Source organism: Lampetra fluviatilis, chromosome 23 (genome assembly GCF_964198595.1).
Source record: "Lampetra fluviatilis chromosome 23, kcLamFluv1.1, whole genome shotgun sequence".
Taxonomy (NCBI): Eukaryota; Metazoa; Chordata; class Hyperoartia; order Petromyzontiformes; family Petromyzontidae; genus Lampetra; species Lampetra fluviatilis.
Genome location: NC_136297.1, coordinates 10,589,865 through 10,698,744, shown reverse-complemented (window position 1 = coordinate 10,698,744; position 108,880 = coordinate 10,589,865). Strand labels below are relative to the sequence as shown.

The 108,880-nt window shown below is 53.6% G+C and overlaps 3 protein-coding genes across 3 annotated transcripts; 1 reads left to right on the top strand and 2 right to left on the bottom strand.

Annotated features, from left to right (window-relative positions):
- Window positions 1–11,722: 11,722 nt before the first annotated feature.
- On the bottom strand, window positions 11,723–44,646 carry MARF1 (meiosis regulator and mRNA stability factor 1). Its single transcript, XM_078867181.1, has 28 exons — window positions 44,396–44,646; window positions 41,157–41,442; window positions 40,050–40,718; window positions 38,543–38,696; window positions 38,039–38,283; window positions 37,416–37,533; window positions 36,666–36,832; window positions 35,570–36,077; window positions 35,202–35,539; window positions 34,555–34,727; window positions 32,864–33,079; window positions 31,361–31,604; window positions 30,335–30,534; window positions 29,127–29,207; window positions 28,390–28,704; window positions 27,548–27,667; window positions 26,810–27,090; window positions 26,197–26,420; window positions 25,572–25,714; window positions 25,099–25,232; window positions 24,456–24,658; window positions 23,579–23,875; window positions 22,189–22,419; window positions 19,667–19,885; window positions 18,347–18,404; window positions 18,041–18,187; window positions 17,661–17,834; window positions 11,723–16,661 (listed from the first exon to the last, which is right to left on the bottom strand). The coding sequence occupies exons 2-28, from the start codon at window positions 41,394–41,396 to the stop codon at window positions 16,270–16,272; spliced, it is 6,291 nt and encodes a 2,096-aa protein (XP_078723307.1). The 5' UTR covers window positions 41,397–41,442; window positions 44,396–44,646; the 3' UTR covers window positions 11,723–16,269.
- A 3,398-nt stretch (window positions 44,647–48,044) lies between these two features.
- On the top strand, window positions 48,045–100,816 carry LOC144940778 (multidrug resistance-associated protein 1-like). Its single transcript, XM_078867180.1, has 33 exons — window positions 48,045–48,230; window positions 71,212–71,388; window positions 72,140–72,265; window positions 72,722–72,859; window positions 73,376–73,501; window positions 74,933–74,994; window positions 75,540–75,680; window positions 76,197–76,460; window positions 77,180–77,357; window positions 77,489–77,650; window positions 79,080–79,172; window positions 80,319–80,385; window positions 81,172–81,308; window positions 81,790–81,936; window positions 82,832–82,919; window positions 83,496–83,562; window positions 84,311–84,437; window positions 84,635–84,811; window positions 85,122–85,289; window positions 85,533–85,716; window positions 86,306–86,353; window positions 88,433–88,484; window positions 88,778–88,886; window positions 89,353–89,563; window positions 89,758–90,068; window positions 90,877–91,076; window positions 91,402–91,528; window positions 92,359–92,460; window positions 93,277–93,423; window positions 94,259–94,417; window positions 95,312–95,478; window positions 95,884–96,078; window positions 96,231–100,816. The coding sequence occupies exons 1-33, from the start codon at window positions 48,189–48,191 to the stop codon at window positions 96,337–96,339; spliced, it is 4,608 nt and encodes a 1,535-aa protein (XP_078723306.1). The 5' UTR covers window positions 48,045–48,188; the 3' UTR covers window positions 96,340–100,816.
- A 2,922-nt stretch (window positions 100,817–103,738) lies between these two features.
- LOC144940777 (glycerol-3-phosphate phosphatase-like) lies at window positions 103,739–107,347 on the bottom strand. The gene is made up of 3 exons (XM_078867179.1): window positions 106,856–107,347; window positions 105,063–105,458; window positions 103,739–104,149 (listed from the first exon to the last, which is right to left on the bottom strand). Exons 1-2 carry the CDS (start codon window positions 107,259–107,261, stop codon window positions 105,070–105,072), a joined length of 795 nt encoding a protein of 264 aa, XP_078723305.1. The 5' UTR covers window positions 107,262–107,347; the 3' UTR covers window positions 103,739–104,149; window positions 105,063–105,069.
- Between the last annotated feature and the right edge of the window lie 1,533 nt (window positions 107,348–108,880).

Below are 108,880 nucleotides of genomic sequence, written 5' to 3'. Positions count from 1 at the left end.
ATGACGTCACAAAGCTCTGCCCCCCACCCCACCCAAAAAAATAAAAATGCTTCAAATCGCTTTAAACTATTGTCATTGTAGTGCGTATTTAATGTGGCGCTGCGCTCTGATGTTGTAGAAGAAAACATTTATTAAAAAAGTTTATTTAATTAAGTAGAACGTGTTGTCTATTTAAAGTTGCGCATTTTTATGTGACGTCACATTTATCAACCCCCCCCCCTCGTCACACATCGTCCCAAATGTCTGACCCCCCCCCCCCCCTAGGTGCGTGACGTCATTTATGGACGGCCCCCACAAGACCATCAAGATCAGCACCACCACCACCATTGTCATCACCACCAGCACAAACGCCTCCTCCGTCGTCAACACCATTATCATGACCACGCCTATGAGCGTCAACATTTGCACCACCACCATGACGATCATCTGCAACGCCACCAACCCCACCACCCCCTGCACCCCCCACCCCCTCCACCACCCCTCCACCACCCCGTCCACCACCCCCTGCACCCCCCCTCCACCCCCCCCTCCACCACCCCCCTGCACCCCCCCCTCCACCACCCCCTGCACCCCCCCTCCACCACCCCCCTGCACCCCCCCACCACCACCCCCTCCACCACCCCCTCGACCACCCCCTGCACCCCCCCTCCACCCCGCCTCCACCACCCCCTGCACCCCCCCACCACCACCCCCCTCCACCACCCCCTGCACCCCCCCACCACCACCCCCTCCACCACCCCCTCCACCACCCCCTGCACCCCCCCTCCACCACCCCCGTACCGTGGTGGGTGCCCGCCCCCCGGCTTGTGGCGTTCATCTGCAGGAAGGGGGACACGCAGGAGGGGTGGGCGCCCCTCGGTGTGGCTCTGAGCGCCGTGGGGCATAGCGGAGGCGGTGGTGGCGGCGTCCGGGCCAGGCTCTGCTTCTGCACGACGGACAGCTCCTGGCGCAGGTCTGAGACGCACGGGGGGGGGGGGGCAGTGTGAGCGGGGACCGGTGCCTTGAGACGCACGGGGGTCATGGGTTGAGGGTTAGAGGTTCAGGGAGGGTTCAAGGATCAGGGTCAGGTTTCAAGCATTCCACTAACAATACTGGATCCCCGTGTTCTGGGTACATGGTGAGTGCTGGACCCCCCCCCCCCCCGTGTGTGTGTCTGGGGTCAGTGCTGGACCCCCCCCCCCGTGTGTGGGTCCAGGGTGAGTACCGGACACCCCCCCCCCCTGCCCTCCCCCCCCCATGAGTGTCTCGATGTCGGAGCGCACCGCGCGCCTCCTCCCGTAGTCGCTGCGTCTCCACGCGCAGGAGGTCGCGTTCCTCCAGCTCGGCCTCGAGCAGCGCCTTCCCTTCGAGCGTCGCGTTCAGCTGCCGCTCGGCTTCCTCCAGGGACGACAGCGCCACCCTGCGGCGGCGGCGGCAGCAGCGACAACAACGACGACAAAGGCGACTTACAGCGGCGAGGAGGAGGAGCGAGGAAGAAAAATCATGCACGCGCATGGATTCTTTCGCGATATCCAAACATACGCGCGTATGTTTGTTGAACTTCTTTCGCAGCGTACGTGGCCGAGCGTGCGAATCGGAGGTGCGGGGAGAATGCAACAAACTTAACACAAAAAGTCGTCTTAAAAATTGTACGTCTTAGAACAAGGGATGTTTATAGTACAGTATGTATGTTGAACTTCTTTCGCACCGTACGTAGCCAACCGTGCGAATCGGAGGTGTGGGGGAAGGACAACAAACTCAACGCAATGAGCAGTTTTTAAAGAAATTCTATCTTAGAACAAGGGACAATGTTTTACACATTTTACTGTAATACCCCGGTCTACGTCGGGGATGCGTTCCTGAAAGGTGCGGCGGCGACGACGACGCATATCGAAACGACGTAATAAGTGGAAGCGATGTACAGGGTAGGGAGGGAGGCTGAGGTGGAGGAGGCTGAGAGGCGACGGGTAAACGAGACGTCGGGACGGACGACGACGCAGTCAGCGACGTAAGTGTGGGGTTGAGACGACGCAAATCGGGTTCGTGGTATTAATAAAGTGACGACGTATTTGCGAAACACGACGTCAAACGGGGAGGGGCGGGGGGTATGTAAATCGGGGTATTACTGGAACTATACTTTGTGGGCGACAGGTAAGTACAGTATATAAGTAGGTACAGTATGGGTGAATTCGTAATATACCGTACGTACTGAAAGTGGGTATCAAATGTGGGGAGTTGGGAGTACGGTGGTTAGCGGACTGCGCTACGAACCCAAAGTTCGCTTCCCGCTCACGGACTAAAATCAGTGGCGAATATTTGAACGGGTCCTGGGGCCTCGGGTAGACTGAGCCTCAAATGAGTACCTGCTGCGACGTGTAAACATCGCCACTCGGGGGGGGGGGGGGGGGGGAGACAAAGGCGGCTCTCGGGCGTGGTGCTGGACCACCCACCCTGCCTCGCGTGTCGTTCCGGGATTCAACGGCTACTCCCTGAACAGCACTTGCCCCAACACTCTGCGTTGGGCTATGCGCGTGGAATCTTTGCCTGTATGCGCGCGCGTGCGTGTGCGCGTGCGCGCGTGCGTGCGTGCGCGCGCGCGCACCTGAGCGCGCGCTCCAGGTCGTCGTTGCGCTGCTCGAGGAGGCGCACGAGGCCCCGCTCGGCCTCCCGCGTCTCGCCCGCCTCCCGCAGCGCGCTCTCCACGTGGGAGACGCGCGCGCTCCACTCGGCGCGCTCGCGCGAGGCGCGCGCCTTTTTGCGCAGCAACCGGGGATCGGAGGGGGTCGGGAGGAGCGGGGGAGGGATGGGGCGGGGGGGGGTAGCAAGGGTGGGGGGGGGGTCATGGTTAGTAATAATACTTTCATAATTCGGGCCAGTTAATGAGTGAAATAATGGTATCAGCCAGTGACGAAGCCAGTGAATGAATGGGGGAGTGAATGAGCGGGTTAAGGCGTGACTGATTTTTTTTTAATTTAAGCCAACAGTGAACGAATTAGTGAATAAAACAGTAATAAGCAGGCGTGTGAATGGATGAATGGATGAGCCACTGACTAAGCGAGCACGCGCGCACGTGAATGAGCGAGTGACGAGGTGGATGAGGTTCGGGTGGCGGATGACCCCTCGGTGTCGTCGCCCTACCCGCGTGTCCCGCAGGTCGCGCTCCAGGCTCCGCGCCCTCTCCTCGGTGCGCCCGAGCTCCCGCTCGAGCTCCCGCTCCAGCGCGTGCGACGCCTCGCGGAACTCCCTCTCGATCTCGCGCTCCGTCTCGCGCTCCGTCTCGCGCTCCGTCTCGCGCTCCGTCTCGCGCTCCAGCTCCGTCTCGCGCTCCAGCTCCGTCTCGCGCTCCGTCTCGCGCCCCAGCTCCGTCTCACGCTTTAGCTCCGTCTCGCGCCCCAGCTCCGTCTCGCGCCCCAGCTCTAGTTCCGTCTCGCTCTGCAGCTCCGTCTCACGCCCCAGCTCGCGCTCCGTCTCGCGTTCCAGCTCCGTCTCGAGTTTTAGCTCCGTCTCGCGCTCAGTCTCGGGCTCCGTCTCACGCTTTAGCTCCGTCTCAAGGTCGTGCTCCTTCTCGCGTTCCAGCTCCGTCTCGCGCTCCGTCTCGCGTTCCAGCGCCGTCTCCCACTCCAGCTCCGTCTCCCACTCCAGCTCCGTCTCAGACTCCAGCTCCGCCTCACGCTCCAACTTTCCATCGCGATCCAGCTCCGTCTCGCGCGTGAGCTCCGTCGTCTCGTCTCTCCGCAACTCCCGCTCCGAGTGCGACCGCCCGATCCGATCCGGAACCACCGCCGGCTCCGAGCGCAACGCCGCCGACGTCTCACGCTCCGTCTCCTCGCGCCGTCCCCTCCACCGCACGTGGATCGCCTCCCCGCCTCCCTCCCCCACGACGACGTTCGCCACTTCCCGCGGCGGCCCCCCCCAGGACGCGGCTCCTGAGTCCAGCGCGCCTAGGGGGACCCCCGCCCCGACCACGGCCATTGCCGCACTCCGCCTGCCCTGCGTCTGTTCGGGCCGCAGATATCAACTACACACACCCGGAGTGTAACTCGAGGTGGAGTAACTCGGGGTACACTGATCTGGGCTCTAACTCAAGCCGTAGTAACTCGGGGTACACTGGCCTGGCCTATAACTCAAGGTGTCGTAACTCGGGGTACACTGCCCTGGGCTCTAACCCAGACACGAGTAACTCGGGGTCAAATGACCGGCACTACAACTCAGGATATTGTAACTCGGGGTAGTACACCGACCCGGGCGATTACAATGCCTATATAATGGAGTGGTGGCGCAGTGGTTTGCGCACTGCACGATCAATGAGAATCCCCCAGAGCTCAATTCCTACACCTCCGCCTACCCCCCCTCCCTCCCCCTTCACTTAATCCACACAGACTTTCATCCAGCAGTGGACGGATACTGGACTGTACATGACATACCAACTAAGGCGACACCATCCCGGGCTACGAAGACTCACAGACAGCCGATGGAACGCGCGCCTCAACTCAACGCCAATGCGTTAATTATTTTTTTGTTAACCGAGTCGCTCCCACTGCTGATGTCACGCGCGTCCTCGCCCGCGGCCGTTTTAATGCTCTGCACTATATATATTTATGGGCAAACAGGTTTGTTAAAAATCGTCGGCGTGACTCGTGTCTCATCGATACGTGTTGCCACCACCACCTACTTACCTACTACCTCTTCTACCTGTGCTATGACGGGAGCCGGTCACGATCCACAGCATGATTCGTTTATAGCTAAACCCACGTCTTGATTTCAGCCGGAGCTATCCAATAAAAAGATGGAGTGGGGGGGGTGTTGAGGAAGGTGAGATGATTCCATGAGAGAGTAAACCTTACAGACACCCCCACGAAAGCAAGTGTTCTTCGCGCATTTTCAAAGGGGGGCCCACTTTCGCCGAGAAGACATCACCAGTGTGCGGGGGGCCGCCACATGTTTTAAACCATTGGGGGGGGGGTTGACAGCAGCACGATGAGGATGATGGGGTGTTTTCACATTTGTGCATTGTCGGGGGCCGCACGTTTGGCGGCCGAAATAAAGGCGACCGGGGGGGGGGGGCGCCAGTGACCCACGTGGCCCACGTGGTCTTGCATTGAAGAACACGGCACGAGAATCAGCATCAGCCGCCTCGCTCGAGCCACTGCTGCTTGATGCAAGGCCCACGAGGAGTATTGTTGTCATTGTTATTATATAGGGCAGGATCCTGCGAAGAACCTGCGGCGATGAACGCAAACCGATGTAAGAGGGCGAATAACGCAGAGCGGAGGCGCGCGTTTGCAGTGCACAGTTTTATTCACAAAACACACACACAGGGGGCCCTGGGGGCACGCAATGGGGAATGGACACGTGAAGGGGGGGGGGGGGGGCAGCCACCCTGAGACACAGCTCACAGAGACAAGTGACCTTGAGACACGATCCCGAGAGGGCTCACAGTGACCTCGAGATGGCTCGGGGAGAGAGACAGACATCGATCCCGAGCCATCGCTCGGAGTGGACGATGGCGGTTTCACATCGATTCACGTCAACCCGACCCGGCTCAGGTGAACCCTAACCCCAAAAACGCAACAACATCGTGACCCCAACCTCGCGTCAACATCGTGACCCCGACTGGGGTTTAACTTTCACACTCACGTTTTTTTATATCGTCACTTTGTAACCCCCCCCCCCCCCCCTTTGGTTATTTCCTACCCCGCCCTTAAATGGATGAACCCTTTCTCAGGTTAACCCGAAGTAAGCCTCCGATACATTTACCCTGCATTGCGTTAACTATAAGCTCCCCCAACACATAACCCCCCCCCCCCCCCCCCGGGTTCACCCCGACCCCTGTGCCATCCCTACCCAGTGTCATGGTCCCAAGACTCCTCTTTCAGGGCAGGTCCTGCTTATTTTGTGTCATATTGCCAATTGCAGCATTCCGGACCCACCCTCGCATGTCAGGGAGGGCCACGCACCAATTAAACACGACACCACGGAGAGGTTGTGACGCTCACTTGCGGTGCCGAAGCCTACAGGCACCTCGCCCGTTGCCTTTGTAGTCGTCGGGGCGTCTCGCACGCACGATGCCCATCCGTGCGCGATCGACCCAAAAACAAAAAATCCCAGTGAGCACTCACCCCCCCCCCCCCTGAGTAGACAACTCCGCAATACCGGCCGATCCACAGCCTGCAGCCCACGGGCAAAATTTTTGTTTTGCGGGCTGCGGACAGAAGAGCGCGCCACCGCACAGCGAACGCGGTTCTGCCTGCAAATGCGGCCCCACACGTTCCTAGACATTTCGACAGGGCGGCGTAATCCGCCTCGGACGGCGACGATTCACAAGAAGCACCCGTGACATCCTTTTCACTTTCGCGTATTGACGATCAACCAAGGTTCCTCATCATCATCCATTACCGTCACTGTCATCGTTAGCATTACCGTGATCATCGTCGTCGTGGGCAACTGCATATGCGCAGGTGTGCGGCGATAACACCGTTGCTGCACACTTGGTGGCCTAAATGTTTAAATGTTACACTCTTTAATAACACTGGTCAACAAAAAAAATAAATTCTGGCCTGGACTTTTGCAGCTGTTTTAGACTAATTTCAGGGTGCTGATTCCAAATCTGATCTCAGATTTGCTCTATCACATCTCATATTATGCTATCGGCATACCCCATTTTCATAGATTTTACCCGAAATTAACTCTGTCACTAATGATTGCAAGTTGTTGCGAGTCAGTGACTGCTTTAGTGTTTAAATATGGTGCTGTATTTTTAGGTTAGTGTGTTCATAATCATTTTATGTAAATATCCACATTTATTCAATATTTTTCTTCTGCAGTTTTTATTGAAAATGCAATATTTGATCTCAAAAACCTGATGTGATAGACAAAAACTGATGCCATATTTGGAATCAGCACCCCAAAATTACCTTAAAACCGTTCGAGAATACCTTATGCCAGAAAAAGTGTGTTGACCAGTGTAATTGGCACTGTAAATCAACGAGTGTGCAGTTGACCAAAACGAATGCGCATCTCAAAATATGTACAGTTCTAATCGTAGACACCCACCCTCAGGCGGTGTGTCCTGCTGGGCTTGTCCGCCGATCTTTGATCATAAAGGGAAAAAAAAAAACTTAAAAATCATGGTCATGCAATCCATAATTGCGCTCGAGTGGCACCACCGAAATGTTGGATATGGCGTCACGTTGACGGCACCAGATGCCACCATGATTATTTTCTCATGAGCAACACGTCCGACGTGGCGTGGCACAGCCCGGGACGCACGGCCTCGGTGCGTGTCTACAATACGAGAGCTGTTTTCCTGTTTTCTTGGGTTATGGCTTCCTTCAAGAAAAGAAAAAAAAACACACTCGCAGGCTTTCTTCGCCGCGTGACATCTGCGACCAGATTTATTCAACCACGTGGGTCGAGCGCAATCACGCGGGGCTGCCCGATTACCCGAAGCAAAAGCATGACCGCTGAGAAATGTCTTCAGTGTTTTTCTATTTGAGGACGATCGGTGGCGATCCGTACGTCGGTGGCCGCCCAATCCCAGCCCGGGCTATGCGGCGACCAGCCAGGCTCTCCGACACACGCACGCGGGACCGCACCCGGAGCGTTTTCGTCGCCCGCTCGAACTTTCCGTTTCGTTTGACGTCATTCTGCCGTTCGAACTGTGCACCGAACGCACGGTGGCATGTTTTGTTCCCACGGCAAAAAAATAATGTTGTTTTGTTGGAAGGCATGCTCGCCGGGTTTCCCCGACGGCTCGAGGTCGGAATTAACGCCATCGGTCCGGGGGTGGCCACTTCTTGAATTACGAACTCGCACTCAAATCTGGCCACGCCATCGGCACAAACTAGCGTCTTAACGCGACTCTTCCAACGTCTCCGAGGAGTTGGATGCCAGTGCTTCTCTCTCCGAGCACTGCGCTCCCTTCATAAGTTTCAAAATCGACCGAAAGTTGCACGCAACGTTGCGGCCGCTATCGTTTACACGTTAACATTTCGTCAGGACGGGGCCGGTGTATATTGCTCCATGCGACGCAAAATGCCCGACGCGCGCGGATGCCACGAGGCCAACTCGCCGGCTGCGTAACGCCGGGGTTAGTGCGTCAAATCCACGTGGTCTCGTCGTAAAAAGGTTTTCTTTATACATGATATGTACATAGGCATCGCACCCATTGTCCACTGGGGGTACCGGACGTGCCTGCATGAATACTGGCGGCTTAAGGAAGATGGACGAGGCACAGGGATGGAAGGAGAAACATCATCTCAAGAGGTAAAATAAAATGTGGTGGTGGGGGGGGGATTCGGGGGGGGAGGGAGGGCGACGGTAGAAGCAAGAGGTGACCACAGGGTGAATGGTGCTGCCATTCACCTGGCAGTTATCTGCTATAGCGGCTGTCACTACCGCAAAGTTTGGGGGCGGTTTACGTGCAGAGTGGTTGCGTGCGGTGCGCTGTTTTATGCAGAGCAGGGCAGAAACTATTTCGTCCTGGACTGCATAACGCGGCACACGTGTGCGTACACGCACACTAACGCACGCGCACACTTACAGGTGACGCGACTACACACGACACGAATGTAAACGGGAGGTTGTGTGCACGCCCAACGCTTACAGATTTTCATTCCTGCTCAACACATTTCACAGTTAGCAGCGTAGCAACGCACACGGCATGGTCACCCCCCCCCCCGCCCCCCCCTGATAACTTAATCAAACTTTCGTTATTCGGGGGGGGGGGGGGTCGCGGTTTCATTCGAAGAATCGATTATCTTTTCGTATCGTTTTTCATCGTCACGTTTGGATTGGTCCTTTCTTTTTCGCGCGTCTCGTTTGTACAGCTTTGTTTCGGCACTATCGGCCGAGATGAGAACACAAACGAACGGCATCATTTCCAAATTCAATGTAAATACATTTTTTTTTACTTACACGCGATAACATTTTACGTGCATCCTCAAAGAGTAACGATCCGTTCGAATCGTCGCTTTGATGCACTGTTACAACGCCTAACCTCACGTACGATGCCGCTTACCATTAATATTTACACGCAGCAACATGGGCAGCGGGTGTGAAAATGCGGACTGGAATTAAGTAGGTCCAAAGGCCAATCCAACTGGGATTTTTAGTGTCCTTCTCGAACTCCGGGTCTCCCCTTGCCAAAGAGACGCAATCCCCCGCCGGGTTTTCTAAGCTGGTGACCAAATCAGTTCCGATCGACGGCCGCTGTCGTCGCCGCCACCACCTCCCCTGCGTTCAAGTCGGAGCCGAGTTCAGAACAAGCCGAGCGTTCGTATCGCAACGGTCCAACCTCCTCTTACAACGAAGTTGCACGCAATGCTACGGCCGCTATCGTTTACACGTTAACATTTCTTCACGACGGGGCCAGTGTGTATTGCTCCATGCAATGCAAAATGCCCGGTTAAGTCGGAACAGAGTTCATGATAAGCCGAGCGTTCGTATCTGAACGGTCAAACCTCCTCCTATACAAAAATGGCCCGCAGAGCAAAAACCGAGTCGCCCACCCTATCCGCAAGGTGCAAATAATAACGCCCTATATTTTTTCCCGGGGAAAGCCTCGCGAATTCTCAAGACTTAATTTTTTATTTTCCCCTCCGAAGGGTCCACGAACGATCAGTTCGGTTCACGTTAGGAGGAAAAACTGTGAATACGAGGGGGAACTATGAATGAGGATCTCAAAAGTTAAATTCTCTTTAAATAGATTCAATAATCCATTGCTGTACCGCCACCTCCTGGCCACCCTACACAGCCACCAAGCCTACAAAACAGCTGCTATTCGCAAGGCAGCAGTCCTCCCAACACCAAGTGCTCATACGAAGCTAAACCCTGCTCCATCGCGCGAGACCCAGCGACGATATCGGCCGTGGGATTGCCGCCGCCGCCGCACGTCCATCGCCGTACGGCGGGAGAAAATGTCCTCGACTAACATTTTTTTGGATGCCGCTCCCACGGTGCCCTCTGCTGCCGTTGGTGATGCATCTCGCGCACTCCGTTCCGCGACCTGGACCCGTCCCTTGAGCCGTGCGCGCGCGTAATAATAGTTGTAGTAGTGGGGCGCGCTCGCTCAGCTCGTCCACTGGACGCGTTTTTTTTTTTGGGCACCGTCGAAAAAAGTGAACATGCACGAAAGCGTCCACTCTCCTCCCGCGGGGGATTCACACGTCACAGCGCAAAGAGCAAAATAAACAAAAAAGGGGAATGCTAAGACACACCGCAATGCACGTAACAAAATCAAAACCCCACTGAGATTCCCAAATTTCGAAAACGTTCACAAACGTCCGGCGGGGTGGTGGACACGGTGAGCGGGCGTCACCGAAACCGCTCACCGTGAAGGAGATGGGAAAATGTCTCTGGGTCGTAGCTTGCCGGGCTTGGTTGACCCAGCCGATACAAGCTATTGTAAGGGCCGGAAACCAAGCCCAGAGGAGGTTAGTAGAGGAGGGTCAGATTGGGGGGGGGGAGGGAGGACACAACAGACCCCTTCAAATGCAACAGCGGCAACGCTTGCTCAGGTAATGAATAAGCGGCTGCCACAGACCATTGCGACGTGTCAAGCGGATCCCATTGGATGGGACAAAATCAGAAGTGAAGCCGAACGAGGCCGCAGGTGGCCCACCCCTCGTCGCCATTCGGATGCCAATTACAAATCGCCGGGCATCGAAAAAAAAGTGACCACGGGTGCTAAAGAGTTCATTGAATTCCTTGGGTACGAATGTTGTTGCGAGGAGAAAGCCCTCTATAGCTTCGATGCATTTAGCTATGGCTCAAGTTCCCATAAAAATTTAAAATAAATTCAGAAAACTATTTCATGAACAATTATATGAATCTTAAATTGGCATATTTAATAGGAAAACCTCAGCCGGGCTTAGATACTTTTCTAGGAAGCTTTTGATTGCGGTGTTTGGCCAATTCTAAAAACTGATAAAGACACAAACGCACTGGGTCGAAGACACAATCTCGTTAATTAAAAAGCACAAAAAAACCCCCAAAACAGCAGCAACAAACTGCGACCCACAAACTGCGACCCATCAGGCCCTGCCCAGCTCCACAAGCCCAGCCAAGGCCGGGGCTCGAAACAACAACAAAACATCACCAACGCTCGGCAGGGGATACCGCGAGGCTCATCGACAAGAGCTCCCAGTGCCCTCTTTACCAATGATCGTCCGATGAAAATTGGGTCACCAAGAACAGGTCAACCCTGCACCCCCCCCCCCCCCCCACTGCACATGTTAGCTCTTAAGCCTAGCCGCTATAGCCCAGACAGTCCCAAACTTTCTTTCGACAGTCTCACTGTTGGTACCGATTCACCTGAGCAGGAGCGGCACGCGCAAGCGCCAATAAAGGTGCGAGCACTGCCACAGACGGAGGCAAACGCGATGCAATAGAGACGGCGCAGTTTTGGTGTCGCTCATTTCGACCACCAACATGGCAGAGTTCATGCCACCAACATGGCGGACTGATATGTCACATGTGCACAAACATGCACATTCCACCCCCCCCTCCGGGAACCACTCAACCCCCCCCCCCACCTTCTTCCTGCAAACACCCCCCCCCCAATCCACCTTCCCACTAACAAAATAAAAACGTGCAGCACCCTGAGCCAATGAACAGTCCTCGTAATGTTAAAATAAATGGGCACCCTGGACTCGACTTCCAACGGAGAGCCACTCCCCCTGTCCCCACCATCCCCCCCCCATCCACTCCCCGCCCCACCCACCTCCTCCCCAACCGACCACGAGAGACGCGGTGGGGTGGCGAGCGCGGTTGCGATCTATGCAAGGTTTGCATATTTCACAACGGTCAACGCTCGGCCCCGAACTCACGGCGCGTCAAGGCGACGCGACGCTCGCGCCAAGTGGGAGTGGGGGGGGGGTGGTGGGGGGGGCGTGACGTGGGGGGTGGGATCGTTGGCACCGGTATCACGGGACGAAGAAAAGAAAACCCACCGGGCGGGGCAAGCGTGCGGGTCAATCCGCACGCCAGCCCAACGCAACCACCAGGCTTAAAACCAGGTGGGGCCTCCATAACTTTCGCCGGAGGTTAAAACTAAGTGGATGACTACACGCCGGTTCACCCTGACGAGGGATCCATCAGTCGAGTGTATTCCTCCGCTGACAAGGATGTTCCTATCGGGCAGTTGATATGTAACAGCCCGCTCCACAAACCGTGGAGCTTCGGTGTAAAAAATGAATACTAACCCCCCCCCCGCCTCCAAGAGCTGGGACTAAAAGGAATGCACCTGGGCTTGTAACATAGAGAGGTGAGACGGCATTGCGATGCTTGGGGCAGGGAGTAGAGAACTGGACTCAAGTTCACGTGCCCGACACACCCAGTACACACACGCACAAAGAGATACACACGCCTGGGAAACTGCACTATACAGTGTGTGACATGTTCTAGTGCATCGCACGCACACACACGCACACATGCACGCTCACACACAATTGTGTGTCGACTTACAGCACGCGCACACACACAATGACGAAAGTGCGGATTGTGCACAATACAGCATCCGCACGCGCAACATGGCCACATTCTCACGTCACAAAGAACACGAGACACACACACACACACGAAGAATGAAAATCCCCTGTATAGCCTTGTAGTCTGTCGGGGCAAGTGCTGTAAGTGAGCAACTATTAAGGCCGTCGCGGCGCACGTGGGGGTGGTGCAGCCAGCACCACGCCCGGCCGATTGTTGGCCCAGCTGATGTTTTCATAGTGCACGAGGTACTCATTTAAGGCCTAGTCGACCGAAGGGAGGTCCACGACAGGTTCCGACACCACTCGCTACTGATATTGTCCATGGCTGGGGATCGAACCTAGCTCGCTGGGATATTGGCGTAGTTCACCAACCACTGCATCACCGTTTTCCACACAAGGGCAAGGAGTAACACAAACGTGGTTTTGTGCTACGCATATGCAACGACATGCACGCGCGCGCACACACACACACGCTTACGCATGCACAAGAGGCTGCTGCCAACCGACACAGGCACACGCGCACAGACACACAGACACACCAGCCCCTGCCCTCAAGGACAATCGCCAAAAAGCACCAACGTTCGCCGTGATATCTCAGTCAGGAATCTTCCTGCCGAGGTATCTTCCACTGCCTGGAAGGCGTAATATGCACGACTGAGACCCAGGCTAGGCCCGCACGGCCACCCACTCCGTGCAACAGGCGTGATAGCTCAAAACATTAAAAACAATGGTTTGCAAGGGCGGTCGAGAACGTTAGAACAGCGACCGCGACCACGGGAGTTTGATGTCTCGTCGCACCCACGCCGGGGAAAAGCTGCCCCTGGTGGATGCCCATAGTCATCCTCAGGATGACGCCACACCCCCGACTACAAATCCAGGAGAACGAGAGAAAGAGAGAGAGGCATGAATGAAGGGAGAGAAAATAAACGTAATCTCTAGATGCCAGCGAAGACGCTGCCTCATTCCCTTGCATTATTTTCATGCCTTTTTATTTCATTTTGTTTTGTCATCGGTTTGGGCGCCCATTCGGTCGCAGTAACGGACGGGCGCCGGTCCCGCGAGCTCAAACCGAATTAAAACTCTTCGCGGCGAGATCAAAGAGCGGTGCACGCAATAAAAACACGGGGAGCTACTTGGTGGGAGACATAACGGGAGGGCGGGGGGGGGGCAGTAGGGTGGAGTGGGTTGCGGGGGGTGCAACAGACCAAAAGGAGAAAATAATCCCCAACAATAATATCCGACAGGGCCCTGGCAGCTGCGGGACGAGTTGCGTTGGAGCTCAAGAGACGGATACCAAAAAACCACGGGGGATGAGGAGCGGATCGGGTCGATGGCAGGAGGCACCGCGGGAGCTTTGGCCTTAAGGCTCGAGGCCTACGGACGGACGGACGTGCGGCTGGAGGCAGGGCTACGGCAAGCGCTTTCGCCACTCTTGCCTTTAAACGTAGCGCTTCACCTTAAGTCTCAAGCCAGGTTTCAACAATTCAACATTCCAGTCGCGCAACTTAATCGTAACGCCTCGAAGTCCTCGCAATGAAGGAGAGCGAATGTAACGGCTGTTGCCAACGCGGCCGTGCGCGTGCCTGTGGACACCGTCGTAAAAGCAGCATGCCCGGCCACATCCGTTTACGCGCTCGATCCTCTAACCGAGAAAAAAAAGCGTAACTCGGCTCGATGGCAGGCCGCCCATCCCCTCTCTCTCCCAGCAATCCGGCAGCGGTGGGGGAGACACGTCGGAAATGTTTTGGCCAAGGGGATCACCGAACGCGGAGCGTGCATTGGGGGGGCATCGGCTTGAACACGTCCGAGCCGACGAGAGGCGTGCCCACGTGTGACGCGTGGCCCCGTCGGCCTCCATCGTTTAGAACAAAGCAAAAACTAAAACCCCGCCAGCAACAGAGAGAATAACAATGAAGGTGACGTAGAATCGGTCACTTGGAGCCCAATGCTACCGTGTAGGCGATCGGGGTTGTGCCATTACATCGCTCTCCAAGTGCCTTCGGCGTGCCGTTCGGACGTTCCGCGCCGCGTCCTGGGAGATTCAACTCGTGGAGCGAAACGTCGGACATCCTGCCTACAAAACACGCGGCACGACGGCAAAATGCATTGGAAGAGCGACCGAGACTGGGAACCCCCTTGCTCGTTGATGATCAACCCTCCAGCAATTATCATTCTAATACAGCGAACAGCATCAATCGGGCTCGACGTCGTTGAATTGGGCCAACCGTGAGCGGAGGTTAGGGGGCATAAATCGCCGTGATGGGGCGAGCGCAGTTGTTGAAACCCGAGGAGACGCTCGCGGATTCTCAACAGCAACTTCTAACACGCCAAACGCTGTCTAAGGGGCCTCCTCTCTAGAGCTCCCTCTAGCTGAGGGTTTTCTTGCTGGGAGTTTTACTTTATTTTGGCGACAGTAAAATTGTGTTCAGGACCTTTGCTCGAGATGCACCTTAAGAGCGATCGAACCACTTCACGTCGAATTTTAGGGTCTGGTTCTATTTGTTCCTTTTTATTTTCGCGTAATTATCCCAACGGAAGGGCGAATCTACTCGCTGGCGCAAATAAGTCGTTACAGCTCAGCCATTAGCAGTGTCGCAGCCAAAACATTCATATTTGAAGGTACCTCGTAGAAAATGTAAACAAAAGTATAAGGAGAATTCATGACCAGTTTCCAACTCAACACGAAGTTTGCTAAACTTTTCGCAAAACTATTCGCGGCTATTAAAAAAGCCAGCTGAAAACCTGGCCAAACTTGGGGGCAACGATGATGCATTACGTTTGTCGTGATGCAATTTCCAAAAAACGCGGCAACCAAAGTGAGACCAGGGCTCTTGAGACCCAAGCCTCGCTATGTATTCTCTGCTAAAAAAAAACTTTTATTATTTAAAAAAATATAAAAAAAATATTTAAAAAATAAAGAGTCTGAAAAAAAGTCCACTTTAAGCCAAACTGTGATATTCGTGTTTCACCGGCCGCAACAAAATTTTGGTTTTGTGTACGAGATTTTTTTTTTTTTAAAGCACCGAAGGGACCCTTTGCTGAGTCGTAACCCCGCACAACACCGGCGGCTCCCGTCGTCCGGACACGGTGCAGGGGAACTGGGTGGCTGCACGTTGCAGGGTTGCCCGACACGAGTGCAAGCCGCCGTCGGAGAGAACGGATGCTCTGCAGTGGCAAGCCTGCAGCAGCATGACCGTCACGTGCGTAGTTTCTAGTACATCACCGCGGTGGCTGTTCTTTGGAGTGGCTTTAAAGTTTGTTTTATCCTCGGCGTGGGCTGCTTTGGGGGGGGCACATAATTGAGCTTTCGATAAGTACAAATAAAAAATAACTTAAAGTCAAAGTCGTGCGTTCCTGTCATAGGGCTCGAGTGACATCACGGCATCAGCGGGTATGGCCGTCGCAGCGACATCACGAGAGCGCCGTTAACGGGCGTGCTTGATCGTAAACTTTTTTATCTACTTTTTTGCACGGGCTAAGCTTCAACTTCGCACCGCGGCAGCCTGGGGTTAAGGGGCGTGCGTCTTGCTTTTTTTTTTAGTTGTGCCTTACTTAAAAAGGGTGTTTAAAGAGCAGGAGGGACTTCCTGCAGCGGCTCGCGCCTCGCGACGATTCCGTGACCTCGGTCACAGTGCAGCTGGTGGCGGTGGCGGCAGTGCCAAGGCACTGCTTTGCGTTATCGCCGCGGCGGTGTCGTCGGCGGCGCGGCCGTTGAACTGCCGTACCGTGGGCGCCGTCGGGTCGTCGTTAATCTCGCCGTTGGCGCCAAAGCGGCCAGACGGCAAACGTCGCTGGCGGGGCATCACAGCGGCGCGAGCGAGAAGCTCACCGCCAGGCGGACGCGGGAGCGGCCAGTGCGCCGGCGCGACGGGCTGTCGGGCGCCGCCTCGTCCTCCCCTCTCGCGTCATCGCGCCCTTCGCTCTCTTCCTGGACTCCGTCGGCATCTCCGCAGCTGCTGCTGCCGCCGTTGACACTGCCGGTCTCTCCCGGCCCTGCCGGCTCGCATCCCACTTCGACTCTCACGTCCGACGATGATGAGGATGATGAGGATGACTTTGATGACGACGACAACGCCGGCTCAGCTTGCTTGTCGAGAGGCCGGGCGAGGGAGGGGGAGCCGTTCCTCCTCGCTGGGTTCGGGGGAGAGCTCGGAGGTGGCTCAAGCGCTTCCTCTGCAATCCAGAATGACGGATCTGATGGTAGCCACAATCACCACATCAATCGGCACCATCATTACAATATCACCATCTGAAACGCTAACAAAGCTAACATTGGTTGTGCGATAATGATGACTGGGTCATTTGGCAATTATGGATACCGAAATGCCTTGTGGGCTTTGAGTTTCCACCTGTTGATTGACATATATGGTGATTGCTTTTTGTGTTCAATCAGAGTTAACTGTTAAGCTTCAGTCCATGTGAGAAAAGATGAGGTGTGGCTCAGAGGACACGAAGCCAGTTCTTTCGAAGATCGTGAGTTCGTCCATGATTAAACCTCGCTCGCAAGTGTAGCAAGGTGACGGGCTCAAATCAGTCACCAATGAATTTACAAAAATGCCACCCACATTCAATTTGGCTTTTCATGTCAGCTCCGAGAATTAAACACGTACCCAAGTGAAAAAAATTTTCCCGTAGCGGGATCAGTCGGACAATGCATGGCCAAAGTGTGCCAGTAAATGAGGTCACTTGAAGTGATCTAAGATGTAGTATTGTGATATCCGCTTCCGTAGGCTGCTGTCGAACAAGGGGTGAATGCACTGGTTCTGCAAGAGTGTTGTTCTCAGCAAGAGACCCAAATTTGTGCAGACCCACAGCCTCAAATGAACATCCATAGACTTACGATTTACACCCATAGGTTTTCTTCCGATAATAAAACCTCTGCCCATTCCTCTCGTCTCACGACACGACGTTCATAGACCAATTGTAAACACTATTTTGGGGGGGGGGGGGGAAAAAGCTACAAAATATATTCGACAAACCAAAGGTGCTCTCTGGCAATTGTAACAATGCGACAGTGACGACAACGCGAGTGATAATGGTGGTCACGACGACCGACAACGTTGGGGGAGCATGACGAGGTTCGACCAGCGCCGTGCCATTGACGTGACCGCCGCGGCCACAATGCTTGGCGCCGCTTGCGTTTATCGCGGTGTGTGTCGTGCGTTGCCGCCGCGTGGCCGTTCAATCGATTACCGCTGTCGCCGGTTGCCGGCTCCAACTCGATGAGGTCTCGGGAGTAGGCGGCCGTGGGCGGCGCCAGCAGCGGCGCCGGGTGAGGCCGCAGCTGGGGCGAGGGCAGCGTGCGGGGCAGCGGCCCGCTGAGCAGCTCATCCAGCGAGGGGCCCAGCAGGGCCAGCTCCGCGCAGCCTGTCGACGCGCATCGCACAATTACGCAACATTGTCACTGACGATGCACGTAGCGCTCCAACTCGTGCCATTCACCCGCTCGCCGGTCGTGTTTAATGTTTCTATAGGCGCCACCGCTCGATCACGTCGCCGCACGCGCGCGGACCAAACGCGCGACCACGCTCGCCCGCAGGCCGCTGCGATTGGCCGCGGGCGGTGCTGCTCACGTTGCGGGGAGGCGGCATTCAGGACCCCGGCGCGGGCGTCCATGGAGAGCCCGGCGGAGGTGGCGGACGGCGGAGGTGTGGAAGGCTCGGAGTGCATTTCCCCCTCCTCGCTGGGAAGGGTGGCTGGCGAGGAGCAGGACAGGCGCACTGCAAACACGCGGCCAGAGATGCCCCTCCTTAGAGCCTTGCCGCTGCAGCACGCAACGCTTCACAAGAACCTACTACTGTATGCATCACAAATGTCAACAAAATGCGGGCTGTAAGACACCGCCCCCGCCTTGCCGAGTCTGTCCGCACGACACTCACCACTCATATCATGCTTCAGCACCAGCATCTTGTTGTGTTTCTTTACCCAGACCACCTGCTGGGATGGGGGGAGGGACACAAGTATAAAGACATATCCTCCCCGTATAGCCTGTAACAGATTATTGGGGCAACTGCTGTTAATGAGCAGCACCTATGAATGCCGGCAGGACACACGGGAGGGTGGGTGGCCAGAACTATGCCCGGCCGCATTTGTCTGCCTCGTGGCGATGTTTACACACTGTATCAGGTACTCATTTGAGGCCGAGTCGACCTTGAAGAGCCAAAGGACCAGTTCAAATAATCGTTACTGGTGTTGGCCGTGAGCGGGAATTGAACTCGGGTCGCCAGGTTCATATAGCAGCTATAATACCACTCGCGCAGCACTGTCAAGCCAAAGCTGTCACATACACAAAGCGGGCATAAATGGATCAAAATGGATCTTCACTCACAATACGTGGATCCAATTGTGCCCGTCAGAATCGATTACTTACAAATTCTGGCGATTAAATGTCGGCGAATAAAATGAACGGGAATGAGCAAATGAGACAAGCGATACAAACCGGCGCAAACGACACGGACAATACCAATGAGACAGACAGCATAACCGAGACAAACACGAACCGGACAGATTATAATATAAACGGACAACATGAGGAACAAACAATACCAAGGAGACAGGACAAATTAAAAACGACACTCAAATGGAACCGTGCGAACTGAATTGTAACAATTCACTGTGCCTCGACAAAAGTGTCTTTTGTTTTGCTACCTGAGGTTGCAAAACAAATAATGTGCAGCACAGCAAAAACAATAACATTAAGTGCTAAACTCAACTAGTTATTAGCACATCAGCAACTATCAGTTATCACTGAACATCAACACCCTAAATATTATTTCTTCCCGAACATGTCCGACCATTACTTTAGTTGCCCGGCCAGGTGACTCGGAGAAAGCGAGCGAGCAGCTTGGAAATCTGAAGCTTGCGAGTTCTAATCCTGGTTAATGGCGTTGACTGTCCATCATCCCACCAGGGCCGATAAAATACATACCACTTGGTGGGGTGAGGGAGGGGGGGGGAGTCAACGATGGTTGTCCTACGAATTAGACCCCACAGGAATGTATCTCCACCAGTGGCTCAGAGCTGTAAACCGGAGACGATCACTGCCTCACTGCTCTTTGAGCAGGAAATCACTGCGTGTTTTCATTTGACTCGGTATCTATGAACGGATTACACGAGAACGTGACCCACAAGGGGTGGGAGGGGGGGGTAGCAGCCGGTGCTCCACTCGTGGGCTCAAGCGCGATCGACTGGCGGCACACCTGTGGGAAGGCGAGCAGGGCCTCCTCCAGGGAGCCGAAGCCGAGAGTGGAGGCCACAGAGGCCGCGCTGTCACCCGTGAACTGCGCGTAGGCGCTCGGGAAGTCGGCGAGCGAGATCTGGTGGTAGTGGTAGGTGAGCAGGAGGGCGCGCACGCACGCCGCGAACTGCAGGAGCGGCGTGAGGCGCACGCCCACAACGGTGCCGCTCTCCGTCTCCAGCTGCCCGCACGGGGACGACACGTGGTTACGACACGTGGTTACGACACGTGGTTACGACACGTGGTTACGACACGTGGTTACGACACGTGGTTACGACACGTGGTTACGACACGTGGTTACGACACGTGGTTACGACACGTGGTTACGACACGTGGTTACGACACGTGGTTACGACACGTGGTTACGACACGTGGTTACGACACGTGGTTACGACACGTGGTTACGACACGTGGTTACGACACGTGGTTACGACACGTGGTTACGACACGTGGTTACGACACGTGGTTACGACACGTGGTTACGACACGTGGTTACGACACGTGGTTACGACACGTGGTTACGACACGTGGTTACGACACGTGGTTACGACACGTGGTTACGACACGTGGTTACGACACGTGGTTACGACACGTGGTTACGACACGTGGTTACGACACGTGGTTACCGCACGTGGTTACGACACGTGGTTGCCACACGTGGTTACGACACGTGGTTACGACACGTGGTTACGACACGTGGTTACGACACGTGGTTACCGCACGTGGTTACGACACGTGGTTACGACACGTGGTTACGACACGTGGTTACGACACGTGGTTACGACACGTGGTTACGACACGTGGTTACGACACGTGGTTACGACACGTGGTTACGACACGTGGTTGCCACACGTGGTTACGACACGTGGTTACGACACGTGGTTACCGCACGTGGTTACGACACGTGGTTACCGCACGTGGTTACGACACGTGGTTGCCACACGTGGTTACCACACGTGGTTACGACACGTGGTTGCCACACGTGGTTACGACACGTGGTTACCACACGTGGTTACGACACGTGGTTGCCACACGTGGTTACGACACGTGGTTACGACACGTGGTTACGACACGTGGTTGCCACACGTGGTTACGACACGTGGTTACCACACGTGGTTACGACACGTGGTTACCACACGTGATTACGACACGTGGTTGCCACACGTGGTTACGACACGTGGTTACGACACGTGGTTGCCACACGTGGTTACGACACGTGGTTACCACACGTGGTTACGACACGTGGTTACGACACGTGGTTACGACACGTGGTTACGACACGTGGTTGCCACACGTGGTTACGACACGTGGTTGCCACACGTGGTTACGACACGTGGTTACCACACGTGGTTACGACACGTGGTTACCACACGTGGTTACGACACGTGGTTACCACACGTGGTTACGACACGTGGTTACCACACGTGGTTACGACACGTGGTTACCACACGTGGTTACGACACGTGGTTACGACACGTGGTTACGACACGTGGTTGCCACACGTGGTTACGACACGTGGTTGCCACACGTGGTTACGACACGTGGTTACGACACGTGGTTACGACACGTGGTTACCACACGTGGTTACGACACGTGGTTACCACACGTGGTTACGACACGTGGTTACCACACGTGGTTACGACACGTGGTTACCACACGTGGTTACGACACGTGGTTACCACACGTGGTTACGACACGTGGTTACCACACGTGGTTACCACACGTGGTTACCACACGTGGTTACCACACGTGGTTACCACACGTGGTTACCACACGTGGTTACCACACGTGGTTACGACACGTGGTTACGACACGTGGTTACGACACGTGGTTACCACACGTGGTTACGACACGTGGTTACCACACGTGGTTACCGCACGTGGTTACCGCACGTGGTAACCACGCGTGGTAACCACACGTGGTAACCACGCGTGGTAACCACACGTGGTTACCACACATGGGCACGGATGGAGTCAGTGGCCCCGCAGCGGACGTCGCAACGGCAGCTTTTGCGCTCGTTACGATAGTCATAACAGTGTCCGCAAATTCGCAAAAGCCTCACCGATATATTCAAGATGTGCCCGCCAAAGATCGTTCACTTTGTACACACGTGTATCCCCGCTTGCCTGCCTGCCTGCCTGGCCGACTTGCAAATTCACCCACAAAACCACACTCACCCATCCGCCTGCCCACCACGACCGTTCGCCAACATCTGGCTAGCCCTTCTATTTTCCCGCTTATCGTTTGAACCCGGCCACTTATTTGCTAAGTTTCTTGCACTCTTACCAGCCCGCTCGCTCATTCGTCCACCCACCCCATCACCAGCCCACACACGTCCGCTTACCCAACCCGCCCGTCTGCCCTGCGCATCCTGTCACCGCAACCCACTCGCCCGTCTCGCCTACCCATCCTAGACCCCGTCACTGACACGCACACACACGCACGCCCAACCTAGCTCACACGTCCATCCGTCCGCCCACCCACCTCAAACATGTTGTGCATGGCGCGCAGCATGTCGGCCAGGCACATGAAACCAAAGTCGTGAGGCGCCAGCGGCACCCCGAACACCGCGTGGTAGAGCTGCTCGAGCAGCGCCAGCTTCACCAAGGCCCCTGGGCGCTGGGACATGAGCAGCAGCAGAAGCTGGGTGGTGGCCACCTTCTGCGATTTGTGGCAGAGCAGCTGAATGCGCCGACCCGCGGGGGTGTCCACGACCTGGGCAGAGGGGGGATGAGGCACCCGGAGGTCAGCTGGCGACTCCAGGGTTTTGCAGGGCAGCGCTTGGGAGCACCCCCTGCACACGCTGCTCACAAGCGCTTATACACGCGGTGGTCTCCGGTTTACGATAACGAGATGTTAACTTCCTGGGCTGGTATACGGGAGGAAGTCGTGGGTTCGATCCCGACCCTGATGCCTGTATATCTGGAGTCTGCATGTTCTACCCGTGGTCGCGTGGATTTAGAAACATGCGTTTAAGAGTATTTGACTGCTATATATTTCCACGTGATAAGCCACTTTGTCGGGCTTTCATTTGTGCCCAGGTCGCTTCTGGATAAGGGCTATATAGAGCTCAGTGGACCTTACCTGATCAAATTTAATAAAACAGTTTTATCTTACCACGGTGAACAGGGAAATGTTGCGTCATTGTCCGTGCGAACATTGCGAGCACACATTGGTTGGTGTGTTGGCATGTATCGGGTGTATGTGCGCGTACAAGTTGGCGTGTCGACACGTCCCCACGTGTGTTTGTTGGCGCATGAGCCTGCGTTGCTCTGCCAGTACTTACTAGTGGATCCTGGGGTCGTGTTGGTGTGTGCTTGCACGCGGTGTGGCACACTGGCACATATTTGTGTAAGTTTGCGCACGTTGGCTCATTCTGGCACGTATTGGTGTACGTTGGCATGTGCTGGCGCACACCGGACAGTAATGCCAGCAATTGCGTGCAAGTGTGTGTACGTGTGTGTACGTGTGTGTACGTGTGTGTACGTGTGTTTAAGTGTCGCGGTGAGCACGCTAAGCTGCGAACCGGGATTCCCGCTCATGGCCAACACTAGTGACGATTATATGAACCGGTCGTGGGCCTCTTCTAGGTCGACTCAGCCTCAAATGAGTATCTCGTGCGTTGTGTAAACATGGTACTGGGCACCCCCTCCCCCTCGTGTGCCGTGCCGGGACTTCATTGGTGCTACTCGCTAACAGCACCGTGTTTGCGCACAGGGAGTGGTAATGTAGCGGTTCGTGCACGGCGACTACAAGTTCGATTCCCGCTCACGGCTGGTCCTGGGCATTCCCTTATGTCGACTCAAGGGGAGGGAAAACTGTCCCCTCAAGGGGGAAGGGGGAAGGAAACTGTGCTCTCAGTCGACGGTGGCACCTTGACGACGTGCGGGATCTTGGACAGGAGCTCCGTGACGGAGCTCACGTCGTAGTCCTGCAGGTACAGCGGATGCCCCACGGCGCGCGCGTACTCGGCCGGCAGCTCTGACGGCGCCAACCCCCCCGCCACGAAGGATGAGGATGCGGCGGCACCGGCAGCGCCGGCGGGCTCCGCAGTGTCACCGTGGGGCTGATCCTTGTGCACCCGCAGCAGCTGAGAGATCTGGCAGGCCAGCGCCTTCAGCTGCTCCGCCTCGGTGAGCACCAGCAGCTTGTCCTCTCCGCGCTCCAGCATCTGGCGGGGGACGGCGCGGGGAGGCGCAAGACGCGCACGTGTGCGAAAAGGAGCAAACGAACGCGCGCGTCCACACACACATGCATGCACACAAGCACAAGACACAAGGATACCACACAAAGCCTGAAGGGGGGGTGCTGCTGACAGGCACATATGAAGGCCAGCAGGGCGCACGAGGGTATGAGGATGATGTGGCTTGCCTGTCTCCCCATTCCCGATGTTTACACACCAGTAGAACTAGAGATCATAACAACTAATGTTTTCCATGGCCGGGAATTAAGGCCACATCCTTTATCGTAGTGAAGTACATTAACCACTACACAACTGCTCCTCAATAACAACAGCGGACGCCATGCACCACTAAATGGCAGTGATGTCACCACGGCGCTTGTGCGGGGCTTGGTGCACCTACCACTCCAAAAAACAAACACACACGATCGCCAGACGATCGACATGACGATTAAACGGGCCGGTGGTTAGCACTGAGCAGGTCCGAGTCCCGGTCAAGGCGCACGGCAACGTGTGCGCGCGCGCGTGGGTGGGTGGGTTTTTGCGCGTGGCCGAGAGGTGCGGCACTTACGGTGACCACCTCGGGGATGGCTTCGAAGAGGTCGGTGAGCTTGGTGAAGCCGTAGTGCGCCAGCTTGCACTGGCGCCCGTAGTGGTGGTGGTAGGCGGGGATGAAGCGCGAGAACGCCATGCGCCCGCGCGGCATCTGGCGCAGCAGTTTGACGACCTCGCGCGCGAACACGCGTGTGCGCGACCGCTCCTCTTCCGTGCGCACTGCACACGCGGCAGGCGGGCGGGACGTGTGTGGATGCGCGTCAAGGTGCGGGAGTGCGCAAGCGCGCGTGCTGTAACACGCAACCACGCTGGCGCTAATACACGTACAGACGCAGGACAACAAGACGAAGATTCCCCCCCCACCCCTTGTAGCCTTACCCGACTGTTGGAAGGAAAGTGCTGATAGCGAGGAGCACCTATGAAATCCAGCACGGTACAAGTCTTGTGACCTAAAGTGTAGTTAGTGAGTGGGTGGGCGAGTGAGTGGCTGAGTGTCTGAGTGGGTGAGTGGTGGGGGGAATCAGGGCAGCTCTTGCCTTTAATGGGGATGGAGAGCACGGGGATGCCCTCCTGTGGGGTCCGTGTAGTGAGTGAGTTGGTGGCTGGGCGAGTGAGTGTCTGAGTGGCTGAGTGGTGGGGAGAATCAGGGCAGCTCTTGCCTTTAATGGGGATGGAGAGCACGGGGCCGCCCTCCTGTGGAGTCATCGCGACCACGGCATCGGGCACCTCGGCCAGCAGGTCGGAGAGCTCGCACACGCCGTACTCGCGCACGTCCCACTCGCGCGAGAAGCACCTGGGCCGGCGCAATGGGACGCACACGCACACACGCACAAACACGCACGCACACACGCATGCACACACAGGCCCATACGTAGGCTTTCACAACCAATATCACGATTCATAATTGGTTTATTTTTTGTGGGTATAATGTCAACTAGAGCTATATAACCCTCCACCACCCGACAAGAGCCAATCCAATCAAAGTCACGTGGGCAAAAAAAACGTACGCGATACAACCCCAAAATAAATTGATGACGAATGCATTTCTTTAAATAAAAAAATCGTATTTAATTGAACCAGGACTCCGAATCGGAGCGATCTATCACTCACGCCGAGAAGACGTGGATCTTACCAGTGGTAGGCTTGTGCAAAGTCCTGCAAGCACACTTGCTTGCTGGCCTGGGACTTGAGCAGCTTCAAGAGGTCCTGAGTGAAACGCTTCACCTGGACGCGGTGTGTCAGCGTCAGCAGCCGCCTTCCGCCCAGCCCCAGTATCTGTCCGTCGCACCGAACGGGACAGAAGCGATATATATTTTTTTAAACCCGAAACGCAAAATACGAAGGTTTCTACACCAGGGTAAAAGACGCCATCAGGGCAGAGGTCACGTGGCCCGGCAGAGGCACATTCGTCGCTTGTTGCAGAGAATCAATCGGCCGCCTCGTTAAATTACTGCCGGTGCGTTCAACCGTAGGAATATGCAGCCGTATGCTTCACAGTAAACGTTACAGATTCCGTGACGCTAATCGCAAGTGTAGGCCCATTGTGCGGCGGTGTCGCGGTAAAAAATCTGAAAAATTAACCGCAAATTACCGAATTGGGATTATGCAGAGCAATCATCGCCCATTACTGCGAAAAATATGGCCGGACCCTTCTGAAAATAACCAAAAATGATTACCGCAACACCTCCTCACACTCGCAAAACTGCGCTACACACGGGGAGAGCAACGGAGAACAACGGGGCAACGCGCAAGCGCACCTGCAGAACGTGCGGCACGGCGTCGAGCAGGTCGCCGAGCCGGGCGTAGCCGTACTCGGCCACGCGGCACTGCTTGCCGAAGTGGTGGTGGTAGGCGGGGATGAAGCGCGTGAAGGCCAGCAGGCAGCGCGGCTGCGTGCGCAGCAGCTCCACCACCTCGCGCGCAAACGCGATCAGCTGCGGGTTCCCCACGGGACTCTTGCAGCGCGACGCGAGCCACGTGTCTGTGCCGTGCGCAGACAGGCAACGACACACAAACGTATAATGTTGCATCTGTTATTTACACATTTATAGCTTCCCCCAGGTTCTAATGTAAAAAAAATGACAGGTGTGCGGGCGCGCGCGTGCGAACATATGTGTGGGAAGCAGTAGGGCAGCGGTTAGTGTGCCGCGCTACGAACCAGCCAGACCCGAGTTCGATTCTCGCTCACGGCCACCGCCGGTGACAGTCATATGAACCAGTCCTGAGACTCCCCTAGGTCGATTCAACCTTTAAAAAGTACCTAGTGGGGTGTGTAAACATCGCCACTGGGGCTAGGTGCTAACCACCGGCCTTCGTAAGGTGCTCGCAAATAGCACTTGGCTTTGTGTGTGTGCGTGTGTGCGTGCGTACCGCTGCTCGGCAGGGGCGGCTTGTTCTGCACCCACTTGACCACCTTGACGCCGTTCTGCGCCATCACCACGTGGACGCCCTGCACGCACGCCGCCAGGTGCTCCAGCGGGACTCCACGGCCACAGCCGGCAGCCAAAACTGTCGCGGCCACCGCCGCCGCTTCCGCGACAGCGTCGTCGCCGCTTTCCTCCGCGCCCGTGTCGCCCTCCGCGGTCGGAACCATCGCCGCCTGCGCGTCGCGAGGCAGCGGTCCCATCTCGGCCTCGTAGCAATCAGGGAAGCTGGGGGGGGGGGGGGGGACGAACGAGTGGCGTGAGCACCAGCACAGGCTTTTAAGGAACAACGGGGCAGGTAATCTTAGCATAGCTTTTAAAGGTTGTTTGGTCAAGTGCTGTTCTCAGATGGCACGAGGGGTGGTGCAGCTAGCACCATGCCTGGCCACCTTTGTTTCCACAGTGAAAATGTATACACACAGCACCAGGTGCTCATTAAAGGCCGAATCAAACTAGCGGGGGTAGGGGGGGGGCCAGCACAAGTTCAAATAATAGTTACTGGCGTTGACCGTGAACGGGAATCCAACTCGGTTTGCCAAGTTCACCGCTCCCCACACACACCATTTACACCACGTGCGGAGTTGAGCACAAAGACGAGCGCCTTCAGTAATCAGTGTCTGGGGGGAGGGGGGGGGGGCGCTGCCGGGAGGCTGCTAGGGGGTTGGGGCGCGTAATGACGCATCACCTGAGCAGCGGCACGGTGCCGTCGTGCGAGTGGAGCAGCGCGTGCACTTGCGCCGCGAACGTCTTCAGCGACATCACCACGAAGGGCAGCTGGGAGTACTCCACCTCCAGGTCATGCTCCCTAAAAACAACAAGATCCACCCCGTATAGCCTTGACAAGACTGTTGCAAGCAAGAAGGGCCAATGTCCGTAACGTTGCCGATTATAGACAGCGTTGTTGATGAACGCGTTATGTTTTTGGTTTTATTTGTGCTCGTGCACCATTGCCAACTCGGCAGCTTCACCAACTAATTTGGCGGGGAAAGTGCTGCGAGCTCACGTCCCCAGTTCATCAAATTTGGATCTTTGGTGGGGATTGTAGTCACCGTCACTCTTGAGGACTTTCGTCCAAAAATGATCCATGGCCAAAACAAAAAAAAGAAAAACTATTTCGCCAAATATTTTCGGCACCAATTGAACACTCGTCTGAGCCTAAGGAACATCCGTGAACTGCGTCGGAGCATCCATAATCCGCCGTGATCACCATATGACCACGTGGATCAGCCCAGTGACACGCGTCGAGTACTAGAGCTTCTGTGCCCTCCGTTTGATGGTGCAGAAACATACGCGTCGCGTCTCATCTTACCGACGCTTCTCTGAACTGTGACCAATGACCTGCGAACTCACAAGAGCCCCTCGTCACCTGCGTCTCGGTAAGGTGCGTCTCCCCTTGCATAAAACTCACTACACCATCATCATCATCGACCGAAACTAAGGTAAAAAAAAAAATCTTCAGGTATTTCCATTCAGAAAATGTAACGGTGGCCGACATAAAACCACACGCTCGTGCGCCGGCGCCCTCACTCGATGTCGACGGTGGCGGCGGAGTGCGGCGAGTGGACGGGGCAGTAGGCGTCGTGATGCGCCAGCTCCTCGATCACCACCGGGCTGCTGCCGCACGACGAGAAGTTCCTCTCCCGCTCTCTCTCCCTGCTGGTGGCCGCCGCCGCTGCTGCGGCCGCCGCCGCCGCGGCCATGGTGGCGGCGGGGGGCGGCCCGACGTAGGGACCGTTCCGCAGCGGCAGCAGCGACACGAGGCGGCACGCGAGGCCGTGGTCGTGCACGCACAGCAAGTCCGTCAGCTTGTGCAGGTCCGACACCACCAGCTTGCGCCCGTACCTGGAGTGGGGCGGTGGTGGGGGGGGGGGGAGGCGAGCAACCACGCCGATTGGATGACACAAGTGACCGAGCGATGCCCGGTACGCTCGTGCCAATATTCAGCGACGGATTGTCAGGAGGCACACGAGTATTGCCAAACGTGTGCACCGCTGTGACGTCGTCGCCCGGAGGCGTTCAGTCACAGGGTTGGTGCGCTGCTAGCTGCGAGGGTACGGACGGGAATATCTTTATCCCAGAACACGGGTGGGTGGGGGGGGTGATTGCACAATCGAAATATAGAGAGGACCAATTAGAACAGTTTTCAATAAACCTTTCTCACTGATGTTTTACCACAAGTACGACAAAGGCAAAGATAGCTGTGTAAACGCAAACAAATTTACGTGCAGAAGACGGTGACGGGGGGGCGAGTGTGAAGCGCCTACCGTTTCTCGTAAACATCCGCGAAGAGGTGGAGCGGCAGGGTGGCCCCTGGCGCTTCGTGCAGGATCCCCACGGCTTCCAGCCTGCTCCCGGGTCCCGCAACACAACCAAACGTCGCAACAGTTAACAGCCTCGTGTCTACACATCGTCAAAGCGCACGCGGCCCGTAATCCAGCACTGTGGTGGCGAGGGTTGGAGGATCGCGCAAATGTTGCGAAACGCCCATTCCCGTACCCTGGCTTTCCAGAAGGCAGTCCAGAAAGAGTGCGACCTCCGCCAGTTCCGTCTGTACGAGACAGAAAGTTACCCCCCCCCCCCCCCACCCTCGCACGCGTGGGTTTTCTCCAGGGGAACCAATTTCCTCCGATACATTTAAAGCCACATGAATTGGTCGATAACAACTTAATAAGTAGAGGGCCGCGATTACTTGCGGCTCGAGAGTCCGTTCTCTTGGCGAGCGAGCAAACACTGTCTGCCGGTGCATAACAAGTTGATACTATTCTTATTATTATTATTATCATCACGCACAGTGTCAGTGGTGGGCTCGCCCAGTGACCCGTCCATCAAAGCACCAGGCGAGAAGAGCAACGACAAAGCTGTTTAAAGATTCCTTCCATGTTGGAAAGTTGTGCAACTGTAGAAAGCGATGTCAAATTTGACTAATTTCTTGGACTTTGATTGCACCAGGGAAATGTTTATAATTAAAACGCAACCAAAATTATATTGTGTTTTCGACTATCCCCCAGATGTCTCCCGAATGTGCCGCAGACATCATGTCATGATCTCTCACAGAGCAGTGGGACCATTTGTGTTTTAAGAACGGTCCATGGAAGGCAGATATCAGAGAGTTACCTCTGAGATCCCTCCAAGTGACCTGGATCCACACAATAGAGGGAGCAACACTTTCCCACCCACTGTACACGCGACTAACGTTCGTCGCATGACAGTCAGACCAATATCTTCCATCTCAGCAGTGGAATTTAGTCAAATAAAGTGCAGAACCCAATTTAATGCGATTATTTTTTTTTGTATGTAGTCACTGGTGAGTCCGGCTCAGACCACAAACTCACTATACTTGAGGGCACTTCCATTCAATCCCAGGTGGGCCTGCTTGGGTTCTCACCCAGAATCTCGGCGGCGTGCCAACTCAGCCCATCTGACCTCGGAGCCACTTCTAACGACCGCGGAGAGACGCGGGGCGGCGCCCAACCTGAGAGTCGACAGAGGCGACGTGCGCTGGGGTTCGTGGACGACGCCGTCGCTCGCCAGCGACACGTGGACGCGGCGGCCCGTGACCTGGCAGTGCTGCAGGGCGCTGGCGCTCAGCGCCGCCTCCTGGGCGCTGCCCATGCGCACCAGCGCCCGCAACTGCTGCTGCTCCGCGTGGCCGCGCAGCTCGATGCCCTTGACCTGAAGGGAGCGAGACCGGCGCGACGTGTATTTAAGAGGCCGCACGTCGTCACCGCGTGTTGTGACCGTTTGGCTGGATGGTTAGGATGGCAAGCGGTTACGCGCGCGGCGACTCGGGAGTTTGAGGATTCGTCCATCCATATGTAATGTTCATCAATTTGTCTGTCCATTTCGATATGCCCATCCATTCATCAACCAATCAATCCCTCTATCTATCTACACATCCACCCATTCTTTGATTCATAAAAAATGCGATATTTGTTTTTTTTACGCTCACAATGCACACACATTTACAATTTTCAAACTTTCGGCAGGCGAAATAGTGTTGCTATATTTAAACAGAGTGAACAAAACTGTACAAACGAGACAGAATAATAAAAAAGCGCTACAAACACGAAGAAAAAACGACAACAATAACAATCATGATCCGATTTGTTTACACAATTCATCAAATCGCTGGTTGGAATGAGTGGCGGTGAAGGTGGCGGGCGGTGGCTTTGATGACCGTGGTGGAGGTGGTGAAGGTGGTGATGGTGATGAATCGTTACAGGCCTAATGCCGAGATGCCACCCCATCCCGTGACCCCACATGGCCCCCCAGCTGGTTCATGAATCGGGCCCAAAAATGGCTCATACCGTACCACACAGGGTGACAAGAAATGAGTACAGAATGAGAAATAAATATAGGCATGCGTGTGCAAAGATGGTATACGTATGCTCAGCCCTCTGCCCATGATAGACACTGCTAAAATGTGCATACGGATACATAGCATGCGCCACCCAGGATGGTACCGACGATTGACCATCTCGGTTGGCGGGCCCCTGACCTGCCCAAACTTGGCGAAGGCGTCGCTCAGCTCCTGCATGGTGTCGCTCCACTGCGCCTTGCCGTCCAGGTTGGTGACGAGTACGTCGGTGGGGCTCGCGCCGCTCGCGCCGCTCCCCGGATAGCCGTAGCCCAACGGCGAGGGGACGTAGCCGTGCGGTGGGGGGGGGCCAGCCACCGCAGTGGTGCGCGACACCAGGCCACCGGGGAACACCAGCTGGTTCAATGGAGTCGCCAGCCGGGAGCTGCGGGGGGGGGGGGGGGGGACAGAGAAGGCGGGCACAACCGCGGTGAGAAAACGGCTCCGACTAGCGATAAGGCGAGTAAACGATGAAACTCAAAGATTCTCACGCGTGGGCACGCGCATGTGAGATTCCACTATAAAAGGGTTTCTTGGATTGGATCGCGTTAAAATAAATGCACCGCCACCACCCAACACAGCCAACTAGTAAGGGTTGTCACGTAAACAAAACATGCCAATTCGTCACTAGTAGACTTCACAAATCTGGCTGTCGCCTGATGAAGCTAGTTGTCATTACTGGCGAAACGTCGTACTCAGATTGTAAATGTTGTGGCTTGGCTCTCCAACACACCGGTGTTGCTGTACTAGTGACGAATTGGCACGTTCTGTTTACAACCTTTACTAGTTGGCTGTGTCGGGTGGTGGTGGGTTTAAACGACACAATTATATATTTACGCGATCTAACCAAAAAAAAACTATATTATGGATGATATTGGTCGTGAAAGCCTATGTGTTAAACAGTGTTAAAATGAGATTACATTGTTTTAGATCTGCAAGGCAGGGGGGAACTGCCAGACAGGGGAGCTGGAGGGACAAGGCAATTGGAGGATTTTAAATTTCGATTTAAAGCTTTCGTGACTCCAGGGATTCATCTTCTTGGTTCTTTCGGTAAAGTCACGTAGAAGGGAAGTAATAAAATAATAAAAATAAAACATAATAAAATAAAATAATTCTCACGACGTTTCGGCTACAACGCAAGCAGCCGTCTTCAAGTGAAGACTACAATGCAAGCAGCCGGTGTGGGGGAAGAGGGGCTGAATGGGACCCCTGCAGGACAGGTGGATGGAGAGGACCGGAAGAAAAGGGGAGGACAAGGCAGAGGTCGCAACCGGATACCCGATACCCGTACCCTACCCGATACCCAGGTACGGGTAGCCGTTTGCGACCCTGGTGCAGCCGGGTACGGGTACGGGTAGGCCGTGAGTCACTGGTGAGTAGCCGTTTGTCACTCATTTCGGGTAGGATACGGGTAGGGAACGGCTACCCGTACCCGGCCGGGTACGGGTACCCATTTGCGACCCTGGTGCGGCCGGGTACGGGTAAGGAATCAAAACCCATTTGCGACCTCTGGGACAAGGGCAGAACTGGGAGACAGGGAGGTGGGAACACTGGATGCGATAGGACACTATCGCAGTTGGAAGATACAGCGATGGAGAGAGAAAACGTCCAACGGGCTTGAGGTGGAGGGAGAAAATCGCTCACCTAGGCACCCAGGTGATGGGGCAGGGGGCGACGATGGGAAATGGGGGCTGGTGGGAGGCGTGGAGAAGCGGCATGGCGCCCGGCGGTGGCGGGGTTGGCGCCAGCGGCCGGAAGAACGCCGCGGGGTTCCCCGAAGGGGGGCCGTCCACTAGCACCGGCTTCGCGGCGGCAACGGAGCCGTCTCCATCCAGCACCAGCGGCGGGCACGAGTCGGCCCTAAGGGACGAGAGAGCGTGCAGGCTTCAGCCGTGCGGGCACCGTTGTCTGTAAGCAACCGAACACAGCTGGGAGAGTATGAGATGGACTTTGGCTGGAACTAACACAGCTACATTATACTTATACACCGCTCAGTGCAGACCAGCGTTCAACGTGCCATTGGATTCGCTCCTAGGAGAGTACGAATAGTAATGCCTTTCAGATGTTATGTTAACAAGATTTAACAAGTAAAGGTGCAGCCCTGCAATTGCTTGCTCGTGCCACTGCTGGTGGAAGGGCATCCATTGGAGGGGGCCCCAAGAGAGCCCCTCTCGAGAAGAACTAAATCACATTTTATAATGTATATTGACATGTTTTATTGTGTTATTCAGGTGGAGCGGTGGCGGAGTTGTCAGCTCACTGCGCTGTGAGCCTGGTGACCTGAGTTTGAATACAGGCTACAGCTCAACCGGTCCCGCCCCCCCACCAACTTGCACTGCCCAGAATGGTGAAGTATGATTAAACGAACCCAATAACTAAGGCAAGAAGAGGTCTTCATCTCTTAGTGGATTAAGGGCTATAAATTATAATAATTGTTAGAAAATATTCCTGTCATTTGATTACTTTAACATTCTAAACTGTTGCACCCACTTTTTAGCTGTCCAATGCATTTATTTTGACCCAATGTTGCCTAAGAAAATAAACTTCTGGTATCAAAACAAAAAGGAATGAATAAATCTGGTACGGTGTGTAAACACCAGTGCGGTACGAACCACACATTCGCGTTCCATGCCAGCCTTAATAGGGCTTCTCTATAATAACAGCACTCGCCCCAATAGTCTCTCTAGCGATACGCATAATCCATGTGTGTGTGTGTGTATGTTGAACTTATTTCGCACCGTACGTGGTCAACTGTGATAATCGGAGGTGCGGGGGAAGAATTAAAAACTAAACACTAAAAAGCAGTTCTAAAGAAATGAATTTTCAATCTAAATTTAAAAGTGTATAGCTCCAGTGGCTTCATAATATCCGAATGAAGAGTGTTCCAGACGGCCGCAGAGGCGAATTTGAAATCGCGCGATGCGGTGACCGTCTTTGTTCGATGGCTAGCCAAAAGCCGCTGCCGCGAGGATGATCGGAGTTTGCGTGACGGCTTATGCTCCTTGACAAGATCAGAAAGGTACCGTGTGCGTGTGTGTGCGTGTGGAGTGGTAGTGTAGCCGTTAGTGCTGCGCTACCGAGTTCGATTCCCGCCCATGACCTACACCAGTGACGTTTATCTGAACCGGTCCTGGGCCTCCCCTAGGTCGACTCGGCCTCAAATGAGTACCTGGTACGGTGTGTAAACATCGCCACTGGTGCTGGCCACCCACCCCCTCGTGTACCGTTCCGGCCTTCATAGGTGCTCGCTAATAGCACTTTCCCCTACAGTCTGTTAAGGCTATCTTTGTGTGCGCGCGTGTGGTCGTAGCGACACTGGCCACTCCCGGCCGCACCTCGTAGTCTCCGCGTCACGCCCGCCTCTCTGGGGGGCGTTCGCCTGTGCAAGGAGGGGAGTAGCAGGGGGCCCCGGTGAGCTGCCCCTGCCAGCGCCCCCCGTTCCTCCACGCCGGTGCCTCTTAGCACTTGGCTGTTGCTGCTGCTGCTGCCGTCCACTCGAGGTGGTTTCCTGTACCACGGACAATCGCAACGCGAGCAGCACGGACGTCACTCCCCCTGAGCATTGTCGCGGGCAAAACGAACGAGGCCCACGTGTCACTAGAGTCAACAGCAATCCACACAAAACGATAACAAAGGACGAGGATGCACCGATAAATAAATAAAAATTGGTTCTTATGAAGTGCGTCATACCAGAACCATGCAAACCAGAATTGATTATTCACCGTTCATGAAAATTGTACAGACGTTTTAGACAGAAACAATGGACTCTTCAATCGAATTGCCACCCCAAAATGTGAAAATGTACTGACTCGCTGGTGGGAAGATGGGGGAGGGAGGTGGTGGGAAGGGAGGGGGGGGTGGGTCAAGATGTATCATTCGATGATTATTACACACACACACGCGTTACTGTGACAACAAACGCTGAGAAAATAGCGCCGTGGGACCAAAAGCCTTTCGCGAGAAACAGGTGAGGCTCACAGACCTTTGGGTTTCCCGCTGCCAAGTGCTCGTGGGGAGAGCACTTGGCTGCTCCATCACCAGCCTCCGGGTTCTTCCCCGCCCCGCCGTGCCTGTGCGCCGCTCGTCCGCTAGCCCGCGCCCCGCCGCTCGACAGCTGCTTCTCCTGACCGGACGGAGCGGCCGCCACGGCCCCCGTGCCAGTTCCTGCACTGTCCCTCGTCCGCTGGTCTTTGGCTCTACTTGTCGATAGTGGTGGCGAAGAAGACGACGACAACGGCAGTGGCAACGCTGACGAATGCCCGACGGCGGCGCCGTTCCTTCCAGCATCTTCCGCATCAATCCGTCGTTGACCGCGCCTGCCTCCACCACCGCCTCCGCCGCCACCACCACCACCGCCACCGCCACCGCCAGCAACAGCAACGGGCGACCGCAACTGTTTTTCGGCAGACCTGCCGTCACGCTCACAGGCGCCGTGGCTACCGTGGTGATTGCCACCGGTGAAACCGCCGCCGCCACCGCCGTTGAGGTCATCCGCGTCGTGCCGCCTGCCCCCTCCACGCCGGTGCGCAGGGGGACCCGGCGACCGTGGCTTTTCGTTTCCCTCCAGCCTCTCTCTGCCGAGCGCCGCCGCCTCCGCCGCTTGACCACTACCGCCGCCGCCGTCTTCCTGCGGCAGGAAGGATGCGGAGATGCGGCTGCCGTAGACGTCCTCGTTGTCGAGGCGGCGCTGGGCACGGCGGGCGCGCGCCGGCGACGGGAAGCGGAGGCACGCGGTGCCCGCGGCCACGCTCAGCACCTTGCCGCCGCAGTTCTCGGAGAGCTGGCGCAGGCGTGCGCCCACCTGCCGGGTGTCACGGCCACTCGGCAGGTTGTTGATGTAGAGAAGCGTGTGGCAGGGCTGCACGGCGTGAAGGAACGTGACCAATGGGTAGAGGGGGGGGGAAATAGCGATTCGCGTTATCCGTGTGCACCTTGGGTTTGCATTTCACACGTGCACCCCAAGAGTGCTGCCCCGTTACCTGCTCGGGATCAAGAACTGCCCGCTCTCAGCAAGTGCTGCTCCAGCCTTTGACTGCCATCTCACTTGGGATGCGGTCCACTAGGATCGCTGCCCCCTTGCGGAGTGCCTCGCCTCCCGCTAAGTGCTAACAAGCTGGAAGTGCTGCCCCCTCTGTCAGTGCTGCTCTCTTTTAAGTGCTGCCACCCTATTCACGGTTTCCCCCACAATGCTTACCCTTCCTTTGACTGCTCCAACACCCAGGCTTTCAATGTCAGCGCCGTTCCCAATTGAGTGCCACCCTCCGTGAGAGTTGCCTCTCCGTAAACGCTGCCCTACCTTTTGAGTGCCACCCCCTCCCTTGTTAGTCATGACCCGATTCCCCCCACACAACCGCCCCCCCCCCCCCGCCACCTCGATGAGTGCCACCACCCGCCAAGAGCTGCCAGGCTATACGTTCCGCCCCCCTGCATTGGTCACTCCGGTCACCTGGGGCGAGGGGCAGGGCGGCAGGTCATCGACGAGCTCCTCATAGCGGATGGACGTGTTGGCGTGGTGCATCAGTGCGCTCGAAGCCTGAGTCTTGTGCACCAGCACCACGGTGAAGCCGTGCCGGTGGCGCAGGTCGCTCATTTCCAGGGCGAAGTTCACGTCGCCTGTGTGGGAGGAGGGGAAGGGGGGGGGAAGGTGCTAGCGAACCATTCAAAGCCAACACCACAACCACCCACCACGATCTGGCCATCGTGCATCATGTTTCACAAGTTTGTGTTACTTTGGTCAAAGTCTTCATCTCGTCGTGCAAATCGGGTATGCTTGCTGTCCCTGCCATACAAAGAACTTCAATGATCTCACGACTTCAAACCACCCCCCACCACTACTACTAAACTGCGTAACTCATCACCCTCCTATCTTCCTACCTAATTACGATTAGCAGTGCAGTCTATGCCAGGGTAGAATGGTGGCACAGTTGTTTAGCAGCGTACGCTATAAACTGCATGCCCCGAGTTAAATACTCAACCGGGGCATCTGAACCAGCCCTGGGCTCTAAGCTTGGCACATAGCCAGTATAAAAGCACTCTAGCCGTGAGCAGCGAGGGCTCGCTTGGCTCGGATGTGCCATGGGATAAAAGGGCCATTTCATTATTATGCTCGTTTCGCCAGGGAAACATTACTGAATCTCAAGCCTCATTTTCAGGAGGGTCCTGTCAAGTTTTTGCAGGTGGTGGGGGGGGTCCTCACTGGAGATGAGCACAATGGTGGCGGGAGCAGAGTGAGTCTCGGCGAAACGACGCATGCTCTGCTTAAGCTTGTCGTCCGCCGCGTTCTTCGCCGTCGCGTTGATGTGCACGACCGTCACCTACGCCGCACACGCATGAAGACAAAGACACCATCCCCCCCAGAGCCTTAACAGACTGCTAGGAAAAAGCGCTGTTAGCTGGCACTCGTGAAGGCCAGCGTGGCAGACGAGGGGGTGGTGTGGCTACCAATATCCCCCACTGGTGATGTTTACATACCCCACCTGGTACTTAATTTAAGGCAGGAATCGACCGAGGAGAGGGCCACAGTTCGGATATTCACCACGAATGTTGATCGTGAACGGGAATCGAACCTTAGATCGCCAGGTTGGTAGGGAAGCTCGGTACCGACGACACTACTACTCCCCACCAGGCACGCACCCACATGCACATTGAGTCTCCCGGTGAGCGGACGCCACCAGGCGACGTACGTCGATTTTCACAGGCTCGGCGATGGCTCACGGCGAAACGGTGTCAACTATCGTCTCTCCCATTCCATGAGAAAAACGATGGTCTCGGTGGCAACCCAGAAACGGTACTCATCGAAACGGTGCGTCCGTAACACACCTGTGCGTTGTTCAGCTCCTGAATGACCTCGCGCTTCTCCTTGCTGATGTCGCACACGCACAGGAACTCGGCCTCGCGGTGCCCACCAAACAGGCGCTGCCGCACGCGCTGCGCCACCGACATGGCCGAACGGCCCGTGGGCACGGAGCAGTTCTCGATGTCCCAGAAGACGCCGATTGGCGGGAGGCCATCCCTGTCGCCCGTGCCGCTCATCCCACCCAGCGGAGGGAGCTCGGACGCCGCTTCTGTGAACGGCGAACGAACGGTATGCGAGGTCAAGTTATGGTGGCGAGATTTTAACTACCTCGCCTGGTATAGAGGAGGTCGTGGGTTCTCCCCGTGGTTGAGTGGATTTTTTTTTTGGCTGCAATACATTTCCACGTGATAAGCCACTTTGCTGAGATATCATTTGTGACCAGGTTGCTTCTGAAAAAAAGCTATAAAACTCAGTGGGCCTTACCTGGTAAAATTAAAAATGGTTTACAGTCTAAAATAATGGTTTACCTCGGGTGCACGTCGGAGCGGAAGCCCCGTTGACCAGCGACGGGGGAGGGATGTCGGGCCACACGTTGGCGCCGTGGAGGGGCCCACAGGGATCGGTGGACCCCGGCGCGGACCCCCTCCTGGGCTGGGATACGGTCGTCTCGCTCGCGTCACCCTGGGTGGGGGTGAGGGGCAGGCGCAGAGATGGGTGGTGGTGACTAGGAATTATAACGGAGACGGAGCTGAAGGTGCTGCGAGGTGTGCAATATCACAGTCATGCCTCGGTATACGACCGCTTTGGAATATGTCGAATTTGGTATACGTCGTGTTTTGACGAGGAAAAAATGTCGTATGAGTCACCGCGTACCCGCGTATACCGCGTTCACGACTGAAACAAAGCGCCGCTCCTCAGTCTGCCTGTACAGTAGATCTCGTTCAGTGCACAACCCTTGGCTTTAACTCTGTGAATTTTCACGTGTTTTTTGTCATTTTAACGTGAATTTTTTGAGAATTCATTCAACTCCTCTCAGCAAGGTAAAGTGATGCTAAATTTTATTTTTATTTCAATTTATTTTAATTTATTCATGCATTTTTGTTTTTATTCATGTATGCATTTTAGTAATAAGTAGTGTCGAAATTATTTTGTATAATATGCCAGATAAAATATTATTTCTAATACTCTGGAACGGATTATTTCCTTTCCCTTTATTTCTAATGGGAAAAATTCGTTTGGTATACGTCATGTTCGGTATAAGTCCTACCTTCTGGAACGAATTAATGACGTATACCGAGGTACCACTGTATGATACTTTCTGTAAATGAGAAAAGCCATTACAAGGAGGAAGACGCATGCAGGTTGGAAACAAATTCGACAAGGCTGTGAGGTCTGACCATGCAATGTGGTGGGCACATGATGTGGGCCCTCCCGTTCTTTGTGAACACACCTTGGTGTGAGCTGAATAAATTCGAACTCGCTTTAAGCAAAGAATGCACAACTCAAATGGCTTAATTGCTGGCATTTCGTCCAAGGACCGTAGTTGTACACCCCTGGTTTAAAGTATTTACGGACGTTATTCTCTTTCGGTCAAATTAAGAATGAGTTATTCACATGTCACCAATTTATTCACTTAAAATAAACACAATGTAATTTGTAAACTGAAAGCGGAACTTGATTTAAACCTTCTGCAGAGAATTGTCAGAGTGAAGGTTAGATTGCAAAATAAGCATAAACGGAGCCCATGCCTAAAGCATCTGCAAAAATAGGGCATTGTACGTGGCAAGTGTCATTATTAATGTTACATTTTTTAACAATCTCTCTTTGATGTGACCATGGTCACCACACGTCTCCATCTCCGTGGGCTCTCATCCACTTAAAGGAAATTAAATATAATCGATTCGGCCACTGCACTCTGCGCCTACTTTCACGGCCAACGGCGACGTGGCTTCACCACGGGACACAAGAAGAGGAAATCGGAGAAGGAAATCAACCCCATTAAACCAACCCCCAAGGAACACACAGTGGACGCACCTTGCAGTGGCAGCCTTGGCAGTGGTGCCCATGCACGTGTGCAACCGGGATCGGGAGTGAGGGGCAGTGCAGGTGAGCCGACGCGGTACCACCACCACCACCACCACCAGGAGGAAGGAGAACGTGCTGCCGATGGTGCTCGTCGTGCTTCGTGCAGTGGCCAGGGAACGGCAAGGAAGAGAGCGCCTCGGCGGCGCAGCGCAGCGCGGGGGCACCGGCCGTTGCTAGCGACCCGCAGCCCGGGCAGGCCAGCGCTGCCATCGACGCCAGATAGGACGGCGCGGACTGCTGCCGAGCACGGAGGCCGGGCGAGCCGCAGCAAAACTGGCCTGGTGTCAGCAGGCCGGAGCCGTGATCCGCAGGCACTGCCGGCGCCTGGTCCCCCCAGAAAGGGTCCCGGGGGCGGCAGGCGTCGGCGTCAAGGCCACCGCGGTGAAATGGCGGAGTCACGCCACGCAGCGCCGTAGGGCACGGCACGCAGGCGTAGCCGCTTACTTGGCACGAGGTGGAGGTGGCGGAGGCGTCGCTGGTGGTTGGGCAAGGGCCCTCTTGCGGGGGTCGTGGCGCCAGCATTGTCATGGGGTTCAGCAGCGAGGCGGACACACGCTTGAGGTTGGCGTCGGCCATGTTGAACATTGCCACAGGCTCCTGCTTGGCCATGCAGTAGTGCTGCATTGGGACGGCACACGGAGATGAAAGGCCAGCAGCTTCAGCGTACGACAAACCAACAACTGGCCATACTCGCAGGCCCAAATCCACATGACAGAGAATCTCCGGTTTTGTCCGATTTTTGTGGGAAAACGTGCCGCCGTCTCCATCATCAACATTGTAGATAATCAGTTGGGGGGTGTGATATCCTTAAGCCTTTTTAATTAAGACGTGAATGTGACGCATAAATAAATTAAATTAATTGCTTACCAGCAAAGGCCTTAGCGAGTATAAACTCATTATTTTGAGGATCCTTCCGGATGCTTGGCCAATTCCTCTTTAATCTTTTTTTATCTGCATGTGTAATGTAACTTGTGTGCCTGGAGAAAACCCACCACGCATATAGCAGCGGAAGAAAACACCGGGCAAGAGAGCACCCAGCGCAGGCTAGCCGCTCACCGGCGTTTGCGCCACGGGCACGTAGCTCTGCGTTGGGAAGAACAGCGGGCGAGTCGGGGCCACGAGCGGCTGCGCGAGTGACAGGCAGCCGGACAATTGCAGGTACCAGGCGCCGGGGTCGGACCTCGCATGGCCCTCGGGGAGGTGGAAGCCACTGCTGCCACCCACGGCCTCTGCGGCCGCGTCACGAGAGGGCAGCCCCCACTCGGCACGCCGCTCCATCGCCGGTCCAGTGCTCATTCATCCTCCGCTCTGGCACGGGCGTCGTTGTGGGAATGCCCGAGGGCTGGGGGTGCACGGTGAGGGAGAAGGGGGTGAGCGGTGACGTGCACAGGCTTGCGACGACCGCTTGAGTTGCGATCGACACGTCGTGATCTATTATTTTTTCTACCTATGTGACTTTACCGAAAGAACCAACGAGTAAGTGATTTTTAATACGCAGAAGTGATCAAGATCACGTATTTATGCACACATTTTTCGCTATAACTAATCATAAACAAAAACTCACGGTCATAAATAAACCCTGTCCTAATGAAAAAAATATTTATTAGAGCCGACGTTTCTGGCAATGTACTTTCTTCATGGCAGAAAGAAATGCCTTTTCCCGAAATGTCACAGGGAAACTAATAGTATTGTCACCACTGCCATGAACATTGTTTACAAACATTACATTGTAATGAGGCAACCCTGAAATGATTTGCTCACACTAGCTTTGTTTAATGTAGGCATTTGTAGACATTAAAAGCAAATTCACTCGTAATATTCAAGTCGCGAATGCTAACATTTATTCAACATCCATTAAGATGCAGTAATTCCTCAACATCATGCAAATGTTATATTGTTCCAATGTGTGCGAGTATTCATGCAAAGGTGAAGATCTAGCCCTGTAATTACTTGCTGAAGCCACTGCTGGCAGAAGGGCCTCCTCTAGACAGTATTTGTTGTCCTCTTCTACGGTGGGCCAGACTACTTGGAAGAGGTAGGGATACCCACACTTTACCCCACCACACATGACCTGCTCATCGACTGTGATGTAGCTATTAATATTGCCTGGTGGAAGCCGAGTGGGATTTAAGAAACCTTCTCACTATTTCAACTGCTGTGCCAGGAGAAGGAACCAGTGAGCTCTGGATTTCAAGTCCATGTTGCGTTAACAATTACGCTACAGGAGCATCCGGGAAAGCCTCGAGGAGTCAAGGGGTTTCTTTGGAGGGTTCTGCGTGGTCATGTTTGGCCAATTCGATTTTCATAAGGAGTGTTATGCTGAGAAACAAAAAAATAAGTTGAGGATTAACACGAAAAGGGTCACACAAACATGGATTTACGAACCCAATTGCTTTACTGTCGTCAACTGGTCACTCCACAGCCTCGCGGGTTTCAGTTTCCACCCCAGTAAGACTCGCTCAGGACTTCCATAGAGGTCGAGCATCAAATTATGTACTGCCATATGGGCTGAGAGGCAATAAATATATTTATTCCTGTATTGTTTGTCTCTTGCATGGCCCTGAAAAAAAGGCACGCATTTGAAATACATTTGAATGCACGTTTTCAAATATCTATTAATTAACCAAATCTTGTCAGACCTTGGAAACTAAACAAGGTTCGGCCCAGTTAGCACTTGAAGGGTGACTGCCTGGATGTACAATGTATTGTCGGCATGGGCTGAAACATATTTCATAAATGTCTCCGAGTGAAGTGTTTTTATTCTTATTCGCTCATGTATGGGTTTTCTTCAAGTACTCCGATGACTCGCAATCCAGATATTAAATTGAACTTCCCAAACATGTAAATTAAGGAGTAATCTCCAAATAAAGAGTCTCAAATCAGCGAGGTTTTCCTGGGTTAATAAAAGGTATTACAAGGATTGTCGCGATACCATTTTACACAATGACAATATAGAATTCCAATTGTTTAGAAAGCACACCTCTGTGCACATACAAAAAAACAACATTAGCATTTCGCGACATAGTACATAGTTGTCATCTTATCTTAGGTCACCTTCAAGATAAATGATCAAATGCGACCTACCGACCGAGAGCGCCCAGTAATGCAGTGATAAGACAACTGTGGATCGATGTCGTCATCATTTTCTTTCAATTTATTTTGATGACGACCTAACACGCGAAGACCGCATTTGCACTTCTTTAGGAAATGCTAATTGTTTTTGCATATGCACGTGCTTGTGTGTTTTTGCATATACACGTGTTTGCGTGTTAATTGAAACTTATAGTACGAGGAGTTTTTTCTCGTCAGTACACAGATTTTACATGAAACGTCCCGTTCCTTTGTAATCGCATGTTTTTTGTATTGTATAATATTACTGGTTTACTGCTTCTTATTCTTTCAAATGTCTGGATTAAACACAACAGTTTTGAAACATTTTACGAAGTTACTTTTTTTCCCAACCGCTGGTTCACAGCAAACACACCACCGGCATGTCGCTAATGGATGGCGCATTCGCAGGCGATGCGATTGATCGGTTCGACGATTGAAGTTCCCTCAATAATCAGCGTTTACCAATTTCAAAACGTGCAAAGCCTGCACGTGCGCGTCACATCAACAGTGGGCGGTGGGGTAATTACTTAATGAGTGGCACGCGTTTGAACGCAGCGTGGAGAAACAGTGGTGGTGGTTGTTGTTGTTGCTGCTGCTGAAAGGCCGCGTTAATTTACTCCCGAAGTTATTCAAGAACGACTTATTTGTTGTCACGAGACCGTCTTGAGGAAGGCCCATCGCCTTAAGGAGACAATTAAGCCACCAAAACGCACACGACAAAGTAATAGCGTTACACAATTGCTTGTTACGTAAATTTCAGTTGTGTTAATAGACGAGGCCAACACACTTTTTTTTTTAAACGCACGAAAAGGTGGTGTCCCTGTTCAAACGAAGGATGTAGCTTTGTACAGCCGAGGTAGTAGTCGGGAATTGTAAGGTCCAATAACAGGGGCCAATCCGCCCTTAGAACAACCGCGGCAAACACACCTATGGACAAAACACAAGCGCTTCAAGTGAAAGAAATAAGCAAAATAAAAACCTACACAATCGACGCGTTTAAAACGAGGCTTTGTCTTAAATATCCAACGCTCCGTGTTTTTTTTAGGGCATTCAAAACAATACGGGTACAGTGCGCTACTGTACAAAAAAAGCCTCGGGCCTACCGTAGCCCCCCCCCCCCAAACATTTCAATTCATTTTCGTTGAGGGGGGGTGGGGGGGGGTGCCAAATTGACCTTTGTTCACCTGCTGATTTGTCGCTTTGCCAGCCGAGTGTCCTACGCTTCGGTTGCAAGTTGTCCCGTGAGAGAGAGAGGAGAGAGAGGAGAGATGAGGGAGAGATGAGGGAGAGAGCCGCCACACTCTGGCGAAGGAGCGAACGCCAAAGGCCGCCCCGGGGCGCTCCTGTCTCCCTGTAAACAGCGGGCGGCTGCCGTAAAGCTCACTTCTTGTCACGTGATGTCGCAAAGCGCCGCCGCTTCTCAGCCCGCGCGCCCTCCCCCTCTCTCTGTGGGTCGTAAAACGACCGTTGCCGTTAAATTAGGAAAATGGCGACTCCCCCCCCCCCCAGTCGCCGTCACCCCCCCCCCTCTGACCCCCCCCCGCCCCCCTCCGACCCCCCCCGCCCCCCTCCGACCCCCTCCCGCCCCCCTCCAACCCCCCCGATGCCCCCTCCCCCGCCGCAACCCCCTCGCCCCCCCCACCACCCACCGCCGGTACCCCCTCGTTGACGTCATCATCGACACGAGTGTGGCGTCATTAACTTGGAGAATGGCGTCATCTTCGCGATTGAAATTACGTAATGCCCCTAACAATTTGAAACCGATCTTTAATGCCCCCTATCAGTTTGAAACCGATTTTTATCAGGTGAAGTCGATGACGATGATCCATTTGGTGGAATAATATTCCATTAGTCGATTCCCTAGTTTAACATGTTCAGCGGAACGATCGATTTTAGTGGTCGATTCGTCAACGTCCAATCGACTTAAAATCGAAATCGGCTTGTTTATTTGTGGTCGATTAAATGACAGCTGTCCGTCGCCCTGCAAAGGCGGGAAACCCCAACCCTCACTAAAAGCCACGCCCATCTTAGATTGTGACGTCACAAACACCCTCCCATGACCTCCAGTCCAGCGGCACACGTGGGATCAGAAGACGCGACTATTTCCCCCTTGTTTACTCGTTATCCAATCCGTCGAGTTGATTAAACCGTTGATCGGTAGAATACTCGATTATTTAAATATTATTATTTTAATATCTGTGTGCAATTGTTGCATTGGTATTTATTGTGGTTAGTTACGTGAGATGGCAATCATATTCATCACTTTACGGCCTGTGTAGTCTTTCATGACAGAACCGTTTTGGGTTGCCCCAATATGGATCATTACTTTCTCACAACCATGAGCCAGCGGCGGAAATTCTATATTTTTATGCCGGGAAAATTTTGTCCATAAGGTAAGCACTGTAGGATTCCCAATAAAGTGTCGGAAACGCGTATGCACACACCGCCTGTATCCACTTACCTGCAGTTACAGCCAGAGGTCTGTAGGGTGTGCTAGCCTGTACAAGTGGACAGAGATAGAGAGCCGGACCCGAGTGAGGCTGGGTTCCCAAGCCCTACCCCAGGTGGGGGGCTGGGGGAGGGGCCCTTCCAGGATCCTCTGGAAGGTTCCAAAAAGGGGGCGGTACCGGGGTGGAGAGTCCCCTGGAGGTGGATTAAAGAGGCAGTGTTACGGAAAACGAAGACAGAAGCGAAGCGAGACGAGGACCCTGGGACCTTGAGCCCGACGTCCTTGTAAGGGCCGGGTCGAGCTTGGACCAGTGGTCAGGACCCGTGCCTTGGCTGGGTCGGGTCAGTCAGCCTCCCCTAGGGCACAGATAGCCAGAGGGCTGGGAGCCCGGTTACCCAGTGTGAGGGCACGCTAGCCCGGAGGCTGTACCTACCTAGATAGGGGAGGTTAAGAGAGTTCTGTAATAAGTTACAATTAACCGTGTTGCCTCTAAAAAGACAACGTCTCAAGTCTCCATAAGGGGCCGTCCATGAATGATGTCACGCACCTAGGGGGGTCAGACATTTGTGACCATGTGTGACAAGGGGGGGGGGGGGGGTTGAGAAATGTGACGTCACATCAAAATGCGCAACTTTAAATACATTTAGACAACACGTTCTACTTAATAATATAGACTTTTTAATAAATGGTTTCTCTTAAAACATCAGAGTGCAGCGGCACATTAAATTAAATACGCACTACAATGACAATAGTTTAAAGCGATATGAAGCATGTTTTATTTGGGGGGGGGCAGAGCTTTGTGACGTCATATTTCAGGGGGGTCTGACTTTTTGTGACGCCGTGTGACGATGGGGGGGGGGGTGTCAAAAATCGTCCAAAACCGCGTGACGTCATTTATGGGCCGCTTCTAAGAACTAACGACACACCTATGCATCATCTGCCTCGGCACGTGTTATTTCCGGTCAACTAAGAGTCTGAATGACGCAAGAGATAGTTTTTCTTACTCACATTACCATAATGCATTTCGTAACACTTGAACAGGTCTAAAGTTGTCTATTTCTTTATCACTGCTGCCTCTTAGTCTGTTACAAATGTATGTTGAGAGTGTCCTAAGGCAAGCGGAACACAATGCACGTATTCAGAGGCTGCAGATGGTTTTTAGCAAAATGCACCAAGGCTGATTGCTTTGTATACATTTCTTGCCTGTTATTTGGAGACTCATGGTTATCCGGTCTGCACTATTTTTTCTGTTATGATGTGGGGGGGGGGGGCGGTTCTTTTCGTAAGTTATAGATTTGATCATTTAACTTGATTCACGTTTCCATACCTGTCAACCCCTTATCAGTGCCTACGTTATTACAGACCAATTCAGACCTTATTGGTCACCCCGTGCCTTTATAAATCTCAACGTTCATCCTACAAAGTCCCAGCACAAGGTAGAAACACAAACAAATAGACATTTGTTTTTTGTGTGCCCGTATTGAATTGGCTGTACGCCGTATGGACCTGAAAACTAAATTCCCCTGTAAAAGAATACGGGGTAAACCGAATGGGTTGACAGGTATGGTATAGTAGTGTAGTGTATAGTGAAGTGTATAGTAGTGTAGTGTATAGTGCAGTGTATATCATACCTGTCAACCCCTTATCAATGCCTACGTTATTACAGACCAATTCAGACCCGATTGGTCACCCGGTGCCCTTTACAAATCTGAACGTTCACCCTACAACGTCCCATCATAAGGGAGAGAAACACAAATAGAAAAAAAATGTGCTCGTATGGAAACGGCTGTACGCCGTATGGACCTGAAAACTCTAATTTCCTGTACAAGAACACGGGGCTAAGGGGCCGTCCATAAATTACGTCACGCACCTGGGGGGGGAAGTCAGACATTTGTGACGATGTGTGACGAGGGGGGGGGAGTTTGAGAAATGTGACGTCACATCAAAATGCGAAACTTTAAATAAATATAGACAACACGTTCAACTTAATTAAATATAATTTTTAATAAATATTTTCTCCTACAACATCAGAGTGCAGCGCCACATTAAATACGCACTACAATGACAATAGTTTAAAGCGATTGGAAGCATGTTTATTTGGGGGGGGTGGGCAGAGCTTTGTGACGTCATATTTGAGGAGGGGTCTGACTTTTTGTGACGCCGTGTGACGAAGGGGGGGGGGGTCAAAAATCGTCCAAAATCGCGTGACGTCATTTATGGACGGCCCCTAAACCGTCTTGGTTTGATACGTTTTGAATTATTCTCACCTAACCAATATGGCTACCGCCCCCCCCCCCCTTACGGTCCCCTGACCAACATGGCCGCGGCAGGTCACGTGTCGCTGTGACGTCAACGTCGTTATATCCATCCCCCTCCTACTCCTCCTCATCATCATCCTCCTCTTATGGGCGCGGAGCTCCGTTCGGCTTAAACATTAAACTGGCGGAACGCGGCCGCGCCAATTACAATTTTGCTCCTCTCTCGCTTCATCTGCAATCCGAGATCGCTCCGAGCGTCAGTCCGGGGCCATGGACGACTTCTGTAGCGTGGACGGGTCCGATCCCTTATGGGTAAGTGAGCGTGTGTGTGTGTGTTTGTCTCGCCGGTACATTTTGTAACAAACAAACAACAACAACAACAACAAGGCGTTTAATGGCATTCCATTGATGTTTTTGTTTTACTAGTTTACGCTTTCATCCCAGTAGTTGTGCTCACGTTTAACAGGGTCTGTCAGTGGCGAGAAGCGCGTGTCCCTCTGCGTCCGGCAATCAATCTATTCATAAATAGCACGTGGCTATCGATGTTAGTACAGTACAACAGTGCGTGTGTGCGTGTATGTGTGTGTGTGATATAATTGGTTGATTCCGGTGAATAAGATACCGTCGTTATCACAACGATAATCCCTTCCCTGCCCTTTGTCAAGAGCGCAGCTTGGGTTGAAAGGCCTCGCTCGCTGCGTTAAAGTCGTGATGTGGTGGTGGGGGGGGGGGTTGGTGGTGGCTTGTATGACCATACTTCACCACACTGATAGTGGGGTTAAAGGAAGACGCGGGCCCAGGGAGGTTTTAGGGGGGCGCCAGGAATCTGTTCGGATGTAACTCGCCCACTGGGGTTGTCAAAGAGCCGTGACCGGGGAATCAACCCCCCCCCCCTAGGTCGACTCGGCCTCAAATGAGTACCCGGTGCGATGTGTAAACATCGCCGCTAGGGAGACAAAGGCGGCCGGGCGTGGTGTTGGCCACCCACCCCCCCCCCCCCTCGTGTGCCGTGCCGGCCTTTATAGGTGCTCGCTAACAGCACTTGCCCCTACAGTTTGTTGAGGCTATACGGGAGATCTTTGTCTTTGTGTGTGTGGAGCGCCGCGCTACGAACCCGGCCACCCGAGTTCCATTCCCGCTCACGGCCACCAACAACCCCGTGGCGATTATTTGAACCGGTCCCGGGGCTCTCCCTCCCCTAGGTCGACTCGGCCTCAAATGAGTACCTGGTGCGATGTGTGTAAACATTGTGGCTAGGGATACAAAGGCGGCCGGGCGTGGTTTGTTGTCCGGCCCGCTCGTGTGCCCACAGTGCCGGCCTTCAAAGGGTGCCAACTCGCTGACAGCTCTTACCATCCCAACATTCTTGTCACAGCTCTTACCATCCCAACATCCTTGTCACAGCTCTTACCATCCCAACATCCTTGTCACAGCTCTGTCCATCCCAACATCCTTGTCACAGCTCTTACCATCCCAACATTCCTGTTACAGCTCTTACCATCCCAACATTCTTGTCACAGCTCTTACCATCCCAACATCCTTGTTACAGCTCTTACCATCCCAACATTCTTGTTACAGCTCTTACCATCCCAACATCCTTGTCACAGCTCTTACCATCCCAACATTCTTGTCACAGCTCTTACCATCCCAACATTCCTGTTACAGCTCTTACCATCCCAACATTCTTGTCACAGCTCTTACCATCCCAACATTCTTGTTACAGCTTTTACCATCCCAACATTCCTGTTACAGCTCTTACCATCCCAACATTCCTGTCACAGCTCTTACCATCCCAACATCCTTGTCACAGCTCTTTCCATCCCAACATCCTTGTCACAGCTCTTACCATCCCAACATTCCTGTTACAGCTCTTACCATCCCAACAACCTTGTTACAGCTCCCATCCCAACATTCTTGTTACAGCTCTTACCATCCCAACATTCTTCTTACAGCTCTTATTAGGGGGGGGGGGGTGGAAGAGATCGTTGTCTTTGTGTGTCGGGTTATAACACACGCCGCTGCCGTCGTGGCGTGTGTTATAACATTGGCGAATTGTATCACGACGGCTGCCTTGCCCACCGATAACCGGCACCCACTTATCGCCGTACAGTAGCGGTGTACTGACGATGACCATCACCACATCCGGCTATTCACGTTCTCCAACCCGTGCGGGCACCTTTAAAAAAAACTATTTCAGTTTTTTCAGTTTCATTTATTAGGTAGAGCAATTCGGCTCTTGAATCGGGTGCAACCGCAACAAACAAAAAACATGAACAAGAAAACATCTTAAAGTGACTGTGCAAACAGAAAATCCAAGAAAATACAGCAAAATGTTGCAGAAAAAGCACCGTACACCAACGCTGTGTGCAAAAATCCCAGTGGGATGCAAGTCAAACAACACCAACAACCACAAGACCACTTAGATTAAGGCCGTCAGTCTAACTCCGTACTACAATAAACACACACGGCCAAACCTATTGAGTCACATTGTTTACGACCTCATCCGGCTGCAACAACAACAATAACAACAACTACCATTAACAAGCAACGATCATAATCAAATCGTTATCCCTGACCCAGATTCTAAAACCCCCATTTATTCTCCCCTAAACCTAACTCGTATCCGTTCACCTAACTCGACACTTAACCTTTACACGTGTGTATTACAGTATCTATATATAAAAAACCCACACTGGGCTTAACTTTAATTTAAAACTCGATGTTGCGTGTACGTGTTTTCTTTTGAAGCCGTGATCACCGCGAGAATCGTGAATTGCCGATCAAAAACGACAGCCTTGTGGTTGACATCGCTCTTACAGCGATACCAAAGGTGCTAAATGGACCCAGGCTAATCTTGATCAGCACTAAGGTTAATGAGGAGAGGACGTTCTTGGTACAAGGAAGTCTTTATCAGTAAGCAAGGGGGGGGGGGGTGATAGAGTTCACGTCCCCTGACCCTCGCAGCAACATTTGATGACCAGGAAACGAGACCGAAACGTTGGACAGCTCCCGGCTTTTAAGTTTATTGGCATTAAATTTCGATTTAAAGCTTTCGTGACTGCAGGGATTCATCTTCTTGGTTCTTTCGGTAAAGTCACGTAGAAGGGAAGTAATAAAATAATAAAAATAAAACGTAATAAAATAATTCTCACGACGTTTCGGCCACAACGCAAGCAGCCGTCCTCAGGTGAAGAAATCAAGCGGCCGTCCTCGGGTGAAGAATTCTTCACCCGAGGACGGCTGCTCGCGTGGCCGAAACGTCGTGAGAATTATTTTATTATGTTTTATTTTTTATTATTTTATTACTTCCCTTCTACGTGACTTTACGGAAAGAACCGAGAAGATTTATTGGCATTGTTATGCGGGGATGGTGTGGTCACGTTTCGCCGGTTTTACGGCGATTTTACACGGCAGCATCCGCGGTGCTTCGGGGAGGTCCGTGGGACCGCGTGAGTTGAGCAGCAGCATTAACAAGACCTAAAGGCATCGATATTTTAGAAAAAAACGAGTGCAGAGGTGGTAATCGATGCGATTAGACTTGAGAAAATTACTAAAAAGGCTCCATGAAATGCACCAAGACTTGACTCGCATGCCCACAGGCTTATTAACACTGGTTTTCCCTAACCGTAACAACGCCACTAATCCCTACACCCACAACTCCGTGCCGTATACGGTTATGTGTAGGCCGTACATAACCATATATTTAATCCTACACCAAACCATAGCCCTAAGCTATCCCGGCTACCCAGCCCTGCACCCAACTCTATCCTTGCACCTAACCCTGGACACTACTTAACTCGAACTCGGCACGAAGCCAACACCAACCATAACCCGATGCACATTGCTAAACATTGACCAGACAGCGAAACCCATACACTCGGTATTTATTTTGCGTTGGTATTACATATTCGTGGCATTTTAATTTGCTTGTTAAGCGTACTTGAGCTTTGTGTACCGCTAAATTATGCATGGGTGTGGTCAGAATGCAGCTGGTCGATTGATCTGCCCTGTAAGGACGATCATCACACCTGCTATGTAAGACTTGTTACTGCCTTTCAGTGAAAGGGCACATCCGTATAAAATACTTGCAACTCATTGCCCCGTGCAATTCATCTCATTGCCCCGTGCAATTCATCTCGTAGCCCCGTGCAATCCATTGAAATGCTCTACCATCATTGGACTATTCTCATCTCCTGGTGCGTCCCAACTAAACCCCATCTGACCGGTGCCGGCCTGAGCTTTTGTTAAATTGCCCCCCAAACATTACGCAACCACCTTCCGTGCCGTTGTGTTGGTTTAAAGTCGCACCCCATAAGAAGTGTGACATTTGCGTAAGGATGTTTTAAAGTTAGGGAAGGCTTGGGAAAATTGAAGGTTGTGGCAAGTGAATGTCGGACGAGTGTGTCTTGATGGTGGACGGAACGCGGTCTAGGCTTGTTGTGTCACGCTTGTGAGAAGAGAATGCGCGGTTAAAATATTGCTTGAATGTTGCATGATTATTAATATTTGAGAGCCGGGTGATGTTATAGGCTTATTGTAAGGCCTATGATAAAAGGGAGTGTGGTAAATGATTGAACGCTGCTTGTTTAATATTTCAGCATGGTGTTGAAGTGTGACTATAGGCTTGTTGTAAGGTGCCTCTGAGTGATTTTTCAACAAAAGGCACAATATTACTTATTTTTTTATATGCCAGAGGGGGGTTCGGGGCCAGATTCCTGGCCATATGAGCCAAATCCCAAAATCTTAATGTGGGTTTGTCGGTCACACGGCCAGGCCAGTTTACTTGGCTCCAAAGAGTTTTAAATTTAGAAATCTGTGGGAGCACCTCGAAGAAGTTATTGTGTCTGGATCTGCTTGCCTGGTAGCGAGTGCGCCCTTGTATGCTCCCTCGGCTGCTCCCTCTTCCGCATATTTCTTTATTTTTAAAAAATCGTTACATTTAAAATGTGTAAATGAGCCACCTCTCGATCAAGCCTCACTTGAATGCTCCAGGAGCCGCATGCAGCTCGTGTGCCACAGGTTGGCAACCCCCTCTTCATCGCTCATCGGATTTCTCCAGGATAAATAAAGATTCAAATTCTGACATGAAGTGCATGCCAACTGTATGTGTGTATAGCCATTGTAATAATAATTACAGCACTAAGTCGATCTACTGCTGGGTGAAGGCCCTCGTAAGGATTGTTCGATCGTACTTTACCACGCTGGTTCGTGCAGTTCGGTGAGAGGGAGTGCCTAGGAATGGTTACGGTTCTAATTTTTTATTTGAAATATTTCACCTGAGAAATCCCTTGAGATGAAACATGGCATTTGCAAGGGTGTGCTGGGTGTATCGCTCGCTCGCTCACCATTGTTGATTTTTTTGTTTATAATTGTGACCGGGATTCAAACTCGGGTCGCCGTGTTCATCGTGTGGCGCGATAACCCACTGTGCCACCGCTCTAGCCCCCATGTGTCATTTGCATGAATGAGTTTATTATGCGCGTTGGCATTTCTGTTGTGTTTGTGACGTGCATTTGCCGTTGTTAGTGTTATGCAATTTTACCAGAAGTTTGCACGCTTGTTGTTTTCGTTATTGCCCGTGTGTCGCTTTTGCGTAGCATTGATACATGCAGCAGCACAACCGTGAGCTACTGACGCAAAGCCTGAGGCTCGGAGCCAGAGCATGTGACTCCCTACCTGCCAACAAGGCAAACATGGCTTTATAACTGGCAGGACCGAGGTAGAAACGTGCGTTTCGGAGTATTTGGCTGCTATAAATTTACACGCGGATAAGCCACTAAGTTGAGCTATCATTTGTGGCCTGGTCGCTTCTGAAAAAGAGCTATGCAGCTTAATGGGCCTTACCTGGTAAAAAAAAAAGTTTATTTTTTATAGTTTAGTTTATTCTTCCGCATGCTGGCTGCCTGTCATATACAATTGGTCAGTTGTCATTTCCGCTTGAATTTGATAAATACATTCTTAGGACAAACGCACAGTGTGTACGGCTCTGAAGGTGTTTTTGTAATCTGATCATTGAACAACATTTACAATTAATCACAGGAAGAGCAAGCGTTTCCCATCGATATTTGACTGGACCTTATTGTCCAGATTATAAGATACACTTTTTTGGGAGCGCTTCTTGTAATTTGGCAGGTGTGTGTGTGTGTGTGATCATCTTACCGTGCGGAGCGTATTATAATCCGGAGTATACGGCAATTGCCTCGGTGATATGCTGCCTATCTGTGCAAGCGCACAGGGTGATTAGTCTTACATTCTCATGATTCGGGGTCAATTATCTACAAATATTTCCGGTTGACATGAGTCTCGAAGGCCAAAAAGTCCGGACCACAACTATATTTTTTAGAGACATGCGGAACGAGGACTATTTATTGATTTGCTTACAAGTTCCTTGTTTTTTTGCTTACACTTGGTTTTCTTTGGTTGGCTTGGGGAAGTAGGGAGGCTACTGTCATAATATGTTATGAGTTCTTCCCCTAAAAAATGTATAATCATGCTTCAAAGCCCTTGAAAAGATGCTGATGATGCACGATGGTTTTCCCATGCCGTATCGCTCATGGGGCTTGTGTCACCGTACTTTCACCTTGCTCGTCAGAGCAGGTTGACAAGCGCCTGAAAGTGGGGGGGGGGGGAAGGCTACGAGGTGGCGAAGAGGTGAAGGTGCCAACACCTTTGAATGCTTTGTGGGTTTTCTCCAGGCTCCCTGATTTCCTCCCACAACATACATTCACAACTTGTGGCTGGTGTTAATAGCATGATACAAACTCCGGTAAAAGGATCCTCCACATAGCCGTAACAGACTTTTGGGGAAAAGTACTATTTGCAAACTCCTCCGAAAGCCAGCACAGAACACGAGGGGGGTGTGTGTCCAGCACCTCGCCTGGCAGCCTTTATATCCTTAAGTGGCGATGTTTACATACTGCATGAGGTATTCATTTGATGCCGATCCGAACTAGGGGAGGCTCAGGACCGGTTCGGATAATCGTCACTGGTTATTGGCCGTGAGCGGGAATCGAACTCAGGTGGCCGGGTTCGTAGCGCAGCGCGCTAACCCCGCGACACTACCGCTCTCCTATTGGTCGTGTACACACATGCACACAAACTCCAACAAGATCATAAGAAGTAGCCCCACCCCCTGAACTTTTTTTGCTTTAAAAAAAGTACGTGTAATAATCAAAGAGTATAATAGTGATGACCGTGCACATTTGCTATAACCCTCTCCCTCCCCTTTGCCAAATAATCACCATGAGTGTGCGTCCAGCTGTGTCGGTGACTGTTCGGTAATTCGGTATGACTAAGCCTTAAGCGGGTCACGCGGTCACCCGTTATTAGTCGCAGAGCCACATCGGCGTTGTTTGCTTCAACGCCCGCGTTTGTTTGCCGAGTTCTGCCGTCCTAGCCGCGTTTTGCGCAGCAGTTGGAGTCGACCAGCGGCGGAGGAGCGACACGCCGCCCCGTGCCCGCTCCTGACACCACAACCCGAGGCTCCGCGTGGGAGTCAACGGTGGAGCGACGGAGCGGGGCTATTTTAAATATAACGATGCACGCGCACCTAAGGATCTCACTGCAACCCCCACACTGCTGACTTTACGTGACATTACACTGTACAGCTCAGGCACAGTGCCATATGTTATCCATCCGTCTATCTATCCGTTTGTCCGGCCAGCCAGTCGCTTGTCTGTCTGTCCTTCTGTCCGTCTACTGGTTGGTCTTTGGTCCATCAATATATTTTTACATCTATACATCTTTATACGTATCTGTCCATACATCCCATATTTTGTCTATCCGTCCGTTTATCTGACTGACCATTCACCCAACTGTCTGTATTTCTGTCTGTCTTCTGGTCTGTCTACACTCTCCTTCAATATATTTTTACAATCATCCATCTGTCCATGTAAAAATTAATTAAGTTGTTCATCTGTTAATACATCCACCAACCCATGCATCCAATGATCTGTTCATCCGTTAAAATCGGTTGTAAACGGCACGATACTCCACGTGGAACGATGAGTTTATGAATCGACGATCGATCTTTCAATAAGTATCATCCACTATCGTTACATTTGGGATGATGGTGTGAACGACACTGTACAAACCAGACAGAGGTAAACGTTTTATTTACCGAATCGTGATTCCCAGAATTGGGACAATTCATGAAATTGCGGCATTTGTGTGGAGGGTGATTTGTAGCGTGCCGCCTTTGCCTGCCGTGTCGGGCCACGTTCCCAGCGTCTCAAACCCATGCACACCCACGGCGCTCGGACGACAATCGCCCACCAGGAGACGGCTGTAAATCTGACGGGGGACCCCCACATCGTGCAGGCATGGGCCCCTTCCACACCATGCTGATTAAATCGTCTGGGCCTGGCTACTGGGACTTTGAATGCATTGCACCGTTCCAACGGTTTGAATTTTTTTATCCTTTACAACTAATGTTCGAAAGTGTTAAAGCAATAGCTCTATCCACCCGTCTTTCATGTGTCAAGTCAAAAGTGATGTCTTGCTCAAATGTGCATAGCGGTGGTGTCCGCATTCCCCTCTGAATTTCATTGCGCGAGTGAAAGAAATTCCACATTCCTTTGGTGGGGACGAGTCTGTCCATAGGCAACCCCACGCCCCTGACAATTAGCACGGTTGTCTACGTATGGTGCGAAAGAAGTCCAACAACATACATACAAACCACTTCCCCACAAAGCTGTACTGGTTTTAGTCGCCTCCAATGGATTGTCCGCCGAGTCAACGCCAGCAAGGATTTGAACTCGGGAGCCTTCCCATTACGAGCCGCTCACCCAACTGCTGAGCCCATCTGGCTGGCCACAGACCCCATGTCTGTAACACGGGGTCACGAGAACTCTCTGAAAGCTGTTCCAATGCAAGTGAAATTTTATTTGGAAATTGCGATGCTGTTAGAGACGTATGCAAGAGAAAACCACCCAAATCGATGCAAGGGTTGCCCAAAGCTAAAAGAAAGCAGTGTGAAATGGATCGGCTCATTTGGTCAAGGCGATGATGTCACGCACCGTGCACCATGTGACGACGCCGTGCGACTTGGAAGGTGATGATATTACCGCCGATTAAATGCTTCCGATGAAAAACGAACGTCGGAATACATCGCAGAAACCATGGAATGCATGATTTGTCCTCGTTTTCCCTCCCGGTGTACTGCATTCGTATTGCGTCGCCGGTATGTCACGAGCTGATTTGGCATGATCGCTCACGGAGAGCAGTGCACCACGCTGTGTCAGAAAATGGCCGCAGAAGCTGACGTCACAGACTTCCTTCAAAAGTCCCTCTCCGTTGTGCAGCGGTGGAAACGCAGCGCGTGGATGACACCATGCAGTTAGTCTGGTCCAGCATGATCTCCACACGGGTGTTGGAGGAATGGGTGAGTGAAGTTGACGGGAGCCGTCACCCTGGTGTTGTTGCTTGTTGGTGGTGGTGGTGGTAGCGCGCCGCTCGCTCTCTTCCGTGTGAACTGCCGGGTTATTCCGGGCTGCCCGTCACAGGAGGCCAAGACCACCCAGGTGCCCAGAGCTCCGTAGGACGTGACGCGTTTTTAATTCCGAGCCTGGTGGGGGGGGGGTTTGGAGGGGGGCCGTAAAAGCGGCCGCCTTTGCCCATGGACATCGGTTGCCAGGGGAGGCAGTGTTTGAAATGAAGAGGAAAAGGTCAACATTCCCTGAAACCTGCACTACACCCAGCGCCCCCCACCTTGTGACATGTAACCATGAGGAGTGCGAGCGTTTGTGCGTGCAGTGTTAAAGTTAAACTTTGTAGACGTTTTAAAAGCTCGGGCATGGTGGAACATGCCCGAGAGCCCAACGATTTGGAGGCAAAAGAAGCCGCAGTTGGCTCGCGGAAGATCTTTTGAAACTGCCACGCTACTCTTTGGGCCACAATTAGTGTTTGGGGAGATGGCAGTACAGTAGAGCAAGTGAGTCTGCGAGTTCCGTCCGAACCTTTCGGGTGTTATTCCCCCACTCACGCACGGGTGCCACGGTGGCGAGATGTTAACTACTTCGTCTGGTATACAGGAGGTCATGGGTTCGATCCCGACCCTGACGTCTGCTGTATATTTGCAGTTTGCGTGTCTCTCTCTCTCTCCGTGGTTGCGTGGATTTTTCCCCGGGTCCTCCGGTTTCTCCCTCCACATTTAGAATCAACATCGCGCGTTTAGAGTATTTGTCTGCTATAAATGTCCACGTGATAAGCCACTTCGTTGAGCTATCGTTTGTGGCAACGTTGCTTCTGGTTGAAGAAAGCGCCAGGTGTAAGGGGCAGTGCGGGTTCATCCTTTCAACAATCGTTGTGCCGCGTTCATTCATCCGCACGTGAGTGATGGAACGGAGTCTCCTGCAGTCAATAGGCAAGCAATGATTAACCCCCCCGCCCCCCCCCCAGTAATTGTATGAATCGTCGTGCATGACTCTGGGTTGCGATTTGATTCAACAATTGATTTTTGTCTCGTTTGTTTTGTCTGTCTGGTTAGCCCTGTCTCGCCCTTTTTGCTTGTTTTCCTCGATATTATTCTTATTATTCGCGCGAATTGGTAAAAAAAAAATTGCATCATCTATTGCGCACGAACAACGCCGAACGAAATACTTTGTTTTGCGGTGGAGATTTTACGGGATGCCTGCAGATGTGTCTTGATTTGTGGTGGAAGTTTATCTGCTACGCTGCGGTTAGATCCCAGCGCCTGTCATGAAAATAACCCCAGTTAGCGAGAATCTTTTCCACTGCTCCCTGGTTCGCACGCCCCCTTGCTCGCCCAGTTCCGACCCTGTAGCATAAGCGCTCACGATCCTAGTCCAGATAGCACGGTTGGCTGCTCACTGTGCGAAAGAAGTTCAACATACAGTTCACTTGTTGGTGCCACCTAAGGTGGCATTAATTTAATGTTTTGTGGCCAGTGACAGAGAATTCTGTGATTTTGGTTATGAGCGGGGTTTGCAAATAAATGTATCATACGCCGTGTAATTAAATTGGTACCACTAATGTTTTGCTGCCTTTAGGTGGTGCCAATTTCTGCCCTGGCACGTGGGCTAATAGCCCCATGTTGGCACATCCGTTAAGCTGCTGCGGAGGTTTTCGCTGTTGTGTTTTGGCTGTTGTGTGTTTCACCGTTGCGCTATTGGGTTTTCACTTTTGTGCCGTTGTTGTGTTTTTCGCAGTTGTGTTTTTGCTTGCCTGCTGTTGTCTTTTTCGCCGTTGTGCTGGAGCTCTCCTGTGTGTAATTTCGGGTTGCGCCGTGCGTTGTTCGGCACGGCGTTCCGACGTTTCGCTGCATGTGCCACGGGCTTCTTTTCAGAAGGAGAGGGGAGAGAGTTGTGAACTTTCCCGTCTTGTCTGATGGGTTTGCCCGCGTAAAATCATTTTTAGCTCGCCTTCCAGAGAGGGGTCCGCCAGTAAAACTGACGCGAGGCTGTGAAAATGTACACTGCTCTGCTGTTTGATGTCTGTTTTCTCACTGCGCCATGCGCATAAGTGCTCCATCTGCTTCCCCGGTTCGCTTCGGGTCTCGAAGCAAAGCGATTACGCAATACTCTTTGCTCGTTCATTCACCCCATGTCAAACGCAAGAAACCTGAGACGGTCCGCCCATATAATTGCCTTGTAACCATCCCATGAACAGGAATTCGAGTAGGTTGCCAGAGCGTTTTGCCGTGGCAGCGCCAGCGTTTTTGTTTCCTCCCTTAACGTTGTAAAATCTTCCGTCCCAAAAAAAAATATCATGGAGCCGAAGATTCGCGCTGCATAAGACTGCATTTGTAAATGTAATTTGTAACTTTTATCCTTACCCATGTATCGACAGTTCAATTTTACCGAGTGGTTGTGTTGTCTTGGTGTGGTCTGGGACTGTTCTTGCTTTCCCAAGCTTTGGACTTGGCGTACTTATGCAATTGGAACGAATATACTTTATCTATTTTACCAATTAATTTTTAGTGATTTGCTTACCGTAGGTGTGCTTTGCAGTCAGTCCTACCATTTGTGTTCGTTTTTCGTAACGTTCTGACCTGCCCTGACTGGACATCTGTGAAAAATAGCTTCATAGCTCATCGGATTTATCCAGGATTAGGTAAAGATTCTGATTCTGACTGTTGCAACTGACCACCATGTGGCTTTACGTAATTGAGCTCGTCATTCTTCACAGTATATCACCGTTGCAATTCGTGTCATCCATCGTTGTCATGATCATCGGCAGGTTGTTCGCCCTCGCGGAATGCTTCGGACTCGTATTTTTGCATGCACACGTGGCATTGAAACCAGACCAGAAGTTGACGGTTATCCTGGGGACTTTCTGAAATCTCGATACGATTTTGTGCGCGTCACCAGCGCCACGGTGGACACGTGGAGATGAGACCAGACTTCGAGAGGGATGAAATATTCCTACTACCGCGTGCGCTTGTACTTTATCAACCGATCTCAAAACTATTGTCCAACTTTAATTATTTAATAATGGAAGAACACCTTTTGTGGACATGCTGTGTTTCGGCGTGAATCACGCTCGCGTGTGTCATGTTATGTGACATCACAGTGACGCGAGATGTATTCGTGCAAATGTGCAGAGTCACTGAACTGGGTTTTGTCGAGGGGGCGAGTGAGAGAATGAGAGAGAGAGAGAATTCGGAATGTTGGATTGGGTGTGGGGGGGGTGACAGCTGATTGGAGGAGAGGCCCCGGACAGTTTTTATAGAACTGGTTTCACAAGCCTGGAAAGATTTGGTGGGGTGAGCCATTTCACCAGCCAGCCAAAGCCACAGTGCAACATTCCACCGCCACTAGAACTTTCCAGTGAACTTTTCTTAGATATTGTTACAAAACATCGGGCAGATTTCTTTTAGCGTCGTTGATGTCTTGCACATCAGGTGTGTGTGTGTGATAGGTTTCGCTAAAATCCACTCGCTAGCTCCTGACGCACGCATCGGATCATGCGCGTGTACGATTGGATTATTTTGCGTGTATATTTGTTTTTCACGTCGAATGTAATCGGGGTCACGTAAACCCCACCGCAGCAGCCACCCCGAGGCCACTATATGTTCGCAGCAATTACTGTAAGATAAAAATAACTTTTAATCGATTTCTTGAAATTTGCATCGCAAACGCGAATCGTGGCAATCGGCGTATTCCCCTTTTTTTAGCGTCGCGTGCCTCGCTCGGCGTGTTTTCGTACCGTGAACAACCCAAAAAAAAGTTTGTTACAAAAGTTATTTTTTTTATATCCATAAAAAAGTACCACATGGTTAGAAAGGCCCCAGAACTCGCCCACCATGTAAATCCACATGTGCTTTTTGTTACGCAACACCATCAAACCGCAGCATTCTAAAGACTTTCGCGTTTCGTTTGGATTCTTGTTTTTTTTTTGGGAGTAAAAGAAACTAGCGCTGAGTTTCGCTTGGCAGTTTTTGGTGGGGGGTGGTGGGGGTTGTTTTCTCCGAGTGGGAGATTACGCGGTTTATGAAAAAAAATGTGCCAAGAAGCATGGATAAATGAAAGCACGCTTGCAAAAAAATACACCAAGAGAAAGACGAGAGGAACGGACAAAGGATTGGGAAAAACAACCGCAAATAATTTGAATCTGCGTTTTGACGGCCGCGTTAGGAACAGCAAGTGGCGGGGGGGGGGGGCCTCTGGGCCAGGACACGTGATGCCGAGCCGGAGACGATGGCCAACGGACGAGACTGGTGACGGATTGGCTGCCAAAGGAAGGCTTGGATCAAAATTACGCCCGTGTGGAGGTGGTGGAGGGGAACAAAACTCAGGAGTTTTAGCAATTTAATTTTCTCTTCGGAGTCGTTCAAAAGCGACATGCCCCGGAGTTATGGCGATCGCTTTTAAACGCATTCAATTGCCGTACCATGTGCCGTGTGTGTATACTTGAAGAGGCCTTGTGCAAATGTTGCAAGGTTTTTTTTTTTGAGCGGTCCACTCTGATGCGGCTACAGCAGAACAATTTTTCCGTTGTTTACATATCGTTTGCTGCTTTCTAAACACGCACACGGTAACAATGCAATACTGTATATATCACAACAGCCGCAATTCGTCGCAAAGGGGCGGTGATGTCATCACGGCGCTTGTGCCAGGCTGGGAGCACTTTGAGACCTCGTGAAGTATTCGAAGGCTCGCCGCTGGCAGGAGTTCACGGGACACCTAGGTGCAATCGATGGGTTGACCGAGATGACTGGCAGATAAGCATCTCTATCTGCAGGTTTCCCTCGCTCTGCGGGGTGGTAGTAGTAGTAGATGCGTTCCAAAAGAAATTGGCCCATGAGGAGACAGCGGCCTGCCGAGTAGCACACACAGCGCACACAGCACACACGCAGTTCACAAACAAATGTTGGCCCACGTTCGGCCGCATGTAGCGTAAATTCAAACCGCCGTAGTAGGGCGGATTTTGCGTAGAAATAGATCGGCCTCGTATACAGCGCGAGATCGCACAAAAACCGGGACCCGCATCGAGCGAGGGGATATCCGTACCTAGTGCGGTGAGTCAACGGCGGCACTGGTGGGTGGGGAGGTGAAATATGGCCAGGCGTGGTGCTGGCCACATCGCATCCTCCTCATGTGCAATATTGGTCTTTTCAAGGGGCTCGCTAACCGAACTTTACCCAACAGTAAATGCTATCGGGGGAGATGTGGTGTTTTTAGTGTGTTTGCACGCGTGTGTGTGTGTGTGGTAAGCTTGCTTGTGGTCGTTGGTGTGCGCGTGTACATTATCTTAAATCGGTTACAAAGAGTAACAATACAATACAGTCCAACACAACGACGACTCGCCTCGGTAACTTTTTACATCGGCACAATTGAATCTGAAATGCGTGCAATATAAGACGATGTGATTGCATGAATCCCTTCTTTAGAAATGGGCTGTCGGTCGGGAGGAACAAATATCAAGATGTCATTCCATGACCACCTTAGCGCCGCACAAACTCCCGTGCGTTTCCTGGAGCGCGTGCGTTGGCATGTTGGGACCACTTCCGTTTCCATCCGTCCGCTCAAGCAGCTTGACCTTACCCAGCAGGGCTCGTGGTGTCAATGTGAGAAAACGAACCATCTGCAGGTCTCTTGTGAGATGCCGCCAGGTGATTTGGTGGCCGCATTCTGGCCACATTCTGGCCGCTTGTGGGCCGTGTGCATGCCGCACTACCGGCTACCTATTGATCAAATCTGTGCCTCCAGCATGATTCCTCTGCGCAGATTCTTGAGCACGGTTTGGCCACATCCTTGCCACATTTAGTCTACTTCTGGGCCCCTTCCAAACTACCACTTGGCACCCTCACTGAGGCCACCTTTACCCCCAAGCTCTCATTCTCTTCAAACACATCACGACCCCTTACCTCCAGCTGCACGCAACATCTCGCGCATCCGCTAATTTTCGTACCCCCAGCTGCCGCTGAAATCCTCATCCGTGCCTCTGTCACCATCCCGACTCGAATGTTGCAACTCCTCCAAACTCGAGTGGATCCAAAATGCCATTGCCAGACTTCTCACCATCACCCTGTAAACAACCAAACCACATCACCTCAATACCCCGGTTCTTTCGCTAGCTTCCCCAAATCTAGTCCCGGATCAACTTCATGATCGTACTCGCCCACATCAAGTTCCTTCGTGGAGTCTCCCCTGCTCACCCTCTCTCCTCTAAGCTCACTCCCAAGTCTCCCCTCCAGCCAATTCCTTACCCCAGCTGCCGCCGAAACCCTCATCCATGCCTCCGTCACCTTCCCGACCTCGAATATTGCAACTCCTCCCAACTCGGGCGGAACCAAAATGCCGCTGCCAGACTTCTCACCGGCCACCTGTAAGCGAGGAGACCACATCACCACAACACCACAACACCCAGTTATTTTTGCTGGCTTCCCCCAATCTAGTCCTGGATGAATTTCAAGATCGTACTCGCCCACGTCAAGGTCCTCCGTGGATTCTGCCCTCCTCACCCTCTCTCTTCTCATCTCACTCGCCAAGTCTCTCCTCCAGCAACCAATGCTCCCTGACGAGGCCCCCAGTAGTCAACCTCCGCTCGGTGGGAGGTCGCTTACTCTCCTCGGCCACGACCCCCTGCCCCGTGATCGCAAGCGGTTTCCCACCGGTCGTCCACGCTGCAGACTCACCCTGTTGTTCTCCGCACCTGGCCCTCACAGTGATGACATCATCTCTCTCGCTCTATTTAAGATCGGAAGCCGGAAAACTTCTTCAAAATTCTAGCAAAAAAAACGTTGTACTCAAATGATAAATGTTTGTGGGTTTACTCTCCAACACACCGGTGTGCTGAAGTAACTAATTGGCCCCTTTTGTTTATGTGACTATCTTACTTATTGGTTGTTGGGTAGTGGTGGGTTAATGGCACCGTTAGACTTTCGAGATCTAACCCAAAAAAACCTTTATGATGAACAGACCCTGAGTTTTCTTTTATCGAACGAGTGCTGCTGGTAAAGGCCATGGCAACCCATGGGTTCCCTGAAAAATACTTATAATATTTTATGCGGAGAACAAATATGGGAAGGTAGGTGTTTTTATCACGTAGGCTTTAGTGACCAATATCATCCATAATACAAGTGTTTTGGGTTAGATCGCATAAATATATGAATGTGTCGTTAAACCCACCACCACCCGACACAGCCATTTAGTCAGGTTTCTCACGTAAACAGAACATGCCAATTCGTAACGAGTACAGTACACCGGTTTGTTGGAGTACAAAGCCGCAACATTTACAATCTGAGTACTCGGATTTGGTATGTTCTGTTTACGTGACAAACCTTACTAATTGTCTGTTGGGTGGTGGCGGTTTTAACGACACATTTATATATTTACCTGTATGATGGAGGTGTTTTTTATTTACGCGATCTAATCAATGAAATAAACACCCTTTATTTTGAATAATATTTGGTATCAAGCCTACGTGTTAAACTCCCTGCCTCTGTTCAAGTCCAGACTCGGAGACCTTCCTCCATCTATTCATCTGTCAATCACCGGGACTGCCCCCTCTGCTCTGTCGAGGAAATGCGCCAAACTGTTTCCGCAAACTCTGTTGCTCTGTGTTTTAATCGCTGTGCAAAGCCACATTGTAGTTGTACATATACGTCGTGTTGAATAGCCTGCCCTCGTGGGCATGGCCTGCTTGCTCGCTGGACCGTTTTGGACCGGGAGCAATGAGCTTTGACGCTGATGAAGGAGCTCGGGTGACTGTCACGAGGAAATGATCAGCTGTGTGCATCTCGCAGAATCGTCAAAATCTGGCAATTTCATCGGCGTTTGTTTAAGCAAGCCTCATTCTGCTGATGAGACACTGATGGTTGAAACCAGTCCAGAATTTGCTTGTGTTGGAACCAATGCTGCTGAAATGATGCACTCCCAGAAGGCCACGTGGCTTATAGGATGTGTGTAATAAAACCTACTGTTTATGGTGGGACAGATATGGGGAGCCATTGTCTGATCATATATTTTGTATACAAATCGATTACCATGGTATGTCTGTTTCCGATATACGTCTTTCGACGTATAAAAATTTTATTTTCACACAACGCATCGGCGCCACGGCCTTCTGTGAGAGTCCATAATTTAGGCAGCATTTATTAAGTAAAACGTGCAAACGCTGTACTGGTTTCGACACAGTGTCTCATCAGCAATAGTCGGGCTTGTTTGAATCGATCCTGGCAAACTGCCAGATGTTATCGGCAAAGGGGCTCTCGCTTGAAGATGTGCAGTCCTTAGTTCGCCAGCAAAGTTATTGCACAATACAACGTGACCCCATCTTCTTGGTTTTTTCGGTAAAGTCACGTAGAAGGGAAGTAATAAAATAATAAAAATAAAACATAATAAAATGAAACAATTCTTAGTGAGAATTGTTTCATTTTATTATGTTTTATTTTTATTATTTTATTACTTCCCTTCTACGTGACTTTACCGAAAAAACCAAGAAGATGAATCCCTGCAGTCACGAAAGCTTTAAATCGAAACGTGACCCCACTTCGTGTCGTCGTGGAGGATTTAAATAACAAACTAGATAACGGTGCGATATGTGTCCGGTCATTTCTGTCCTGCTCGGTCGACCAAACGTGCACCCCGGTGACCTGCCCAGCCCGGCTCCTGACCTCACCGTTAACCTGCCTGTGTATGGCTTATCTCGTGCTACCGTTTAAGTCATTGAGTACTTAATACATCACCTATTCATTATCTTTTACACGCTTTTCAGCTAGGGGTTGAAAGCATGAATGCATTAACTCCATCTGTATTTCCATCTGTCTAAGCGGAGGGAGAGTGGGCGCGTGGGAGGGTGGAAGCATGATAATGTGTATGAATATGATGATTCGATACGAAGGAAATTTTAATGTAAAGGTGTATGTGTTGAAGCGCATCTGAAAGCGCGCAATGCGGTAACCATCTTTGTTCGATGGAGAGCCACCGTACACACACACACACAGTGCACAACAAAAGTTGTGTTGCCATTTTGGATATATCCTCAGAGTAAACCGGTGAAATTCACGTTTCGAAATTGTTTTTGTTATTAACAAGAAGGGAACTCGGGAGACACAGGGATAAGAGTTTAATTCGCAATCGGAACCTGGGTCACTAACATGAGCAGAGCAAAGCAAGGCAAAGTATTGCAATGACACGAACTGACATCAGAAAAAAAAAACAAATGAGTGCATCGCGTGAGCTTTCGAGAAAATATTACATTAATCCCAGCGGCACAAATTGGCCTCTGGCAGATGACGCCCGGGACTGGTCCCAGCACAAGATACAAAAACGAAGCCTCAGAAACATGACGCATTAAGCAAGTATAGGGTGACTTTTAGTACAAACATGTAAACAAGCCAGGATATCCATCAATTGGAATTGCAAGTGCAGTTATTGTAAATAATCGACCGTTTTAAGCATCGGGCTGTGAGTTAGATGGGAAAGTAACCGAGGGACACAATTTGAAGCGATGGAATTCCAGGCGATTGGGGGCATTAGTGGAGGGAACGTGTGGTGAGGAGACCTAAAACAGAAAATCCAACCCAATGCCATTACAATCAAGAGATGATTCAAATGACAGGAATGGAAACAGAAACACCATCCCAAAAACAAACATCGAATGTGTGCCAAGGCCAAGGTTCGTGGAACGGCCGCTGGGCAGCGGAGAGAGCAGGTCAACAGAAGTTGGTGGTGGTAGTGGTGAGCGCGCTGTGTGTGTGTGTGTGACACACGGGTGTTTTGTTTGAACGGGGTGCAGCGATCGTTTAATCGCGTGCAGCTGAGATGTTTAAGCCCCTCGGACCCTCGTCCCGTGCTCCGTCCTTCACTTTTTCTTTTGTGAATCTTGTTTTAAAAAAAAATGAGCGAGGGAGAGAATTATTGACGTAATAATAGAAAGGCCTTTGTGCACACAATTGTGAATGAACACCTCCACCGGTGCCCACCGTGTTGATCACGAGGGTTGTTTGGCGATATTTCATCACGATGGTCAGCATGGGTTGGTACCTGGTGTGGTGTGTAAACATCGCCACTGGGGAGACGAAGGTGCTAGAGCGTGGTGTTGTCCAAACCACCCCCTCGTGTGCCTTTCGCCAGCCTTCGTAGGTGCTCGCTAACAGAACTTGCCCCAACGGTCTGTTAAGGCTATACGGGGGGGATCTTTGTTTTTGGGCGGCACGGGGTGGTGGCCAGGGTTGGTTCGGACAACACTTTCCACGAATATTAGTTGTGGCCGGGAATCAAACGCGTGTCACAAGTAGCTTCTTCACTCATGGATGCCAGCACATCAATCGGACCTTTCGCCATCACTTTCCACTGCTTTGTACGGCCAGGGAACTAACACCAGGTAGCTTGTACCGTGATGCAGTGGGATAGCCACATCGACATCACATCCCACACGTGTGACAAGATCACCCGGGTAAGCGCTGTTCGTGAGCAGCTATTACAGCGCTGAATGAGTTTAGTGGCCAGCACCATGCCTGGCAGTGCCGATGTTCGCACACTCCAACGGGTATTAATTTTGGGCCGAGTCAAACCAAGACCGGTTAATATTTCCACCACTGATGTTTGCCGTAGCCCGGGAGATCAAACTCATGTCGTGGGTTTGTCGCGCAGGGCGTGAACTACTCAACTTCCGCTCCAAAAATCCCCCGTATAGCCTTTTAACAGACTGTTGGAGCAGGTGCTGTTAGTGAGCACCTATGACGTCTGACACGGTACACGGGGGTGGGTGCCCAGTGCCGATGTTTGCACTCATGTGAGGCCTGGTCGACCTAGGGGAGGCCCAGGATCCGTTCACATAATCGTCACCGGTGTTGGCCGTGAGCTGAATTGTACTCGGGTAACCGGGTTAGCGGCGCAGGGCATCGCCGACTTAAATTTCCGCTCCACACGCACACGCCGCCGTGGAGGGAAGAGAAAAAAACCACGTCATTAGTGTCCGTAAAGCGGCAGCCGTGCCCCTTCGTTGATAAGACGTCAGGGCCATAAAGATAAGACGCACCTGTTGCAGACAGGTGTGTCACACGGCGTCTGTCACCCCGGCACACGAGGGGGTGGTGTTGTCCACACCCACCCCCTCGTGTGTCTATTGCCAGCCTTCGTAGGTGCTCGCTAACAGCACTTGCCCCAACACTCTGTTAAGGCTACACGGGGGGGATCTTTGTCTTGGGGGGCACGGGGTGGTGGCCAGAATTAGTTCGGACAACACTTTCCACGAATATTATGTGTGGCCGGGAATCAAACTCACGTCACAAGTAGCTTCTTCTCGAATGGATGCTAGCACATCAATCGGACCGGACCTTTCGCCATCGCTTTCCACTGCTTTGTACGGCCAGGGAACGGAACCCCAGGTGGCTTGTACACCGTGGTGCAGTGGGCTTGCCACATCGACATCACATCCCACATACAGGTGTGTCACACGGCATCCGGTACCCCGGTCGAGCGGCCAGGCAGGGGTAACGAACGGCGTGTGACACACCTCGCCACGGCGGTGCGTGGGCGCATTTAGTTCACGTCGCAATGCTTTCCTGCGTTGGTAATTGTTTAGCGGTTCACGCTGACGGAGATGCTATCCCTCCCGATTTATAAAAATGAAACATCTCCGGGGGGGGGGGGAAAGTCGTGCGGTATAATTTTTCTTCCTTCGTGTATATGGCTGGCGTTGACGTTAATTTTAATTTGTAATCGGTTTCTCCTTGGGTTAGGTCGTCGTGTTTTAAAAAAAAGAAAATTGTGTGTGTTGTCCATCCTCCCCCACCCAACACAGCCAATTGATAAAAGTATCGCGTGAATCAAACGTGCAAACATTGTTGCTGCTTCGGAGGAGCGCCACCACCGGTGTCGTTGTCGTTGTTGTTGTTGGAAAGTACCGGTAATCTGACAACTTTGAAATGGGTACCGACGTTTCTCTGGAGGTTCCATCGAGCCGTCGTCAGATTGTTAACCGGAAGCTCGGATCTCGCGTGACACTTATAAATTTGCCGTGTCGTGCGGAGCTAAAGTTTACGACACGTGTGTTTACACGGCCACCAAACCCAAAAGAAACAAATCATGAATTATAATATTGGTCGTGAAAGTCTGAATAGAATTAAGTGAAATGCGGTCCGCAGTAGCGTAGTGGTGCATTGCCGCGTTGGCAAGATGTTAACTACCTCGCCTGGTATACAGGAGGTCGTGGGTTTGATCCCGACCCTAACGCCTGCTGCTGTATATTTGGAGTTTGTGTGTTCTCCCCGTTGTCGTCTGGATTTTTCACCGGGTCCTCCAGTATTTCCCTCCACAATTAGAATCGGCACGCGTTAAGAGCATTTGGCTGCAATACATTTCTACATGATAAGCCACTTTGTGGAGCCATCATTTGTGGCCAGGTCGCCGCTTCTGGAAAAATAACTACATCGCTCGGTGGGCCTTACCTGGTAAAATCAAAATAGTTTAAAAATAGTTGAAATAGTTTTTCAGTTTGTATTTGTGGATCGGGCGTTGAGTCATTAGATGTCCCATCGTGGTCTGTTCTGGGTGACCATCGCGCGTGCGGTTGAATTCCTCTTATCCGCGACGGTACTGGTGTGTAACCTCTTATCCGCGATTGTGCTGGCGTGTGTGTAACGTCTTATCCGCGATGGTGCTGGCGTGTGTACCCTATTTCCGCGGCTTGAGCAGAGAAGTATAAATAAGGGCAAAATAAACGGTTGCATTCGTCAAGTTTACTAAACACAAAGAAGATCATTGAGGGACCCAACCGAAAAACACTTGAGTGTGTAAACCTGGAGACTGCCTGATGGTCATCTTGACGAGTTCTCCTGATAGTATATTACAGACAGTTTATAGAGCCTCGTTGTCACAAGCAGCCTTCTTTTGCCCATGTCAGCAATTTGTTTATTGCTGGGGTTGTTTCCACCTGACGACGGGCACTTGTGTTGTGCCCGAAACGTCGTGATTTTATTTATTTTATGCCTGCGTGACTTTACCGACAGAACCAAAGAGGTATGGACCATTGCAGTCACACAAACTTCAGGTCTTGATTGATGCAGAGACCGTTAGGTGATGGTGGATGATGATGATGATGGTGACGACGATGATTGAGAGACATCTGCCTCCGTGTGTACATGATGACTTTGAGGATGATGACCTTGACGGCGACATTGATGGTGATGTGATGTGTTGTATTGTCACGGTATCGTTTCATCCGTGTGACGGAGTCTCCTGTCACCACTCTACCCCCCCCCCCGCGACCCAGACACTTGTATATTTGGAGTTTGCACGCTCTCCCCGGGGTTTGCGTGGATTTTTTTCTCCGTTTTTTTCCCCTCCACATTCGTAAACGTGCATCGAGATGAATTTCGCTGTAGTCCATTTCTACACAAGTCACTTTGTGGAGCTATCGTTTGTGGCCAGGTCGCTTCTGAAAAGGAAGCGAAATGGCTGGGTGGCCCTTACCTGGTAACATATATATATACAGTAAAACCTTGGATTGCGAGCATAATTCGTTAAGGAATCGTGTTTGTAATCCAAAGCACTCGTGTATCAGTTGTGATCACGTGACGCTCGGCAGACAAAGTGTATACGTACTACTCGTATTGCAAGACCTCGCTCGTTTATGAAATTAATATTTATTTAAAAAATGTGCTCATCTTGCAAAACACTCGTAGACCAAGTTACTCGCAATCCAAGGTTTTATTGTTTAATTTAAGTGATTTTCTTATCTTGCCTATAATTTGCGCTCCTATCGTGATTTTTCTACGATTTGTTGTTGTAACGTTCTGACCTGCCCCCTACTGGACATCTGTGAGAAGGAGTTTATAGCTCATTCGGATTCCTGATTGCGATGCCACCCCAACGCTCCGCAGGACCGGAACCGCACGCTGGACACGCACACCCCGGACCTCACGGCGTGCTTCCAGAACACGGTGCTCGTGTGGATCCCCTGCGCCTACCTCTGGGCCGCCGCTCCCCTCTACTACCTGCACCTGCGCCGACACAACCGCGGATACATCCAGTGCACGCACCTCAACCGCGCCAAGACCGTACGACTTCTCGCTCCCCCCCACCCTTCCTCTCTTGTCTGCTCCGGCTGGCAGTCGGTGTAGGTGTGTGGCTGTCAGTCTGTGTATGGGGAGCAGTAGTTGGAACGGTTAGCACGCTCCGCTACGAACCCGGTGACCCGAGTTCGATTCCCGCTCACTTCCAACACTGACGATTGTTTGAACCGTTGCTGGGCCTTGCCTGAGTCGATTCGGACTTAAAGGAGTACCTGGTGCGGTGCGTCGGCATCGCCACCAGGGAGACAGGTGGCTGGGTGTGGTGCTGGCCACCCACCCACCCCCGCGTGTGCTGTTTTGGCCTTCATTGGTGCTACCCACTAACGGCACTTGCTCCAACAGTTCGTTTAGGCACACAGTGGTCCGCTCTTGTTCATGTCGTCCTGGCATCTTTAACGTCCATTGCAAAGCAGACGGGCGCATAGTAGCTTTACGGTTGTTGCACCACCTCGGTAATAATAGGGGGCGGCCGTTGGACACGAACGGCGAACCTCTGCAGCAACGGCGAACGCGCGCAACCGCTGGGCTGCGTCGCCGCTACGATGACGACGACCACGGAGATGGACGTTTATCTGATGACAACGCTTGGACGGTGATGACGACGACGACGACGACGACAACCGCGATAACGATAACGGGGCCGACCGCGCGCGCGCGCGGTGACGATGCGCTCGCGAGTTTTTCCGCGTGACGACGGGAGGTGCCGCGTGTGGTTGTTTGGCGCGGTGCGACGCAGGTCATCGCGGCGGTGCTGTGGCTCGTGTGCTGGGCCGAGCTCTTCTACACCATGTGGGAGCGCGACCAGGGGCGGCGGCGTCCGCCCGTGCTGCTCGTGAGCCCGCTCGTCATGGGCGCCACCGTGGTGCGTTTCCGTGGGAGCCAGCGGACCTTCGGCGTTCACCCACGAACCAACTCTTGCTCGCGTATCCGTCGATGCTTGACCGAAACGACGGAAAGCCGACCCCGGTGCTCGGTTAAATTGGAACGCCGACGCTTAATGTAACGCTCACGTTCGCACTTGTGTTATCTCTAAACCTCGACCATAACACCGGTCCTAGGTTTAGCGGCTACCCCTAACTATAACCTTAACCCTAACTCACCCTTTAACCCTGAGCATTACTCCTGGCATGGACATTACCCTGCCCCTAACTGAACCTTTTACCCAAACCTAACACCTATCCCTCACTCAATGTCCGACCATTACCTCTGACCCAAACCCTAACCTCAACCCTTAGCCTTTGACCTCTGACCTTTGACCTCTGGCCCTTCCCTCTGGCCCGGCCCTTGCCCCTGCCGTCCCCGTCCCGCCCCGGGTCAGCTGTTGGCGGCGCTGCTGGTGCAGCGTGAGCGGCTACGCGGCGTGCAGTCCTCGGGGGTGCTGCTTGTCTTCTGGCTGCTGGCGCTCGTGTGCGGTATCGTGCCCTTCCGCTCCAAGATCCTGGCTGCCGAACGTGAGGTGAGATGGCCTCCAACCCCCCCCCCCCCCCCCCCGTTCCAACTCCCCCCACTCCCCCTTCTACCACTGTTTCTACGTCGTTGTTTGTATCATAATCGCAACTAACGAACTACATATGGGGAGACCCTTATGCTCGGAGACTCATTGACTCGCACCCATAGATCTGCTCTAACAGCATCTCCGACCGTCTGGTCTTGCACTCGGAGACCCACAGAATCGTATAAACAAAACAAAAATTTAAAGCAGCCAAATACTCTAAACGTCTGTTAATTCTAAATGCGGAGGGAAAAACTGGAGGGCCCGGAGAAGCATCCCTGCGACCACAAGGAGAGCGACACGCAAAACTCCGAATCTACAACAGGCGGTCAGGGTCGTGTTTCGAACCCACGACCTCGTGTAAACCAGGCGGGGTAATGAACATCTCGCCAACGCGGGGTATATCACCAGCTGACCCACCCACATCACCATCACGGTCTCACTCCGATATTGACGATGACGATGATGTTCGCCCTGCAGGATCCGGACGTGGACCGGTTCCGATACGCCACGTTCTACGTCTACTTCGCGCTGGTGTGCGTGCAGTTCGTGCTGTCCTGGTTTTCGGATCGACCGCCCCTCTTCTCGCGCGTCATCAAGGACCCCGTAAGGGCTGCTTCGATTATATACACTGTCGTGAGAATTTTTTTGTTTTGTTATTTCCATTCTACGTGACTTTACCGAAAGAACCAAGAAGATGAATCCCTGCAGTCACGAAAGCTTTAAATCGAAATTTATATACACTGGTCAAAAAAAAAGCATTTTTTTCTGGCCTGGACTTTTGCAGCTGTTTTAGACTAATTTCAGGGTGCTGATTCCAAATCTGATCTCAGATTTGCTTTATCACATCTCATTTTTATGCTATCGGCATACCCCATTTTCATTGATTTTTACCCGAAATTAACTCTGTCACTTATGATTGCAAGTTGTTGCGAGTCAGCGTCTGCTTTGGTGTTAAAATATGGTGCTGTATTTTTAGGATGGTGTGTTTATATATCATTTTATGGAGATATCCACATTTATTTAATATTTTTCTTCTGCAGTTTTTATTGAAAATGCAGTATTTGATTTCTCAAAAACCTGATGTGATAGTCAAATACTGATGCCAGATTTGGAATCGGCACCCCAAAATTACCTTAAAACCGTTGTGATACCTTTTGCCAGAAAAAGTGTGTTGACCAGTGTTATTGTCGTTCTTCTTCTTGTCGCTGCTATTGTTGTCGCTTCTATTGTTGTCGCTGCTATTGTTGTCGCTGCTATTGTTGTCGCTGCTATTGTTGTCGCTGCTATTGTTGTCGCTCCAGTTAACACACAAAGGCCTCACCGGGCCTCCGGCGTGGTTTTTGTCACGAGGGTCCTGCTAAGCTTTCACAGTGGCGGGGGGAGGGGCGAGGGGCGGGGCGAGGGGAGGGGTGGGGGGTAGCCGAGACTCACTAGCTGTGTGTTTTGCAATTAAGTAATTTGCATTTTTTTCACTTTCGAAATACCTGCACCATGACGGGGCTGCTTGGCATCGACTGTGAAGTATACGGTGTGTGTGTGTGTGTGTTTTTTATGGTTGTTTAGCGCTGGGCTGTCTGATTTATTTTCCACGGGATCCTTTCGTCAGCGGGAAGGCAATGGGGTTTCCAGCTTTTACTTGTCTTTGAGAGGATGTCTATTATTTGAACGTTTCCTGCGATGACTGAAAAGGTCGAGCCTGGAACGTATGTATGTACAGTATGCTGAACTTCTTTCGCAACCAAACGTAGCCAACTGTGCCAATCGGAGGTGCGAGGGAAGGGCAACAGAGGCTGTTGCAGCAGTTGTCGCTTCTGTGCTTGACTGTGGTCCTGTCATGGTTGCTTATTGACAAGGCCCCGTGGTGTCCTGATATACCAACATTGGATCCACAGAATAACACGTAACCCATAGACGTACCACGGGACCCATAGACTTACACAGGACCCATATACTTAGACAGGACCCGTAAACTAACACAGGCACGGTCTCGTGCTTAAATAAATTTCGCTGAAGTGAATGTTTTTTTTTTTGCAGAATCCGTGTCCGGAGATCAGTGCCTCATTCCTCTCTCGCCTCACCTTCTGGTGGTTCACCAGGTGAGGTCGATGTGTAAGCTCACCTCGCAGCCCGCTGTCAATTTTTAAGTTTTTTTAAAGTTACAATATTCATTTCTCCCTGCCGTGTTGTTAATTTTTACACGTGGGGTTTGGAAGATGACCCCACAGAACTATTTCTTATCCACGCTATGGGCACACCTCTTTCACGCCCTTCAAAGATCCGTGTTTATTGCATGCAAAATGAAGTTATGAATAAACATTTTACGGAATAACATTTATGAACACTCATTGTTGACCGGTTTGAGACCATGAATCGCCAGTCCTGAGAAACTCCGGTGGCCAAAACCCGGATACCAACACCGCATCTCGTCAGTGCCGACTCGCCCCTCTTGACATGGCCATTGTGAGCCTATAGCGCTGCAGGCCCAGGTGTTGATTCACTTCGCCTGGACACATCTCGCCTCTGACCGTGACCTCTGACCTCCAACTGTCCCTCGCTCACCTCTGACCCTCTTCTTCTTCCCATTTAACCGCCCGCCCCCATCCCTAACCCCCCCCCCCCTTCCCCCTGTGGCTTCGTGCAGCTTGGCCATCCTCGGTTACCAGAGGCCGCTCGAGTCGAAGGACCTGTGGTCGCTGAACCCCGAGGACAGGTCGGCCGTGATGGTCCCGCGGCTCGTGCGCGAGTGGGAGCGCGAGTGCCGCCAGCACTCGCGGCCGCCCAGGTGCTCCTCCCCCGCCGTTCACGGCGCTCGTCCACAAGTGGTGGAAATTCCACGTTATTGTGTAGGGGGCCGGGTATCCGTAGGACGACCACTGTTGTGATTGTTGTTGACCTACCCCACAAAGTGCTACACGTGGTATTTGTTTTTTTTTGACCACGGAGGAGGAATGTTTGGATGTGTCAACTCCCCGCCCGCCACCCCCAACCGCCCACCCCACCCCAATATCAAAACTGTTCCCATTGTATAACCTAATAGTGCTCAACTCAACACTACCAGATCCCGGTACAAAGGATGAGTTCATTCAACCCGAACGTGTGTGCCAAGTCCCCACTGCCCAGGTCCAAACCCCGGACAGGTGGCAACCGTAACCGACACCGAGATCCGAATTCAGGGTCTCTTGGTCAATGTCAAGAAGCCCTCCCCCAACCCAACCCCCCCGCCCCCCTCAGAGCCGTCCCGAGACACGTCAGTGACCACGTGCTCCCTCCGGTCTGTTGCCGTTGCTGTTGCGATCAGCGCCGCCAACGGGACGCCCGCCTCGTCCGGCAAACCTTCGCCGGAGACCGCGAACCACGCGCCGGCCTCCGGCGCCGCCGCCGCCGCCGCCGCCAAGGAGGCGGAGGAGACCCAGACGCTGATGGGTCTCGGCGCCGCCAAGGATGGGCGCCGGCCGTCCCTGCTGCGGGCCCTGTGCCGTGCCTTCGGGCCCGCGTTCCTCCTGGGCTCCGTGTACAAGCTGGCACAGGACATGCTCACCTTCGTGTCGCCGCAGATCCTCAGGTGAGCCGGGAGCGCGAGCGGCGGCGGCGGCGGCGGCGGCGGCGGCGGCGGCAGAGCGGTGGGGGCCGTGACTGTGCCAATGGGTCTTGGGGAGAGGTAGTGTAGCGGTCTGCGCTACGAACCCGGCGACCCGAGTTCGATTCCTGCTCACGACCAACACCGGTGACGATTGTTTGAACTGGTCCTGGGCCTCCCCTAGGTCGACTCGGCCTCAAATGAGTACCTGGCGCGGTGTGTAAACATCGCCATTTGGGAAACAAAGGCGGTCGGGCGTGATGCTGGCCACCCACCCCCTCGTGTACCGTTCCGGCCTTCATAGGTGCTCACTAACAGCACTTTCCCCGACAGTCTGTTCAGGTTACACGGGGGGGGGGGGGGGATCTTTTTGTAATCGGTGCGCATCCTGGATATGCCTTGTACCTGATGGCGTGTGAAAAGATCAGGACCGGGGAGACGAAATTGGCCCGACGTGGTGCTCGCCACACCACCCCCAACAGTCGACATAGGCCATATGCTGACCTTTGTTTTTGCGCGCAAATGTTTGCTAACTCCACGCGTTCATGTCTGTCTGTGCATGCGTGTCTGTCTGTATGAATGTGTCTGTGCGTCCGTGTCTCGCTGTGCGTGAATGTCTGGCTGTGCATGTGTGTCTGTACGTGTGTGTTCGTCATTGTCTATCCCTCTTATGCACCCCACCGCCCCCTCACTCTCGACGGCAGCCTGCTTATTGGGTTCGTTCAGCACCGCGAGGCGCCCATGTGGCAAGGCTACTTCCTGTCACTGCTGCTCTTCGCCTGCGCCATCCTGCAGATGCTCATCCTGCACCAGTACTTCCACATCTGCTTCCTCACTGGCATGCACCTGCGCACCGCCATCACGGGCGCCGTCTACCGCAAGGTGAGCCGACCGCACTGCCGCCACTCGCCGTCTCTGTGACCGCCATGCCCCGCGGGGTGGTGGGGGGGCGTGTTTGTCCGCAAGCGAAATTAAACCTCCCTTGCATCGCCGTGCTATCTGTTCCCTGGCAGGCGCTCGTGATCACCACCGCGGCCAAGAAGAGCTCGACAGTGGGCGAGATCGTGAACCTCATGTCCGTGGACGCCCAGCGCTTCATGGATCTCACCACCTACCTCAACATGATGTGGTCGGCGCCCCTGCAGATCATCCTCGCCATGTACTTCCTGTGGCAGGTGTGACCTTTGACCCCACCCTCAGTGATGCACTTCATGCCATGCTGCCCCCCCCCACCCACACGCCAAACTCCTCCCAAGTCCCTCCTGAACTCCGTTCAGCCTTTGACCCTTCTCCGAGTAGATTTCAAATCTCTCAATTGCCAATATTTGGGGTGTCAGGTGGGAAAGGTGGAGTTGGTCGGGGGGTGGAGGTAGTCGAAGGTAGTTCAAGGTAGTTGAACATCGTGGTCAGATCAGAGACGCTGAGCCCACACATCGCTGAGATCCTGGGTTCGATTCTGGGTTTTGGCCGTGACCCATGATTGAACCCAGTTCTCAGGTGGAGCGAGTTGACTGGCACTAATGACCGCACAAAAAGAAAAAGTTTATTTGTCGCTTCCAGCTGTACGGACTCCTTATTTCAGTGTGCTGGCGTCATGGTTTAAATTTGACAAATGTAAAATACTCTATTAAAGTGGATTAAGCAATAGCAGCATCGCCCCTAATTGGTAGACTGAGGCCCACGTGGAGACTGGTGCTCCATCAGAACTGACCCTATTGTCTCATCCACACTGCGGTCAACCACCACACGGCAGGTCACAGCAACTCCCTTACCCACCCACTCACCATACTGCAGATTACAACAACACTGACCCACTCACTCACTCCACTGTAGGTTCCAACACTCACTCACCCACTTGTAACACTGCAGGTCACACACTCACTCACCCACCCACAACACTGCAGGTCACAACACACACTCACCCACCCACAACACTGCAGGTCACAACACGCACTCACCCACTCCACTCACTCTGCAGGTCAAAACACCACTCACCCACTCGCCCACTGCAGGTCGCAACATTTATCTTCCTGCTCTTTTGCTCGCACCGCTCCTCTTTGGAATTCTCTCCGCCGCCCCACCCCCCCCCCCATCATTTCGCCAAGTTCTTGAAATAATGACCTCACGCAATTCAAGAAACTTGTCAACTCTTATCCAGTACAACTTTGATCTTGCTTGATTGTTGCTGGCTGCTTGGAGCGTTTGGCCTTGTACTCGGTAACTACATAATGCATGTATTATATGATGATTATCATTTTCGTCGTCTTTGTGCGTGCGTGCACACGTGTCGAACCGGGGAGCGTTAGTGTAGTGGTTAGCGCACTTGCACTACGAATGCAGCTGTGCCCAAGTTCAATTCCTGCTCACGACCAATAAGTGACGAATTGTTTCAACCACTAGCCCGACTCGGTCTCAAATGGGTACCTTGTGCAGTGTGTAAACATCAGCACTGGGGGAGACAAAGGCGGCCGGGGCATGATGTTGGCCACCCTACACCGTCGTGTGCCGTGCCGGCCTTCCATTGGTGTTCGCTTAACAGCACTTGCCCCGACGGCCCGTGACTCGCTAATACGGTGGGGCGGCGGGATCTTTGTCATTTTGTAGAACCTGGGCGCGTCTGTGCTGGCTGGCGTGCTCGTGATGGTGCTGCTCATCCCCGTGAACGCGTTCATCGCCGTCAAGACCAGGAGTCTGCAGGTGTGGACACACGGCGCGTGAACGCACAGCACGGCCGAGCAGCATGCGAGGAGAAGAGTTGCCGCCGCCGTCTGTTTTGTGTCTGCGTTGCGTCTTCGAAGTGGAATTTCCCCGTAGGTTGTCGTCGCCGCGAGGGCAGAGACGTTGAGTTGTACGTTCAGGGGGGAGGTGGCGGAGCGGCTGGTTCGCGCGCTGCACTGTGTGATCGTTTGTCGATACGTGGATGAAAGCTGACCGTGATGCCTGCGAAATAAGGGTCTAACCGAGTGCCTGAAGGATATGTTGTTGATGATTATCATTTGCAGTCGATACTTTTGAATTGTAAATGTTGTGGATTTACTCTCCAACACACCGGTGGGCTGAGGTAGTAACTAATTGGCTGTGTCGGGTGGTGGAGGGTTACGACACATTTATACTTAAGTGATCTAACCCAAAAACCTTTATTGTGAATCATATTGGTTGCGAAAGCCTACTACGTGTTAAACTGACTTCTGAACTAATGGAGCAAACGAGACGGGGCCGTGAGTACGAGGCCGTCCACACGATGCCGTCCAGGCAGGACAAACAAGGAATCGGATATAACAAAAAAATAAACTTGGCGGTGACGTGGCTGAGTTGCGACGAGCGTTTGGCGCTCTGCAGCAGTGGTTCGCGGTTCGAGGAGCCCCGTGGCCACCCTGGTTAATACCGCGGGGGGTGCGAGGGGGGGCGGTGGGTGGTGGTATCGACGATAAATTCGCGCCGTCTGCGTTGCAGCGAACATTAAAAGGGTCCCGTGATGTTGGTGCCGGTCCAAACGTTTCCAAATTTTAGTACAATTGCTCTCCGCATGTTTCTCAATTGGGGAAAACGCAAAGCAACGTCGCCCCCTTAATGTGAAGCTACTGCCTAATATCTGTGAAACGTAGAGTCTTCGTCATAGCCTTGAGCTAGGGGATTGGGCGCTGGACATCGAAGTACGCACGTACGTTGAACTTCTTTCGCACCGTACGTAGCCAACCGCGCTAAATCACAGGTGCGGGAGTGAATGTACGAACGTGTTTTATATCCGATTGAACTCTTCGCTCGAATCGTTGCGGGTTCATCGTGTCGCGCGGGCGCGCGCTGTGTGCGCCGTGCTCACCGCCGCGTCGTTGGCGCCCGCAGGTGGAGCAGATGAAGTACAAGGACGCGCGCATCAAACTCATGAACGAGATCCTCAATGGCATCAAGGGTGAGTCCGAGGTCTCGGCACCAGACTCCCTTGCCTGCCTTCCTGTAGTCGTTGCAAATTCGACACCCGACCTCCAGGGACCGCTCTCACAGGCTCATCGCAAACCACCGCCATCGAGCCCACAGGTCTTCCCGTTGTTACTCGGTTTGACGCTGTCCGTCGAGGCCCGCTCTCACAGTCGTCACCGTCTGGTTACAGATCTCCTCTTCTACCATTTGGTCGCCGACCTCACGGTGCACACGCGTCCCCGCTTAACGCAGCTTCCTCTCCCTCTCACATCCACAGTGCCACTAGCTTACCCACCCCTTGCAGTTAGTAAACGCATGTTAACAAAAATCATGAGTGGTTCATCGGTCCCAATTTTTAGGCCTCACCACCACTCGCTAACAGCACTTGGAGCCAGCAATTCTGCCCATGCTGTAACAAGGCTGTCGCTGTGTGTGTGTGTGTGTGTACGCGAGTGTGTATATGCATCTGTGGGGATTGGTAGTGTAGTGGTTGGCACGCTGCGCTACGAAACTCGATCCGAGTTTCGATTCCCTCAAGGCTAACACCAGTTATGATGATTGATCTAAGCCGGTCCTGGGCCTCCCCGAGGTCGACTCGGCTTCAAATGAGTCCCTGGTGCGATGTGTCACTCGGAGACAAATGCGGCCGGGCGTGGTGCCGGCCACACCACCCCTTTGTGTTGCGCCGTCCCAGCCTTCACCCTCGTGTTCGTTAACAGCACTTGCCCCAACAGCCTGCGTGGGCTACACGAAGTCTCCTTTGCCTTTGTTTTCCCAGTGTTGAAGCTGTATGCCTGGGAGCCGTCCTTCCAGGACATGGTGCTGGAGATCAGGAACAAGGAGCTCCAGGTGCTGAAGAAGGCGGCGTACCTGAACGCCGTGTCCTCCTTCACCTGGGTCTGCGCACCCTTCCTGGTGCGTACTCACGCAAAGATTAAGGACAAAGATCCTCCCCCTCCCCCCCCATAGCCATAGTGGACTTTTGACGTGCGTATGACCATTGAGCTTCTTTCGCACCGCACGTTGCCAACCGTGCCGATCGGAGGTGCAGGGGAAGGACGACAAACTTAGACACAAGAAGCAAAACGTGACAATTTATCTTCTTGGTTCTTTCGGTAAAGTCACGTAGAAGGGAAATAATAAAATAATGAAAATAAAACATTATAAAATACAACCAAGAAGATGAATCCCTGCAGTCACGAAAGCTTTAAATCGAAATTTTGTGACGATTTATGTTTGTCTTTGTTGTTGTTGATAATTGTGTTTGTGCACCGCTGCTAACACCGCAGCAGCAACACCAAGGGGTTGGATCACAGAGGGAGGGGAGGGGGGTTATGGTGGTGCTCCTTTGACGATGGTGACGCCACCCCCCCCTACTCCCCGTTGCCGCTGGCAGGTGGCGCTGACCACATTTGGCGTCTACGTCATGGTGGACGAGAACAACGTGCTGGACGCCAAGAAGGCGTTCGTGTCGCTCACGCTCTTCAACATCCTGCGCTTCCCTCTCAACATGCTGCCGCAGGTCATCAGCAGCATGGTGCAGGTGGGTCGGAGGGCTCTGGTCAAGGCCGGGGCTTCAACCGAAGGGCCGCCCGGGCTGCCCGAGCACCGAGCCGGCGGTAATGAGATGATTTTGATGACGGGAGGGCGACGATGGTGAATGCGACGAGGATGGTCGGTCGCTGAGAGCGGCATCGGAGCCGGTCTCCTCGAGTCTGGTGCCCCAAGGGGAAGGCCTTTGACGCAGACGGTCAGAGATACTGTTAGAGCAGCTCTATGGGTATCTGTGTTGAGTCTGTGGAGCTCTGGGTCTCATATTGAGCTTCGGTCTTGTACGGAGAGATCCATGGACTCGCATAGAGACCCATATATATGGGGGTGGCACAGTGGCGAGATGTTAACTTCGTCACCTGGTATGCAGGAGATCGTGGGTTCGATTCCGACCCCTGTATTTTTGGAGCTTGTATGGTTCTCCCTGTAGTCGCGTGAATTAACGTGTGATAAGCCACTTCGTTGAGCTATCATTTGTGGCCCGGTCGCTTCTAAAAAAGAGCTGTTTAGCTCCGTGGGCCTTACCTGCTAAAATAAAAAATAGTTTACTTTATATATGTCTGTAGGTGGGAGATACTGTTAGAGCAGATATAGGGGTCTCTGTGCGAGTTCATGCTTCTCTCTGTGAGTAAATGGGTCTGTGTGGATTTGAATCTGAGCCTGCGGCTCTCTGAGTCCTACACCTCGATGGTGGGGAGATGTTAGAGCGGATCGCTTGTCGTCTGTGCAGCAGTTTAAAGATCTGGCGGAGGTTGTAAATAAATCATTGGCGCACGGTGCGGTGGCACGAACGGCTTGCGCATTGGTGACGTCTTGGTGTTGAATCGATGAGCGTGGCGATGAAGATGATGAGCTAACGGTGACGAGGTGCGTGCCCGCGCGCGCAGGCGTCCGTGTCGCTCAACAGGTTGCAGAGTTTCCTGGCGAACGAGGAGCTGGACCCTCACAACGTCATCCGCGACCGCATGTCCGACGGTGAGGACACCCCCCCCCTCACCTCGTCGCTGCATGCACACACGCACACAAGACACGGACGAAGGTGTCCCCCATATAGCCTTTAACAGACTGTTGGGGCAAGTGCTGTTGGCGAGCACCCAATGAATGCTGGCACGGCACACGAGGAGGTGGGTGGCCAACGCCACGCCCGGCCGCCTTTGTCTCCCTAGTGGCGAAGTTTCACACCGCACCAGGTGCTCATTTGAGGCTGAGTCGGCCAAGGGGAGTCCCAGAACCGTGAGCGGGAATCGAACTCTGGTCGTGGGTTCGTAGCACAGCGCCGTAACCGCTACACTACCTTATGAGCAGGTACAAAGACAAAGATCCCCCATATAGCCTTCAACAGACTGAGGGCAAGTGCTCTCAGTCTGTTAGCGAACACTGAATGAAGGCCGGCACGGCGCGCACAGACACACACTCAATCACGTACCTTGACGCACTCACGCACACACACACGCACGGTGTTTCACCAGGGCGGTGAACGAGCCCACGCGGCGGTTGCCGGACAACGTCGTGGTAAGCGATCCACCACGGTTGTTCTCTCTCGCCGCGCAGGAAACAGCATCGTCGTGACGGATGGGACGTTTGCCTGGGCCAAGGAGGAGCCGCCCGTCCTGCAGAAGTAAGGTTCACACGCCCGGCCCCGTCGGGGGGGGGGGGGGGTTTACTCCTCGCATACGACGCGTGCTCGAGAGTGGCTCATACCGTCAGCACGGCGCCTCGCTTCACTCTGAACCTTTTGACCGGCGTGTGTGCGCGCATGCATGTGTGTGTACGCTCGCGCGTACGTGTCTGTTTTATACATACTCTGCATTTTTTTTTCATATTCTGTAGACGTTTAACGTGGTGGTTTGCTAGACACGGCTATAGTCGGTGGCGAATATATGAATCGGGCCTGCACCTCGCATAGGTCGACTCGGCCTTGAATGCGCGAGTACCCTGCGCAATGATCAGTAGTGGGGAGACGCCAGCCACGCCACCCCCACGTGCGCCGTGCCGGCCTACATTAGGTACTCGCTAACAGGATTTGTTCCTACAGTCTGTTAAGGCTATACGGGGGATCTTTGTCTCTTTGCAGCGTATGGGGATCTGAAGTGTAGCGGCTAGTGCGCTGCTCTACAAACCCAGCAACCCGATCATTATCTGTACCGGTCCTGGGCCAACCCTAGGTTGACTCGGCCTTAAACGAGTACCCGGTGTGGTGTGTAAACATCGCCACGAGGGAGACAAAAGCGGCCGGGCGTGGTGCTGGCCCCCCACCCCCTCGTGTGCCGTGTTGGCCTTCTCATAGGTGCTCGCTAACAGCACTTTGCCCCAAGAGTCTGTTGAGGCTATACGGGGGATCTTTGTGTATCTTTGTGTACGTGCAGCGTGTCGCTGTCGGTGCCCACGGGCTCCCTGGTGGCCATTGTGGGCCACGTCGGCTGTGGGAAATCGTCGCTCGTGTCAGCCCTGCTCGGAGAGCTGGAGAAGATCCAGGGGATGGTGGCTGTCAAGGTGCAGGCTACACACACTCACCTGCAGCAGACTCGGCCAGCGCGCTCAACTAGAAACTCGGCGATGCACTCGCCCGCGTTTTCCCGGGTGTAGCTAATATATATCTGAAAAAATTGTACTGCAGCTTCGTCGCCAGCGAGTCGGATGCACGACGTGGCGTGCTGAGTTAACGGTTGCGACGTTGGGGCTGTGTGCAGGGCTCCGTGGCGCTGGTGTCGCAGCAGGCGTGGATACAGAACGCCACGCTCCGGGACAACATCATCTTCGGGCAGCCCTTCGAGGAGGCCTGGTACCAGGAGGTGCTGGACGCCTGCGCCCTGGGGCCCGACCTGGGCATCCTGCCTGCCGGCGACCAGACTGAGATAGGGGAGAAGGTCAGGCGAGATCCTAGGCCTCTGACCGGGCCTAATTTTTTTTGTAAATGTGTGTGCGCGCTCTATTTTCTACAATTAAATGTGCTATCGGTGTTGTCGTAATGAGGTGAAGAAATGCAATTTTGGCGTGGTACAACGTGGTGCTGTGTGACATGGTGCAGTGTGCTGTATAGCGTGTTGCCGTGCCATCTAGTAGCGCGACATCTGGCTTCGCGTCTTGACGTGGCAGCGCGCGATGCGTGGTGCCATGTGCGTGCTGTAGCGTGACTCATCGCGTGCTGCGGTGCGCTGCGTGTCGTCCCCTCCCCAGGGTATCAACCTTTCGGGCGGGCAGAAGCAGCGCGTGTCGCTGGCGCGCGCCGTCTACAGCAAGGTGTCCGTCTACCTGCTCGACGACCCGCTCTCCGCCGTGGACGCGCACGTCGGCCGCCACATCTTCGACAAGGTCATCGGGCCCAGCGGCATCCTCAAGGGGCAGGTGTGTCCGTGCGTCTCTGTGTGTATTTGTGCCTGTTCCGTGACTTCCTGCCAGCGAGCGTTCGACAGACGCCTCACGTGGTCTTAAAGTGCACGTAGCCTGCTGGCACAAGCGCCGTGGCAATGTGCACACCCCCCCACCCGCCCCACTAACCCCCAACCCTATTGCCCTCTCCTCTCCAATTCCCCCTCCGCCACACCCCACCCCACCCCCCACTCCGGCCTTCACCACCCTTCCCGTTAGACGCGCGTGCTGGTGACGCACGGCCTGAGCTTCCTGCCGCAGGTGAACGACATCGTGGTGCTGGTGGGCGGCAGCGTGTCGGAGCGGGGCTCCTACCAGCAGCTGCAGCAGCGCAACGGAGCCTTCGCCGAGTTCCTGCGCAGCTACGCACAGGCGGAGGAGGGGCCTGGGCGCGACGACACCCGTGAGAGCCTCCCCTCTTACACACACACACACGTACTTTCCCTCCTCGCTCCCTCTCGCATGCTCTCCAGCACTCTCTCTCTCTCTCACCAGTCCTATTCGTTGCTCCCCGTCTCTCTTCCTCTCTCTCTCTTCCTCCCGCGCATACCCTCCAGCACTTTCCCGCGCTCGTGCAAAGTGTGCGCAGGCTGCCACTGCTCGCCTAACGGGACGAATGAAACCGAGCCCAATCGGTCAAGAATGTACGGGATGAACGATGCAAATGAGACAGAACAGGATGACACAGGGCAAGCACTCGTGGGTCGAAGTGAAATGTTCCGAAAGCCCTCCCGCCTACTCCCTGTGGTCTAGTTGTCTCTTATTCACTGGCTCTGCAATCCTCCACCTCCCTCCTGTGGTCACATCCTTCCTACTCTCAAGCCCGCAATGTTTGTGACTTCTATCCCCGTGTCCTTAAGTCTTCTTCTCTTCTTCTTCTTTTTGTTACCGTGTTCTGTGTTTATTTTGTGTTTTTTGTCATTTTCCCCACCGTCGTCGTCGTCGTCCGTCGCCTCCTCCTCCTTCCGTGGGGTGGGGGGGGGGATGGTAAGGCTCCATTTCCCTGGAATCTATCGAGGACAGAGAGGAAGCGGTACCAGGTTCGTTTCTGCACGGGCGCCGAAATCATCGAGCGGGAGTGGCTTCTCAGGACCCTTCCCCATGGAGGGCATGATCGCTAAAAGCGAAAATAATGCGACATTCCCACGTGGTCTCGAACAAAAACTCCATGACCACCAAAAAAAACCCAAGCTGTGAGCCGCTGCTCTTTGCTCTCACACTGGCGGAGTGCCAGAGAGTCCTGAGAATCCATTGCTCTTGCTTTTGGCGACTCGGAATGCTGTGCCGGGTGCTGCCCGCTTAAAAGCGTCGCGCCGGCTCCCTCGCTCTTTGTCCGAGAGCGGTTTCGGGTTGTACCGCTTCGCCGTACCGCTTCGTCGTTCCGCTGGGTCGTACCACTGCACCCTACCGCTGGGTCGTACCGCTGGGTCGTACCGCTGGGTCGTACCGCTGCGTCGTACCGCTGCGTCGTACCGCTGCGCCGTACCGCTGGGGTGTACCGCTGGGTCGTACCGCTGGGTCCTACAGCTGGGTCGTACCGCTGGGGTGTACCGCTGGGGTGTACCGCTGCGTCGTACCGCTGGGTCGTCCCAGCGAGTGACGTCCGACGTGTTCGTTCCACGTGCTGCCGGGAGATTCTCGCTGTAACGAAACGAGCGCGAAACGTCGGACGTCGTGCCGCCGAATAAGCGTGCGTGCGCGGTACGACCCGGAGGTACGTCGGAGAGCCGGTGCGGCACAACCGCGGGAACCTGCGCGGTTATCCCAGCTTGCCGCCCGCCGGTTTGCGAAGGGCTTTTTTTCTTTTTTAAGGGCTTTGGAAGTGAAGCTAAGGTTTGGATGTTTTGCGGTCCCCTTATTCTAAAACTTGCATTTAATTTTAACCGTGTTTTTGTGAGAGAACCAATAAGAATAATCTTGACTTAAAGCTTTCGTGACTGCAGGAATTAGTATTCTTTGGGTCTTTCGGTAAAGCCACGTAGATAGAAATGTTTTTTTTTTAATCACGACATTTCGATGACGATTGCTTGCGTTGCGATCGAAACGTCGTGATATTTTTATTTTTTTAATAATTTTTCTATCTACGTGGCTTTACCGAAAGACCCAAAGAATAATAATAATACTCTTAGTTTTTTCGGTAAAGTCACGTAGGTAAAAAAATGAAATTAAAATTCATGAAAATAAAATAATAAAAATCACGACGTTTCGGAGGCAACACAAGTCTCCGTCATCAGGTGGGACCGTCACAGCCAGATTTGCTGTATCAAGTGATGACGGACACTTGTGTTGCCTCCGAAACGTCGTGATTTTTATTATTTTATTTTTATAAATTTTAATTTCATTTTCTTTACCTATGTGACTTTACCGAAAAAACTAAGAGTATGAATCCTTGCAGTCACGAAAGCTTCAAATCTAGAAATAATAATAATAATGTCCGTAGAGTTTGCACCGCTATCACGCGATGAGCCAGAGCCGCTCATCCTTGCAAAAGATCCTTGCGATCTCTCCCATGGGTTTATGACCCCTTGATTCCCAGCCCTTCATCCTTCCTGCAGTGATCAAGTTTGTGAAGTATGGTCATGGTGTGGGGAGCTCATCATCCATCAGTGGATTCATAACAAAGGCTCCGAATGTAACTATTTAAATTACTATGAGGATAACTGAACTCAATGGACAGGTGGTACAGCAATCGAAAGTTTATATGCCAGTCGTGGGTTGACTCGGCACCTTTGACCTTGCGTGGTCTATAGAAATGGAAGTCGGTAGTGGTTGTGTACTGGATGGACGCATCCCTGCCATAAGAATGTGGAATTTCCACCGCTGGTTCAGCACCGTCAACAGGAGATGAACCCTACGCTTGCACGAGCAGACATAAGCACTTTGACTTTCATTAAAACAATACAGCTCGTTTGTCAGTTACCATGCCGCACGCCTTGTTGGCATTGCCTTTGGGAGAATATTCTTTTGCGCATGCTGCTGGTTTCTTTTTGGTTTTTAGTGGTGGGCTCTCCACGCACGCACGCACGCACTCGCGTGTGTGTGTGTGCGCGAGATGCGTGTGACATATGCTTGTGACGTATGCGCGTGGGTAACGTCCACCAACCGTCTGTCCTTCCCAGCAGCGGAGCCCGAGTCACCCGTGTCTGGAGGAGCTAAGGGCGACTTGACGAGGTGAGGGTCCGCCCCGGCGTCCACACGCTCGCCTCGCCTCGCGCTCGCTCGCTCGCTCGCCCAACGCACACGGCCGGAACTCAAACGACGCTCATCGGTGCCGATCAATCGCGTAACCCTGTTGCGCGTGAACGGATAGCCCAAACTTGTCTTCTTTTACCAGAGTCGTGTGTAGCTTGATTGGCTCGCACCTAGTCACAGAAACGCACAGGGGCATTATGGGAAACTGATAATCGGGGATATTCGTCGTCACGTTCCGGCAGTTTGGTAAATCCTGGTGCCGGTGCGAGCAGGCCGGCGGGCGGCGCCGAGACGGAGCTGAGGAAGAGGAAAGCGGACGGCACGGTGGCGGCACTGCCCGGGGAGAAAATCATTCAGACGGAGACGGCGCAGACGGGAAGGGTGAGTGGCAGCGGTGCCAGGTGTGGCGTCCGACTCTCTCCAAGTCGGACCATAGTCGCCATCTCCCTGATGGTGACATGAGCTCGGCCCTGCCATAACCCAACCGTTACTCCACCCTGCCACCTGCCCCCTACCCTGGCCCTACCCTGGGCCAACCCTGCCCTGGAATAATACAACCCTAACTCTACTCTAGCCCTAACCCTGCCATAACCCAACCCTGACTCCACCCTGCCACCTGCCCCCTACCCTGGCCCTACCCTGGGCCAACCCTGCCCTGCAATAATACAACCCTAACCCTACTCTAGCCCCAACCCTGCCATAGCCCAACCCTAAACCTAACTGCTGTTACTGCTGATATTGACGATAGCGACGATCATGAGGCGGATGTTGCTGACGATGCTTCTTCCTTTGCCGTTACCTCCCGTGCTGCCCGCCCCCCTCCCGTGCTGCCCCGCGCCACCTGCAGGTGAAGCTGTCGGTGTTTTTGGAGTACATGCGCTCGGTGGGGCTGCCGCTGTCGCTGGCCGTGGGGCTGCTCTACTTGACGCAGAACACGGCGGCCGTGGGCTCCAACGTGTGGCTCAGCGAGTGGGCCAACGACGCGGAGCTCAACGACACGAGGAGGCCGGGCACCGAGCTGCGCCTCGGCGTCTACGGGGCCCTCGGCGGGGCGCAGGGTGAGTCCCGCCGGTCGGCGCGCGGCCGAGGGAGGCGGGAGGGCGCGTCTTGCCACTCGGTCGCAGGGGGGGGGGGTGCGTGCCGCGGGCTCGAGACCCGCCCCGGGACACCCCGCTTGACGCTTGCGAGTGCGTCAACCACAGCGCTGTGCTCCCTGCCCTCTAACCGCCTCCCTCCCGCACCCCGCGACCAGGCCTGGCCGCGCTGCTCTCCTCCATAGCGATCAGCTTCGGCGGCGTGCTGGCATCGCGCCACCTGCACGACGCGATGCTGCGCCGCGTGCTGCGCTGCCCAGCCGCCTTCTTCGAGCGCACGCCGACGGGCGCGCTGGTGAACCGCTTCTCGCGCGACGTCCACACCGTGGACGAGACCATCCCCGGCGTGGGGCGCATGTTCCTGGGCTCGCTCTGCAACGTCCTCGCCGTCTTCGCCGTCATCCTGCTCGCCACGCCCGTCGCCGCGCTCGCCTTCCTGCCGCTCGGCGCCATCTACTTCTTCGTGCAGGTTCGGGTTGGGAGTGGCGGGGGGGGTCTTGTCTCGCGCTGCCCGTGGAGTCTCCGTGCCCGTGTCAGAATCAAATCGCCCCGGAGGATGAGCTGCTCTCGACACTGCAGGAGATGCGTTTAACACAAAGCAGTCCCCCTCTTCTTCCCTCCTCCCCCCCCCTGCATAACCTCTCTCCCTTCCTCTCTTAAAGCCTCACCTCTTAACCACCATCTCCTCTTCCCTCGTCGCCCCTCCACTCCTTCCCGTCCCTACCCTGCCCTTTTGTAACTCCTGATGCGCGCACCGTCTGTCGTGGTCACCCTTTCCTCAGCCCTTGCATGGCCCCTCCCCCCCTGTCATCTACATCGTGTTTTTACTCTCCCGGTATTTTCAACTATGTTAAGGGCCTTGACTAAAGGGGTGCTCTATAGATACAGGCGCGTCTCGCTTCACGAGCCACGAGATTGCTCGTTAAGTGAAAATTTGTGAAACCATCGTCGTTTTCGCACCGACTCGCATGTTAAAAGCCGAGGAACGTTTCGGCCCCAAAATGTTCCAGTCCTTGAACAACTTTTTTAACGTGAGACACACAAATTGTAATTTTTAAATGAAGTAATAAAACATCAAATGTATCGCTTGCCGTAGCATTCCTGTAGAAAGATCGCTCGTTCAGCGAGACGTGCCTGTATAAAATAAGGTAATTGGCAGCGGTCCGACTGACCATTCTTCCATTCGTCTTATTTGTTTTGTGGGTGCGTCCGTCTGCCCGTCCGTCCGTGTCTCACCGCGTGCGCGTGTCCGCCCGTCCCTGCTGGCTGGCTCGCAGCGGTTCTACGTGGCGTCGTCGCGCCAGCTGAAGCGGCTGGAGTCGGTGAGCCGCTCGCCCGTCTACTCGCACTTCGGGGAGACGGTGCTGGGCGCCGGCGTGATCCGCGCGTACGGCGCGTGCGAGCGCTTCATGCTGCTGAGCGACACCAAGGTGGACGAGAACCAGAAGAGCTACTACCCCACCATCATCTCCAACCGGTGGGCGGGCGTGCACCCACGCACGCACGCACGAACACGCGGCGGCACGTGCATGCACAGCCCACGCGCGAACCAACGCACAGACATGAGCGCGATGACACAATCCCACGCGCACGCGAACCGTCACGATGCCACGCGCACACGACACACGCTCGACTCGGGCACCCGGGAGAAAGTGTAAACATCACCACCTATGGGTGACAAAGCCGGCCCGGCGTGGTGTCGGCCACACCACCCCAACGCCGCGCCGTGCCGACGGCCTTCGATCGCTGCTGCTCGCTAACGCTGGGGGTGCGTGGGCTCGTCCCTGCCGCTGTATCTGCAGGTGGCTGGCGATCCGCCTGGAGTTCGTGGGGAACTGCGTGGTGCTGTTTGCCGCGCTCTTTGCCGTGATCTACCGCTCCACGCTGAGCCCGGGCCTCGTCGGCCTCTCCATCTCCTACGCCCTGCAGGTGCGGCCATCGCCAGCACCCCCTCCCCCCCCCCCCCCTGCTACCTGCACGCCCCCACCCTAACCGGGGCTTGTCCCATCCCGACTCCTTCTAAGCCACAAGTCCCATTGCTTGGAGTTGCTGCGGTTGCGAGACGTTAACTACCGCGCCTGGTGTGCAGGAGGTAGTGGGTTCCATCCCAGCCCTGACGTCCGCTGTGTATTTGGAGTATGCTTGTTCTCTCTCCCCGTGGTAACCTGCATGATAAGCCGCTTCGTTGAGCTATCATTTTTGGCTTGGTCACCTGTGACGAAGAGCTGTATCGCTCGGTGGGCCTCACCTGGTAAAATAGAAATAGTTTGTTATTTAGATTGGTCACCGAGTGTGGTCGGCCACTCGGAGTTTCTTTCTCCGTGGTGCTTCTATCCTCTCGTCACACGTCCACCGTTCTCTTCGTGTCTTGTTCCACCCCATCCTCCCACCTCGCCCTCGGAGTCTCCCTCTACTCCTCCCACCCTGCACTGCGAGGCATCTCCATAGCCCCTCTAATCTACGGGTCTCTGTGCGAGTCGATGGGTCTCTGTGTGGGTCTATACGTCTGTGTGAGTCTGTGTGAGTCTCTATAGGTCTGCGTGGGTCTATGTGTCTGTGCGAGTCTATGGGTCTCTGTGTGAGTCTCTGGGTCTCTGCGTGGGTCTATGCATCTGTGCGAGTCTACGGGTCTCGGTGTGACCGCCGTGCTTCTCTGTGCGAGCCTACGATGGGCCTCTAGTCCGCCCATCCTTTCCCATTGCACCTTCTTAATGCGATTGGCCGGCGCTAACGGGCGGGGGCGGGCGTGCGTGTCGCAGGTGACGATGTCGCTGAGCTGGATGGTGCGCATGTCCTCCGACCTGGAGTCCAACATTGTGGCCGTCGAGCGCATCAAGGAGTACTCGGAGGAGACCACCGAGGTCTCGCACGCACAGGCGCACACACACGCGCACACACACACAGATGAGCACACGCACACACACGTACACACACATGGACGCGTGCACAGAGAGACGAGCACACGCTGGTGCACACGCACTCACGCATGTATTCACAAGCGCGCACACACACACGTATGTATGTATGCACAAGCACAATTTCACGCGTTTTTAGCGTGCCGCGCTACGAACCCGGTGAGCCGATTTGGATTCCCGCTAGCGGCCAGTGTCGGTGTGACGATTTATCTGAAACGGTCCCGAACGAGGGGGGGGGGGTTCCCCTCAAAATGAGCACTTGCTGTGACGTGTCAACTGGGCAGACAAAAGCTGCCGCACGTGGTGCTGTCCACCCAACCCCCCCTCGCAGGTGCAGCACGCTGACAGCGCTTGCCCCAACGGTCTGTTCAAGCTATCGGTGGGGGGGGGGGGATTCTTTCTAGATTTGAAGCTTTCGTGACTGCAAGGATTCATACTGTTAGGTTTTTTTCGGTAAAGTCACGTAGGTAAAAAAATAAAATTGAAAGTTAATAAAAGTAATAATGGAAATAAAGTAAAATAATAAATCACGACGTTTCGGAGGCAACACAAGTCTCCGTCATCAGGTGGGACCGTCACAGCTAAAATTACTGCATCAATTGAGGAAAATTCCAAAAGACCAGCCCTTAAATACAAGTCAAGGGGGGAGGAGCTTATCTGAATGTGGTAACCAGGGAATGGAACGTGGGGGTGGTGGGCGGGGCTACAAGAGAAATTGGTCAAAGTCGTCATGTGCTTGTGTTGCTGCGCTCGCGCGTGCAGGCGGCGTGGGTGGTTGAGGATCACCGCCCCCCGGCCGAGTGGCCCCACGAGGGCTGCGTGAAGTTCACCAACTACAGCGTGCGCTACCGCGAGGGCCTCGACCTCGTGCTCAAGAGCCTCAGCTTCACCATCCAGGGCGGAGAGAAGGTGGGCAGCAGCGGCCGTGGGCAGCAGCGGCCGTGGGCAGCGGCCGTGGGCAGCGTAGAATGTGTGTTGTTGTTGTGCGTGTATGGGCCTCCCCTAAGTTGACAACTCTGCCTCAAATGGTGTGTAAATATCGCCACTAGGGTGACAAAGGCAGCCCAGAGGTGGTCCTGGCAACAACACCCCCCCCCCCTCGTGTGCAGTGCCAGCCTTCATGAGATGCTCGCCAACAGCACTTGCTCCAGTCTGTTAAGGCTGTACGCGGGAGGTCTTAGTCTTGTGTATCTGTAGATATCTGTGTATCTTTCTATATGCGCATTTTTGTGCGTATGTGTGTATCACCATGCGTCCATCTGTATCTGTGTGTGTCTTCCTGTGCATGTATGCATATCTCTCCTATGTATCCACACCTCCAATTTGCACTGTTTGCTATGTTACAGTGTGAAAGACGTTCAACATACATGCATATCCCTCTATGGGTGCATGTCTTTACGTGTTTCTATGTTATGCACCTTTTGTGTATGTGGGGGCATCTCTATATATGCAACTCTCTGTGCGTGTATGCACATATCGCTACGTGTATGTATTCCTCAATGGATGCACGTGCGTCTGTCTGGCTGTCGCCTGATGATTCGAGTTGTAATTACTTGCGAAACGTCGTACTCGTTGTAGATGTTGCTGTGGGTTTACTCTCCGACACACCGGTGTGCTGTGGTAGAAACAAACTGGCACATTTTGTTTACGTGACAAACCTTACTAGTCGCGGGTTTAACGACACATTTATATATTTACACGATCCAACCCCCCCCAAAAAAACCATCTGCGCGTGCGTACGTAGGTGGGAATCGTCGGCCGCACCGGCGCCGGCAAGTCGTCGCTCACCTTGGGCCTCTTCCGCATCATCGAGCCGGCCGACGGCAGCATCGCGATCGACGGCGTCGACATCAGCACCATCGGCCTGCAGGACCTGCGCTCCCGCATCACCATCATCCCACAGGCGAGCGCTTGGCCCTCGGGTCACGTGGGGCGGGGGCCTGTGGGTTCACCCCGGGTGGCATCGGGCTCTACGCAGGGGACTCGAGAGCATACGGTGGCGGTCACGGGGTCACACTGGGGAGCTGCGAGGTCACCATATGTTGTGACCTATGTATGGTGAACTTCTTTGGCAACGTACGTGGCCAACCGTGCTATAATCGGAGGTGTTGGGGAAAGACAAATTCAACGAACAAAGCGGAGGGCCACACAAGGTCACAGAGGGTTTGGGGTCACGTGGGTGCATGGGCCCATACGGTTCCTCTGTTGGTGGCTGTAGGGGCAGCCGCAATGGGCGACGGTGAGGCCATTGCATCCCGCGTACCGATCGGGGGTTAACATCGCGCGTCGGCGCCCGCTACGCATCGTGCCGAGCGTGAGCGTCAATGACACCGATGGGTAAAGCGCTGTGCGCCGATTTTTCGCATCTCCTCCTCGGCGTTCGCGTCACTGCTCGGCGTCCGTCGAGGGACGTCTGGGATATCTTCGTGGACCTGCCACAGTGGCAAGATGATAACTCCCTCGCCCGGTATACAGGAGGTCGTGGGCTCGACCCTGACGCTTGTGTATTTGGAGTTTGCTTGCTCTCTCTCTCCCCTCGGTCGTGTGGATTTTTCTCCGGGTCCTCCGGTTTTTCTCTCCACGTTCAGAAACACGCCGCTCGAGTATTTGGCTGCGATAAATCTCCACACGGCGATGGGCCACTTCGTTGAGTCGATCATTTTCTGAAAAAGAGCTACATAGCTGAGTGGGCCTTACTTAAAATATTACATTTGTTTCGTTTAAATAATGTAATAGCTTTGTCCGTCGGGTTGGCGATGGTCGTCCGCTGATGCCCGAAGTCGCGTTTTCCCGGCAGGATCCGGTGCTGTTCTCTGGGTCCCTGCGCATGAACCTGGACCCGTTTGGGAGGCACTCTGACGCGGACGTGTGGAGCGCGCTGGAGCTGTCGCACCTCAAGGCCTTCGTGCAGACGCTGCCCGACAAGCTGCAGCACGAGTGCAGCGAGGGCGGCGAGAACCTGAGGTGGAGACACGCGGGCGACGGACAGAGAACAAGGGGGGGGGACGAGAGACTAGGGCTAGGGGAGGTGGGGTGGGGGAGGACCGAGAGCGAGGCACGGGGGGAGGGGGTGGGGTGAACGGACACGGGAGACGGAGAGAGACACGGGCCGACAGACCGAGAGAGACGCACGGGGAGCCAAAGAGAGACGCACGGGGAGATAAACAGACACGACATTTGAGTATGCGTGCAGTCGTATTTGTCGATTTGTGTGCCAGTGGTTTAAACACGGTATGTGTGGTGCGTGGATTAAACCCGGTGCTTGTGGCGTGTGTGCGTGTGTGTGTAGTGTAACACGGTGCGTGTGTAGTGTGTGTGTAGTGTAACACGGTGCATGTGTGGTTGCCCCCCCCCCCCCCCCGCGTGCAGCGTGGGGCAAAGGCAGCTGGTGTGCCTGGCGCGTGCGCTGCTGCGCCGCACGCGCCTGCTGGTGCTCGACGAGGCGACCGCCGCCATCGACCTGGAGACGGACGACCTCATCCAGACGACGATCCGCACGCACTTTCAGGGCTGCACGGTGCTCACCATCGCTCACCGCCTCAACACCATCATGGACTACACCCGGTGAGCAACCGCGCCGTGCTCGCGCACTGCCGGGACCATAGCACTTGCCCCAACAGTCCGATTGAATGTTACACTAATGGGGGCACCGTTGTCTTTGTCTGTACAAACTACATGCGGAATGTTTATTTTTGTCCGTTGCGTGCACGCGCCAGGGTCATCGTCTTGGACAAAGGTCAAATAGCAGAGTTCGACTCCCCGACCAACCTCATTGCCCGAAGAGGCATCTTCCAATCCATGGCCCGGGACGCTGGGCTTGTGTGAACGGCGGCGTCAGTTGGGTGTCATCAACCCAACCTCCCACGATGCACCTGGACCCATTACCCGCCCCCGCCCCCCCCCCCCCCCGTGATCCGGGGGACAGCTGCTCAAACAATTTGGGTGTTCTCTCTCCAGCGGACTGTCGTGGTCCCCACGGACGTGATCACGCCGACCGGTGGCCACGTATTCGGGGGGACCTGCCGTGTGCCGGTTGCGCAAGCGAGCGTGCGCGTGTTTTTAGCTGGACGGAACACTTCCCACGTCGGCCCGCCCGCCCTCTCGCACAAACGCGGCCGCTCCTCCGCTCGTCCTGTTACAATTCTCACCTTTCGTATTTGTTTTAGTCTGTGCGAGTCGATCGTTGCGTGCGTGTGTGTGTCACGCTTTTTTTTCGTTTTACAAGCCAAAAAAAAGCCGCACAATGTGCTTGAAGCCGCGACACGACAGAGTCCGTCAGATCTCCGTGGTGTTGACTGCTCCCACCGCCGCTGCCATAATCCGTTACCCTCAATTCACAGCATTACTCACCCCGAGCGGTGGCAGCACTCCGGCATCGACGTTGAAAAACCAAAACGAGAGGTGCGACGACGGCTCGGCCCGGTCGCGTACGACCTTGTGCGACGCGTTTAAACGCGCGGTCGAATTCAATTTTACGTTGCTTGGCAATTCGATCGCTCTTCAGCGGATCTCATTCAGGGGACAACCCAGCGAAGCCTTGCCACCACCCTCCCCCGTGCCCTCTCCATCCATGTGCTGACAAAACGTTACATTGTGTTATGTACCGCGTTGCTGTACTGCTTGGAACGGGGGACCCCCATGGTGTTGGTGGGGGGGGCAGTGCTCTTTCCTGCATGATCAGGAAGCGCGGCAGTGTTTGGTTAGCGCAAGAGACGTTGAAATCTCTCCAGAGTTTGCCTTTATAAAACACATGCTGCTGAAAAACATTGGCCTAGGATAAGGCCATTCATTTTTTCTTTTCCTACTTTACAGATAATCATTTCTGTACGTGGCCAAATACTTTACAATGATATTAGCACAGTGCGTTAACTGCTGCGCCACCACTCCACCCCCCCCCCCCCCCCCACACATGCCCTTTTATTGCACACAGATCTATGGCTGTGGACACTTGTTTTAGAATCTTCTCCGATGTCGTCTCGGGTGATCCCATGAAGGTGCGATAGCCTGGGGTTGGGTAATTGAACTACTCGCGGCGGATGCTGTTTGACCTTCCTGACCTCCATATTAACTTGCCGGGTTCCATAGCTACCTCCTGTTTGACTCCCTCTAGCCTCACGCCATTTTAAAGGCTGCCCCCCATCCCAACAATTACATTTCAGGGTTGCAATTCGATTGAAAAAATCGATTCCGTTAATTTTATCACGGTAATAACCTCGATTTTCGACAGCGCAATTCACGCAAGGCCCCAAAGCGCATTACACAAAGCTTACGTTACGGAGAAGGCCTGCGTGTACAACCAGGGGAGTTCGAAGACGCAACTTTTAAAAAGTGTAACAGACTCTCAAATGGGCCGGTGGGGGGGGTTGAGGAGCGAGTTCCACAATCTGGCTGCGAAAAGCTCCGTCTCCCATAGAGCAAATAAAAGCCTGGTCACTGTGCAATCGCGACGAGTCGACCAGAATCGGAAGAGCCAAGTCCGAAGTGTAACAATAATATAGGTTACGCACGCACGAATATGCATTGCAGCGAATGTAGCAGCCCACTGGCGGCGGCATGGCATGGGTGGATTGCGCGAACCCGCCGCATGCGACACCGCAGCCCCCCCTCGGTATTATCCGAAAACGCTGCGAGGGCCCAGCGTGGAGTAGCGATTATATTATTGGCGTAAGATAGCACCACTTAGGATTACATAGGTACGCCCCTCCGTCATAAATCATCTATAATTGTTTATTGTAATCCTGTTATAAAAAATTGGGACCTAAACGAGTAAAGATTGATAAGGCGTTCCGAAAATAATTCCTGGACTGTTCCGGCTGAAATTAAAGGCACCGTTTAAACAGGAATTACTAAAGTAGTGAATTGTTCGCTTAAAGAAAAAATCAATATTGCTCTTTTTAATTTCTCCTACACTGATATCGAACCCAAGGTTCACCGGGCCGGTGCTGTCCATACACAAGGGTCAAGGTTCAGATGCAGGCAGCAACCTCCCCTGAGGCAAGACGCTAACCCTGGGGGGGAGGGGCAGTGGGAACCTCTGCTCAGCCGGCAACAACGCCGCTTGTTGATTTTTTTGGTTGAAAGCGAAAACCAAAATCGAACTTTCCGTCACTGCCCATGTAAAGGTGGTCACGGATGCGTGCGTGCGATCTCACAAATCAAATCGTGCTTTTCACCCGGGCAGGGGGCAGGGGCCCCGCTGATTTTCTCAGGAAAAAAAAAAGTGAGCGGGGGGGGGGTGGGTAAAAAAAGTACTGCAATTTTCCCAATGGGGGAAGAAAAATCACCAACCCCCCCCACAGGTCACATCGCTGGCTCTCACCGCCCTTGTAATTGTGAAATCGCGCTTTTTTGTTAAGTTTGCGTAAAAACTGCGTGCGTCTCCACCGCCCGCTTGTGTGCGGTGGCTTCGTCCGCGCGTAATTTGGTTTTGTTGTTGTTGAGGGGGGTTGGGGGGGGGGTCATCCGAACGTTGCCAGACTTGGACACGAGATCACGTGAGGGCCACAATAGTGAGCGCTGCCAGAGGCGAGACGTCCAAATCCCATTCGCGAGTGCCACAAAACCATGTTGGTGGCGGTGATGATACTGCTGCCTGCTGCTGCCTGCTGCTGCTGCATGCGTTGGCAGCGGTGCGGACACACGACTAACGACACTAAGCGCATTCGTCAATAGCGCTGCCTAAAAGGGGAAACTTGTGGGATAATGGGCGACGTTTTTTGGGGCAATGACCGGTTCATCAGCCGCCGTGAGCTTTGCCCGGAATCAATACTGTGTTGGCTTCCAGGTGGCCGGTTAGCCCTCTATGGTGGTGTTGTAAACAAAACTCTTACCCCTTTTTTTTGTAAATTATTGTTGCTCTTAACATTCTCCAACGCTTAAATGGTGACTTGTGCTATGAAGAAGGGACATTGCCCGAAACGTCTGTTATATTTTCAATTAGGGCAGCAATGAGCCCCCCGTCCCAAATGGCATTCACAGTCTTGTGTTCATACGCCCGGGGGAGTAAACAAAAAAAATCCCTGTAGGGATCACAGTCCGGACCCCACACTCGTGCGACAGTGGAGCGTCCCGAACGGACACCGATGGCCGCATGTTGATTTTGCTGCATTGACCAGCACTTGGCTTTTCTTGAGAAGTGTTCAGTGGCGTATCGCCACGTGGTCCCCAAAGCTCGTCGTTACAACAAACAAAACCGACGCGCGTCAACCCAGGCTTCATGTACGCACTCGAGTTTGTGTTTTTTTATTTTTAGTCGATTTCAATGTCGCTGATACCTCTCTCCACTACAACCGAGCCGCGCTGGTGCCGTGCCGAGCCAAGCCTAGTGCCGTTCAGGAGGCGTGCCGTGCCGAGCCGAGCCGCCAACGTCGAGAGAGACGCTCCCTTGGCCTTGTCACCCGGGTGGTTCAGGACCGCCCTGCGGTTCGAGACGTTGACGCGTTTGTATTTAATGACTTTGGTCGCATGTTTAGTTGGAATATCGAATTTTTTAAATAACAATATTGTAGCCGTGACTGTACTTTAACTCGTACGGCTGAATGTAACGTATACGTATGTTTTTTTGCAATTTTTTTTTGGTTATCGACATTCTTAAACATTACTTGTAGACTTCATATATAAAAAAAAAATAGCACTCTACGTTCGAGAGACGGCGCGATGGGTCCTCCGTCGTCGCTGGCATCTCGTCCTGTGTGTTGCCTTTTTTTGGCATCTACCACCACGGGCGTGTGACGACTTCGCCTTTTTAAAATGCACGGGGCGCCAAGGGGACTCCCACGACGCATTTGGCGATTGGCCACCAAAGCTGGCCGCTTGCGCCGTCGAAACGTGCATGGATCTGTTTGTCCGACCAACAGTTGCTGCACGTGTCGGTGGGGGTATTTTTTTGTTTTTGTTGTTGTTCCATATTAAAACAGTTTATATAAAACCTGGGGGTTGAGCTCGTGGGTTTGTGCAGTGCGACGGGGCAAGAGGATTGGGGTCGTCTGGGGCGAGCGCGTTGCTTCTGAGAGCGGCGTGCGGTGCGACTGGGCAATGATTGCCCAGTCGCACCGGACCACAATTCTTGTCCACTGCGATCTCCACTGACCTCCACTGCGATCTCCACTGACCTCCACTGCGATCTCCACTGATTTCCACTGCGATCTCCACTGATCTCCACTGCGATCTCCACTGATCTCCACTGCGATCTCCTGCTGCGTCTGAAAGCAGTGGGGTTCACGGTGGAAGCTGGCGCAGATGTGCGGGAGATCAAAACGGAGAGATAACCAGAACCGGCACCCAATAATTCCCCAAGCTCTGCAAACTCCGACAGGGGTCGACAACCGGCGGCTCGTTAAGGACTGCAGTGTGGATCTTGAAATTCGAAAAAAATTGTCGCTTCTTGTTTATTTCTGTTTGCGACCTCTGACCTTGAAAGTCTAGTTAACCACGGAAGTCTCGTTCACCATGGGAGTCCCAGTTCACCATGGGAGTCCCAGTTCACCATGTGAGTCCAGTTTGCCATGGAAGTCCTGTTTACCATGAATCCAGTTCACCATGTGAGTCTAGTTTACCATGAAGTCCAGTTCACCATGTGAGTCCAGTTCACCATGTGATTCTAGTTTACCATGTGATTCTAGTTTACCATGAAGTCCAGTTCACCATGTGAGTCTAGTTTACCATGAAGTCCAGTTCACCATGTGATTCTAGTTTACCATGTGATTCTAGTTTACCATGAAGTCCAGTTTACCATGGGCAGGGGTCAGCAAACCTGCGGCTGCGGAGCTGCAAGCGGCTCACAAAGGCCCACCGCCACCACCGTCTCGTATTCACGACGTGCATTTCGGCCCTTGACATCGCGAGCCCTTGACGCTCTGTTACCGAATTCAAAAACAAAGTGCCCGCTCTTGTTGTTTAGGTTGCCTATTCACTGGGCCATCTCCACGCATTCGTCTTTTATACGCCCGTGTGAGGAATCGTGAGCACATTCCCACACGGGTGCCAGAAGCAAGGTGACGCCTGAATGCCCCCCCCCCCCTCCCGTGCGGATGTCATCTGAACGCGCGTCGCTGCACTGCAACGCGGGAAGGGGGTTGGTGACCTCTGCGCTTTCACGGGGTGGGGAGTTTCGCGGATTCCAGACCCCCGCGTAGTTCCTCGTCTCGCTCCAGGCGGTCGCTAACGTCCCGTGGTGGACCAGGGCTTCGACGCCGCGCTGTGACCGTCGGAAGACCACTCGTCGTTGTGACAAACTCCCCAAAAAACACCAACGTAAACAATAGGTTATCGGTTTTTTTTGGGGGGGTGGGGAAGCCGGTGGGGTTATTGTAATGTTTTAATCAATAAATACGGTACACACACCACACACACACCACCAGCACCACACACGTAACATCACGGCATCGTCACACGGCGGCACACACGGTGGCATCTTTAACAGCGGAGAGAAGAACGCCCACGTCCCTGTAGCTCCGTCTGCAGGCGCGTGGGAGCAGTTGATGTTTCATATTTGGGGGGGGGGGGCGGGGAAGTTCAGGCAATCCAGAGCCAATATTCATTTTGGGGGGGGGGGGCACAGAATATCGGTCGACCCCCCCCCTCTCTCAATTGACCCACCGCCCCCCTGCCCCCCTCACCCCTTGACATCAAATATTCCCACACCCGTGTATGGGTGTCGCTCGAGTTGTATTCTAAACGGGTTGCCCAGGGTAAGTTAACAAATAAAACCACCGTACCATAGACATTGTTACAACAAATATTCGTATTATTATCATTATGATCACGGTTACTTTAGGACGATTTGGCGAAGGCTAATAAGTTTGACGCTAATGTTAAAATACTCCCCCCCCCCCGCCCCTTCTAAGAGGGTGCAACGATGCACTTCGTGCGCAATTCAATTCAGGAATCGATTTTAGTGTTCATTTAAACTTAGCGCTGTGGTGTGGCGTATGTTCCAGTGCCGGATTATCCTCGCAGCACAAGTAGCAACGATATGTAGTAGCTACGGTCCCCGCACTTTCAAGCAATCAATTCCGGTTCAGTGATTCTGCAATTGCTCTGTTACTATAGTACTATACCGCCTTCAACTTTTATGGACTGGGCGTTTAAGGTTAGCGATTTGTCTAGAAAATGAAAAAATACAATTACTTTACTATGCAAGTTTAAAATGTGCGTGTTAATATTTACGTGTTTTTTTAGGGTCCCTTAATAACATCATATGCTGCAGGCCCCGCACTTGGCTTAATCCGGCACGGCTTCCACGGTGCCGAGCGACGGTCCAATTGCACGCGGATCGGCTGGGCTTGCGTGTGCATCAACCGCATCGCCCTCCACGTGGACCGCCTTGCGAGCGGTTGTTTGACCGGTTGCTCACAGCGGGGCGGGGGGGGAGTGACGGACTCACTCAGACTTTTGAAGCGCCGATTGTGCTCGGAGATTCGTGGCGGCGCATTTCATCGCCACCGTGGCACGTTTTGTAAAGTACAGACCCACACGATCGATCGGCCACTCGATCGACCGCTCAATCGACCAACCGCATGATCGATCGACCACACGATTGGCCGCTCGATCGATCAAGCGATCAATCGAGCGGCCGATCAAGCGATCGATCGAGCGGCCGATCAAGCGATCGATCGAGCGGCCGATCGACCGCACGATCGATTCCGTGCATCGTCGCCGCATCGCTGCACCCACGCACGTCACGCGGAGTCTAGAATATTCAGGAAGCGCTAAACAGACTTGACAACATTTACCGCGCACCAGGTGATTATATCTGACAATGATGAACCCCAGCCAAGGAGACCCCCCCCCCCCCCAATCGCCCAGAACCCTGGCCCTCGCTCCTTGTTGTAAAATAAATAAAACGACGTCACCGCCCGACCGTGTGGTGGTGGGAGCTGAATCGACAAACGTAAACCGCTGCGCTGCCGAATCCTCCCTTCGTAATCGACGACTGGACATGTTGTTGTTATTGTTGTTGACGAGGCGTAGCTGAGCCCGGAAAATGTAATTTAGCTCGGCCGGAACGGGGTCCAGAATGCTCTTTTCCGAGAAGTTCTATTTTAGGTTCTGCCACCCAGCCACAATACCTCTCCCCCGCCTGATTTTTGTGCAGTCCACTTTTGTTGTTTTGCTCTAAAGCAGTTCCGCAGGATTATAAGAACGTAGGCTACAATAATAAATATAAATAAATAAAATATCACGACGTTTCCATGGCAACACAAGCAATTGCGTGATATTTAAAAAAAAAAATTATATCTACGTGGCTTTACCGAAAGACCAATAGAATATGAATTCGTGCAGTCACGAAAGCTTTAAGTCAAGATTTACAATAATAAAGGTTAATTTGCATTATCTTCCTCGTGTCGAGGAGGCGTTGCCTTGTACGTCAGTGGCTCGCGCCGATAAAACCACGGTCCGCTCAAGCCGGCCTGGCAAAGTGCAGCGCTCTGGAAAGTGTCGTGGGTCAGAGGTTAAACCGCGACTCGTATTCCGCGCGGTGCTTCGACTACGACTACAACAACAACAAACAACAATAGCAGCCGCCGTTCGCCACCAAGTAGCGGTGACATCACCGCCACGGGAGCTTGTGCCAGGCCAGGTGCACTCCGAGGCCACGTGAAGTGTCGAAGGCGACCACGAAGATGATGATGACCTAGATGACAAAGACAGAGATCCCCATATAGCCTTAACAGACTGCTGGGGCAAGTGCTGTTAAGCGAGCAACTATGAAAGCCGGCACGACACGAGGGGGTGGGTGGCCAACACCACGCTGGGCCGCCTGTATCTCCCGAGTGGCGATGCTCGCACATCGCACCAGGTGCTCATTTGAGGCCGAGTCGACCTAGGTGAGGCCCAGGACCGGTTCAGATAATCGTCACCAGGTGTTGAGTGGCCGTGAGCGGGAATCGAACCCGGCCCCACCGGGTTCGTGGCGCAGCGCAATAACCGCGACACCACCGCTCGCAAGCGCGCGAACATCGCGGAACGTAAACGGACAGGAAGCAGAACACGATCATGAACACCGAACAAGGAGAGAGACCCGGCGGCCACTGCTCCACCCCGTCTCCTGCGGGGAGACCTTGGGCGGGAAAGCCACGGGATTAACGGGGTTCAGTTCACTTATGAACTAATCAATCTGAGTGATGGGACTTCGTGAGGATTCTATGATGGGTGTGAGTGGTGGGTCTGAGTGATGGGACTGAGTGGTGGGTCTGAGTGGTGGGACTGAGTGGTGGGACTGAGTGGTGGGACTGAGTTATGGGACTGATGGGACCGAGTGATGGGACCGAGTGATGGGACCGAGTGATGGGTCAGAGTGATGGGACTGAGTGATGGTTCAATGAGATGGGTGCGAGTGATGGGTTTGAGAGACAGATCTAAGTGATGGGTCTGAGCAATGGGTCTCCACCACCACTCTAACCATCACTACCAATCACTACCGCCACGAACCACAACTATCATCATTTCCATCAACACCAATCGCCACCACCACCATCACCAATATGACTGCCATCACCACTTCCGTCACCACCAATCGCCCCTCCCCCCCCCCCGCCCTTCCCCACCGCCGCTTTAGACGCCGCCGTCCGAGTCGTCGTCCTCCCCCTCCCCCGAGCCGGCCCCGGGGTTCGCCCGGATCTGTGCCGCGCCCAGCAGGTCGGCGACGCTCTCGATGTAAAAGTCGGGCACGTGGTGCCGGCGGGCGGGCTCGGCGAGGCAGCCGCGCGCGTCCTCCAGGCTGGAGACGCCGCTGAGCGCCAGCACGCTCCGCAGGCCGCACGCGTTGCCGAACGCCACGTCCATGTCGAGGCGGTCGCCCACGATGAGCGTGCGCGCCGGGTCCAGGGCCCCGCCGGGGCTCGTGGCGGCGATGCAGCGCAGGATGAAGGGGCTCGGCTTGCCCAGCACCGTGGCCTGCCGCGCCGCGCCCGTCTCCACCGCCGCCAGCAGGCTGCCCGTGACTGCGCGGAGCAAGCGGACGTTCGTCGTCATTGTCGTCGTTATTATGGACGTTATTATCGACGTCATTATCGACGTCATCATCGACGTCATTATCGACGTCATTGTCATTGCCCCCCCCCCACCCATCGTGTTCATCATTGCTGCCCCCCTTTCATCATCACTGCTGCCCTCCATCATCATTATCATCAGCGCCACCCCCCCCCTCGTCATCTTCATCACTGACCCCACCATCATCATCATCGCCCCATGCCCCCCATCATTATCATCACCACCCTGCCGTCATCATCACCACCGCCGCCGCCCCCACCTGTGTGTGTGCGTGACCCTCACTCTGTTCTAGATTTGAAGCTTTCGTGACTGCAAGGAATCATCTTCTTAGGTTTTTTCGGTAAAGTCACGTAGAAAGTAAAATAAAATAAAAACAAAAATCACGACGTTTCGGAGGCAACACAAGTCTCCGTCATCAGGTGGGACCGTCACAGCCAGATTAGCTGTCTGGCTGTGACGGTCCCACCTGATGACGGAGACTTGTGTTGCCTCCGAAACGACGTGATTTTTGTTTTTATTTTATTTTACTTTCTACGTGACTTTACCGAAAAAACCTAAGAAGACCCTCTGCTCTGCTTGTCAGTGTCACCCCATTTGGACACCATTCCCGCTCCATCCCCCCGCCACCACCCAACCCCCCACCCCACCGATCTGACCGGTAGTACGCTCGACCTTCCCCTTGTTTGTTCGTTTGTTGTCGTTTCAATAAAAAAAAACTTCGGGCGCGTAAACAACGAACAGCAACAAAAAACCAAGAACTCTGACCGTCGCTCACAGCCGTCTCCCGAGGCTACGTCGAATCGGGGCGACTGCCCCGGGCCCCGCGCTTTTGGGGGGGGGGGGAGCGCCCCCACGCTTCGACGTCACGGTGTCTGACATTATACGTCCCCGTTCAGTTTCAAGCCGTCGATTAGCACGGTTGGCTACCGTACGGCGCGAAAGAAGTTGGACACGCGTGCATACACCAGGCGCTCGCCAACAGCACTTGTCCCGCCCAATCGTCCATCGAGGCTATGCGGGGGACCTTTGACTTTGGTGTTTGCGACTGGATCGCCGCTTTCTATCGGCTTCAGCGTCGCACTTCCACCAAATGGCTCCTGGCAGCCCCTGGTGGCCTTCAGCGTGGCCCCCCTGACGTGCGCCCCCCCCCCCCCACCCCCGACAATCATCGTCATCGTGCTGCTGTCAAACCCCCAATGGTTTCAAACGGTGTGGCCGGGGCCCACTCACACCGACGCGATGTCTTATCGGCGAAAGTGACCTTCCGTCTGAAAATGAGTGCCCGAACACTCCCCGAGTCTCAACCACAACTGCCCCGTGTCTCATCACCCCCCCCCCCACCGCGTACCGGGCAGCACGCGCCCCGGCGCCACGAGTTCGGCGTGGTCGCGGTTGGTGGCGAGGAAGAGGCACCCGGGGCGCGCCAGGTAGCAGCACGCCTTGATGAGCTTCATGTAGCTGAAGTGCTCGTCGAACGCCACCAGCACTGCGCCCACGTCCGGCTCCAGTGGCAGGTTGGTCCACTGCTCCACGTCGCCAAAGGCCGGCTCGGGCCCGGCCTCAACGTAGCTACACGGTTGGTGGTGGGGGGGGGGGGCGGCGAGACAGTGTGGAGAAGTATGGTGAGGATAGGAGGGGGGAAATAGTCGGAGTCTTTGGTGAGACTGCGGGAGGAGGGATCCGATGGAGCGAGGAAGCTCGTGGTCGCGTTCGCAGGCGTCCAGTCGGGTTCGGCAAGTCGCAGCGACGAACATTATTACGTGAGACGAGATGAGCGCGGGATAATCGAGGTGTCATGGGAGGGACAAGCCCCACCTGTGGGAAGATCTTCGTCCCTCCTCCCCCTCCTCCTCCTCCTGGCTTCCCACCGCTCCTCATTCCGTCGCTCTCAGCAACACACCCAGTGCCCGATTATCCGCGTAGCAAAAGTAGCTACACATGCAGCTACGGGCCCCGCGCTTTCAAGGGCCCCCTCGCTACGAATGCTTTCAAGCTATCAATTCCTGATTCTGCACTTGCTCTATTACTGTAGTACTATACCGCCTTCAACTTTTACGAACGACTGGGTGTTTAAGGTTAGCGATTTGTCGTATTATCTGGCCGCATAGCAAATGAAAAAATACAATTACTTTACGATGCAAGTCAAAATTTTATTTTAATATTTACGTGTTTTTTAATTTAATTTAGGGCCCCTTGATAACATCATGTGCTACAGGCCCCGCACTCAGCTTAACCCGGCACTGAGCACATCCTTCACCCCCACCCCTCTCAACACATCGCCGCATGCCCCCCCCCACTCCTCTCCCTCCCTCCCTCCACCCCCTCCCCATTCTGTCGTCATCTTTACCTGTTGCCCGATTCCCTCATCTGTCTCTCTCCACCCACCCATGTTTACACTTCGCTCTCACCACTCCTCCCTCTTGCTCATCGATTCATCCCACACGCCTCGCGTCTCACCTGAGGCCCGCATCGCTCACCTGCCGGCATACGGCCACAGCATCCCCCCAGACTCCCCCCTCCCTCCCCCCTCCCCCCAGACTCCCCCCTCCCTCCCCTCCCCCTCCCCCCAGACTCCCCTCTCCCCCCAGACTCCCCCCCCCTCCCTCCCCCTCCCCCCAGACTCCCTCCCCTCCCCCTCCCCCCAGACTCCCCCCTCCCCCCAGACTCCCCCCTCCCTCCCCCTCCCCCCAGACTCCCCTCCCCCAGACTCCCCCTCCCCCAGACTCCCCCCTCCCTCCCCACCTCCCAGACTCCTCCCTCCCCACCCCCTCCCCCCAGACGCCCCCCTCCCTCCAGACTCCCCCTCCCTCCCCTCCCCCTCCCCCAGACTCCCCCCTCCCCCCAGACTCCCCCCTCCCTCCCCCTCCCCCCAGACTCCCCCTCCCTCCCCACCTCCCAGACTCCTCCCTCCCCACCCCCCTCCCCCCAGACGCCCCCCTCCCTCCAGACTCCCCCCTCCCCCCAGACTCCCCCCTCCCTCCAGACGCCCCCCTCCCCCTCCCCCCAGACTCCCCCCTCCCTCCAGACTCCCCCCTCCCCTCCCCCCAGACTCCCCCTCCCCCCAGACTCCCCCCTCCCCCCAGTCTCCCCCCTCCCTCCCCTCCCCCCAGACTCCCCCCTCCCTCCCCTCCCCCCAGACTCCCCCCTCCCTCCCCTCCCCCCAGACTCCCCCTCCCTCCAGACTCCCCCCTCCCCCCAGACTCCCCCCTCCCTCCCCTCCCCCCAGACTCCCCCCTCCCTCCCCTCCCCCCAGACTCCCCCCTCCCTCCCCTCCCCCCAGACTCCCCCCTCCCTCCCCTCCCCCCAGACTCCCCCTCCCTCCAGACTCCCCCCTCCCCCCAGACTCCCCCCTCCCTCCCCTCCCCCCCCCATC

Coding starts and splice junctions, on each gene's coding strand:
- MARF1 (XM_078867181.1), bottom strand. CDS start 41,396: ATGAGCACTGGACCGGCGATGGAGCGGCGTGCCGAGTGGGGGCTGCCC. Junction 40,719..41,156: donor TGCCCGTGGCGCAAACGCCG/GTGAGCGGCTAG, acceptor GTCCCAATGCAG/CACTACTGCATGGCCAAGCA. Junction 25,715..26,196: donor CCGTGCCGCACGTTCTGCAG/GTGCGCTTGCGC, acceptor TGCGACGGACAG/ATACTGGGGCTGGGCGGAAG.
- LOC144940778 (XM_078867180.1), top strand. CDS start 48,189: ATGGACGACTTCTGTAGCGTGGACGGGTCCGATCCCTTATGG. Junction 84,438..84,634: donor AGGGGATGGTGGCTGTCAAG/GTGCAGGCTACA, acceptor GGCTGTGTGCAG/GGCTCCGTGGCGCTGGTGTC. Junction 95,479..95,883: donor GAGGGCGGCGAGAACCTGAG/GTGGAGACACGC, acceptor CCCCGCGTGCAG/CGTGGGGCAAAGGCAGCTGG.
- LOC144940777 (XM_078867179.1), bottom strand. CDS start 107,261: ATGTTCGTCGCTGCGACTTGCCGAACCCGACTGGACGCCTGCGAACGC. Junction 105,459..106,855: donor GCCGGGGCGCGTGCTGCCCG/GTACGCGGTGGG, acceptor TGCTCCGCGCAG/TCACGGGCAGCCTGCTGGCG.